Genomic DNA, 144,179 nt, shown 5'->3' on the forward strand with positions numbered 1-144,179 from the left:
ATTTAGATGTGTAATGGTCACGCTACATAAAACCTTAGTACCCAATATGTATAGCACAATTAAGCTTAAAGCAATGGGGAAATCAGGAATAATTTCCCCAAGAGCACTACAGAGCTGAGAAATAAAATGGGCCATTTACCTTTACACATGACTCTCTATTAATAAGGTTCTTAGAACTTCCTAAAGGGAAAAACATGTATTTTACAGTTTAGCAGCTGAATTTTCTAAGAACATCTACTTTGTCTAAGCTGCTAAAACCAATCTCCTCATGTCTATTTACAGGAATGTTAAAAAAGCCAAACAGATTGAAAGACTACTAAGGAGTCCAAATGATTTCCACGGTGGGCCACTCAGCTAACTTTAGCCCTCATTTTCACACTGAGTTGCTAGGCTTCCAAATACTACCTCTTACCTTCCACAGCCAGAATACTGAATCTTACAAGGTTCAAGAAACTCAGCTTCCTCAGATGAGGACAGTGAGTCTTAACTGTAGAACTCACTCTCAAAGGTACTTGACAGGATGAACATACCCAATAACCTTCAGACCCATATGGAAAGTTCTCCCAATACTGCAAGAGCAATTTTTCCTAATAATCCAGCCAAGTTTCTGTACTTCGCCAATTTGACAGGTCAGGCAGATTTAAGACAACAATAAAATTTGTGTGCTTGATCTTAAGGTTTGAAATAACCTGTAAAAACCTACAGCTGTGGCTGGATCTAAATTTAATGAAATCTCTTTTTGTTATCTGGATAACCAATCTTGTTTAAATTCCATGAAAATCAATGGACATGATTGGCTTTCTGCATGCCCAGGAACCTGGCACAAAAATGCCGGAGCAGGTCCACACTCCAGATAAAAGTATTTATTAAAAGAAGAATAGCCATAAAAATGAATGACTAAATTGCTTGTAAATTCACCATTATGACAACTACTTTGGGTATGAGGACGTAGTGAATCCATTGCAAATAATTCAACACTTTCTATAGCCTCACTGACAACAATGTTGTTCTCATTCTTATACATGTGTTTCTGCACTGCAACCATCTCCATCCTTGGTAACAAATAGTCATAACTTCCCAAGCCCCATAAACAACAGAGATTTGCTATGCTTCAGATAGCTCCTACCTCACTTTGCTGCAATGAAAATAAGTAAATGAGTCACAGTACAAACTATACCCTACTGCCTTCGCAAGTTTTCATAAGAATTTCCCAGTGGGACCAGATCATCAACATCCTTTTCACACTTGGAACAAATTGATTTTCAGAAACATCTCAGCCCATTTGGTCATGGGAACTATTCACCTCTTGGTAAAACAGACTGCTACAAGCTTTTTGAAGAACTGCTAATAGCAAGCCATCCTAAAAGCCTGGCTGAGGCCCAGAAAGTTACTTGGTTCCCAGCTTATGCTACCAGGGACTCTGCTAAGCACACACAGCACGGGATGTATAACACTGACATTGCTGTTGATTGCAGTCTTATACAGGAAGAAAACATTCTAGAGGATCACAGATGTAGACAACAAGAAAATGACATTTTTTATGCTAAGATAGCCTGGAAAACATACTTCTGGGGGCATGGGAGTATTTTTATGCGTTTGGGGTATTTAATGACATCTTTACTTCGATGAAAAGACCGATGAATATTTTCAAACTGACCATTTCACAAACACAGAAACATGATGCTTCTGCTGTTTTTTGATTTTTGACACTTCCATGAAGGCTACTGTACTATAACCAATACTATTAACCTCCTAATACAACCACAGAGGATATGAAGACAAGAAATAATGTTAACAGAAAAACTGCTGCTAAGAACTAATGTTACAAAACATTTTTCTTCTTGACCTTCTGAAATAAATCCCAACAAGGCAGTATATCTACAGATTCTCTGACAGTTGTATGTTTCAAGATCCCAAAACCTTTTAGAAACACTAAAATAAGACATTTATGGAATGTCCTTGTAATGATTTGCTATACCAAACGTATGAATTCCCCATTAAATAAGATGGTACCGTGAATTTTAGAAGTAAATATCAAAGACTTAAACTATGCATCTGTACTAAATAAGGAAACAAGATGATCCAGACAAGCGCTAGTGCTGCTAGGTACGTTTGTCCAAGCACACAAAAATCATCAGGTATCTCATTAAGATGGTTCACTTTTTACCTGAAGATTATTTGGCACTTATGATGCCAAGAGCACATTTCCAAGCAAATTTTTTTAAAAACTATTATCATGTTTTAACGCAAAATAAGACTAAATTGACCCAAATAATTTGGATTTTTGAATCAGTCTGAGTCATGTTATGTTGTACCATAGACCCTTACCTCCCATCTGGCACATATATCTCAGATAAACATCACCTAAAAAAAATGATTACAGGTAATGGGCAATGCAGACAGACAAGGAAATGAGTTATATGATAGTTTCTCTGTTCACCAGATACCATTTGGTTTCTTCAGCAGAAACTAGCACTATGACAGAAAACTTAAATACCGAGAAGTCCAACACCAGCTACATGCATGGAATGTGCTTTGAAGCACCTTATGAAGTCCAGATGTGTTAGCAAAACACAGTAATAAATGGATGACAAATATAACAGAACACATATCAACAGCAATCTGAACTGTGAAAGTCCTTCATCCTTATCATTACTGGAAACCATTTTTCTGGCTATTAGCTATAAATGCATACCTAGCTAAGAGACTTGTTATCAACAAAGCTCCTACTCCAGCTCCCTGCTAACCAGCTATCTCACCTGTGCTCATTTTCACCAGATACTTGATTTTTTTCTTTAGTCTCTTGAAGCATTGTATGCTGATCAAATCAGTTTGACTGAGGGACACATAAAACACATTAAGAGAAAAGACCTCATCAGTTCTGTGGTTTGATCAAGCATAAAGATGTTGCATGCACAAGTTTGACTAAAAACCTTTCAAAATATTTCTCTTGAGCCTTACATTTAACAAAAGCCATGTCTATCACAATGGCATCAACAAGCAAAGCCCAACGTGTCTCCTGCAGACGTGAAGCAGAATAAATGCCTCCCATGGACATTCTGTATTAAATAGCTTGCAAAAAAGAAGTCTCAAATCAAAAAACAAAAGTCTCTACAATTTCAGACTGGTACTAGGGTAAAATTAACCCCCAAAACATGTTGTTCAGCATGGTAGAGAAGTATTAAAATCACTTCCTCCCCATTCATTTCCTTCTATTTATTTTAACATATGACTGGGATACAAGTCACTCCCAAACTCTTTTTTAAATGCTTTTCTTATATTTAAGATGCTTTCCATACAAACCTTTTCAACAGCCAACATTTTTCCCAGTCTTCACTATGCACCAACCTGTGCTCTCCACAATGACTCTATCACATATAACCCTTTTAGAACATAAGAAGGTGATTTAATTTCTTCATTTTTAACCACCGATGCTTATTTTAAAGGAACTGTTGCTTCTTTGAACATTGCTGATGAAGAAAGACTCTGATACCTCAGCTCCTCCCATAAGTGATCATTGAAGTTTAAATAGGTAGTTACTATTTCCTTCTTCACAAGTGGTCTTAAAACTCTCAACTGCATCAACAGCCACCAATGTGTCAGCTAGAAAGATGAACAGCAAAGGTTTGCAGTAGTTGGCCTAAATATCAAGGGCTACAGAGAGCAAAAATGCTTGTATAAACCTACAAAGATTTGGAAATACTTAAAATATTTTTAGGAACAAATTTAATAAAGGCTATCAGACAATGTAATCTAGTTCACTGCTTTTGCAAGAAAACTTGTTGCTATTTCCACCATGTTAAGTGTGTGTGCAACCCTTTAGCCCTTTAAAATTGCTGAAAGCCAGAACATTGTTCTGCAGCACACTTTATGCCACCTAGCTTACTGAATTGCAAGTTGCTTCCTGAATTTAGACAGGTTCTTGACATTAGGATAACTGGTTACTGGACTTCTTCCTCTGCTTCTAATTAGTTTGGGAAAGTTCACAGATATACTTACCACTTACCTTGTACATGCCAAATACACCAGCACAACATTGCTAAGGGTAAGCTGGATTCCAGGTTTACAACATAACTGTGCAACTCTTTGTCTCTGAACATTTAGCTATCAACACATATAGCATGAACTAGTAGATCTTAGCGCCCCTAAAAATACTGACTCTTTCACAGGTAAGAAAAAGTAATTTTTCTTCAAAGTCAATTCACATACTGCTCTTGTTTATAACTAAAATTTATTCAAAGTTATTTACATAATTAACCAATTTATAAATCAGTTAAAAATGGAAAAACAAGTTAAAAACATGTACAAGTAAAACAGTAAAAAGTTAAAACATTTTAGACGTAACACACTAAAAAAAATTAAATCCTTCCTGTATTTTTCCTTCCTCCAGGTATACTATATTGGTATTAGCTATCCAAAATTGGGATGCTAGCTAAGAATAAGATGGCATGCTAATGCTGAACATAAGTACACTGAACATCTTTCACAGTATTAATACTATAAAATTTCAGTGACAAATGATTAGCAGGACAAAAGAATTCCTAGCTTCTCTATCGCAAAATTATTAGAAAATTGAGTGTGGGTAAAGAATTAGAGGATCTTTAAAGGCAATTAGTGGTGCTGTAACTTTTCAAGTCTTACAACTTATCAAGTCTTAATCTTCTAGTCATACACAGGGAAGCTCACAACAATTACAGTGTAAGGTATTACCATCCACTTCTAAATTCACAACTTCAAATAATATTTCACATTCATACGCTATTATATCAAGAACATTTGTAAGCTTCAAAGAGGAGACAAAAAACAAATGTACTTTATTTTAAAGTTTGACAAAATACAGATATTTCCAGTAAGTGGGTCTTATAAAACACTGCATTACTGAGAGAGACATCTTTAACAGAATAATTTAGCAGAGGAAAACAAAAGTCACTGTTCTCACTTGCTTTCCATCAGTCCCATTTGAAATATGGATGAAGTCAGAATCTAAATCCTATTTTTTTTCTTGCAAACATGAAGCAAAAGGCTTTTGGATGTCTGTGATTTAACACCTACTGCTACATTTCCTTCAGAAAAGCTTCTTACAAGGTTTCTTGGCACATCCTGTTCTTGCTTCAAGCTCTTTGTTTTAATTCCTAATGAAGAAAGACATTATTACAAACAGAAGACATTCATCCAATAAAGAAACAGAATTTGGGCTATCTGGATCTCCTTTTCAGAGTATTCCTAAGATTTCTGACACAGATTGTTAGCCCTTACTAAAAGACAGATTTTGATATGCAAAACATGTGGATCAATCCAAGCTCAGTCAACCAGGTTCGCTATTTGCTTAGCCAGTCCAACAATATGACCCTAAACTTAAACACAGAATGTTCCATAAAGAAAAAGGCCCAGTGATCATGAAAATCATAGAAACGCCCTGGTTTTCTTGATCTTTAGTACATACATAGCAAAACTAAAAAATTAGCTTTTCATCTTTTGAGAAACTTTTTTGTACTCAATTTGGATGCTACTTTTCTTTCTAGGGACTTAGTGGTGCTTCATTCTACTCCTATAATGCACATTTTTGGCAGTAAGGTGTACTTTGTGTTCAGTTAAACTTTGAAAACGTGTAACATATTCATATAACATATACAACATATATTCATGTATAACATATTCATATCTAATTGTATGTCCCACAGCAGTTCTCATCTAAGAAGAAGCTACACACTGACAAACAAGGGTAATGCCTGTGACAAAAGCTACATGATTGCTCTATTGCAGGTGCCAAAAAACCAAGCATCATGAACTCAAAGGCAGAAATTTTTGGAAAGTAGAAAACAAAAGGCTTATGAAAAAAACTGAGGTTATTGTAGTAAACTTCCATGGAATACAATCTGATACTATTATAAACTATGTCTGGAGCAAAGTAACTCCTAAACAGTGATTTAATTTTTTCTCCTCAACTACTGCACTGATCCAAAATAGTGCTCAAGTATACATTATAGAACACTGATCTCTTTAAAAACAGTACAGAATCACCAAATGAGGAAAACAGTAAAGAACTGCTATCAAGTTGTTAGATTATTTTAGTTTGATGAACTACAATTGGCAAAAATAAAAAAAACATAAAAAAATAAAGTGGTACTAGATTTCAAACTTTAACCAGCAAAGAAAGTTTTTGGTGGCAGCCCTCAGCTTTGTAAGAAGGTTTTCTTCACCAAGCTTACAATAATATTGAGTTTTCATTAGTTACTATCCTGTTCACAGGATGTTCAGAATTATATTTCTTATTATATATTGTATTTATTATTAAATTCATAGGTATATAATTCAAACCAATACTGATCAAAGAAGCATGTGTGCTAAGTCACCTGAACTCTGTGCATTAACCTCAAATTTGAACTTCCTACAAAAACTTCACTGCCCACACAGTGTTTTGACACTTACCTGACATTTTGGGTACTCTCAATACTCTGTTGTTTAACAAGATTCCTTGTCGGGCACGTTTTGGAGAAACTGGGTCTTGCAGATTACCTAAGCCAACATTTGATGTAGAACTGGAAGAACAGCCAGAGATTTTGCTCTCAGTCATGTGATTAAGCTATATTAAAGCAAATTTATTCTTCCAAAATATAAAAAAAAATTAAATAGCATTATCTAGTATCGGTAGTTCACAGCTAAATAAAAGAATGAACTTATTTCTCTATGATGCTCATATATGGGAACAATTCTTCTTTTCTTCCTCTTTAAAAAAAAACAATTGAGAAGAATATTTCAGCTGTGAAAATGAGACTTAACATTGCTTAATTTTGAAGTGAGGAACACATGACATTATCTCCTGGAAAAACCACAGAAGTCAGTTTGATGGTCATTAAACACCACATGATTACATTAAGAAACAGCTTTAACTTAGGTGCAACACCTCTGAAGTGACTTGTTCAAGGAATGCACACTGATCAAACTTTTTACTGCTACAGTAGTTGTTCTATAGGCTCCAACAGCAGTGGAATCTGTGGCTTCTCTACTTTCCAGAGAAGCTGCAATAAAGATACTATAGCTTCAAACTCACTAAGAAGAAGTGTATTTTATGCCTTTTAATATGATGGAATTAAAGTCTACAGGGAAAAATATGAACCTATCTGTAATCTCAGCCTTACACGCTTACCTCACTTGAATCCCTGGTTTCACTCTTGTAAGACTGCCTCATAAACAAGTTCATTCTTTTTGTGTCAAAGTTTCTGTGCTTTAACCATCCCTCTAATGGGATTGTATTATCTCTATTTATAGTCTTCTAACTTGTACTAGTGCTTTTAATAGTTTTCTGAAAATATATAGCAAGCAGTGAAGACCAAGGTCTGTCCTGTATCTGCCCTATGATCTAGTCACATTACTGCTTCTTGGAACAGCATTACTATCTTATTAGCCTAAGCTCTACTTAGTAAAAACAGTCCCTGTAATCTGACTGACTTATCTCCTAACAGTACAACCATTTCTAATTATATTAACAGCATAGAGAATGTCTGAAATCTATATTCTTATTTTCATGTTAGTAGGAGATGAGCAACTGGGGTGAACAAATGCAAACATGTAAAGCATGAAAGAGAATGGGAAAAATAACAAAGATGAATTGAAAAGAGACCCTTTGATAAGAAAGGACTATCCTTTTTCCTGTGACAAATAAGTAGCTTTCACTCCTTCATAAACACCGAGAGAAAGGCATAAAGAGTTTTAGTCAAGAACACTCCTGGAGCTTGTCTTAAAACATATGCCTTAAGATCAGAGAAAGCAGGCCCCAAAAGTTCAGTTACTCTTCCTTAAGGAGAACTGAGGCAACATGTTCTGTTTCAGAGAGCAAATAAATTATTTTGTTTAACTCATAACTGTCTGAACAATTGGAAGTGCATAACACGCCTCCTTCCTCATTCCAGAAGGAAAGTATTTAACAAGGTAGTAACAATTAGAACATTTTATTTTTCCAGGAAAACTTTCTATTTCAATGATACTAATAAATAGTTCTTTAAGTTTCTTTCATTCCCTGAGACACAGCTGTAGAACTTGTTTCTAATATGTCTTCTAAAATTGTTTCAAGACCATTAGGTGGCGGCTCCACTGGCTGCATAGCAGAAGGTGACTTACGCTATGATCTATTAAAAAGTTGCACCAATTTTTGATCATTTGAGGAAAGAAAAGGGAGCCGTTTCATCAATACAGACCTGACAGGTTACCCTCAAATACGTTAAGTAATTTTAAACAAAAAACAAACAATAAGCAACATGACTCCACTTAGTCCCTTTGCAGTTGCAGCTTTTCTGCCACTCCCACCAAACCTCTTTCCAGGTCTAAATACAGAACTGATGAAATGGGAGAGAACAACCAGAACAAACTACAAGAATGAAGTCATAACTCAGAGTGGAAGTGAATTATTAGAAAAACAAAGGAAATGACCACAAGTATTGTCAGTATTTTCTCCACTTTCCATTTTGGCAGTCTTATGTCTTCCAGAGAAAGCACAACATTTCCAAATAAATTAGATTCTTGGATGATGACAATTTCCTTTTTTCAGAATTATGTGATATTTTTCTATTGAGTCAACAGCAGATATAGAAGATATGCTGGTCTATACTCATTCTACTAAAAAAACCACAAAACAGAAACATCTAAACTAAAAGCAAGCTAAAAACCATTTTTCTCAATTAATTGAGAGAATTATTTGATTTGTCAAATATTTGAGTCAGAGCATCTCATACGCAGATTTGGATGACTTACATCAGATGCTTTTGAATTTGAAATTACACCAAAACTGTAGTAAGAACAAGAGAAATAAACATAAACTCATTTAAATGGAACTGCAGGAATTAACTTTCACCTTATGTAACACTATAATGCGATGGAAAACAACAATGGTAGCGGCATAGCAAAGTCCCAGGCTGCAGCAAGAGAGGAGAAACTCAAGTGCAGCAGCAGCAGGTGCAGAAATAAAGGAAAAAAGCTGCTTACCTTTGGAAGACCTGTTAGGCAGGAATCTTCAGCAAGCTTCCCTTGCCTCTAGCGCCAACTCTCAAGGTCTGGGAAGGGTGGACCCTAGCTCTAGACCTTCTTGTCACTCTGGTACATTGCTTGCACCTGAACTCCCCTGTGTTGGCCCTGCCTTCCCACCAAGTGCTCAATCACTGCTTCAGGCCACAACTTGCATTTCTGCTACACCTTACCTTAGCACCTTTCGTTTTCTCTCAGCAGCTGAAGTCATTGCCATATACGAGGGCTTCTCAAGTACTGAAGCAGGATTTCTGTTTTTCAAGGAAGCGAGACCAAGTCTGAAATAAAATGATTGTACTTTATGAAATCTATTCAGGAGAGAAGGCAAATAGAACTGCTGACTTAATCCTCATTTCTTATTACTAACATATCATTGATTTCAAATAACAGCAGAATTGTATCTGATGCTAATTAAAATCGAAGGCTTGTTTTTCAAAGCATTAGTTAATTTTACTTGTAACCCTTACATCAATGACAAAAAGATAGGTTCTTAAAAATAAATAGTATTAAAACATTTAGGAAATAGAAACAAAAAAATACCTTTGAAGAATGCTATTGCTGCATGGTTGTGGCTCCTTTGCAGATGAGTCAATAGATATTGCATTTGTTTCACTTGCACCTTTGCTGAGAATTACTGTTGAGTCCATTCTATCTTCATCACACTCTATGATAACATCACATGTAGAGTCTGTAACAGTGGGTTTTCTCAGCTGAATACCTGTATTGCATTCATTCGTTTCCTGAAGGCCCGCCAGGTGTAATGCTTGTTTTAACACAGTCTGTGAACAGCTGCTTTCTGTTTTTCTGCAAGATTCTGGTGTATACACAATAGGCCGAATTTCCTTGCTGAGAGAATCCTCCAAATGACAAAGGCTGTAGTGCTTGGATGCAGCAGGACTTGGAGTTTTGACTGGACAGTCCATTAGCTTTCGCCTAGTTTGTTTCTGTGGTGGCACTGAAAACTCCACTAGCTGTGTATTTTTCTTCATTTCCCATGACGGTGTGCCAGAACTTGAACCTGCACAATGGTCAGCAGTTGGTTAGCACATTCACCTACCTTTAGCACCTAAACAATGCTTTTTCCCTTCTATTCCCTTCTGAAATATGTTTATTAGCAAAAGATATTAGCATAAGTTAACAAAAATACTATTTATTTCATCTACATATTAATTAGATCATGTAACTTTTATTACTTCTAATGCAGCATTGTCCAGATGGCAGCATTTGTTCTGTGGCACTCCAAGTATTATAAATATGCATAGACCCATATAGTTAATCCCAGAGATATTACAAGTAATCACAAGCAAAAGATGAGACATTACAACAGGGAATGGAAGAGTAAGAGTATTGAAAATGACAGCATTACCATGACAACTCTTAATTTAAGATGGTATCATCACAGTAATCTACAGCTGCCTCCTAAACATGGCCATTTTTTCCTATCAAGTAACATGCAGGAGAACGAGCAATTATTATACAAGAATGAGTCCAAATCTGTTAGAGGGAAAGAAATCCTTTAACATTGCAAATGAGGCAGTAGTGTTTTAGAAAAAGGCAAACATAGCAGTTGTCTGAATTTTGTTAATCTTGATACATCTACTCCAGAAAACTAAACTATTAATTTAAATGACCAACTAACCCAAACACACTTAGAAATAAAAAGCTAAGCAATGCAGCACCAGTTGGCCATTGCTGTGATTCATCCTGATTTGTAGCATTTTTCAGGAAGCGTCAAAATATTTTTATTGCCACCTACTTGAAAACAAAAGCAATCTTAAAAGCAAAATGGAAAAAACTCTTATTTAAGTTTTCAGGGAAGGAGACTGATCTAAAGACTGTTGAAACAGCTAGTCTAGCAGTGACTTAAGTCAACCACAAGTAGTTAAATGCAGAAAATTAAGTGTCAGAGAGGGAGGAAGTGAGACAGACACACAAATCAAGGGCTGAAGAGACCTGCCAGAAAACAAAGTGCTTCTATATGCAACTTTGCATGAAAAGAGCAAGAAAAAGGCCACCATCCTTAAACACTTAAACATGGACTGGCCCCACTTCAGCCTGTAGGCATTATATCAATCGGTTACCCTTCCTACACTCCTAAGCAGTAACTACATTGTAGAAAACTAAGACAAAAACCACTCATGCTTTTAAATTGCTCAAAGTTACTCAGGAATTAACTACAGTATTCATTTACCAGTGTTAAAAATATCCCTAAAACTCCATACTTTTTGCTCCAGAATGAGAATTAGTTCAAACTTCCCAGGATGCCTAACTTCACTTACATCATTATTAATGTGCTATTTTAGTAGTTCAATAATAATTCTTTGAAGGGGAGAAAAATTGATTCAAGATATTGCATCTACCTCCTGCCTGCCCAAGTTTGATTTCTTACAGAAGTGTGAATGAATCTTTCTCTGACTGTAGACCACTTCTCATTACTGTTGTAAGTCGCTGTTTAAATCCAACCTACTGTAGACAAAAAACCTTAAGAATACCGTTTATTTAAAATCACACTTGGGAGTTTTCCTTAGTATATAAAAGCCTCACTGAATAAAAGCATTCAAAAGAAGGGAGATCTCAGCATTTCCTAGGCAGTCACTACATACTTTGAAACTAGACACAGCATATGATAGGTGCTTCATGACCATCTAGAGATGATAGCTAATTAGATGAAATAAATCAGAGCTGCGAGGAAGTAGAGGACGATTTAAAAACTACCATGAATCCTAAACATGTTTGGTGAAGATGGAGCAGGTAGTACCAAAGCATTGTCAAAGCAGCAAGTAAATTAGATGCAATATATATGGCACAAATCTATTCTGAATCACCAACATTTAATAGTGAAACCATGTAAAAATAAACATCCCACACTGAAGGGCTCATTTTCAGTGAAAACGTTTAAACGGAGAACATAATCTTAACCAACAATTCCTAAACAATAAAATAGGTTAAGCGAAGCTAAGCTACTTATGAGTTTCACAGACAATTACATGAACAGTAACAATTCTGTTGTGAAGTTTTCAGCTTTAAAAAGAAGTAAAGTTCAAGCCTAAGAAATTTGCTTGACGCAAAACAAATGGAATTTGAATGCTTATTTATACATAGATGCATTTGTGCATGCACCTATTACAGATTGCCTTGTTATACACAATGTATGCAAGGGGTTTTTTTTAAACAAAGCAAAAAATGTATATTCCTCATATTATTACTAAACTTAGCCTAATGTATTGTCAATATACTCCAGATGAAGTGCAACAAAAAGTTGACACAATAACTTGAATGCAATTTGTGACACTATCAACAATGTTATGCTTCATTAATTCCTTGATTAATCAACAAAATCCTGCTTCATTAACTCGCTCCCATTAATGTTGGTTTTCTGAAAGAACAACATTCTCCATAGAAGACATTCCATACCAGCCTTTCTCCTCCAATTTTTTTTTTTATTTTCTGGTCCCTACACACAAAAGTAGTTAACAGAAGATCTTATAGCCTTAAATAATAAAAAAATAAAAATCACTATATAATATTGTAACTTAGTCTTTGAAATAACTATCCATTAGATGTTTTAAAACAGATTTTAAAATATTTATTTATTAAGATTTTTTTCCTCCTGCTCATCTGCATCTGCAAGAGCATGTTTCGGGAAAAAGAATGGTTAGAATTCTCTTCTTCTGCTGTTGCATTATGACAGAGTTTCCAGTTTCAGAAAGTTTGCTTACTGTAAGGCAGTGAGGTTTTGCTAATGTCCTAAAGGTACTAGGAAGGAAGTCTGATGGGGAAACATTTTGGTGAGAGAGAGTGCCAAGTTTTAGAAGCTTCTTCAGGACTGAATACTGGAAGCATTTTTATACTGGAAGCAATTTTAAATTAACCGTAAATGCAAGCATTTAAACCATGAATGAGATAGGTAAAGAACATAGAACTATTGCCAACATTAATAATTTCTTGAATTTCATCACAATAAACTGTAATTCACACTGTAATACATTTACATGAATAGACAATTTCAACAATTCCACATAGGGCAAATATAAGCTGTTAGTCAAAATCCAGACCTATTTTTAAAACCTAATTATTTCTGGAATTAAACTCAGAGCAAGAAGTATTAACAACAACAAAAAAAAAAAGCATTAAGTCACTCATAAAAAAAGGAAACAACAACATTCCTAACAACATCTTCACTAAGTTCAACAAGCCTGCTCCCGCAGCATTTCTTCACATAAGAGGTGCTCCAGACAGACCTCTGATCATCTCTGTGGCTCGCAGTCCACCCTCTAGACATGCTTCAGCAGCTCCATGTCCTTTGTTTCTTGAGGATCACAGATCCAGATGCAGTTCTCCAGATGGAGCCACATGAGGGCAGAGCAGATGGGGACAGTCATCTCACTCTCCCTGCTGGGCACCTCTTTGGATGCTACCCAAGACACTGTTGGTCTTTTGTAGGTGCATACTTCTGATCCGTGCCCAGCTTTTCACCCACCTGGACTACCACGTCCTTCTCTTCAGGGCTACTCTCAGTGAATTCTTTTCCCAGACCATACATGTAGGTGGGATTGTCTAGACCAAGCAATCCAAAGAATAGCACCTTGCACTCACCTTGTTGAAATTTACTACATTTATATGGGCTCACGTCCCAAGCCTCTCTAGATCCCTTCTTATATTCCTCAGCTTGAATAGCAGATGCATGTTCAGCCATGCTAGTTTTCTGCCTCTTCTTACTTTTCGGGTCCTTACTCCATTCTTTGCCAGACCCATCTTCCCTGAGATCACAAACTCAACTAGAGCACGGTCACTACAGCCCAGACTACCTTCAGTCTTAACCTCTATAACAACCTCCTCTGCATCAGTGAGCACCAGGTCCAGTACCACTTCTCTGGTTAATTTTTCTAATACCTGGACCAGAAGGTCATCCTTTGCACACTTCACAATCTCCTGGATTCACAATCTCCTGGATTACTTAGAGCCTGCTGCATTGTTCACTGTTCAGCTGGGCTGTTTGTTGACATTACCTTCTTAGAGGAGCCCCTCCAGATTTTTCCCCAGCTGCCTTCTTAAGTTTCACAGTGTTCCCTGGCCTGCCTCAATCACTTAGATGTTTGTCACAGAATCCTTAGTTAGAATGAGACTTTAAAGGTCACCTAGCCCAACTCCTCTTCAATGAGCAGGGACATGCACAGCTTGATCAGGTGCTCAGAGGTCAGTCCAGTTTGACCTGGAGTATCAGCACTTTACTACCATCATCCTAAAAGCCTATTACAATCAAACCAAACCATCCTGTTCTAGTTTCAAATCAGCTCCTTTTTCCAGCACAACAGATCCTGCTAAAGAATCGGTCCCCTTGTTTCTTATAGCCTCATTTAGATACTGAGAGGCCACTACTAAGTCTCTCCAAAGCCTTCTCTTCTTTAGGGTGAACAGCCCCCAACTCTATCTGTCCTCAAAGGGGAGGTGTTAATCACTTGGACCATCTTTGTGCCCCTTCTCTGGATGTGCCCTAGCAGGTCCACATCTCTTCTATATTGAGAACTGCAAGTCTGGATGAAGTACTCCAGAATGAGTTCTCAACAGTGCAGAGTAGATGGGCTCAACCTTCCCAGACTGAAATCCAGTTTAAAGAGTAATTGTCATATTCCTTTTCATATATTGTTATTCTTACCAAATTCAATCAATTAAAAAGTAAAAGTCATCCATAACTGAGCAACCCCCACCCAAACAGTGTGAAGTAGCTTTTGTCATTAACTTTCTTTACTACCTGTTTATCAGTAGAAAAAGTAGTATTAGACATTTGCAAAAACACAAGCTAATATGAAGAACAATGCAATATTTACAGAATGAGTCACAAAAAAAGCAAGTAGAATTAATGACAAGAGAAATGATAAATTGGGCTAGATCTAATTGATGCAGAGGACAAAGTAATGGCCAAGACCTGTCTTCTGGAACTGATGTTAATACAAGCACATAAGGGGAATATTTCTGGAAACGTTCTAAATTAAGTCTGCCAGGTTGTTCTGCTAAAGCAAAATCAAATATTAATGTATTCATTTCAATAAACATTTCTGAGCAACCAATGATTGATCCAATTACTATACTAATCATACATTTTGATTCTTTTAACAACTGACTTGTGGAATTCCGCATTGCAAATGAGGTCTGGGGAATGAATTTCATTTCTTTAATCTCCTCGTGACCCAAAGGCACCTCACTGCAAAGGTGAGTTTAACAATTGTTTTGCAGAAACAAAAAAAGCAACCCTAAAAAAAACCAGAACAGCTGTGAGCTAAAAGGCTAAAATTCAGGCTGCATTGTTGTGGGTCCCAGTGGTCAGGAATACCATTTTACACCGCATGAGAAAAATACTCAGTCATACAGGACAACTGTGAAAAAGCTGTTCAATATATGAAGAATCCTCCCTGTAGACAAGCAGCATGCTTCTTGCATTTTTAATGATTCTTCTCCTCTGTGCAACTACATCCCAATTTTTCCTGTCATTCCATATAATAAATTGACTTCACTTTTGGATGTTTGTCAATGGGGGAAAGTAATGGATACTTCCCCCTCCCCCCCCCCCCCCCCCCCCCACTGTAAATCAATTTCATTCTTTCATTGCTAATGCAAAGTAAGGCTTCCGGAAATGGGATGCCTGAAACAATGCCAAGATCTTTCCTATTCACAGAAACAACTGCAAACACCAATCATAGCTTTCCACCCATCAGTTTATGCTCTGAATCCTGTATGGCTCTCCATTAAACAGCCACAAACAAAGTCTTAATCCATTTTTAAATGAAGTTGCATGGTTTTCCTAGTGTGTACTTAACCTGATGGAAACAGTCAAGTTGATCATAAATTTGGACGTTTTAGATTCACAAAAAAACAATTATAATGTACAATTAAAGTTAAAAATAATGAGTGAAAACAAATGTACATTCATAAACTGTTTTTAAAAGACATTACCTATTAATAGTATGGTTAAGAATTTATGGAAACACCATGTTAAGGCTTCCAAAAGAACACAAGCAGAGAACAGGATCTGGAACTGATGAATTTTCAGTCATGGAATAGAATCATATAATCATTAAGGTTGGAAAAGACTGCTAAGTTCATCTAGTCCAACCATCAACCCACCCCTCGACTATACCACCAAGCCAGTCATGTTGTAAGAACGTGATTTTTTTTTTCGTACTTAAGAAAACAAAAGTACCAAGGATGTATAATCAAGTACTATAGATAACGAATAAATTCAACGGAAAAAATATTTCTTAAATAATTTAAATTGAACAATCTGCAATTAAATCAAAATGTTTCATTTTAGGATAAATTTGAAGCTATTTCGTGTTACATTCAAAAATCCTGCAGTGGTAGAAGAAAAATAACTCCAATCAGAAATTAGGGACAGATTCTTATATCCTGTACAAAACATTCCTTTAAATATTATACATACAATGCATTAGTGTGACAAGCTACATAAACTGCAGCAAAGCCTACCAGCTTTAAGTAGTTCTCGCTGAACATTTATTGTCTTGATAATTTGACCATAGAAACATGTTGAAAGAACAGCTAGCCTTTTGATCTTGTTCTTTCCCCCTACAGCTTTATAGTATTTTAAACAAAGGAGAGCTTTTCCATATAAGAAAATCTTTCAGTTCTACACATTACTAGAATTCAAGACTAGAATTACTAATTTCATTAATTAAATTACTTCTAATTAATTACATTAAATTACTAGAATTCATACTTTGAACTTGGCATTATTATTTTTTTTTAGATTCTTTTCTTAAGTCACTTATTATCTTGACTTACTTCTTTAGTAAGAACATAGTTAATGGAGTAACCCATAAAAAGTTAAGGTCCTGCTTTCTTGACTTTTCTTGATCTACAGAACTGATTCAGCCACATCAGATTTCCAGAGTCAGCAATTATAATCCAATAGGAGTTAGTGGATTTAAAGCATTTTAATTTATGAGAAAATACTCATCAACAATTAATTTGCATTTCAAACATGTCGAGGTTCCCTCCAGAATAGCTGTCAGCAAAAGATAAATGCATCACTAAAAATTGAGTTCCTGCAATCAGTGCCTCATGTTTTACGATATGCAGAATTAAGCAGCATCCTTTAAGCACAGATGTTTGTGCATAATGTTATTCTGAAAATGTATTTACTATATGTAAATACAGATAACTTATGGATACTGCACACACCCTTAGAAACAAGTACAACAATTGTTGTTAAAAAATAAAAACCATTGCCCCCTACTTACACTGTGGAAAATAAGAATAAAAACACAAAAAATTAGCTGCTTTGCTCCTTCCCCCAATAAGGCTGCACAGTTACATTATAGGTGAAATATGGATTTTTATACAAGAAAAATCAACTGCTGTGTAACACAGCTATATATACATATATATTAGCACAAAAACCCTACTGCCTTCTCAGCATCTTAAACAAGTGAAAAAATAGCGTGATAAAGGTGCGCGCGTGTGTGTGGTGATGGGGGAGAAATCTGTAAAATTCTTCCTTTTTATTTGCTCGCTAAGATCTTAGATCAGTTCCTGCTAACATTTGCCAAGCATACTTCTGAAATGACTTGAGGGAGAAGGAACTGAATTATTTATTTCATCTTTAAAGGAAAAACATACTTCCTACTTCTGATTGGGACGCTGACTTTCTACTACTTTACATTTACCATGCTAAAGTGTTTTTTTTCTTATTTATGGTGTTTTTTCTTTTTTCTTAATAGTTTTATTAAGTTTTATTAGTTTATTTCTGCAAAAGAGCAGTTATTTCCATAGCATAATACCATGTAATACTTCCAAGTATTTTTCAAGTGATTTCAAACACGTAATGGAAGAAGAGCTATTTCATTGCATTTATTCTGTGCTCTGCTGGAATTTCTTCAGTCACTTTTATTTACAGCTGAAATGGATTAATCATTTTCCATCCTCATCATCCAACATGTCAGAAATGACAATGTAAACACTCATGAGATTTTAGGAAAGAGCAGAAAGATTAAAATAATGTAGAAATTATAAATACATTAATAAGTAGTATTTTTTCCCCTGAGCAGAGAAATACACTTTAGAACTTAAATTCCTTAAGCAAAGTTGATTTTGATTCCAATTCCATTTTAAGTCTCAAGTTCTCAATACAGAGGTATCTGGTAGACATTTTTATCCTGTACAGTTATGCCTACAATTTTCTGTAGAATTACAGCCACCTGCTGAACAATAAATTTTATAGCAAGAAATTCCCCCGAGGAAAAAGCTGTTCAAGAAAACTTATTTCAAGTTAGCCCACTGACTTATGCTGCCAACGGGAGAGAGGTAGACTCTTCATGAGGAATATCAGGTATTGGTGATTTATGTGAGGACCCTAGGAGTATCGTAATGCATTTCTACAACAAGTTTAAAGCAAACAGAAAGAGCACAATTAGATTAAGAGACAAAAACCATGATGAATATCCAATCAGAACTTAGCATATCCTTTTTTGTTACGTCACCTCCACTTGAAAGAGGGTTCTTTCTAACTGGTTTTCTCCTGCTTATAGTAAAAGCAGGAGATGAAATACCTATTTTTTCTTATTTCCTTTCACACAGAGTAACAAAAATAAAAACAAAGATTTCTATGAACATCTTTAAGGAAAGACACCATTCACAGGTGGAAAGAAAAAAAAACTCTCAAAAATAGCATCCATTTACTTAGAAAGCCATACAGTGCAACATTTAGAACCGGAGAATGTCTACTTCATTCAGATCTGCAAGACAACCATTGAATTTGTCTACTGATCCTATAAGGGTGAGAAGTTTATGCCTTAAAAGTTCCAGCAGAATTCATACAGTGATTTTAGTGTTTCTGAGCAAGAATAGATCTGGAGTAGCGTTTGATGAAAAGCAGAACAGAAATAGAACTCCACAACAAAACTTGCACTACTATAAGTAAGCCACAAAAATCCAGACTTATGACAATATCCCACATATGACAAGCCAATCACTACAATCAATATTTAGTTACAATTTATAGAGTTCACAGGAAAGGTATTTGGATATAGCAATACATCTTCCCTTGATGCTCAAGCAAAAACGAAAAGATACCCAGTCAGTCTTGGACCTTAGTGAATCAGTAACACATCCATAACACAAGTACTACCTAGCAGCATTGCTTCTTGCTTGCCTTTCATATTTACAAGACAGACAACGGGAAAACTGATTCTGTGCGAGTCTTGAATTCCTAATTTGTAAAAGGTTTAAATAAATTCACATTTTCCTTCCACAGTCAGACTGACACTTTCACAAGCCACCCATTCTAAGTACTATTAAATAAAATGAGATTATGCTAAACATACAAGTTTCAGGCAGATAACTACAATCAAAACTATGAAGGAAAACAGCCTCTTCCATTCTCTCCACAAGTGTGCTTATCTAGTTATATAAACAAAACATGATCTGAATCAAGTCATTTTGTGAGCTCAACTGCTAGCACTTAAAATTCTAGTTCTAGCACTGGAATCAAGATATTGCAGTGCTTGAATTCTCAAAGGAGTTTTGACAGAAACACAATAACACCTTCAAGTCTTTTACTAAACAAATCTGCTTTGTTGTATGTATAGCTGGAATAATACAAGGGTATAGTTGTAACTACATAGTAAACGGTTAGCCAGAGGGTATCTAAGGAAAGACTCACCAGTGCTGAGGCTTTCAATTGAGATGGATGCTCACCAATGTTGAGGCTCACCACAAAAACCCCACAGAGGAGTCTCTTCCTCCAGAAAGAGATGCTACCTTAGTGGTGGTCAGCCCTTAAATGGGCTAGGAGAGGTGGAGTCAAGCTCCACCCTTCTGGGAGCACACCTGAATTACCTTCACCTGTGCTCCTGCAGCTGACCTGTCTCTTGCCTCAGATGGTTAATCAGAGGCTTAGTGTGATCAACAGTTTCCCTTACTTAGTAACAGAATAAACAAACCAGGAAACTAACTTTAAACTGTATTCTCTTTGTTTATAAATAGATAATTATAAATACAACAAGAAAGTAACTATTTACTTTCATTTCATAAAGCTTTACAAAACAGATTTTCATTAGCATCCTATCACAGAAGCAACACAGATACTATCGCTTATGACTACTGTAATTTTCCCAAAGATTGCCAGCAACCTGTGATAATATATCCCATTCCTTTCTGTACTGGAATTATGATTGGAGCAGAGTGAAAGAATGTTATCTCCCACTGAAATCTGCTGCCCTCACCTTAAGAAGGACAACCAAGTAAGCCACTAACTGCTTTTAACTTTGCTGAGTCTCTGACTAGCAGGGGCAGAGCCCTAAGTCCAACATGTCAGCTCTTTCCTTCTCTCCTCGACTGCTAAAACAAACAGTTCTATACCTTAAAGAAACAGCCCACACAATACAATCAGACCTTATCTGCACACAGCCAAACAAACAAGGTCAGCGCTCTGGTTACGTTCAACAGCAATACTAATGTGTTAAAACTGTGCATGCATTTGATGAAAACAGAGCAAAAAAAGAACTTGGGCAGGACAATTCTCAAACCCAGAATAAGCTGAATAACAGAAGAAAGCTAAAGAAAGCATGGAACTAATTGCAGCGCTCCAGGGTTTACTGCTTCTCCATGTCAACTAGCTTTTGAGAAGCACAACAATTATTAAAAGCTTCCTTTTTGTTACCTATGGAGATCTTTCACTATTACGGTTTATTAGCCTTACCCAGAAAGCTCCCGTGTGCTGATTGCTGCCTATCCAGAAGAGAAGATTCAAGCACTGCACCACAGCAGCTCTGAGATCCCATTCATCATCCCTCAGTACAAATACTCCAGTGCAACTTTAGATTTTTTCCCCAGATAGCAAACAAGAACAAACAGCTGTCTAGAGTTATGGGGAAGTCATGGGGTCATCACCACACCGCAAAACAGTCAGTTTCACAACGAAAACACTGAACCCTTTGATCCTTCAAGAAATAAACTTAGAAGACTTTGTACTAAGTTGTTTCCAGGTCAACTCAAAATGGGCCAAATGCGCTTCCCTGTTAAAAGGTATTACTTTGTACTGAGTAACTGTACAAGCCACTTAATTTTTAGAATCACTTGGAAATAATATAATCGACACGTTTTCCATCAACATCATGTTAGAGGCTGAAATAGATAGGTTAGTAATGCTACAAAGTACCTAGAAACATTGATGCATGGGACACGTTACAAGAAAAAAAGGGAGTTATCTGTTAGAGCTGAGCTATGAAAAGTGTCTGGGTACTGAAAGAGTAAGCTTATTCCTCTTGTCTAATAAGGAATGGCATTCACTTGTTTTTACAGAAAGTGGCCCTGAATCTCAGTTTCACATTCAACCTCAGTATTAGCAGAAGTGTGCATCCACCATTATATTGAGACACAGCTTTTTCATGAAATACTTTAATATTTCCAACAGAGAAGAACTTAGTTATTTACTTACATGGGGTGTTTTGCTTGTTCACAAGTTGTGGGAATGCAAAGATAGCTGACACATCCAGCCCACAGTTTTCTTTCTGTTCCTCACCTCCAGTCTGGTCAGCCCAAACTACCGATTTTTGTCTTTGAATCAGCTGTTCTACCTCTCCATATTCAGTCTCAGTTGCAGTATTTGCTAACCCAGCTTCTTTCAAAATCAGATATTGCTTGCGAAGAACTGGAAGCAAAGCATTTAGAACTCTGTAAAACAAGAAGATAAATGTGACTGAATCACAACTTAGCTGGTCTCTACTAGCACTGCTGCCACCACTAGTAATTCAAGGGTTTTTCCTTGTCCTCCTCCACTCTTGAGATCTGCAACATAGTGCTACATAATTCAAGAAAATTAAACTAGGAAAAAACATCCTTGACTAAGTCAACTAACTTTTCTCTTCTCTGTAAGTACTTTCCAAGCTTAGCTTTTCCCTCAGTGTTTTAAGATTTTCAGTTCTTCCCCACTGTGTCTAAGATTCCTCAAATGGTACAACAAAAGTCATCATATACTTAATTTCAGAAATACGATAAGATGCATGCACAACTGCAAAACAAATTCAAGTGACAGAAGTTTCAGAATTCTATCTGAATAAAGGAATTTGTTAGCTGTTGCCACAGTTGCAAGACTAAACTATAGATTCAAAAAATAGCCAAGGGGATGCATAAACAAAAAATAGCATGAAGGGAAATTTTGAAATTACAGAAATGGAAAGTGTTTAGCTTTTGGCCTTAATGGCTTGTGTATCTTTTTATGTAAAGCTAAACACCCTTTCTTCAAAGGATAACTAGAAGAAAGTTATTTCTTTTTGGAAATATTTCATTATATACATTTTAAATATATTTACTGAAGACATTTGTGATTACTCCTCATTGCATTTCTCACACCCTGAACGCTTCTATTCAGCAGATATTTACCTGCAAATTCAGCCGTTTTGTTTGCAGTCTGTCCACATATATACTGTTTAATTATAATGTTCTTAGTACAGGTAGAAACATTTAATTCCCTGCACTGTAGACATGAATACAAACGCAAACAATTAAAATCAGTGCTGTTCAACTTAAAAGTGGGGAAAAAAAAAAAAAAAAGATTTCATGGCCTATCAACAATTCCTTAAAACCAAACAGAGATAGAAATGAAATAGAAATAAGTACTGGGCAGTGGCTGTAGTTTCAGATAAACAAAGAATGACATAAAACAGAAATCTAATTCTGAAAGAATTTCTGAAAGAAAACAATTCTAATCTAGAAATAAAAGTGAGCAAAATCATGCTTCTGATTTAAATAAGTATCAATTCTATAGCTATGTATTCCAACGTTACAAATGCCAAAATGAAAGTTTTAAATAGGCCTCACGTGAAACTGTACTTACTTTTCTGTCTGCTTATAGTGCTGATCTTGAAGGGACAATAGAGATAACATGTGTTCAATCTGGGCTTTCAGGTCCTTAACTTCCAGGTTTAAATGGCAACACTGAAGATCTTCACGCAGTTCCTTATGAAATTTGCAAGGAAAAACAAACAACTATACATCAAATTATAAGTGAGAAACTGAAGCATAAAACAAAATAATCATATTAATAGGTGATCTACTGAAATGTAAAACTAAAATGGATCAGTAGTATCGTAATAAATTTACTGTAGCAGATAGGTGTGAATTGCTTGATTTTCATTTACATGCATAAATGTTTTGTTAAATTCCTTCAGTGTTGTAATACAAGAATTTTACAGAGCAGCAGCCATGGATCAAGATAAGGACTTCACAGAGCAGCAGCTATGGAGCAGGATAAATAGCATGAGAACCAAGGACACCTCTAGGAAAAGAATGCATGTCTCGTGGCTTTGAAGGGCAGTTTTAGGGTTGTTATTGTAGTAGCTTTCCTACAATTAGTGTGTGTGATTTTTGAATGCCCTTGTCTGACTGCTAAAAAAGTATGGCTTTTCAGGCAATAAATTGATGCATCTATATTTAACCATATTGGTGCATGGCTGTTTTTCCTAGCATGCTGACTTTTTGCCTTCAGGTTTACCAACACTTCAACAAAAAGAGGAGTGTGCTCTAACTAGCTTTAGGAGTCCAACAGGCATGCATGTATTTATGTCTGCATGGCCAAAGATACACTTGCTTCTTTTCCTGTGTACTTGCTCCATATTTGTATTTCAATAACTGACTGGAACAAGTCTTAATATTCAGTCATCTTCCTGTGATGTCATTATTTTATTTGTAATACTTTTAAATCCACTCTTACAGTACAAAAAAATTTTACTCATCCTTATTATAGTACAGATATTAAAATACAAATATTCTATTATCTGAGCTATACAAGCGCTCATTACACAATGTAATTTGAGCCAACCTAATTACCAGCTAAAAATCAAAAGGCAGGGAGAAAAAAACCCAACCCTTCATTTTCCTCATCTTTTTCTTCCTGTACATGCTTTCATCCCTTCCCTTCTGCCAGCTCTGGTGCTCATCTGGGACTGCATCAAACTCAAGTTGCTAAAACTTGGAAGAGAGCTTAACACAATTTCTTCTCTGCTTCTCACCCCTCTCGCAACCTTGAAAAGAATGTTCTTGGTTTGTTTTTCTTTTTGGCCAAGACAAAAATTAGGTTAGGCATGCTTAGACAAGCATTAAAACCTACTGTGAAGGCAATAACAGAAGCACAGGGCAAGAAACAGAATCAACTCTTTAGCTGCTGTCTTAAGTGCTCAACCATACCATTTATTTACCTTTAGAATGTATTTCTGCAGGTAATCATAAACTTTTAGAAAGAATAATTGTACAAACAATGTGGTACCTTTAAGGTAAAAATCTAAAACACTGGGTTTCAAAACCACTCTGAAAGAATTAGTCTCAGTCAAAATCATAAGTGAGATGGAAAGAGAAGAAAAACATATTCTTGAGTCAGATGTTGGCCTACAACGCATGAAATCTGCCCTTGAAGTGAAAGGCCTCTTACCTTTGGAATACAGCTCTCTTGATCCAGGAGGCGCATTTCATTCTCAACGCGATGCAGCCAATTGGTATTTTCTTCAAAACGTTCAATCTTCTCCTCTTTCTTCTTCTGTATGTGTGCACAGTAAGTTTTAAGCCTTGCAAGCATATGATCCCGCTTACAAGTGGCCTAAAATTGAAAAAGACATGGTGTTTAAAGCAGCAACTTTCGTATGATATTTTCCAGCATCTCTCTGCAAAATTATTCCATACACTTACACTTAACAGTACACAGCAAATATTTTACCTTTTGTCTAGTTTAATAAAAGTAAAATAGCTCATTCTCCTTATGGAGCATTACTGAATCATGTGTAAACATTCCTATACTTTTTTGCTAACTTTTCAACATGTTTAATTCAATACCTGGTGAGCAGAACACAGAACCAGCACGGCAAAAACACCTGAGCTGCATGTGTGCTTCAAGCAATGACTAGACACTGGACGGAGCTTCACTTAGCAGATAAGGCAGTGTGAGGAAAACGCGAAGAGATCAAAGAATCCAGAAGCTCAATGTGAGCTCCACAGGGAAAGTACCAAGAATTAAGTATCAGACTACAGTAACAGTAGTACTCAACTACTGCTGGTTCCCTCTGTCCAGCAAGGCCAGGGCAAAGCTTTTAAGACTGCTGAAGTAGAGAAAACCAGATGATTTATTTTGCATTCTTGTCTTCAGTTTTTAAATGGTACAGAAAAGGCATGTCAATGAAGATGGCATTGACAATATCCTACCATTTGACAAACCCTTCTAATACCTCCCAAGGAAAAAAAAGATGTGACATTATAGTAATGAAATAGAAAAAAACCCATCAATTGACTGTATTAGAGGGCGTGACTTCCGAAGCACATTCTCCTGGCCAAGACACTTGGCTCCTACTCTGTTTTATGACTGCATAAGTTGCATGAGATGGAAAATTGTCACTCCCAGACTGAAGAACTGGGATACACTCAACAAGTAATTTCAACATGAGCAATTGCGGTAAGCAGAAAAACTGAAGCCGTGATGTTAATGCTTTCCAGGAATACACTCCTTTTAAAGGAGGTAAAAACCATAGTAAAGCATCCGGAGAGGAGGATTTCATGTCTAATGCGCTCTTTAAAAGCCTATAAGAATTTCAGCGTTTACCATATCTTAAACCAAACACTGGAAAGAACAGATTGCAAGGCTGATAAAGAAACCTTTAAGATACAGAAAACTGAATAAAGACTTGCTTATACTTCTTAAGGTTAACACTACTCTAGGAATGGGAAAATAGAAAGAAGGGTAACAAAATGGAAGGAAGAGTATGTAAACAGGACATTTGGGAACACAGTGCTTGAGTTCTAGAAGGGCTGGAACTCAGAGAAGTGAAAAAAGGCATGATCATTCAGGACTGACCAAAGTTCCACCAACTGAACTGTTGCAAAAAGGTTTGTCACAGAAAAAGCATTTGCAGCAGCACAGATTAAGGGAACAAACTTGAATAATTTCACAATGAAGCAAAAAAAAAAATTCTGATTTTAAGTTTTTAATCTGAGGTTTTTAAAGTACAGGTTAGAAAACATGCTCTACATTAACTTGTCTAAAATGATTATATGCAGTTAGTGAGCATGAACAATTAAATGGAAGATGTATCTAGCTTTAGAAGACTCTTCCTTTAAAATCATTATTTCAGAAATATAACCGCAGCCTCACAGTACGTTTCAGAGAGAAGGGCCAGAGACTGTAAAATGTGTAGAAAATACTTGGAAGAACAGAAGCATTGTAGTCTGCAAGCAATCAAATATCTGGGTTCCAAATTTAAATCCAATATGCTCCAACCAAAACGGTCTCATTTAATTTTACCATTATTGTGACCTACTCTTGTTAGTAACTTTGGCATTGTACTTATAGAACCAGCGATGCTTGCCTCTTAGTCACATCTGTAGATTATCTAATGGCAAAAACAACACTGGAGCACTTCAATGCGGTACTGCTAAGATGCAACAAAGAAGTTGAGTCAGCTCATAAGAGACGTGCATGAAATTGTGCATGAACACACAGCATTCAGTGCAACATCAGTTGTTAATACTTAGTCGCAAACTCTTGAGTTAAATTTCAAGGCATTTATGCACAATTCTGGGTCACGTGACTTTGCCCATAAGCAACTATTCAGAGAACTTTCTGGTGAGTATTGGAAACAGTAAGAATCTGTCTTGTTTAGCCCAATGTGAATGTTTTTCTTTATAGATAGGATTAGTAATAACACATGGATTCCTCAGCTTCATAACTACTTCTATAGCTGTACCATCCATACATCACCATACTGGTTTTGGACAAGACCACGAGTCTCCCAAGGCATTAAGTAACTATGACACTCCCACCCATAAAAGATTAAGCTAAAAAAAGTTTACACAATTAGCAGTAACAAGCAGAAACATACACAGTTTATGTGACATGAGGAAAAAAAGTCTGATGGTTTCTGTATTAGTTAGAAATATTAACTGAGGGTTAACCATACTGTCCCATATCAACAGTATAAATAACAAAGCACTAGCTAACTGTTTAAATTACATAAACACTTTAGGATTTAGACAACTCACCTTCTCTATTCTTTCTTCAGAGCACATCAGTTGAATTTGTTCATGATACTGTTTCTGGTAATAAGTCTTCAGCATACTGACTCTCAGCTGCATTTCCAGCTTTAGGTATTCTCCTCTGATTTCCTCACGGTTTGCAAAAACATTTTTAAGAATTTCTTTGTATCTATTAAAAGTGAAGCATCACAATTAAGATAAGCAAGTGAGCTACTAATTCCTTATATATACATAAATATATATATATATATTTGTTTAAAGGAAATCCATCCTTTATTTTGGGAAAGTATCCAATTCAGGCTATTATAATATAATAAAAAAAAATAAGAGAAAAAACCTAACATCTACTATAGATGAGCACAAAAAAGTTTCAGTGCACCACTAATGGCTCAAATTCAAAAAGGGATGCAAAGCTTTCAAGGCTTTTTCAAGGTTTCAAGGCTGTCACTAAAATGAAGCTTTATGTTTATGAAGATAACACTGGGACTCAAAACAAAAGACATCTAGAAACTCTTCACAGAAATCCTTGCTCTGTATTCCAAAGATTCTCTACTTTGTGCAGCAATTAGTTGTATATAATCAAATTACTGTTCCCACAGACACACAGCTGCCTTCTCCAGAAAAGGAAAACTGCACAGGAGTCCACATTCGATCACTTTTGCCAAAATTCTGTTGTACATTTTAAATCACAGATGATGTAGATCAGAATATGCATCATTCTTTAACACCTATCAGACTAACAGGGTAAACCACGTGATAGAAGATACTTAGAAGTTACTCCAACTAGACTTAAGTCTAAATGGTCTCAAAAATCTGCTTATCCCTAGTATGCAATGCAAATTAGAGTAACAAGAATAAGGAGAAAGCCTAGAAAGATTACTACATTGCAATATAAGTTTCTGTGGTGGTACTTTCTTCCCTTCAATTCCAAATACTGCAAGTGCAGTCCAGAATAGCTAAAAAGATGCTGCATATGTCAGTCACAACACCAAAGTATTTCTCACAGACAACATTTTAACACGCAAGCGTTCTAAAGATATACAAAAATTGGATTGTTATACATTGTTTATTACAGAGCATCATGAAATGCTGTCCAGTTACTATAAAAGTGAGCATATGCTCAAGTAGAGAACAAGCTGAAGTGACATTCTTGCCACATAGATTCTAGTAAATGTATTTCCAAAGCAGCAACTTCTGAACAAACTAAAGTGTTTTATTCTATTTTCTTACTTGCAATTTAAGAACAGAGCAACTCTATTCTACAGTTTCACAAGCTCAGGAGTCTTGCCCAAAGTTCTCCAGATAAAGTTATTTTATTGATATAAAAATCTGTACAGACACACAGTAAATCTAGGAATATTTCTTAAAGGAATAAGATATTCTACTGCAGAATGTGACTGCTCTTACTTTACACTACTACTATCTATACAAACAGTCACCCCTATGAGTGAATGTTTGCACAAGTGGATGAATTTTTTGTCTCCATGGTATCCATAGAAACATGGTCCCTCCCACCTGCTTTGGAAAAACAGCAGAGAAGTGATGGCAAATTCTATTCATTTTAACCGCAGTAAAACTCTGCAAACAATTTAAGTGAGCTGCAGAACAGGATCTCCTCCTGTAGTCCATATTTATCAGGAACTATTACCAGCAATTAGTGGTGAATTATCCTTTAGTATAGTTAAAAAAAAGCAGTGTTCCAGCTATAATATCAAGTAGAGAAGCCTTTGCAAAACTCCTGCTTATCTCAATAAGTATACTTCTCTTTCTATGAAGTAATCTCCCCTATTCCTCACTTAAAATTGTTAGAGTGAACATATAAGCACATGCAGATTATGGTTATCTCTGGACTGCCTAGTTCAGAGCTCACAAACCTATGTATGGGTGGCAGTACCAAAGCCAGTGTCCACTGTCTGCATCAATAGGCTGAAGACCTGAAAGTCTGGCAGACATAACTTCTATCTCAAATCAACAGAAAGCACAGTAATGATCTTTAGGTTTGCAGAAGCAGGCAGCATAATCAGGTGAACCTCTTCCAGATCAAACTGGAAGACGTTCTAGAACACCAACTGAACACTATATTGTGGTTAAAACTTTCTACTTTGTGCCAAACAGAAGGGAGAAAGTAGCAGAGTACTGACAGAACCTGTACATCTGCATGGAAGAACTGATCATTCACATCATGAGTAGAATCAGTGTGAAAAGATCCTCACATGAGGAAGAAAATGCTAAATCTACTTTATCACTCATTCCCGCAGAGAAGGGGGACAGACTTATGTGCACCTCTATGGATGTTTCAGAACATAAAAAAAATTCTCTTAACAAATCCTGGCATAGAATATACCTGAAAAATGAAGATACATCTTACAGACTCTTGCCTTTGACTAACTATTGGCACACACAGAATGAAATTAAGGGCAAATTATAGGAAGTTAAATTAACCCTAGAGTGCAAAAAAACCCAACCAAACAACAAATCAACCCCCAAAACAGGAAAATGGGCCAAAGTTTAAACATCCCTTTGAAAATGAAAGGTAAATAACAAAAAGAGGTTTATCACAACCTTTGTACTACCAGAAGAACTGATCTCGGCTACACAGTGTTTTGTCTGGAGAAGGACTGATGCAAAACAAAGTTCTCTGACAAAAGAAAACTGACTTTGCTTTTGCTCCAGCCTTAATTACTAGAACCTGAATAATTACAAAAAAGCGATCTTAAAACTACATTTTAGATATTTCTACATTAACTTCATTTGGCTTGCCTCAAAATCCTCATCATTATTATTTAGTATGCTTTAATTTTTCAAACACCCTCTATTTAGGGATATGTGAATTGATGTAGCCGCAGCAGTCAAAACCCTAATTTAGATAGGAAAGAGAAGAATGTTGATCACAGAACTCATGGTATATATGCCACACTAGAAAAGTGGTAATATTTAGACAGGACTAAGTAATCTGTTCAGTGACCTCTTAAACTTACAGTTAAAGAAGGAACTTGTCCAAACTGCTAACATTCTGCAGATAAGAATGACACTTCATCTCTTTCCAATAAAATATCAAACGTTTACTTTATGAAAGAAGAGACAACCAACATCCAGTAAGTAAAAGCATTTCCCCCTACACAATTTCATAACTATTTTCTGAAGAGGTTTCACAAGTACAGCTAAAGATACCCAACAGCTGCAATTTCTTTGGTTTTGATCCAGACGTTTGATGGTAACAATACATCTCTAAACAATGCATAATAAATTTCTTCTCCTTCAGTAGATAAAAAACATACACAATGAACCTCAACTAGCTTAAGTTTAGCCAAACAAATGTAACAAAGATTACCTCCTTTCCTTGAAAACTCTCCAAGATCCTAATCTGTTGCTAAGCAGTCAAGTCTGTCTAAGAGCATGGAAGACTTTATACTAGCTCAATTTCAATGAGCTGCTTGTTGGGTACTACTCTAGTAAATATTTGTTTTCTTGCACTAACCTGTAATTTGAAGGAATGGATTTTTACTTTCACCTCAGGGGGTTTTCCCAGATCAAAAACACATTCAAGAGGCCAGTTCAAGAGTTAACTGAACTAAGTAGGTGAATAAATATCATATACGATGAGATACAAAGGGACAGGCCCAGTAAGACTTTCAAATCAAAACCTAACCATCTCATACTGACCTGTGTAACAAATACATACAAACATCTTAGGTATTCTCTTGAGTTATGTCACACAAGGAAGATAGCTAGGAACATCATGAAGGTTGAGAAATCTAAAAGCAATAGGAACTAAAAGCCTACTAACACAAATGAGTTTCCATGTGAAAGAATAACTCAAGTTCCTGCCATTCAAATCTCACAAGAAGGGTACTACTGCTGAAGTATTTGCCAGCCTTAGCAGCATCTGCTGTCATTTACATATTCTACATTATCAGCCCACAGAACCAAACTGCAAGGGGCTTTGCTGAAACCTGGCATTCATATGCCCCTCTGCTCCGCACCCTGAAAAGTTACTGGTAAAACACTTCATCTGGCTGTGAGCAGAAAAAACAGCATTAGAACTCACATATAAATTTGATATATATATATATTTTAAATATGCAGTAGAGTACTAATTTCCATTTGATAACATGTTCCTAGAATTAACAAAGAGCCTTACAGAAACTCTACTATGCCTCTCCCAGAAACTTACTATCTCTGCTTGTCTAGACTTAACCAGTTTATTGGTAATACATCTTAAAAGCTATGATACCTTACAAGTAAGAAAATTACTTTCCCATTTTTTAAGTTACAATGATTAGTTTCCCATTAACAAAAAAAAAACCACACAATTGTTTTCCCTTGCTCAAGGACTGTCTAGTTTTCCAAGTCCTATAGAAAGGGCTTTTATTGCCCCACAAGATGTTTCCAGCTACCTTTCAGGAAGCTTTTCCACTATGGTTTCCCCTTTTCTTAAACATACTGACATATTGTATTATTTTATTACATAGCACTCAAATGCAACACTAATCTATAGTGTTACATTTATCATTCTTTTTCTGTCCTCAGCTTACTGTGCAGCCTACATATATTTAATAGTTGCTTGATTTATTCCTCCCCCACTTTTTTCTCCCCTATTGATTATCTGGCTGGCAGTTGTTTGTTATATCTTATTAGCAGACATAGTGATTTTTCAGTGTGAATAATAACACCTTAGTGAACAACCCTAAGCCAGCTCTGTGCTACCCACACAGATACAAACAAGAGCTGTCCTGAGTATTTTTACTTGTAAATATTTCACTAACATCTTCTCATTTTCACATAGTAGAACACTGCCAGGTCTGCAAACATATATTTCACATACACATGCACACGAGTTCTAAAAGTTCTCTTTTAGGAAGATATCACTTGCAGGTGTAGGTCCTTCCACTAAGACAAGAACAAGAAAATAAGATAGAAAGCATAGGCAAGTTAAAATAACTTCATAGGAATGTTGCTAAGTAAAGGCTCAGAATAAATGAAGACGAGATAAAGTAAAACATAAATTTCATCTCAAAACTGAGGTTATACTACGGCAGTTACTACAATATAGTGATTTATACATCTGAGATTGAAGAACATTGTTACCTTTCCCCTCAAAATCTTTAGACCCTGGTACTCAGAATGAACTTGTTGCTCCTACGGAGTAACCGGAGCTTTCTGTATCTTCTAAGATATTTCTATATCTTCTGTATTGTCAGTGGTAGAACTTTATACGCACAATTATACAGAAGAATACTGGTAGCCTTGGAACAAAAATAACCAACTTCTCAGTGAAATAGTTTCATTTCAGTAACGAAGGCAAAGGTAAGCCTAATAAATCCCATCACATAAGCATTTTTATAATTATATGCTTACTTCTTGAAGTTCATGACTTCAGTTAGATTCCACCTCTTATCACATATACAAATATTTTTGATACCAGCAGTTAAAGAAAAGTCTGATGGGAATCAATATAACCTGCACCATAATGCCCACATGACAGATGCATAGCACTGTCAGTAAATGCTTCATAAGAAAGTAGTTATAAGACATTCGCCATAAATACAATTCATGATGTCATATGCTTCTTGATGATCAGACTAAACGATTATCTCACAGTGTTTTGCTGAATAGTTTGCCTAGTAAGTTAAAATACTCCAAGAAAACAGTATTTGTTTCATTTTAAATCCACCTTTTCTGAACCGAATTGACAGTACTGTACTACCCTATGTCAAACAATGAGAGAAGTAACAAAACAAATACTGAAAGAATAAATTCATTCTACAGACATTTTTATTGCTTTATTATATTAATATCTATATTACCCATTATATTATTCATTTATATTACCTGCTATTATATTAGTTATTATTTATAATCAGGCTAACAACAGTCTTGAAGGAAAAATTTTTATGCAATCAGTTTACCTTCGTATTTCCGCTTGCTGATGGTTTGAAGTTACAGAAGAATTCTGGCTTTCAGGAATGCTTGCTTGCTTTTCTTCGTACATTCTCAATTTTTCCTTCAACATCATGATCTTAAAAAAAAAAAGAGGCACCATTTAGCAGGATTCTTCCCCACAAGTTTTGAAACCACCTTTCTGTACATTTGTCTTAAGACACACAACAAATAGCACTAAGAGATGTCCTTTTGAAAAATAAAAATGATCATTTCTTAAGTTAATAACAGAGTTATTAAGACAATACTTGCCCTACATGTTCAGTCACATTAACTTTGTTTTTGTTTCATTTTTAAATTCAAACTTATAACATCTATAAGTGAACTTTTTAAACAACAGATTATAACATACCTCTTTCTTCTGTTCATTGCAGATTTTAACATACTGGCTTATGTGGCTGTCCAAACTAACAACGTTACTCTTCAACTGTTAAAGAAAGGAAACAAATTAGAATTCATGAAGGAGATTGTTTTATTTCCTTGCATAAAAATAGACTGTGTTTAAGTACCATATAATAACATTTCCACTATACTCTGAGGAAAGGGATGAATGTATTTCTGGCTTGGCCACAAACTTTAGCTTTTGTAGTCCGCACTGCATACACGCAGCCATACAGTTTTCCCCAAAAGAACAATAAAAAAATAAAATAGTAAAACCCCATAGTATGTAAAATAAATGTTAGTATCACAGTATGAAGGATTATTCAAAAAAGTCAAAACAATATTTATGTATACTACAGAGAGGAAGACAGGAAGCCCCAGTGGATTTCCACTTGTCAATATACATAATTTCATTCAGATTCTTAGCTCCAGCTGAATCCTACTTGTGACAGAGCTGGACAACTGTTCAGACTCTTCTTTCATATGCTTTACTGGTCTCTGAAAATGTAATGGTAAGACACTGAAACTGGTTGTGGATACCACCAGCTGAAGATTATTTGTAAACCTGAAGCTTGCCAGACAAAACCTTCTCAGCCAGCAGCACACTCTCAAGTGCCAAACACCCAAATGAAGAAAGAAGAGATAACAGAAGAATTCTGGGGTGTGGGGGGGAAGATAAATAAATTGATAATAGGCTTCTGAAAGAAATAACACTTCTCTTAACAAGATACTTGTATCCTTAGACAGAAGATCAATAAATACCAATATACTCACAGAAGACTTAATATCCTTTGCCCGGTTTGCATATTTGAGAGTATTATATGTATCATCATAAAACATGAAAGATGGACTAACAGCAGCTATCATTATTGTTCGGCAATTTCCTCCAAGAGAATCTTTCAACAAACGAGTGAGTTTGCTGTTTCGATAAGGAATGTGCTGTTTCTTGCTCTATAAAGAAAACATTGTATTGTATTAAGCAACTGTATTTTAAATATGCTTGAATGTTTGCTTACTGTTCCAGGAATACCACTAAACACGACAAAGAGGTTTAGACTTTTTCTTACATATAGATTAAACTTCCTCAAAATCATACTTACAACTAAACCAATCAGCTTTAAATCTCTTGGAATTCTTTAATACCTCTATAGAAGAATCACTGGTCAGGTTACTTCCCAATGTCTGTATACATAACAAAAATTTTTATGGTGTGCACAACTAACAAAAACTAACATATGCTAAACCAGTTCAGAGAAACTGAGGTTGTAAAATCCTTTCTTTCAAGATCCCTCAGCTCAACACATCATCAGCTACAGCTTGCTCCCAAGAACTGTGTCCAGATGAGTTTTGATTATGCAATGATATTTACTGAGTTTGCTCTGTAAAGCTTCTTCCTTCATCACATTTAGAGAATCTCAATCTTCCAGTACAAAAGCCACAAGTACCCCAATTCCATACTAAATAAATCAATGTGAATTATCTCACTTATACAAAATGGTAAAGGTTTTAAATTCTGCCTTTCATCCCAACAAGATGGTGGTGAAATTCTGCAACTTTGTCTGGCAGCATAAGAGGAAAGAAAAGCTTTGATCATTTTCCCTATTTGAAAGGAGACACTGATAGCTGACCAAGAGGCGAGAGCGACTGATTTGAGTTTGGCAAAAATTCAGGATGTTTTGTCCCTCTCTCATACAACTGTTCATGCTGCTCCCCTTGAGCTACTGAGGCAGATCAAGAGAATAATTTATCTGCCTCAAAAAAGGTGGGCAGAAGAGCACAAAAGACCAATCAAATCCAGAAGGCGTACCTAGTCTCCCCCTTCAAAATAAACACAAATAAAACCCAAAACAAAAATGGCACTTCCTGACCTGGGAAACATGACCCTACTGCCAGCAAGCTAGAGAACATTAGTAGCTGGAGGCAGGAAAGCCTGATAAGGTTATGCCTTTGACTGCTCAGTTGAGATTTCACAACTTACTACTGACTACAAGGGCATACTACCCTGCTCTTCAAACCTCTGCTAACAGTCCTTTCATATAAGTAAAACATCAGACACTCAATAGGGTAATAAATAAATAAATCATTAAATCCCTTGAAATTTAGAAGTAATTCTGTACACAAAGTTGTATTTTTGGCAGCCATTCTGGAAGAGGAAAAAAAAGCTTTCCTGTACATGTATGATATATCCTGTGTATGTATATATATATATATATATATATATATATATATCAAAACTTAAATGCAGGATATTAATCTGGAGGGGAGAAATGAGGCAGTTTATTTTCTTGAAAGTATCTGTTGTATTGAGTAGACAACAGATTTGTTCCCTCTGCCTAGAAGCAATGCAGGCACACTAATTCTTGTTTTTTGTTCTGTGTGACTATAATGGAAAACAACTGAATGCAAGTATTATAGTATCCACCTTAACTACATCCATTATTATAACAGTCTCAGCTGAATTACCTTAAAACTGTTCTATTAAATACCTACCTACTGGACTTTTGTACCAAACAGGTAACATCTTGCATATTTATTTTACTTTAACCTAAAGCAAACATGCTCTACTTTACAGACCCTGCCCAACAAAGCATTAAAAAAGGGATAAAGCATAAAAAAATAGTTTGTTGAAACAGGATAATACTCTAAAAAGATCAAAGGAAATAAAAGGATTCTGACTGGCCTGTGTGAAAGTCAGTGTATAGCCAGAAGATATAAGAGAAACAAAGAAGAATAAGAACGTAGTATTCACTAAAAAAAGTAGATAAAGAAATGCAAGGCCCTCCCAGCTGAAGCAGGAAATAAGTACACAGCAACATTCATAAGAGATTTAATGACAAGGCAGGTTTGGACATACACAAGGGTAAAATGAGAACACTGGAAAAGAAAGTGTACTTTAAAGACAGGTGAGAACATAGTTTAGGTAAGAAATCTTGAGAAAAATCAGAGGGGAGAAAAGGATTACAATAACCAAGTCAAGTATACAGGAAGATAAAAATTAAGTAATTACAGAATAAATAGGAAAGCAAGCATGTCCATGGAAGCTTTTCCTGATGCACAAATTGTTTTGCTGAAAAGCAGTTGACAAATAATGGTATCATTACAATATGGTTTTTCAACATTTGTTTGAAGTTCTCATACTATTGACAGTATAACACACTCAATCAGATGATATCTATTAGTTTAACCACAAATTGAGGCAGAAAAAACGGAAATAAGTATCTCCAAAAATACGTTACAGAAAGTCCCAAGAAGCTCTTTTTCCTTTCTATAAAAGGATAATCCTGATTTTTCACTTTAAGATTAGTAAGGTGACTTCTATATACAAAAATGCTGCCCTTTTACCAAATAAAAAGAATCCTGAAATGAACCTCCATTACATTGATGAACTGGTTAAGCTATCCACTGATTTCTATTATTGTGTAAAATGTGTGTTCTACAAAATGGAAAGAATTAGGAGGTAAGAAAAACAACAAAAAAAAACACACCAAGAAACAGTTCAGATGCACATCATCAGGCCCAATAAACTTACACACGGTTGATAGTGGGCAGAATCCCCAGCAACAGCAACATTTTAAAGCCTTAGTATTTCTGCTCTGAGTTTAAGCAAAGCGGTATAGAACATTTTCATCCAATATTCTTTATGTGTAGTAAAAAAACCTAACCCTGTAGAGTTTAGCTAAATAAACCTTTGACTTAGGGAAATCCAAGGGATGCTGGTTCCCATCATCTATATGATCAGATACTTAGGATACCTAAAACACATTGTTTCTCTTTCATATGGAAATTACTGTCAGCATCAAAGCTCACATGGCTAAAACTAAGCTACATCAGATGATTCAGTAACTAAAACGTTTATAAAACAACTCCCTCCCTATCCCATTCCTCAGCAGAGTCTACAGAGACATTCTTAAGAGAATGAAGACCCTATTACATACATTTTCTGATATATTCCATGGCGATAGGCAAAAAGGAAACTGTAAAGATATAGAATCAAAAAAGACACAACACAATACTTATCACGTTTGAAAACATTTCCACAAGACAAGACGTTGAAGACAGCTTGGGAAACCAGCACATACCTTTGGATCTGCCAAGATATTAATGATATTTCCAAGAGCTAGCAGGGAGCGGTTAATATTTGCTCCTTCTCTAAAACGAGCCCCCTTAGCATTTGTGGCACTGGCGCGTTCAGATCCTGCAAGGTCAATGAGGGACATTTTGGCAATTCGAACATTTTGACTAATGCTGGCTATCTTGTCTTGTTGTCTTAAGTAAATCTACAAGGCAAAAAAAAGAAAAAAAACAGTTAAGCACTACTCAGTCTCTTATTACTCTAAGCACAAAGTTAATTTTATACTGAACAACTTTTGTCAGAAATACTCACTGGGAACCTTTTGCATTCAAAGTTAAACCTCTCCATACTCATCAACAGGCACTTTTTGCCCTAATGGAATATAACTATTTCTCCGACACCTCAGATTCACCTGCTTCAGGTAGGATAAAACGAAGTTGAGTATGGTTGTATTGTGTTTGGTTGGGGAGTAGTTAGTTTTCTTTGTATAAGCTCATATGTTGCTGTCTTTCAGAATTAGGACAGTTGAACTGGAACAGCCCTGATAACAGGAAGGTTTTCATTATTGCTGAGCAGTACTTTTAAAGTATGAAAGCCTTTACCACTTTTCAGTCAGCCCCGCTACATTCCAGCCAGACAGATTGAGTGGGCAAGAAGCTAGGAAGGGGACAAAACTCAGACTGCAGACCTCATCTGAATAGTGATATATTCCACGTGATATTTCACACAGTGACAAAACTAGTAGCATTTTTCCAAAGCAAAAACTTTCTGTCCTCTTTAAGCTGCCTTTATTTTGAACCACATGGTTCCCCACTTACCCCTTTTTGCCCTTTGTATTTTCTGTCATACTGTACTGGAGGGGAGTAAACAAGTCTATACCAAATGTAAATATTTCTGCATCAAATAATACAATCAAGACCCATTGTACTATTTTAGTAGCATCAAAATACAACAAGAGAGGAATGTCATTTCTCTGTACTGATCATCATCAAGGAGCTACCCCAAGCTGGTAACACCACCAAAATCCAGTTAACAGCCATTAGCTTAGTCAACTAGAAAAAGGTGGAGTAACAGCCAAATCATGTTCTATGACTCAAGCTCTTATAAAAATCCAAAAGATTTAGGAAATACCCTAAAGCACAATCCTTCCCACTTCTTCATTCATCAACAGAAACCTTTCAGTGTTGTGTAAATAAAGAAAATAGCTGCAAACTGACAGAAGCAATTACTTACAGTACTTGCTGACTAGTTTGTAATTATTTCTTAGAGATGATAGTGCTTGTAATAAGGGCCTCAGGTAGACAGAGCATCTAAAGTCTCCCCTTAAGAAGTGTATTTGCATGGTGACAAAAATGAAAAGATGGTAGTAAATATCCAAAAGGTTATTTACAGGAAAAACTCACCTATATGAAAGCCTTCAATCTGCTGGGAAACACTGAGGCAATCTCCACTGAGGAGCAATCTCCAAGAGATGCTGCCTTGGTGGTGGTCAGCCCTTAAATGAGGTCTAGAGGAGGTGGAGTCAAACTCCACCCTTTCCAGGAGCACAGCTAAATTACTCTCACCTGTGCTCCCAAATGGATCTGGAGAATAATCACTTAGGAATTAATATACATGAGCTGCAAATGCTCACAGTAACTCTTATTTTTTTCCAAGTCAAATGCTTTCTTTAGAAGTATCTAGTGAACAAGTATTAGTTGTACTCTTTGATGCATCATACCATTTTGGAGTATATTCATACACATACAAAATGAAAGTTATCTGGAAACACCCAAATGTTACCTACAGAAATCAATGACCACAGTGCTTTTGTTTAATACATCACAAACAAAGGGCATCCTAAATTGCTTTTTACTCATACATGCACAGAAATTGAATTTTTTCTTCCTACAGCATTTAGATTCCATATGATCTTTCAATTAATTATGTTTTTACTTCATTGCCAACAGCCAACAACCCACTCACCCTCAAGCACTTTTGTTCGAATCTGTTCTCTAAGGAGAATTAGTTTGCAACAATGCATTTAAAGGATTGAGTCTGCTCACAGCAGTTTCTTTTGGTCATACATTCCAACAAAATTGCAGTAAAATATAAACATACTCATTCTGTCAATACAACTTATTTCATTTGGTGCTTAAGCAATTTTTGCTAATGAGTAAACATACCTACACTGAGATCAATTTGCCAGAGTAAACAAAGAATGCAGACTGGAGAAGATGAACTCTCGAGCATCTCTATTCACTTAATTGCTTGCCTTCCTTTTAAAAATACCACTAGACTGCAACAGCTACCTAAATTACTTAATTGCTTGCCATTTTTAGAAATGAACTGAGAAGAATAAAAGCCTGCCAGATGAAACAAATCTGAACTTTCTGCTATCAAGTAAAGGTGAGGATAAGACACTCCAGCCCCAAGTAAACAAGGAATTCAGCTGTTTGTGCTCTGACCTCAATCTGCAGCACTGCACTCTATGCCTCATTAAAAATGGCACAAATAGGTGACCATGCAGCAATCAAGCCACCCAATTCAGTAAGAATTCATTGCTTTGATTTTATGACCACAGGAGGGAAGTACTCTGAGGAAATGAGAAAGGACAGTTTCAAACAGAAGCCTAAGGTATAGAAAAACCAACACATTCTGTGAAGGAATGTTGCTGTTAGATACTTCAGAAATATATAAATATAAAAAACATTTACAGTCATTTACTGTCAATAATAATGACTGAAATTTAGATCTAGAGGACTTATTTTACAGCTATTTGTATTCGCATCATCTAAATGATGATATCAACTATTGACTATCATTAATAAGCATAGCCTCACTTTGCAGGTACAGTTAACAACTGCTTAACAGTTAAATCAGTTTAAAAAAAACAGTTAAACAGAGCTGTAATGCAAGGACAGGAGCACAAGCTGCTTAGTAATGTTTTGCAACCCAGAATAGCAACATATAAATCATAAAAGAATGTGATTTGCCATAGGCAATAGAAAATGTATCAATACTTCAGCTAACAAGGTCAATTTCTACATATTTTTTTATACTAGTTTGTATTCAAGAACAGTTGGAAGCACATTGTAATGGTTTGTGATATTGTATTAGACTGTGAAAATAACATTGTAATAGTTCATGAAAGCGGGGCCTCTCAATCCTCCTGACTTTTTGGGTTTGAAGCAGGAAGTGTCACAAAAATTACTGCAGAGATAACTGGCTTGTGGCAGCCAAGAACTCAGAGCGATGCCGTTTTTTGATCCTTTGCTCCTGCATTGTGAAGCAGAATTCACCAAGCGTTGGATTGTTCAGCCACTAATGGTTAGTTTTACTAACAGCAGTTTTACTGCTGATGTGCTCTTGCACTACACTGCATCGCAACAGCTATGATCTTCAGAAAAGTCTTAAATACTGGCACATTTGTACAATGTGCATAAAAACCCTTATCTACAGGAACTAGAAATACACATTTCACTTTCATTGTTCAAGTGTGTATCTGCTTAAAAACAAGTTTGTGTTAAAACTGGCTATACACTAAAATACTAAGAAAGCCTGTATCAATGTAAAACCAAGTAACAGAAAAGCAGCATTTGAAATGTTCAGTTTACGGACAGAAGAATAACGACATTGTGTAAAATATGTTTTGTTCAAGAATGCTATGCAGCATTAGAGCGGCATAAAAGCAGGGAGCATTTAAAGGCCTTCCAAAGTGTAAATCCACAATATCAAAGCATATTCTTAACTCAAAACCACAGTTTTAGAGAAGAGACTTTTCTAAGGGCTACAGTTGGAATTAGAAAGCTTTTCCTCATATTTGCTTCCAATTCTATTCAGTATGAGCAGTGAACTGGAACATTTTTAGGTCTGTGCATTATAATTAATGTTTGAGATACGTATACACGTATCTCAAACACTTCCGTCATATTCAAATTTAGGCAACAAGTAAAACTTACATAAATACTAGCATACGCCTGCTACATCATCTTACCTGGAAGACTGCATGGGAACGAGAAGAAGAGGCATTCACGTCTGTGGGATGTTGTGTTCTATTTTTATTCCCATAATCCAGCATTTGAAGGATTTCCTCTGCTGATTTGGGCTTTAAAAGAAGAACACAGGGTAAACACACTTTTTTTACTCCTCTTTCTGACTAGCTGTACAAAATTTTACAGTGATTCTAATACACACACATATATAAATATAGATAAAAATGGTTAAAAAAATTAACATTCACTGTAAAAGAAAACCAAGGTACTTAGAAAAAAAAGAGTTATTAGAAATTGCTGTTTTGGATCTGAGGCCTTTCAAATACTCTCAGTTAAAAACACTCAAGCATGAAAAGCAAGCACTTAATAGCTTCAAAAACTGAAAACACTCCTTTCTGAAAGCCAAAAACGAAAAGGTCCACAAAAAAATTCCTTAAATCCACAAGTACTATCCAGAGTTAAAAGAAGTCCTAAGAATGCCTTAATCAATCTTTGTTGTACTAATGCTTCAAACAGTAATATAGAACTGTTTTTGTCCAAGGCTCAAAAGCTTAGGAAAAGAAGGCCTTTAAAGGATGTGCCAAACTAACACGACTCCTTCCTTCACTCCTTCATGCACAAAGAAGTTGGAAACTACATTGTGTTTAACAGGCTCCAAAGTTGTGTAGGAAGAAAAAAGATAGGTCCGCAACATTAATTATCAGGTTGGGAAATGAGGTTGTGTTAATAACTTTTAATTGCTGTACTTATCTGGAAACAGCACTTTTTTAATTTAAAGTGTCTTTATTAAAAACAAACAATCAGAAAAACCCAAATTCTAGGCACAAGGATGGCAGAAGTGTTGAAAACTCATGTATAGCATTGAAAGTAGTGTTTTTAGTCCTTTAAGAAATACTAAGATTACAAGTCAAAACAAGAAGCTTCCCACAACCTGAAGATAAGCATCAAACCAGCAGCATCTGTTTGAGAAGACAAATTTTTATCCATGTCTACTTAAGAACACCAGTAGCTTTTTCGGAACATGCTTTAATTATTTATTAGGTTTGCAGGTTACTACATTACTAGTGATTATCGCAAAAAAACTACCAAAAACAATCCACGAGGAAATTCCTAAGCTGCGAGCAACTTCCACTGTGCAATCACAACTTAATTTGACCTCAAATACTGTGGGCCCCCCACGAATTTCAGTATCTATTTACATACCTGATGCAATGTCAACCCTTGAACCACCACCCCTTTCTGGGCATCTTCCCGAACAGCTAGCGGCCCAGAATTTACCAGAAGATCACGGATCTGTTCATTGTACACCTATGAAAAGGAATTTAAAATCTCTTCAGAGAAGTTACCTTAACATACTTGATAGGATTGGATTTAAATAGCAATCTCATTTTTTAATAATATTTTAAGATAAAGTGACATTTAATCTGTAGGATTTTTGCTCAAAAGCTTTCCACAACTGATCTTGAGAAATAGTTTCTCCAATTTTCATTCAAGTTAAAGTCATTCACCTTAAATCTTTCTCTGTGGAAGCTCTTCAAACACCTTAATTCCTCTTCTTTCCTCTCCTACCACTAATTACTAATCCACCATGACTTAGTGGGGGTTAGAATATAACAGTAATTTTACCACTACTGCTTTGCAGCAAAGCCAAGACAGGTAAGAACAGAAAAGTCATGCCAAAATGATAAAGAGAGGAGAGGCTGGCAGCAAAGACCAAAATAATTTTTTTGTACTGAGCTAAACAGTGCTGTAGCAGCCCTCAATTAAGTGTTTTTTTTAACCTGAGCTACAGTAAAATTGAACTGACTATCACTGTATTAACTATGTTTTAGTTGTGCAGTTTCACAGCATTTACAGGAAAGCATCATTAGAATGTGAAGTGAATGTGTTAGAAGAGATTGGCCTTCTTGGGAGGATACAAGACAGTAACAGGTGTCTATTAGTAATATCAAATTTGTTGAGCACTATCCAGTTACAGCCCCATCATGGATACATTTCATAAAGTCCCAGAACAGTTCATAATGAGTAGGAAGATAAAAGGAATATGAAGTTTAACTTGCTTTATAAAAATAAGCCATCTTAAAATCAGCATCCTAAAATCAGGAGCAGGTTTACCTCTAAATAAGATACAGCAATGTTGCATATTTTTTCTTCTTTTATTTGATCCATGCAATTATAAAGTGCCATCATGGTTAAATACATCACTCCAGGATCTTCAGGGGAACCCAGCATTGTGTAAGTCTTTCCAGCTCCTGTTGCACCATATGCTAGTACTGCATTAAGAAAAAAAACCAAACACACACAACAAAAATATATACTTTGTATCAGGAAGCCAAACAAGAACAAACTTCAAATGTACATTCAAGTCCCTGTATCATATCGTGCAACTGTTTCATTAAACTATTTAAGTTTCTCACCCAGTCTTCGCTTCCTACAACTGTAACCAGAAAGCTATTTCAAAAGACATGTGTATTTTCAAGTTTTTAGTTTAAAGTTAGTATTTTTCACTAAAACTACTTGTGAATTATTTCTTTACTCTTCTAACTCTAAACTATCACAGTATTCTATTTCACAGTTGCAAAAAGCTTTTGAAAAGTTAGCAAAATAGATTTGTACACTCAATGAAGCTACCCCTGGTTGAATAACGCTTCCTTGAATACACTTCATAAGCCCACGTATTTCAGTTCAAATTCTGAAGCCTATTACAACCCTATCACAAACTCTTCTTCAAAACATAACAAAGCTAGTCCACCTTCCATACAGAATGAGTAAGACAGTCATAATTGTAACTAACAACTAATTATTCAAACATAGATCCCTAAGGCCTGTGCAGCAGCCAGATACAAGGGTAGAACTACCAAAGAATTTAGTGAAACTTTAGGATGAAAATAGGTATATAGCAAAGTTACCTGTGCAATTATATCCATTTAAGAAGCCATCAAGTACGCTTTTAGTTGTATGCTCGAAAACTTCCAGCTGGGTTGAAGTTTCATCAAAAACAGCATCAAAAACAAACTTAAGGTCTTTCTTTGTTCTCTTATTAATATCCCTGTGGGTCAGTTTTCTCCCATGAAAAAAGCTAATCTCTTCTTCCTTTGGATCAAAGACCAAAATATGCTGGTCAACAACGTGAACAACTTTAGGAAAGTTGCCATCTTTTTCCTTTTGAGTTTCTGGACGGACGCGGACAACCACTTTCATGTGGCTACAGACATCATCTTCTTTAGCAGTAGACATAACAACAGGCTTCACTCTCCTTTCTCTGCTTCCAAGGCTCCTTCAGACCAAGCAGCTGAATCTTTCCTGCAACCAACAACAGAATTAAAAGGTCTTATGCTTGAAATGTAACCTTCCCATTTGTTTGGGCTTTAAGTTAAACTATGCACCTGTGCTTGCCCTGCCTGATGCTCAGTCAGCTGTAAGAACCACCACAAAGCTCCGAGAAGCAGTGTTAAGTGACATGAAAACATAACATAGGCTTGTACAGCTTTAAGGAAGCTTAGCAGTCCTTCCCTTGGAAAAATCAGTCTGACATCTCCTACTATGGCTGCAGATCTACCTGCAGTTTTTCTTTAATTCAGAGCAGCCTCACACAGCAGTTGTCAGCTATTTGCTGAGCACAACGAGACACTCTCCCGTCCTGCATAAGGGTTCAGGGCTGCCTGCAGATTACAGGCCGCACAACGCAGCACATAATCTTGCATTAAAACAAAACAATCAACAAAAACCGCTCAAAGACCAGCGAAGGGCCACCCTCCAGGCCTCATTCTTCACCCCAGGAGGAGCAGATACCCCATAGCCAGCCACCAAGCACAAAACATAGGCAAAACCATACAGTAAACCCCCCCCCATCCCCGCCCGCCGTGCCGCTAGGGCCGACACTCACCTCCGGAACAACCGCCGCACAGCACAGCCGCCGAATTCAAACCCCAGCGGCCGCCCCCATCGGCTCCTCATTGGGCGCAGCCGCCGTGACGTCACCAAAGCGACGGCGAGTGGGGTAAGCACGAGGCGACGGGTGGGTGCACGCGTGGGGCGCGTGGTTTGTGTAGTGCCGGGTTGGGCTGAGCACAGTGGGGGATGAGAGGGGACAGCGCTGTCAGCCGCCGCCCTTGGGGTCTGCTCGATACCTACAAGTGCTGATATGATCCTTCTTCGGGCTCGATAACCCTGTCAGCTTTTCCACGTAAGAGTGTTGCTGCAGGCCCCTAATAATCTCCGTAGCCTTCTGCTGCAGCTCGCGACCTTAAACCCCTGCTCAGTCGCATAATTGCATATGGGTAGTAAACACCTTCTGGGGTCTGTAAGGGAAACTATTGATCGCAGCCTGAACCTCTAATTAACCACCTGAGGCAAGTGTCAAGGCAGCTGTGGGAGCACAGGTGAAAGTAATTCAGGTGTGCTCCCGGAAGGGGTGGAGCTTGTCTTCACTTCTAAATCCCATTTAAGGGCTGACCACCACTAAGGTAGCATCTCTTTTTGGTGATTGCTCCTTTGCTGAGTTTTTGTGGTGAGCCTCAACATTGGTGAGCCTCCATTTCAACTGATAGTCTTAACACTGGTGAGTCTTTTCTTAGGTATTCTCTGGTTTCTGTTTTGCTTTCTTACTTATTAATATATCCTTGTGTTATTCCAACTGTACAAGTTATAGAGCAAGGTAGCGTGAGTTAGGTTGTTATTGATCTCACAATCTTGATATTAGCTTCTATAGGGATGTTAGGGTTTGTTGCAAAGGACTGGATGATGTTGGTTCAAGGTTAAAAGCTGGTATGTGCTTACAAATGCAATGATGTAAAAATAGGTTAGTCTTTATTTCAAAGGGCTATCTGCACATATGTGCAGTCTTTTTTGTGTGGTAAAGGAGTGTCTGAAGCATAGTACAACAAAAAGTGTGTGCTCATAAAAATGCAAATAAAGCCTTCCTTTAATCTTCAGTTTTGAATTATTCTGTTGCTGAATTTAACTATGTGCAAATTGGAACACTAATCATAACTGTGCTATAAACCTAGTGGCACAATTTGACTTTTCTTTTTTCTGTTTCAACTAGAAATACAGGGAGCTTGGCAGCTGAAGTGCTGCTGTTCAGAGCAAGTGTTTTGTGGTGCATGGTAGAACGTTGGGGTACAATGTGAATGCTGAGCCACTGTTCTAGTTGTGTTCAAGTGTTGTTAGTTGTTTAATGGGGTCTTATCTGAAGATGCTCGAACACTGAGAGAGTCTTAGCTATGTAAAGAAAACAAAGGTATTTCTTACGAAAATTAAGTTCTGTTTCCTTGGATATCACTGATTGCTACATGGTCTTCAAATTTTTAAAAAGAAACTAAAAGTAAAAATTATCAGAACTTTTTTGCTGAGATAGCATTTCTGTAAAGCCTCCTATGTTGTGAGTTGTAATGCTTTACTTAACAGCATTTGTAATTTTTGTGTTTTGCTTTTTAAACACTTAATGTTTTAAATATTTGCCCAAGTAATTCCCAATATCTGTTTTCCTAGGATGATCAACTCCACAATGTTATCTCAGAGTCTGTGCCAAGTTAACAAATGTCTGCTTCAATGTAACTTAAAACTGAATCCCATCAAGTTGGCTACTTTGGCCAGAAGGATCCACTCTTCAGTAAACCAGCTTTCTGAATATGAGTTAATGGAGCAAACTACACAGAAAAGGGTAACTAAAGAGTCACCTCATAGTACAGAAAACAAAAACTTTGAAAGATTGCACATACCAGTGATGCTGGAGGAGGTCATGGATTGTTTATCCCCCCAGTCAGGCCAGGTGAGTTAAATTATTGGTTAATATCTATGACTTACTTTCTGTGCAGCAGAAAAGTTTGTATGGTGCAGTGATAACTCTCCTTTAGAGAAATATGGGATGTTCTTTGAGACTGTTCTGCCTTTTTAAACTTCTAAATTATTTTGCCATCCTGATTAAGGTTTTATATTTATGATAGTATGTCTGGTGTCTGTAAGCCTGGCCTTCACAAATCCTGCAAAATAGATAATCTGTTAAAACTGTAGCATTCCAGTAGTCTCTTGCTTTTGTGCTTGTTTTCTTAGGCTGTTCTTGTGTGTTTGTAGGGTGTTATGTAGTGTTAATTGCTAATAGGAACAGGGTGATTGTGTGATTATGTCATCAAATTTTGAAGAGTTCTCTTTCTTCTGTGTAAGATCTATTAAGTACATAGGTTGAAAAATCACTATAGAATCATTTATGTTAGAAAAGACTTTCATGATCATTAAATTCAGCTGTTAGCCTGACTGTCAGAGTCCCATCACTAAACCTTAGTGCCATGTCTGTGTCTGTCAAGTACCTTAGGGCTGAGGACCCAACTGTGGGCCTGGTCAGTGTGTTCCAGTGTTTGATCAACCTCTGAAGAAATTCCTTCATTTGGTTTCTCTCCTCACTGTTTCAGTTTTTTTGAGGTACTGTGTGTCCTTAGGATGTGCTTATACTATGTAGAGGGGTGTGAAGATGCTGTAGCTACAAATGGGAATGTGTAGCACCAGAAACAGTTTTGTATCAATACTTGACAAGTATTGCAAGCTGCCTAGTTAAGTCAAAGTACTGTGGAAAGATTCCTTCTGATAACTGGATTGGCTCAGATCTGTCTGTGCTGTAGCACTGGTATGTCTACGCTACATGTGTTATATGCAGTTTAGGTATACTGTTTCACACTCTCTTTACAAAACTTAAGTGGTGAAACTGTTAACATCTGGGAGTTCTTAAATAGGATACTAAGTTGAAAGAATTTCACATGCATCTTATGGTTAAGAGCCTTTCCCTTGTCAGATGTTTTGCCTGAGAAGTGAGTGCTTTTTCTGTTAGCTTTACACAGGCTTACTGTATTAGGTCAATCAGTGATAAGTTTTAGTTAAAACAATGAAATTGTACACAAAGTTTGATGTGCAAAACGTGCAGCTATTTATATATACTTGAAATGCCGTCAGCTGACAGTGGAAAGGAATGTAGCAGGTTTGAGATGAAATTGGGGAGATCAGAGTGGTGTACTCTAGTTTTGTTGTGTTGCCTTATGAGAACTTCCTTAGTTTGGAAGTCATTCCATTATTTCAAATTTTTTGAAGACCAGTGATAATTGGAGCAGCCGTGATTATTATAACATGCTTATTTTTGTTGTTGAAAATACCTAAATAATATATGTCAAACTTCAAGTTTCATTCACATTTCACAGAAACATGGGGGTTGGAAGGGACTTCCAGAGATAGAGTCCAACCCCCCTGCCAAAGCAGGTTCCGTACACCAGGTTGCACAGTCAGATGTCCAGGCAGGTGTCCAGCCTGTTCCAGTGCTCCGTCACCCTCTGTCACCCTGTTTTGCAGAGGTTCATGTACTAGTGGTCAAATTACTAATGTCAGACATAAGAGAATGAGTGTCATCCTGAGCAGATGCTTTTATAATGCATTTAAACTGTTCAGTGTAGTTGAAAACATAGGTGCTCATTTTTTTTTTAGTGCCCATAGATCATGTATTTGCAGCACTTCACAAAGATCGACGTTATGAAAATGAGTGAGCTGAATGGTGCGGAGCTTCAATTGAGCTTTACTAGGGGAAGAGTCATCAGTGAGATTCTGAACTAAAACTGAGACTGCTTTTCTTTGCATGCTGTGGTTTCTGTTGAAATGGCTGTAGAACTAGGAAGGCCATGTTTGTTTGGTCTTTTAAAATTATTTTTGGGATCAGGGAACATAAATTCTCATCTCGGATTTTGTGGGTTTTTTTTTTCTGCCTTCTTTCCTGTGTACGCAGGAAATGTTTCACTTACTCAGTTTTAATACAGTTATGTTCCTTGTTATCAAATAAAATAACAAGGGGGCCTTTGTTTCCTCTAGCATCCCAAGACAATGAATTGCCAATATATAGAAAATCTGGTTAGAGATGCATCTTTCTATTGTTTTTGGTCAGTGAATGAGACTGTTTAGAACATAAATGTTACTTTGAGTGAGTCACAGCTGAGGACAAGGTGTTTGTACCCTCCCACTGAATATTCCTGTTGATTGACATCTCTGTGGAAGCTGTCAGGGATATAAGCAATAATAGTTCCGCTTATCTTTGAGTCTCATTTTATTGCTTTTAGAACCTATTTCTACCAAGTCCCTTTGGTAGTCCTTTCTTGAAAACACATTGTACAAATAAGCTTTTACTGATCTCCTTTACTTTTTCTCAATGAAAGGTCTGTTGCAGTAAATCCATGCACCAGTAATTTCCCCTTTAAGTTTACTGTATTGACTAAATGATACCTTTGCTATTTCAGTCTGCTAGTGTTCCTTACGTGTACTCAGCTGCTGTCTTTGCAGTTTTTGGGGCAGTTAATTTTCTCTCTTCTCTTGAGCTTTAAAAGTAGAGAAAGAACCAAGCATCCCTATTTGAAATGCATGTCTTCAGAAATCCCCAAGTATGTCTTTCCTCATTTTTCACTGCTTTTTTCTGTAGTTGTTTTTCCTTTGTGTCAGTCACTTGTTTCTTTGCCAGTCTCTCTTGTGTTATGCAGTAATACCAAAAATAATTTCCTGGCATTGAGTTCTGTGAAAATTTGAGATTTTAATTGTTCCCATGAGGATTTTCTAATGCAGGTTCTTATGAGTTGCGGAGCTCTAGGAATCTGTTGTCATATTGCTCCAGCACAAACAAGAGGTTTATATATATATTTATATATATATTAATTATATGCAACTAGAATCCAAATATGTGTGTATATATATATGCTCAGATTTTATGGTGAAGCTTATGTGGTTTTTTATGGTTGTCTACTATAAACAGGATTGTAGATAAAGTAATTTCTAGGAGTAGTATTTGTTTTATAGTAGCTCTAGAAGTTTTTTCTTATAGACATCTGTGAATGATAGGTGATCAGGATGGTGGTGGGGAAGGTTAGTGAGACTGTTTATTCCCTTTTTCTCCAGTCTTTAAGCAGTTCACTTAGAAACAGTTAATACTGGATGATCTTTTTCTCAAATTATGCTGATCTTTTTGCTTTCTAAAGATGATAACTTTTCTATGATAGCTAATATAAGATGAGACAAAAATCTGGCATTTCTTGCCTGTTGCGCACTCATGGCTTTACTGCGCTGCTTGCATCTCTTTGCTTGGGAATAATGTGATATCTAGCTTCTAGAAAGAAATATTCCCTAAAAACATCCAGTTTTGCTATTAGCTATCAGTCTTTTGGATCAGTGTTTCTTTCTCTATAGGAACTTCTATGTTTATGCGTGCACATGTCAAATTTAAAGACTCATTTTCAGCAGAAAATGAGTGAGCTCAGCCTTTCAAAGTAACAGAGGGAACAACCAGCTATTGTTGACAGTCTCATGTTGATCTTTTGCTCAAGCAGCACTTTAGTCACAATTAGTTTGTAGATAGTAGCCTTCTACCTCCTGAAGGTCTGTTGCCACTGTTGGGTGTTGTCAATTCAGAACATAAATATTTCCTTCTTATTGCATGGTTCTTGTTAGTCAAGATGACAATCACATGAAGCTGAGATTAACTGCTGGTGTTAAAAAAGCATAGTCTATTGTTGTAGAGTTATTGTCTTAGTTTTCTTATATCTTTGTCCATAGGTTGGTGTTCCTTTACCTTTTCTACTTTATCCATACAAGTTTATATCCAGTATAAAAATAGCCTTCCTCCCTATGGTCCCCTGCAGTGTGGACTTATGTTTTGTGAGAAGGGTTTCCAGGTATCATGGTATATAAATAGTTATGTGGTTGTGTTGGTGGCCAGTGTGCTTTTCATAGTGCTTCCAAAGCCACCTGCAAGTGATTTGACTGGTGCAATGCATTTACAGTAAAGGCTCTCAAAATTAAAGTGTTCCACAGTGTCTTCAAGATAAATAGGAATTTGAAAAAAGGACCCAGAGAAATGCATTTGGAGTTCTCAAGTTGTATGAGGCTTTTTGTAGGGTGCAGCCAAAATACCAAGATCGACACGGAATATTAATTTACTTATTCACCAATTTACTTAATACAGTTTTGTCAATGGTTTACAGGCTGGTTTGGCCGGATGCTGTGACCAGCAGAGTGAGGGGTTTGTTATTGTCATCTTTGTATCTGTTGTAATTTCCATGGAAATAAATAGGAGGCACTATGTTCAGAGAGATGTACATACGTATTAGCTAAATCAACATCTTACAAAGAGAGAGCCCGAAGCAATATTATTTCAGTAATTTCAAATAAACATATTTACAATTTCAAACTAGTTTTAAAAGTATTCTCCCAAAGTGCTGAGGCACCAGTAAACACCATCAAAATGATATGTGTTCAAGCTCTGGGAAGAAGAAAAAATAATAAAAATCAGACTGAACATTTCAATGATTTCAGATGGCCATTAATTTTGGACATCAGATTTGGTAGTTTATATCTGAATTATTTCTTTATACAGAACAAGCCTGCAAGAAGCTGCTCAAAACAGGATTGCCTTGAACAGAAATACAAAACAGAAAGAAAAACCTGCAGATATTTCCCACAGTACCGTTATGGCATTAAACCCCTAGTAATATTTTGTGATAAAGACTCTGTACTCCTGTTTGCAAACCAGCATTCAAATATTTAATAAGGAAGTTAAACCAGAAGGCTGACTAAACAAGCCGCAGAGTACTAGATGGGAAGGAAATGAGTAGCTACATATATTAATTATCACCCTTTCTGGGATCACAGGCTCACTCAAGTTAAAATTTAAAGGGCTTAGATTACTTTCTGGTGCTTTTTATTAGTTTTCCCCAAGAGGTGCAAAGACTAATGCTGTCACAACAGAAAAGGAGAGCATATACAGCGTCATTACAAGCTGAGTCACCCAAAAGCATTGAATCTTGCTTTATTATAACACAGACTCTTAAATAGTCTCTTGAAGCACTATCATTTGTTATGCCATAGAGTGATAACAGCAAGCTGACTTGGTATTACAATAAAATGAAATCCTGTGCATCTGTGGAGTTGTTCTCTGTAGGCAGACCAAGCTCCCTTGCTAGTCTCTTTGGAGATAGCAGCTGCAGGCATCCCTTCCCCTACTGCAATAGAGAAAGATGCAGACCAAAGTTGCTGAGAGCCGTCTTGTTGTTGTTGCTGATGATAACATTTACATTTGTCTGCTGAGAGCAATGCTGCAGGTGGGAAGAAGAGGTGGCTGGGCGGATGCCCAAGAATTATAACCGAAAGATTCCTCCCTGTGCAGATGTAGCCATCAACCTACTCTTCCCACCCCTACTCCTTCAAGTTTATAGAATTACTTTCTTTCTACAGCACAAAACAAGTTCCATTTAAAAACTAAACTCCAAAGGGATTCTTGCCCATGCCTTCCTCATATGTTGCCATTTTGGAGATTTAATATGAGTACTTATTTCCTGCTACCAATAATCTAAGCACATAGCAGCGTCAGTTTCAAAACAGAACAGATGTGCAGTGCTTTTAAATAAATCCAAGGTGATTTAATTTGCCCGTCATTAGGGAATTTATAATCCCTTTATTTTTCAGGACCCACTACAAAAGACAGAAAAGCAAGATACTCCAAATTAAGAGTATGACTGGATTTTGTCCACCCCCTCGATTAACAAGCTGTTGAAATACCATCTTCTGTCATGTATTCTTCCTTGTCTGCATTTTCCCTCTCTCGTTTTGTGATGGAACCTTTGTAAAAAGTTATCAATACTCAATAATAATAGGTATTTGAGAACCTTGTGAGAATGTTATACAAAATGATTTCAAAAAACATTTATTATTTATAAACTATCTTGAAAATGGTTTTTAGATAAAAACATTTTAAAGGATTTTTACTTTTTCAAGTATTTATTATATTTTCAAATATATATATTTTCTAACTTTTTTTCAAGTATGATTTTAATAAAATACTTCAGAAGAGCTCCCTGCAGTAAAATGATGGGGCACCTCCACAGCCCTCAGTGCCCAGTGCCAGACAGCAGAGGGGATCCAGTAAACCCAGGGCAGGCACTATAATGTACCAAAAATGGAGAAGCACTTACTGTTTTTGATTTAGAAATAACTTTTTTTTTATCATTGTTATTTTGTACTGTTCTTTTAAGTTATTTATTATCCAGTTTTGAATATATACCAAGTCTTTTACCGTGCAGATATTTCAGCTGTATACAAGCACAGCTTAGTAGTATCCTTTGCTCAAGTACAAAAGTGAAGTGAATGTAAGAAATGGGTATTATTGGCAGCATTTTGTTGACTTGTTCAATAGACCAGAAGTGGAAAATCATTTTGTATTGTACTTAGTATAACACATGATGTAAGACACTTGTTTTTTCTACATGCTAATTATTTATTTGGTTTTCTTTTTGTTGTGTAGACCTGGAGTACAAACAACTTTTTGCACTTCATTCATTCCTTCAGTGTAATACATGGTCTGGTAATACTAAATCTTGCTTTTCTAAAGTTAATTCTGGTGACTTTTCGTAGATGAAAGAGTTGTATGAGGTAGAACTGAAATAGTTGTTTCTTGTTTGTAACTAGAAATCTGTTTTACTGCATACTTTGTGCTCCTTTCTCTTATCTCTATTAGATAGCATTAAAATGATTTGTGTGGCATAATATATTACTATTTACTGGAATAGAACACTAAGATTCTTGTTCTGTTACCTTTATTTTCTGGTAGTTAAAGCCATGAGGTGTAAGCCTTTTTACTCCCTTTATATGGTCAATTTTAGCTTTTCTGTAATAATGCATGGTTTGGCTTAAATGAAAATTGTGCCTATTTACGTGTGTGGCTTAGTGTATACAGTGAAGGAGTTCATACATTTCATATCAGTATCATCAGCGTCACTTTTTTGGTAGTACATGCTAAGATTTGGAAAGCTTGGTTTAGCATGAATATTTTTTTTCAACATTTCCAAGTGCTGCTTTACAGAATCATAGAATTACTCTGGTTGGAAAAGACCTCGAAGATCATCAAGTTCAACTGCAGCCTAATCATAGTACCTTAACTCTAACAACAGTCAACTAAATCATATCACTGAGCACCACATCCAAATGGCTCTTAAACACATCCAGGAATGGTGACTCAACCACCTCCCTGGGGAACCTATTCCAGTGTTTAGAAGATAGGAATGACTGCTTTAGAGGGTGGATTTGACCATTTTTTGTCAATGTTTTTATTTTTCAGAAGCTCTTTTTGTTTTTCCTTGTGAAATAACTTTAAATATAAAGTTTTGTTTCTTATTTGAGATGACATTAGAATCCATGCTTTAATACTAGGTTATGTTTCATTTTTGGAGTTTGTTGTAGTAGTAGACTGCAAAGTACAGCATTTTCAGGAGTGTGACCCAGGCTTTCAGATTATCTGAGTGTCTGTATGTCATACATGGTTCTCTAGATTGGTAGCAGTATTGCGTGGAGAGATACTATCTAAGTTTTGGTACAAAAATTGAGAATCAAAACAGATTAGAATATAGAGATGTGGTTTGTCCATGTGTGCATGAGATAGTGGTAGATAAACTAAACAGATTTAGGGTAAACTGGGAGAAGGAAAGACCCTTATCCATCTCAAGTCAGAACTGGGATCAACTGAAGAGTAGTTTTCTGTGTAGGACTGGGAAGGTTCATTGATGAGATGTACGTATATTTGCTTGGAATTCAGCAGGGCGGGCAGCTGGACTTTAGTACTTGTCTTTTCAAGATGTTATGGTTTTGTAATTTTGTTGGTGTTGCTATTCCACATCAGAACATCATGTGGGATAATGGGAGCTAAGGGGACATTTTTATTTTTTTTTTGTGGACTGCCTTAAATGGCCATGTGGGGAGGGGAACTGGAGGGGAGATTGGGAAGGGGATGGGGTTTTTGGCCCGGTTCTCTGCGAGGAGACAGCGTGGTCGGAACTTACCGCCTTCCACATCCCGCCGGTGAGATTGGAACTTGGTTTTCTCTCTGAAACTCTCTCATTATTGTACGGTGTCATTGGGTTTATTAAACTGCTGTTCATTCTCAGATTATTGTTTTTCCCCCCTCCTAGTCCCATTCGCAATCTCCCTTCCCCTCTCCCAGAGTGCACGTGGCCAGGCCTTGCCACACTGTGCAGTTAGAGAAGGGAGGTGCTTTTGTTCTTTCTCTCCCTGGGTTTGTTCCCGCTGTCAAGGAGTGAGCTCTAGAGAGAACTCCATGACACAAGATTAGTTTGAAGTCCTTGTTAAGTGGCTTTAGGAAGCTTCATGTCTTTAGGCTTATGTGATGTATTGTAAGGGAAACTGTTGATCACAGCCTGAACCTCTGAATAACCATCTGAGGCAAGTGATGAGTCAGCTGTTGGAGCACAGGTGAAGGTAATTCACCTGGTAATTCCCAGAAGGGCTGACTGCCACTAAGGTAGCACCTCTTTCTGGAGATTGCTCCTTTGTGGAGTTTTTGTGGTGAGCCTCAATGTTGGTGGGCATCCATCTCAACTGAAAAGCCTCAGCACTGGTGAGTCTTTTCTCAGATACCCTCTGACTATCTATTTAGTGTGTAATTACAACTATACCCTTGTATTATTCCAACTATGCAGGTATGTTCTTTCAACTGATGGTGCTCTTTCTAGTAGTTAGAGAAGAGAGGAAAGGTTCCTAGAAATCTTATTTTTTCTCATGGGTACTTATCTGCTAGTACTTTGATTGAAGTGCTAACATCAGGGAGAAAAATCTCAAACTCATAAAGCTTTTTAATGAATATTTTTGCTTCCTAATCCAAATAATTCTAGATTTCTGACAGTTTCAGAAGTATTTTCTGGTTAAATGCTCAGTAAATTTTGTCAGATGCTGTTCACTAAAACTAGAAAGATTAGTATTTTTTGTTTTATGTTTTGCTTCCAATGAAGAATGAAGTGACTGAATACAAACTTATTTGGTGGTCTTGAATTTATAAGCAAGCACTTAACAGGGGAAGGTATAAAAATCTCAAACTGGCCTCTTCCAAGTGAGAAATTCTATCTTTTTTGAAACAGCCTTATTAGTGGAATGCAAATCTATTTCTCAAGTAGTAAACTCTTACTTGGTCAGAACTCTTGTTAGTTACTTTTATTTTTTTTACCCATTCTTTCTGAATAATATAGTATTAGTTAGAGAGCTTTCTAATATACGCATGTTTTATAACACAAGCGGGATTCCTTTATATTACATAGATCATTTGGGATGATGTCCAAGATGTGACTCATTGTGATGTTTTAAGGCATTAATAAAGTACTTGCAAACTCATCTAGGTTGCTTTGGTATGGTGACATGATCAGGATGTATTTCCTGATTTGAGGAAATTTGCAAACATTTTAGATAATGAAGACTTGCTGTTCTTCTTTAATTACGTCTTGGTAAGGTATTACAAATTTACCTGTGTTCTACACTGTTAGTGAAGAGCAGGTTAAGCAGGGCACCACCCCAGTAAGCTCTTGTACCAGCTGCGTAAGTCAGTTATTTTTCACATGCTTTAGAAGCCTCTTAAACTGCTTCTTCTGAGCTGTATTATATTCCCAACTTATATCAGGGAAGTCAAGTCTTTAAAGAGAATGAGTACTGGGGAATGGGCAACTCAATGTTGCATTAGTAAATCCTCACTTGCTGCAGCCTGGGAGCTTGCTGATCTGCTGTTAATGCTATGTTTTGCACTGCATTACAGCATTTAGTAAGATGACTTTTTGCAATAGTTTGTGTTTTCTGTGCTTAGATATGGTTCACCCCTTCCCAACAAATATGTTAAAATCAACAAAAAACAACAGCAGACTTTTTCTTAAACTCAGGTCTGTATTTATACAACTGCTGGTCCAATCATTGGTTTGCAGTTGAACAAGTGTTGTTTTTACAAGCACAGACTGGAAGGGGAGGAAAGTTTTGTATTACATGTTGTATTTTATGTTTTATTTTATATCCAATCTCAACTCTGTCAAGAGATGGGAAGTTGACTGGTGTATCGTAGGAGTATTACAACAGACATATCAAACCAAGTGTGTGAAAAATGCATCTGGGCACAGTATATATCATTTCTGTCCTCTGACTGTATTATCTATATCACAGTATTGTTATAAACTAGTATTATGCAATTATGACTGACTTTAGTGCACACTGAAAAACCTATGAATTATTTGAGATGGATTAAATGTACTTAAATGACTCTGTGTCCGTATGTGAGTGTAAAAGAGATTCAAGAAACTGAGTGAGGTTCAGCTGGGAAATGCATAGGGGAAAAGCAGCTATTTGCATGAAGATCGTCCATGTGATTTCCTCTGTAGATCCTGTCAGATAACTTATGAAGTAAGGAACTTCTGTAAGAGCTGTGATGCTTCATGCAGTGTGCTTTGACAAGAATTAGTATTGCAGTATTTCACAATTCTAGGGTTTCTTTTTGTTGTTTGTTTTCTTTATAGAGAATAACAGTCGTGTTTTATGTCTTCATTCAAAGCGAATATAAAGCTTTTATCTGGGAACGAAACTCTGTCTAAACAAGAGGTTCCCAACAGAGGAGAACTAACAATTTGTTTTTTGTCACCTAGTTATGACATTGAGAGGTTTTCCAGGTTTCATCAGTTTCTGTATTTTGTGTAATCCTTACATCAAGTAATTTGCCACAGAAACTGGTGGTTGCTGGCTTTAAGTTGATATAAAGCACAATTATAGTTTAACAGAGTTGTTTTTAGCACAATTAGAGTGCTCACCTGCATTGGCAGTTTAGTGCTTAACTAAATTATCTGTGTTTGAGAAAATGCAATAATTGTTCCTGCTTAGTTTTGGAGGTTGTGAAGTACAAGTTGGGTTTTTCTGACTAAGCCAGAGGTAGTGTTCCAGGATTGCCCCTTGTTCTCCAACTGTTAAAAAATACTCAGCCTAAAGAACCAAAGTAGATCTAATGTGGAGTAAACTGCCTTGAGATGTTTGTAGGATTTCAGACAAAAGTTTTTTTGCAGCTGAAGACTTTTCTTCTGGCCCGCTAAAATAGGCATAGTCAGAATGTGCTGTGTGAATAAGCAGCCCTTTACTTTGTTTAGTTCTTGTACAAGGCCGTGTGTCTTTATTTGGTGTTAGCTATTCAAACACTGTTTTGAATGCTGGGTTTTGTTTTGCATCATGAATCATATCCTTATAACATCTGAGTTACTCATGGATAGCTATTGCATTTGTCTTCATTGATACATTCATTCAAATTCATTACTGAGTATTTATCCTTATAGCTGACTTTAAGGTAACGAGATTGATATTTATTTATTTTTTTTAAAGAACTTAGTTATAGCTCCATTGGTATCTAATTTATGTTCAAATCTGTGGGTGCCCTAGTAGGAATGGCCGTTTTTTCTCCCTCTTCAAAGAGGTTAACATCTCAAACTGAGCATTTGTTTTATTGCTTTGGAGCAGCATTGACTTAGAGCAGTGAGTGCATAGCATGTCTGGGAGGCAGATCTAAAGCCTGTGTGTTTGACGGCCAAGAAAGAGACGTGCTGTGACCTACCAGGGTGGTATAGTGACTTCTGAGCAGCTCATGGGAACTGTGTGGTTGAGGTTCCAATGCTCATCTGTAAACTGAATGCATTTCTTATTGATGTTATTAGTATTGCAATTTCCATTGTTGCTTAACTTTTGGAAATAAAGCAGAAGTTGAAGGAGTTGATTCCTAAAGTAAGAACCATGCTGTCTAGGTCATGGTTGCATGAACAGGTGAGCTGCCAGAGTGAGTTGGTGCTCCCTATGCATCTTTATGTCTCTGTCAGGTTCCTGACAGTTTGGCAAACGAGTTAAATACAGTGGCAGAGAGTGTTAGAACTTTTTCTTCTGTGTTGCTTTCCTATGCTGTGCTGGTAAGATAAATTGGCATATGGATGTCAGCACCAGTGCTGGGGGAAATGCACTAGAAGGAGAAAGGCTTGTTTATGACAAATTAATGTGGAACTCCTTCCCCTCTCCTCCAAGGATTAGCATCCTGTGAAGCTGTACCCCTAGGGCTCTTTGGTAAGTTGTTCTGACTTTTTTCTTAATTGCAAGTTTCTTGCTCATTCTAAGCTGATGTGGTTTGGCTTATTTCAGGCAGCAGTGTGTTGCCTGATGCTGCCTGGTTATGTTCTTGCTTCCTTTCTCGCTCTTCTGATTGTGCAGCCACGGAGTAAGCTGATAACAAAAGTGCCATTTTACTTGCTGTTGTTTTCCAGATGAAAGAGAAGCTGATACAACCTGTAACCACGGGGCAATATAAAGATAGGATCAAGAATGCACAGCTGCAGCTGAAGATGGTTGTGAGCAGCCTGGCATTTTGAGAACCAGTGCTAAGCTTGTTGGTCCAGGGCTAATCAGAATTGCATGTATTGGTTCTGGACACTTCTTATCTGCTCTTCACAAACTGGTTGCTCCTTCTGTGGTGGTACCATCATGGTGTTAGCTGAGGGAGGAAGAGAAGCTGCCTTTCCTAAGATGCTGTGCAGCTCTGATGTCATAACCCTAGCATTCAGAAAGAACAACAAGTGGATAGGTCTTGCTTTTAAATCTATCTTATGTTTCAGGAGGTTTACAGGAATAGCAATGGAATGGTCTTTCTCCCAGGATTATGTTCCCATTTGTTTACCCTTTTTTATTCCAGGGCTGCAGAATGTCAGTTCTGTGAAGTACAATAGCAGAATTCCTGTAGGAGTTTTAAAATCTGAAGTAACCTGTATTTCTTTTCCCAGGGAAATGGCTGAGAACTTCTCACCACAACAATGCTTGAGAAATTCTCGCCTTGGTAAACCTATTGGACAGTTGTATCAGTCTATACTTTAGCTATTTCAATTTAAAACAAGGCTTTCTCTAAGAAGGTCAATGAAACTACTTTTCTTTTGATACTGCATCCTTGTGGATGCCTGCATAGTTCTTCTGTAAGAGAAGTTTTACTGGATGAGTCAGTGCACTGAGTCATAGGCAGCATGAAGCCTGTAGTGCTCTAGACTAATTGGTAACAGTTTCAAATTTAATTAAAGCACAGTTGTCAGCTCTGCGTTACTGATTGACATCCCAGTAAAGTATTTTGTTTTTTGGCAACTCACATTAATTGTTCTCTGTTTGTGTGGTTTAGGATCCTCTTAATGTTGAATAGTTCTGCCATTACTGTTACCATCTCTGTGCTTCTTGATTTCTGTACTTCTCTCTTTGAATTTTTTTTCTTGTTAGGTAACATTCTCAGTAATTATGCTCTTTATCCTGCTTGTGACTTTACAGATGTGTAGAGTCCTTTGGTGATTTTTTTTTTTCTTAGCATTTTCATGTTTTCTAACTTCAGCTCTTCTCAAAATTCTGTAAGCATGATGCAAAATTCAAAGAAAAGGAAAAAATAAAATAGTAATTTTTGTTGACTTGCAGATCATGTGTGCAGTTGTGATAGTTTGTACTTCTAACATTTGTCTTGTACCTTGATTTAACATAACAGATGGATTCTGGTTATCCCAGCATGTGCTATCTTCTACAGATGCTGATGTGATGGTGGTTTCCAGTGACTAGGGATACTGGGACAGATGGAGCCTTTCTCCCTTTTCTTCAGTTTCTTTGTATGCGATTCTTTCTTTACCTCCTCAAGGAGCATCAGGGAAAGAGCTGTGTTGGACGAAAAGAGGCGATGCCTCGAAGCTCTGTATATCTTTCATTAAGGGAAGGTGTTCAGGGTGTTAGGTCAAAATCAGGATGTGATTTTTTTTTTTATTTTTTTTTTAGTTTTTATTTTATTCTTAATCACTTCCACTTTTGTTTTTATTTATTAAATCTATTGGCGCTGTGCATGAATCCTGGTTTCCCCAGCTGTGAACTGAGGAAGGAAAACTTGAATGACTTGTAATGCTCTGTGCAACTGAGTTTCTTTTAAAGCCTTTGAGATAATGTTTCCATAGGTAATAAATACTGAAGCTTGGAGGATGGAGAAATTAATTTCTAGAGACCAAATAAGGAAGTAGATGTTTTGAGTACCTGTGTCTTTTTTTTTGTCTTGACCAATTTCTCCTCCCTTACATGCATTTAGTTATAAAGATCTTTCTAAACCAGAAGACTATCAGAAATACACTGCAGATTCACATTCAGAAGTACACCTGACCAGATTTGCAGTTGCTGCTGGTGCCCAACAAGAGGTGCTAATGGAAGTGTTACAAGCAATTGCATTAGGAAATGGATAAATAAGCATCCTGCACCTTTAAGTCCTTGAGGGGCAGAAAATAAAAACTGTGGGTTCCATTCATGTTGGATGCATTTTTGACTGACTTAGTCTTTTTTTATCCACATTGGATCTCTTTGAATTCAATTTTAGCTCTCTCCCTTCAACATGATACCCACAGTTCCAATATTTGCATGAAAAGCACTTTATTTGTTCTAACTTGATGCCTGATAATATCATCAGGTTCTCTGAGCTCTTGTATTTTGAGATAAGTGAATCATACTGTCTGCTCCAGCTGTATGAAAGCAATGTTAATAGTCCTCTGTTGAATAGCTGAAGGCTTTGAATGTTGTATTGGACCAGAGATGTGTGTCCTAAGGGACTCCTTTTCCTCCTTTCCTATCTTTTCCACGTCTAAGCACAGTTTTGTATGAAGCAGCAGTGACTGAAGGTTTTCTGGTCTCTCCTAAAATGATACTCAGTAATTTAGTGACTGTTGTAACCTGTTTTGCACATTAACAGTGGTAGTAGCATGTTCAGTGATAAAGTTATGTGACCTGATGTCTATAAGTGGTGGCTTCTTGAACATATGCAGTGTTGTTCATGTAGTGTTGGCTATATAGTTACCAGTGGTATTAGTTTCCTATTTCTGTTTTCTGCAAACAATTTTTACATACAAATACCCAGGTTTTTGTTTCTAGTTTCTCAGACTTCAGGCCAAGTTATTGCTGGTTAAAATCTGTCTATTTCAAACTGGTACACTGAAGATGAAGAAATAAGACTTATAACTTGTTAATGGGGTTTCTGCATCTCAGTACAAAAGTCCAGAGCACCTCCCTACCAGTGACATAGATTTCATTTTCTGTACAGAGAGGAAATAATTGAGAATATTTTCATATTCTGTTTAATGTATGTTTTTTTTAATGTGCAGGACAATGCTTCCTTCATAATGCAAACAAATAACTAGTGGTGATAGGTACTATGTTTGATTTCATGCAGTATTTAGTGAAATATTCGTGGATTGTTTTCTGCATTGATGTTTTCCATGTTACAGCCAATGGTTTTGCTTTGCTATGGTTATCTTGTACCAAAATTGTACAGAAGTTCTTTCAGTTTACATAGTTCTTCTAATCAGGTTTGGAAAACATTGTCAATACATGGCATCAGAAACAGTACTCCTGAGGTATGTGTTAATCTCTTGTCTGCTGGTACAGAATAACTGGAGAATTAAGATGTAATTTCAGCAAATGTTATGCAAGATTTCTGACCTGACCATATTGAGTAAACACGATTAAGTGCTCAGAGGATGCTAGAGCTGGCATTTAGAAAATCTGAAAGATAAAATGTAACACCTACTAAGGCATGGAACAAACAAGTATGGTACCAATTTTAGAATAATTTCAGAGGCTGTAGTAATATAACAGTTCAATAAGGAGGATTGGAAACATGCTCTTAGCCCAGTGATCTTTATGACTTTGTGAGGAGCTCTCCTGACTGACTTTGAAATGTCTTTGTTTTTCTCTCAGCAAGTCAGATTGTTTGCTGTAGTTTGTAATAGGTTAATAATAGGTTAAAATAAATATAAAAGTGTGTGTATATATGTAAGTAAAATAAATATATATAAAGTAGAAGAGTGAAATAACTCCTCTTATAACATGCTACTACAGGTAGGACTTGCCTCATAAACAGAGTGTCTTGCCATGATTTGCAGTTAAGTATGCTGCCTCTCTGTAGCTTTTGGTGAGAACTTGCAGTAATATCTGTTGAAATGCAATAGAATTGGTTGAAATGTTTAACTAATTGCTTGCAACTTTAATGTAAAATACAGTTTATTTTGCACTTGATGTGCTTATTTATTCTTTTTGTAATTAACATCTGGATTTTTTTTTGAAAAGAAAAGCAATAATGCAAAGCCAGGTTTGCCTTGCTTAGTCATGACATTGCATGCTGTGATTTCTAGCATTGCGTGCTATCTTAAAATACCTCAGTAATACAAATGAGAATGCTGTTCGCATTAAAATGAAAGCGATGATTGTTCAGTACTCAAATTATGGATGCGTGTTATTTTTCAGTGACTGATGTCAACTCTGCAAGCACTTTAAACATATTTTATGACAGTAGGTGCATGTTGCCGGTTGTCTTTCATTAGTATTGGGCTAGCTGCAGAGGTGCAACAAGAGACTGAAAGTTCCTGGTGTTGACTGAATGCTTTGAAGAATGCAATAGGTCCATTCTGTAATCAATGGATTGTATGAAAACTATATTTATATTTGCTTGTTGTTGGTTGTTGTTGCTTCTTGCTATTTTTGCCAGCGGTGAATGGTAAGATTTTTCTCAGGGTCTCTATTGTATTTTGATTGCTGTATTAATGAAGTAAAGAGTATTAAAGTAAATAATAAGTCACACTAGTCTCACTAGGAATTTGAACTCATATTTGTGGTAGGAAATTAATCTGGTTTTAATTGCCCATGAGTCTGAAGTATGTTCCTTTTTGTAAAGCTGATCTCACATAAAGATAAATCAGTAACTGGCTGTTCTTTAATTATGTATTACAGTATTGTACCTGCATACTAGATGAGAATGTGAGCATCTCAAGTTACGGTGTATTGGAGGTCATTAAATCTTCCCTGCTTTATGAAGTTTAGTAGCACTACATTTCTAATTACTGAAAAATGCATGTTTGTGCAGCTTGTTTTAGAGTGGCTATGTTTAGCTACAGAAAGACACTCGCTCACTTTGTAAGTAACTCCATAGGGATTTTGACAGCATGGAGTACAATTGTCATAAAACAATTGCCAAAAAGTTACAACAGTATTTTTAGAAAACTGTCATTGCAAATAATTTTGAGATATTCTAATGTAAAATCAGAAGGCATACCATAATTACTGCAGGATAGTTTTTTGTATTTCAGATATACATGACTGAATTATAGAGTGATCCAAAAAATACTGTGTTAATATAAGGAAAAGATAATTTATGTGAATTGTATTATCAATAGCAGCCTGTGTTCTTCCCTCACTACTTTACACCTACCTTTCTGTTGTGGTTTGACCTGGCAGGTAGCAAGTACCATACAGTCATTTGCTTGCTCCCCACATAAGTAGTCAGATGGGGTGGGAATCAAAAAGAAAACAACTTGTGGGTTCAGGTGAAACTATTTACTAATACAGAGGAGGAAAAGTATAATAGTTATGATGATATGTCATATATATATATATATATATATATATATGACAGTATACAAGTGATGGGCATGCAACTGCTTATCACTCACTGACTGATGCCCAGCTAGCCCCCCAGCAAGTGGATAACCAGATGAACTCCTATTTCCTTTGAAACTTTCCTTCTGTGTATTATCATATAGTATGGGATATCCTTTTGACCAGTTGAAGTCCACTGTCCTAATTCTGTTACCTCCCCAGTTCCTTGGCCCGTTTCCTGAAAATTACTTCGATTCTGTACAGCATTGCTTAGCAACAACTGTAAACATCTGTCTATTATCAGCATTGATTTTTGTCCTAGAATAAAAACATAGCATCTTACCAAACACTCAATGAAAATAATTCTAACTCAGCTGAAACTAAGATGCTTATCTCTTCTTCAATGGGGGGAGGTTTGTGGCGTTATTTATGCTAAAAATGCTTTGGAATTTATGTATGGGGCCAAGGACTTTCAGAACCTATCTTTCATTTTCTTTAGGTTGTTGGTTGTTAGTCTTAGGTGTACAAAACCTTACTACTTTCCAAGCAGTGACTGCAGTGGTTGTTAGTGAAGATTAAAATATGTTTATGGATTAGTGCCATACTGCCAGTATCACTATGATGTGGAGGAGGATTTTGAGTTTCTTCCTGAAAGGCATCACAAGTCAAGGTGGATGTTATCTGACTTCTGGTGATGTTTTAACTGCTCCCTGCACAGTATTTGTGACTTCTTCAAATCCAAGTAAATCTTCATGTAACTCAGGCAGGTTGTGGTTGACAAACACAGTAAAAAAAAAAAAAAAAAAAAAGTATGCAAAATAGTTCACTATTATGGTATACCAAAACTTTTAACAAGTCACAGTGTTAGCAGACACAATTAGCATCCAGTGCAAAAATAGAAGACATCGAATGTCAGGGGAGACCAGAGATCCTTTAGTTTTTAAGGCATCGTAGTCTACAGCACATTTCTATTGCTGAAGACAGCATGAATGATGTTAAAAACAAATAGATTATGCTTGCTCAGGTCACTGCTTTTTGACTTCCTCTTATAGAAAATATTATACATAATAATATTGAATGAAGTAGTAAGAGAACATTGGTTGTAGTGCAGTTGAATTGGTGGCTGTACACAATTCATGATTTCATATTTAAACATCAACCAAAGGTGAATGAATAAATTATTTTTCAACTAACGTTTTTTTGAGAGTACCTCGGTGATAGTTTGACAATAACTGAGGTATAATACAATCAAATTGGGTAGGTATTTATATTAAGCTATTTGAATATAATGGAAAAATTTAACAGAAGGTCTGTTACCAATAATTATTATTTATAGTGCCACAAAGCTACATAACTATTATTTAATGGTACAAGAACATCTGTGAGATTTGTACATGCTATAAGTTTTCAAGCATGTTACTCCAAACAGAGTTGTAAATTGAGTCCAGTCATGAACTTCAGTTGACAGGAAAAAGACTCCATTTGTCTTTCAGATGAAAAGTGATCCTACTTCCATTAGTCTCTTTTAAATAGATTGTTTATTTCGATACTAAGATGTTCCCAAGTCAGCACCGACATTTTGGATTGTTTTGTGTAATTGAGCTGATGCAAATGACTTTGCCCCCACACATGACAAGTAGATGTGCAATAGCACTACAATTAATATATGTATTTTTTCCTGACTGAAAATATCTATTTAAATAGGTTTTAAAAAATGTATTAAATTTTTAATTGTACATGAATGTTTTGACGAGAAATTAAGGGAAGTACTTCAGTTAATTTAAGGATCTCTTATTTTTTGCACTTATTGATCATCGTAACTTGTTTGGAATTAATTGTAGGAATAAATTAAAATGCAAAATGATACCTGAAATAAACCCTAGAAGGAGATGTGAAATTACTTCTTTGTTGTCACTGATAATCTTATACCTTAATAGTGCCTTGTAAATTATTCAAATTTGAAGTTTATCTTCTGGTATTTATTTCCATTTTCTCCACTGCTGTTCACAATGTGCATTAAGACAGCCCTAAATTTCATTCTGTTTTTCTATTATACTGGTCATAGAAATGATTTGTCCAAGCCATTCTGACAGATGTTGACATCTTGCATCAGAAGTGATGAATTGCACAGCAACTCATATACATCAATATACATCAAATAACATTTTTTAAAGGCTCTTGTTCAAAGTTCTTTTGGACTTTACAGAAAAATAATTTTAAAAGTATTTAAGAGCTCATATAGTGAAATTTAAAAAAAAGTGGTGATTGGCTGAAGAACCATAAAAATAAGAAACATTTGAGTTCTTTTTTTTTTTTCCATGGTTGAAAGGTAGGTGCAGTAAGAAGTGCACATGTTGAATACATGTATGATAAATGTTTAGGGGTGATCTTTTTTAGTTGTTTCTCCAGCAATGTAAAAGGAAAAAAAAAATACAAAGGAGAATATAGAAATACTATGACTGGCTTGCATTCTGAATTATAGCAGTCAGGGTATCAAAACACTGTTTTTAACATGGTTATTTTGAAAAATATTGTGTGTACTGCTATAATGTCATTAGAAGCCAACAGTTTCTGGAAATACTTATAATGCACTTGAGATGAATGTGCTTGGGTGTTGACCTGGAAGAAGAGGGTAGGCATATGCTGCGTAGGTTCTCCTGATAATGAACAGTTCCAGCAGCTATTAAGGTTCACATCTGATACTGGTCTGAGGAGGAAAAAAAAAGAAAATGAACAAAACACAAAACTTCTTCTAAAATGCCTTGCTTTACAGAACAGTATTTTTTCCATTCCCCAATTTTCTTACGAACTGTGAATTTTAACATGATGTTTCAGAATAATTATATTTTCAGTAGATTTTAAAACCTCATTCAGTATGGTTTCAGCAGTGTGGGAGTACTTCAGGTTATGTTGGTCCCAGAAATAGCCTGTTTTCTAAGAGACTTGAGACCGTGTTAAGGAACGGGGCCCTATGAACTTGCAGTGTTCTATGGTCTGTGGTGGTTCAGCTTCTGCTGGGTGAATTAATTCTCTGTGCAGTGTAGAATGTATGTATGCATTAAAGTATGTACGTATTCATGAGAGAATGTTCAGTTTTTGGGTATGGTTGCAAACTAAGTTGGGCAGAATACATTTTTTGTTATTCGACTTAGAAGGGTAGTTTTATTATAATATTATGTAAAATTATTGAACTATGTTTTTGTTCAATTGTTTTTTGATCTGCATGTGCCCATTTCCAGAAAGGGCAATCTATGAAGGCTGTCTAAAATTGATGTATGTATTCTGTGCATAAAACTGAGCGTTGACTGGATGGGGAGGGAAAGTCTTAATGTTCTTATCCTGTCATTATTATGCAACATGAGAAGTTTGTTTCAGATATGGTAGATTGCATATATATTGAGAAGGATTTTGTTACTTGATGAAGTTGGGCTGTTGCCTTAATTTTAAGGCACTTGGCCGTGCCCATAAATTCCTGGTTTTCTAAGTTGTGCGATTGTCATGTGTTGTAAAGCATTTAGGTAATTTAAAAATGAACTGGAATTGAAGAAAATCCTCTTCAGTTTGAGTGCTTGGTTTTATTTGTTTTTTATTGTATCTCAAAGAATGTATCAATAAGTGTTTAAAAAGGCCTGAAATGCTTGTTCTATGATTCCAGAAAGTGTTACATTTTAGTGCAAAAAAGCCTTTTCTGTCGTGTTCTGAAATACTGACCAGATACATTTTGGAACTGAAAATGTATGCTTTGATTGTTCTTTGGTTATAATTCAGAAAATGATTTGGAATGGGCTGAGCCATATATATCTAGTTTTCAACAGCTCTTACTTCTAGCTTGGAAGAAGGTAATTACAAATCGGAATGGATCTAAAATTAGTATCTTTAAGTTGTTTTGTCCAACTGTGTAATTTTTTTTTTAAACAGTACTTTACCCCTGCTATTAGAAATGTGGATATATATGTGTATTTATGCATGAGCCTGTGGCAGGTAGGACATGTTTTCACACCCAGAGAGTCCCTTTCATTCTCTGTGCTTATCAGTCTTGAGACTTGTTCCAATTCAGTATAAATAGAGGCTGGATGTTCAGAGCTGTTATTCAGGAAGTCCTCCTTCTAGGAGCAGCGCTAGCCACAGTTTTCTGTCAGAAGTCCATTGAGGACCTTGCACAATCTCAGTCCAGCCTATTGGCTGGGATAGACTTGCGGTCTGTCACTGATCTCCATCCTTTTCCTTAGGATGATTAAGTTCTATTTTGTGCTGGCTATAGCAGAATCCTTACTTTTAGAGGCTTGGAAAGAAATACAGCCAAGTTTGGATATATTTTTTCCTTCCTTCCAAGCATAATTTTTTTAGATTTTTACTTCTGATTAATTTTCTATGTTTATTACAACTGTTGGTTAAGTGAGATTGGCATTGACAAAGGTCAGGGCTGAGAAGCAGTTTTCTATTTTGAGTTGATTTTGTTGAGGTAGATTTTGAGATTTGTGGAAAGGAAGGGAAAAGAAGCAATTAAGTAACTGTCTTCCCACTGTGAACCTATGTGTCTGAACAATAGTTTAAGTGTTTTAAATTGACTCTAGCTTTTTTCCAGATTTTTTTTTTTATTTAATATGCTTTCATTAATTCTTGGTTTTGCAGAAATTAGTTGCTTAAAAAAAAGTTAAAAAAAAACCCATATAACTGATCAGCTTTTACTGCTAGTGGAAGACACATCCTTGTACAATTCCTTTTCTTTTTAACTCAGTTTTCTACTTACATCTATATGGAGTAGTTCTTGTAGCCTGAGAGTGTACTGAAGCTGTAAGCTGAGGTAAAATCAAGATGTCTGAGCAAGAGGTCAGTTATATTTTTACTTTAATGTGCTTAGAGTTGATATTTGAAAAATAAAGCAGAGTGGAAAACAACTTGTGTTGTGACAATGAACAATTTCTATTGTGAATAACAAGGAAACTCAGACAAGAAGTTTAGAGAACATGACTCATCACAGGAACTCAGGTAGAATGAAGAGGCAAAAAATGTCTTGCAATGTGTTGGCGATTTTGTTTATAATAATACTTTAGGATTTTATTTTTCCTCTGCAAACTGATTGGGTAGATAACAATAAGAGTAAGTGCTTACTTAGATACCTACCAACAGTGTCTGGCAAGACAATAATAAATTATGTATTTATTAGCAGTAACAAGCATCTCAGTTTAAAATGCAAGCTTGACCTTTTATGTATTTATAAGAAAACACTATCATTCATTTCAAATATAGAAGCTGTATTATTGTGGCAAATGCTGGCTTGTCATCCCACTGAGAAAGATGGGTGGAAGCCAATATGAGTGTTGTGACCCAGTCGAGAGTGATTTGGAACACACTGGTGAGCAGTGGCTGCCTCATCAGGCAGCTGTGTCACTGTTTTCTTCAGGTAGCAGTTCCTTCTTGTGAACTTATTTTTCTTAGAATACTCAATATTGGAGATTTCAAGAAAAATGTTTGTGATTTTTGACGTTTGATGCGTCAACTGCCTAAAAGTCCGTCTTCATTTTGGCTCTCTTTCTTCAACCAGTAAATGCCAGACATTTTCATTCCATCTGAGAAATCAGGTAGTGTAGCTTGGATGCAAGGTAGTTTGTTTTCAGTTCTGAAAAGAGTATCCTTGGCTTGGTTATTTTTGGATGTCAGGAAGCACATTCCTGATTTTTAGAACCCATGGAATCTCTTGCCATTCAAAAACCAAGAAATCATAGTTTAGAAGTTCCAAGCTTTTGCACCTGTTCTAGTATTTTGTATATTCTTAAAGTAGTTTCAATTTATGAATGATGTTTGAGTTTAAATTCCCAATTTTACATTCTCCTTTTGCTTTGTCGTACAGTTAAAGAAAAGGATTTGCTACCAGGTATAGTGGAGTAAAGTTTACTTGATGCAGGATGTAATCATAAGTAGAATTGCAGATGACTTCAGTCATAGTGAAATAATGTGTGTTGGAGGCACATGGCAACAAAAGTGCTTACAAGATATTTATTAGGAGATAACTTGGCAGTGTGAAGTTGTGTATTTAAAAAAAATAAAAATAAGGTGAACTTTTGGTATCTGTATAACTGTCTTAGAACTAGCTAGTTGTAAAATGAGGGCTATAAAGCTTTTGTTTGGTGCTATCTGTATGTTGCTGAAAAGCCAAATGGTTTCTAAAATGTACAGTCAAAACCGATTATAAAATTCCCAAGGGGAACTCGGAAGGGGCTATCATAACTTCACAATGGAATGGTGAGTCACTGCAGGAATTCACGCAATAAACTTTTCTTGTATTTATATGACCATGAGTGTAAAACTTTTTGATTAAAAACTACTAGATGAGAGGGAGAGAGAAGATGAAAAACAAAGCATCTTGCTTCTGTTTCGGGCATAAAAAATGAATGAAATATATATAGAGAGCATTTTAATATATATAGATGGTATGAATATGTAGCACAGGCAGTGACTTCAAATCTGATCAGTGCACCAAAGTAGTTATGTTAGCAGTAAAAGTAATTCAATTGGCCAACTTAATGATTTAATTTTTTTGTTAGGTTCTAGCTGCAAAATGTTGCTGGATTGAGGCATCTGTTTTAGGTTCTAGCTTTCCGTACCTCCACACTTCCAAGATTATCCATAGAAGATCTAGAAGGCCTTTTTAATTATTTTTAACATTACCTTAACATTGTGTCACAATGTACTTAATTTAGCCTTAACCAGGTCAGCTAGGATGCCAAGACTGCTTTCTCCTACTCCATTAATGCTGGTGATGGGGTATTTCATCTAGTACCATGTATAGAGTCGTGCAGTCATTTCCACTTGAATCAGCGCTATATCCTCTTTTGTGTTGTGATCCCTATTTAAAAATCATGTTACAGATGTCAGCTGCTGCTTAAAGGTTTTTTAACTTCCTTTTTTTTTTAAATGAAAGAGTAACACAACTTTGGTGAGCCTGGGTTTATTCATAGTGAATGTTTGCATGAATTCTTAACGTCTTTTAGATGCTGTTACAATATTGAGAGCATGTCACTTGTCATGGTACAGTGATCTTTATTTTCTTTTTGTCTGCCAGTATTAATTTTTTGCTTCAGAAAAGATCTTCTATGGTTTGTTAATATTCCTCATGTATAATGGGTTCACCAAGCTACAAGTTAATCATATTTTAAATGAGTGAAAGCGGAGGCATGTGTTTGTGAGGAGAGATTGTTAAGCAGAATAACAGCAAGTGTTCTTAACTGACATGAGGCACACAATCTTTGAAAATTCCTTTGGAAGGGGGGGGGAAAAAAAAGAAGCAGTTTTATAACTAAGTTGTCTGGAGATATACTTGCCAAAAAATAAGTTTGACTTCATATGTTCTGATATTCAAACTTCATAAAACAGTGGAACATGTTCTGGAACTTCTCGTGACTTGCAATTTTGTTGTTTACAGGCTGTTTACAGAACACACAAATAGCTACTTATTTCTAGCACTTCCTATGACTTCCTTGGCTCTGGGTAACATAAGTTTGATTCAGGCAAGGGAATGCTTACATTGTGAAAAAGCTGAAGTGGTACATTGATATACTTATGATATCAAATAAGAGCATTTAGTTGGTTGCTTTTCTCAACAACAATGAAACCCAACAACCGCCATAAAACCCCAACCCCAACGCAGATGATGTTACTCACTGTTTGTTTTTTCTTTTTTTCCCCAAAGAGTTATGATGTAAATTAGGCTGTTTTTAGTACACTCCAAAATGACACTGTAGCTTGTTATGTCCATGTATTTTAAGTTGCATAATCTCATGCAAGAAATTTGCAAGCAGTAGGCAAGGTGATTTTACTGTTAGAGTGGGACAGTGTAAAAAAATGGCCGAACAAGCGGGCCCTTTGAAAAAGAGAGGTTACCTGAGGCTGATGGATAGTGAATAAGAAATGGTTTTGGTGGCTTGGAGTTGATGTATTAAGATATTTTCAAAAGGTAGTTAAATTCTTCTATCTAGTTATGATTGAAGAAAAATCCCTTTTTTCTTTTTCAGTTTTGTGAATGCCTGAATAGATTTTGGAATAGATTTTGGAATTGTTTTTTATAGTAGGGGTGTTACATCCTCAGTCCCTGGTGAAAACAGGCTCGGAAGGTGTGATGTTGTTGCTCTTGCTTCAATAGGAGATACATGTTGAATGCTGCTGGCAATTTTTAGTGCGCAGAGACATTGGAAACTGAGCGTACAATAGCAATTGTCCTTAGTCGCAAGTAAGAAGGTAGAATCAGATTAAGTCTAAATAATGCTGAACTGGATCTTACTTCATGAGGTTTCTTTTAACAGCTTCTTTGGGTGCCTCTGTAAGGGAAAAGAACTTGTTAGAGTTCAGAGTTTTTCTGTGGATCTCAAGTGCCACAACCATTAGACTGTAAAGTGTGTGTAGTATGAGCTTGAAGGGCTGTTCAGTTCTAGTCATCTCCTTTAATTTTGAGAAATCAAATCAAATGACAGTGCTTTTCTTTAATGATTGACTTCTAGGAAGGTAAATCTTTGCTTGCCTAACTATGTTTTAATTGTCTCAAAGAAAACATGCAGAAAATAAAATGATAAATTCAGGTGTTTTAGATTATAAGTCCAGATGACTGGAATAACGATGTGGTTGTATTATAGCAGTCTGTAAAGTTTTATTTTTTTCGGATAGCTTTTAATCACAAATGCGGATGCAATTTAATAGTGGTTGTTAATTTCTTAAGTAGTCAGTTTTATTGTTATGAAATTTCTATAAATTTCTATAAAGATCAAGGGATTTCCAGAAAGCTTTTTATTCCAGAAGCAGTTTTTAGGAAACATAAATAGAAATTTTTGCCTCTTTTTCATTCTGGTCTTCACTGCTTTTGTATTTCCCTTTCTATTCCAAGGAACTTCTTGGTTAAATCTCCTTTTCAACAGGTCGCAATATTTCCCTTAAAAGATGCTTTGGAATGTGTGATTTTCTTGAAAAGATTGTTCAGATGAAGTCTGTGTAGTTTGATTTTCTTCATAAGTGGCTTTTAAATAATTTCAGGTGAAAAAGAAGTCTGCAATTCATATTGGAGGATATAGAGAATCTGTTTTTCTTGTTTGGTTTAGCTTGTATGGTGTCTATCTTCTGCCCCCGCCCTGGCAGCAAAGATCAGTTGTGCCAGAAGAGGAGGAGAGAGTTGTGGGAATTCAGAGATGCAGAAACCAGGGAAGATACTTCTTCAGTCTTATGTCTACTTGGGTTCAAATACACTGGTATTAAACAATAACTTTTTTTGTCCCTAAACTCTAGTATGCTTTTCCTAGACTATAGAATTACAGATACTCTCTTAGCAATTTGAAAAACCATTGTATTTGAAATGGAAGCATAGTCATGCAACCTTTGAAAGTGAAGAGGTAGCTATTTCTGTCAAGAAAGTAGCTCTTAAGTACCACGGTTTTCAGCCTGACGGAGTAAGGCCTGTGGGGCAGCTTCTAAAAACAGCACTGCTGCTTTATACATACAAAAGACAAAACTCCATTAAATTTTAGCTCACTTGCTTGCATTTCCCACTCTAGCAGGATTCATTGGCCCAGCTTGCCTTGTTCCAAGGTAGCTGACCGTGTCCCAGGTTTGTTTCCTAAAAGAGGAGCCGGAGCAAAGCTGCCTTGTCAGCCTAGCGGTCAAATAGACTTTGCAGACACCTCTCTGGAGTGGAGTCTACAGAAGATGTAGAGCAGTCTCCCTTCTTTGCAGGCAAATGACTTTCCCCGGGTGTCCTCTTGGGTAAATGTGTCTTAGTTAGTCAGTCCTTGGAAGTTAGCTTATTTTTGTGTGAGATTTGATAGTATAAGATAGTAAGTCTTCTGTTGCAAATATGAAATGTGCATTCCGATCTGAGGCTTCTGGGTTATGAGAGTCTTATTTCAGGAATTACATTCAGTTTGCAGGGAATTCATACCTGTGTATGATTTAGTTTGAGAGAATTCAGAGTTCCTCGATTGTCAACTTCAGTAGCATGAGGCCATGTCTGGATTTACTGAAAATTATCCTGTTTTAATTTGTATTCTGAAAACAAAATGAATATGATATACATATGGGGTAGTAGATGTTCCTCAGAAGCTCAGAAACTGACATTGTTTATCAAATGGTTAAGCCCTCAGAATAAGTCACATCTGACAACTGAAAAATGCTTGCATTTAAGGTAGGTATCCCATACCTGCCATTCTGTATTTATCTATTAGACACTGTATTGGTAATCTAAATACATACCTTAGTACTCACACACTGAGTCTGAAATCAATAGTACTGTCTTTAAACTTATATTTTAGCAATAGTTAAGTTTATCCCAGTCAGAATGTGTGTTCCTTGCCATCACACTTTGATCTGTGGTGTAAGACTGTGATATTGTCACTTCTAATATTTATGCTTAATTCCATCAGCCTTCCTTTTAGGTGGTCTTAAAAAGCAGATGGTACTGACTTCTTTATATAGCCCTATGTCTTAAGTAGCTTTGTATGGCTCAATACAAGTTGAATCAAGCAGCAAAACAAGTAGTTTTCCTTGAAGTTAAGAATGGATCTGTGTCTGTACCAAATTATTGTTCTGTTATGGAAAGCCACCCAGACATTTATTCTGAAGTGATTTTTGTTTTGTGTGGAATTGCAAATATAGAATCACCAAGGTTGGAAAATACCTATATGATTGTTCAGTCTGATTGTCCACCTACCACCAACATTTCCCCCTCAACCATGTCCCTTAGAACACTGTTTCTTGAGCACCTCCAGGGGCAGTGACTCATCTCCCTGGGCAGCCCTTTCCAGAGCTCCATTTTAGGACTAGTTCTTGTCAATGTTTTCATTGATGACTTGGATGCAGTACAGGGAGTGGAGAGCAGCACTAAGCTCTGCTCTATGGTGACAGCAGCAGTACCCGAGGGAATGGCACAGAGCTGTCAGGGGATGTTCCAGTGGGGGTTAAGGAAAGGTTCTGCACCAAAGGGTGGTGGGTATGGCACCGAGCTGCCAGATTTCAAGTGATAAGACATCACTCTCATACACAGGGTTTGGGCTTGGGTAGTTGCGTGTGGAGCAGGGGGTTGGACTCTGTGGTTCTTGTGTGGGTCCCTTTCAACTCAGGATATTCTTTCCATCTGTTATGGTTCTGTTATGATGTAATGGTGTTCTCTTCTGTATTTCAGTGTTTCCTTGATATGACATTTGGAGCTGGAGGTCATAGTATAGCTCTTCTAGAGAAAGCCAGCAACATTACAATATACGCCCTGGACAGGGACCCCACGGCTTATAAAATAGCTCAGCAGCTTTCGGAGTCTTACCCGTAAGTTGTCTTTTCCTGACTTAAATATTGTTAACACTGTGGTACAACATACACAGTTTTAGGTTTTCATAGCTTTTTATATATACTTGTAATGCATTTATGTAAGCATTACATTTTGTATTGCATATACCTAATAAAAGAGGAGATCCAGTTCAATTCATTTGTGAATGTTTGCATGCAAGTCTTTCTGTTTTTTTTTTTGAAGTAAAATGCATTTTTAGTACTCTAAGTATCTTTCTAGTAGCCAATTTTAAATAGTTTGTGTCAAAAACATTGTGCTTTACAAAAAAAACCACAAAAGAATAATATACCTTGAAATAATGTAATTTAAGTAATAAGTGAATGATTTTAAGAAAATTTGGTATTATGTCTGTCTTGACTTCAGATACTACTGAACCATTTAATAAGCCACTGTTTTTTTTGTAAGGATTATTTACCTCATGCTTCAATTTTTTTGTTTGGTAATACTGAATTTGTGAAATGAACAGAGGCTAAATGCTGACTTTAAGGGCTTTTTTGTTATACAAATATCTTGTTTCTTTATTTTGTTTAAGAAACGGCACAGAACATAAATAGGTTCCCATACAGGTATGCAACATGCAGAGATAAATGTACTTTTCTCCAAGATTATTGTTTACGCTTCACCAGGAAATGGATGTGTGTAGATAGAGAACTAGATAATATAGAACTAAAACTTAAGTTTAGAGGGAGTATAAGGAGAAGATGCTTACTGTCATGCTGAAAACTTAATAGTATTTATTTCAAAAGAATTTTCCTTATGTAGATGGAAATTTTTCCAGTATGTAGTGAAATGAAAGCAGTGGGTAAAGAAACACGTGGTTAATTGTGTTCTGGGACAGCAGTGCTTTTCATACAATGCAGCAGGTATTCTTCACGTTTTCCAAAAGAAGCTGGTCTAACTGTGCATTCCTTTCTTCATGTGTCATTGTCAGAGGTCTGAGAGGAGAAATTCAAGGGTGTAAGCTAATCTTATATCTAAACGTTTTCAGAATCATCTACACAATCATATAGTATTAAACAGTCCTCTTGACTCAGTTGGGTTCTTGCAAGTCAAGTATACTGTGCAAACCTGGTGAGGAGAAAGTATATTTTCCAGATCATGATATTTTACAAGTGCTGGAAATTGTTCTGCCAATGATTGACATTGTTTGTTCTCTATTTGCAAGATTCTTGCTATTCCATATATTATTGCAGTTGACATACTTACTGTGGCAATATAGTTCTTTGAGTTCCTGCTTTTATTTGTTGACTTGTATAAACCTGGTCACTTGGACTCCAGACATAATGTTGTCCACCTTCAGAGATGCAAGTTATCCTTATAAGGAAATGGACTCTTAAGTGACTGTTGTTCAAGCCCTGATGACTGCAAAATGACTCCATGCCAATTGGAAGTGTGTTACTAGACAGGGCTATGTTCTTACATGTTTTCCATCACCTTTCATCTTTTACCTCTCAAAAGAAGAGGTGGGTCCTTTTTCAAAATATAAATACATCTTTCTTACAATAGTGTTGGCAAATAAGTTAGCCTTCTGAAGACAGAGAAGGTTTGTATCTGGAATGTTTTCTTATTAGTTTGCTTTCATTGGGACATCATCTGTGAAATGAGTTGAAAGGGAACAGGAGTAATAAGTATATTATTAACAAATAAAAGTCTGTTAAGGTCTGCTTACAAATTGGTTGGGAGTATGTTACGAGATTTAGTGCTTTCATAAATCAATTTTCTTGTGTTACTCATTAAAAGATGTTAGAATTTTTTTTGAATTGAATATCTTCTGGACTATTAGAAACGGTAATTTTTTATAAAAGGAGTAATTGAAATCTGTGTTGGCACCAATGACAAGGGAATTCATCCAGCTGAAAATCTTTGTTCATGTTTACTGTCAATTAATATAGTTCCTTCATTTGGTTCACCAAGCAGGCACAGAAATAGTTGTGCTATTAAAAAATGGTAATAGGTGCATGCAGCTGCAAGCAGAGGGAAATATGGGGCTGTGTCTTTTGTAAGAAGCACGGGCATGGATGTAACTGAATACCTGCAACGCACAAGTATAGGCTTCTACATTGTTTGTCTAATTTGGGGTTGTTTTTAAGCTCTGTTTAATGTTGTTGTTTTGGGAGAGGTTATTTGACTTCTAAACTGCTTCACTTCCTTGGGAGATGACAATATAAGAGGAAGAAAAGGCTGTTATGCAACTGTAACTGGTAAAATCAGGTTTTCACTATGTCTGTAACTGAGTGCATTGGACAAATTGAAAGTCATACATCAACTGAATTTTCTGCTGCCATTTTGTTTAAATTTAAATCAGAATGTCATGTGTTTCATCATTTTAGATTGTTAATATATATATATAATATATTGTGTATATATATAGTATATTCCAGCATAACAGCAGCAGTGTTCATCTCCATTCTTGTTGCTTTTGCAATAATGCAATGTCCCATAAAAAGAAAATTATAAATGTTCAGATTTAAGTGTTGATATGAAGTCTGACTAGGCAAAAAAATCTTAGTAAAATTGTAGTTTCAATTGTTTTTTTTTCTTTTTTTTTTAAATTATGCTGTATCTTCTGTCATTTAGTTACAGGATTATTAAAATCCAAGTTGCAGAAATATGCCTGGAGATATGGTTGGAAGACTTAACTATCCCCAAATTAGGGGATTTTTCTAATTCATAACGAATAAATGAAGTCCCCCTTGTACTTCGCTGAAAGGCAGTAGGAGTAATAAGTCACCAAATGAGAACAGTGGAAAAATTTATTTGATGTTTGTACTTTAAATGCATCTCTGCTTTTTGGTAGTGATTTTGTCATAATTAAAATCTGAAGAGGATAGATTTCCCACTGCAATAGTTGCATTCATTTACCTTCTCTGTTTATTATTTTCATATTTTTTTTAAAGCATCTAGTGCTGCTTTAATAAGGAGAAAATGGGTCAGGGCCTGTTAGATATTCAATGTGTGGGTGGGAATCCTTTGACATTCTTTCTGGGGAAGCCTCTAACTTGGGAATTGCTGCTGTGAATTCAGGAGAACAAGATAAAATTTAATCAGTAGTAATGTAGATTACGAGTAAACCCTTTCACATCCGCTGAAAGGGAGAGGCTAGAGAGCTGACTGAAATCTAGCAATTAACCAATATTATTACAAGCTTTTAAGTATGAGAAACCTTCTCAGAAAAGACTATATGTTGTTCTTTGTAAGAAATAATACCCTCAAATGTAGAGACAGATCATATACAATTCCTTATAGCTAAGCTTTAATATATTTTACTGTAGTTCTAAAGTAACTTTGAGATGGTGGTGATTCTGGGTTTTACTTTCAGTGTTACCATAAGTTTACAGGTCAAGTGTGATAGTCATAAACTTCAATCTTCTGCGTTTTAGGTAAAACAGGATATGGTAAGTTCTATGGAAAACAGAACTTCTATTTGCAATATGTTCAGGTGCTTTCAAATTCAAATTAGTTACTATATAACCATTAGTTATCTGTAGATTTAATTCTTTTTAAATAATTATCCATGTCAACATCTGGCTGCCTCTCAAAAGCAATAGCAATAAATCATTTGTCTTAACTAAGAGGTAGAAAATGCCATTGAGAGAGCTCAAAAGCCCTTTATATTAGAACAGTACTTTTCTGCTATTTAGCTTGTTCATTAAAAGGTTCATTTGGATGACAAAACCATATACATTTTCTTACCAAAGCATAATAAACAAAAATTCAGTCTCTTCTGAAGCTGCCCAGGTTTCAGAATGACTAGAGCTTTTATTTTATTTTATTTGCTTTTATGCCTATAATCTGATCCTTCAATGTATTGAGTTCTTGGTTTAAGTTTGGGTCCACTTCAAAGTTACCTTCCAGCATAAATATTCAGTAGCAGTCTAACTTTAAAAGTAGTTCATTCTTCTCTTTTTGTTCTTGGCATTTTCTTTTAAAACCATGACACGTTCAGTATCAGTCATTTATTATGTACCACAATTATAGGTGTTTTACTACCAGTGTCACTTCACTGTAAGTAAATCTTCACTGTGTGCACTTAATTTTTCTTTTCTTGCAGACATTATGATTATGTTTTAAATCATTGTATGGTTGGAAAAATCTTTACTGAGTACAGACAACACTCTGGTCATTTAGGTAGTTTAGGAAATGTTTTATTACATCTGTACAGTGGTGATAGATAAACTCCTTCTCTGAAATGCTAGTAGAAAAATGCTACTGTGGATCGTACATCCAGAACTGGCCAAGTGATGCTGTCTTGTACCATGGTTAAAATAAAGCTGAACTAATATAAGAAGCCAAAATAGTAGATTCTCTTGTTTTAAGAGATGAAAAACATTATCTCTTCCTGTAAATATTGCCTAAAAGAGAGGAAAGGAGGAAAACTGGTTGCTTGATTGAAAGGGATATTTCTTGTGATGGGAGTTATTTCTTTTTCCTCTCTTCATGCTACTGATTAGTTAACGTGCCTGTCCTCCATTCTGTTCATTGTAAGCTTAAGCAGGACAGTATTGCTTCATTTTTGGGTAAACAGTATCCAGTAGTAAGTGATAATGAAAAAGTGGGGAACTCTTCCTGGCAACTTTGGTGTATAGAAATTCATCTTGGGCAAATCTTTTGTAATTCCATAAGAAGTGCAGTCTAGATTTCAAACATTCATTACTATTTGTGTGTATTTTATACTCAGCACCGAGTTTTTATATAACTGACAGTGTTAACTAGATACTGTAGACACTACTTAATTGTTTTCTTAACTTACCTCACATTCCGATGTTAATATTCTAAGTTGTTATTGCAGTCATATACTCACAGTGAACAGCAATATGTCTCTGCCAGGGAATTGTGAAAGACAAGATTATTGTCTTCATTAGGGATCTTAGTTCAGGGAGCTGAAATGGAGTGACTAACATGCAGTGTGATGATAAGACCAGGTCATTAACATTTTGTTGGTTGTTTCCTGGCTAAATCAAGAGATAATGGGAACAAATGCCAGTGCTTCTTCACCAGGGCTATATTCTTAATCAGTCTCTTAGAATAATTTCTTGTTTGCTGTGAATATAAAGAGATTGTCAAATTTGTAACTGCTTATATCTGGTATTGTATATTAAAACAGTAGCATGAGTGTAAACATGCGCTGAGCCCACAACACTGTCCCCAATTACCATCAGTTGTTATGAGTACCTGCTGAGAAACGAGAGCAAGAAGATGGGGAAATCCAATTCATACTGTAAAAAACTTAACTTAGAAAATACATACAATAGAAAATTGTTTATTTACTGCAAGGGTAGAGAAATCTGTTAGATGTGGTTTTATAGGGGTGAAACGCAGTGTAGAGCACATAACTTTTTCTCACAGTGCAGCACACACAGCTCAAAGAAGAGGCTGGGGAATCCACAGCTGTGCCCAGGTTGTTGATTGGCTCAAGTAAAATAAGTGAATTTATTTGAGAAACTTGTATAAATACATGTAAGACAATGTGCCTACTTGTTTATTTTCTGTACTAACATTAGAAAGGTGAAAAATCTGTTTGTACTGGTTTAGCAGACAAGATGATGTCAAATTGTAGCTTGCAAAGATGGAAATAGTTGGATGCAAGCATTTATCTGAATATATTAATATCTTCACCCTGCAGTTTTAGTGATATCTTTTTCTTACCAAGTTGGAAGTGTGCTTATACATAATCTTTAAGAAACAGAGATACTAGTTTATTGTTTTTTATGGAGGGTGTAGGGATCTTAAGGGAAGAAAAGTTTGAGATGTCTAATATAATGAAAAAGTGTTCTAGAATAGGCAAATGTAGTTGAGGGATCTTTTAGGTGCTTGTTCTCCTGGAACACATCCTTGTCCAGCAGGTTGCAGTAAGCATACTTATAAAGTGGTGGTCTTTTATTATGGCTGTTTGGCTAGATCCAGTTTCCAGTGTCTTTATCTTCATCCTCAAGAGAGGTAGATATGAACCGATCTGTTGCAACGTAGAGTGGTTACACATGAGAGAGTGTGAGTTGCCACCCTGCATTTCCCTGGGGAAAACCCAAATGGGGTCTTTAAGCAGTAGTTTTTAGTTTTTGTTTACTTATTAATTCTATATGCCCATATTGCAATGTGGATCTTGAAGAAAACAGGGATTTAGTTGCAATAGTAAGAGTTAACTGTTTTATGTACATGAAGCCGGAAAACAGCTCTGTCTTTGGAAGTCAGTGAGCACAGGAGAGAATGCATTTGAAACTGACTGAAATGGGCTAATATGTATGTTTGGGAGGCTGGAGAAGAAGTTTTTATGCTCAAGGTATAGGATGTTAAAGACTGAATGTACCAACATCTCAAATCTCTACATTGCAGAATTCTTTTAGCAGTGTGTTGTACCATGTGCCAGAATTTTGTTACTGAATGACAAGCAAAGTATCTATATCTTCTGCATTTAAATTCTACAAAATTATCAAAATCACTTCAGAGCTCCAATTTTTTCTGCCTCCGTTGCAATCAAACACTGACTGTCCTGATCTGACTCCTAGTTAACTAAGATCTGTCTAGCTCCTGCACTGAGGTGGGATGGCTACAGGGTATTTCCAACATAGTAGCTGAGTGCAAATTTCATAGGCTGGTTATATAATAGAGAAATTCTTATTTGCACTATTTACATCTTGAAGGAATAAGATGTCTCTATGTAGCTATTCCCAAATGTTACTGCTCTATGTAAAATGACACTAGTGTAGAGGCCTGTAGTTATGTTGTTTCAACTGAAGCTTACTTTCTATAACGGAAACATATGGAGAATTATTGAATAATAATCAGTCTGTTGCAATTCATTCTATTTGTTAGACAATTTTAAGCTTTTTTTTATACAATGTTTATTTCTTTAAGGTTGGTAAAATTGTCTGATTATATTAAGATCAATCTCATTGTTTTATAATAAATTTGGAATTTTGTCTTTCATACATAATATCTTGCGTGCCAGGGCTAGGTTTTGTGATTTTCAGTCAAATATGTCAGGACAGCCCCCTTTATATCTTTTTTGTTTTTCTGTTAGTGCTATCCAATCGTTTAAGATTTTAGTATTAAGCAGAAATTAAAGTTTAGTGAATAACTGGTATTCAATTATGATTAATTTCTATTGTAGTGTATTATCTTTCATTCCCATATTTTGTTTAGTACATTAGCTTGTTTTTCTTCAGATCATTGCTTCTGTTTTGTTTTTAGGCCCATATCTCTACCCTTTTTTTTTTTCCCCTTCTTCTCTTTGCAGGAGTGTGGGTCCCCTTGCCCCACTACTCGCAGAACTGGGCCAAATGAGCCTGTTAAACCATTGTCAATCTTGGTGGAGGATGTGGGCATAGGCTGCATTTTTTAGCTTTAGAACTAATATTTCTGGTCTCAGAGAGCTTCAGTAGGAAACATTATTGGCACTTCAGACTTCTGTGCTGAAAAATACCACCTTGAAAGTCCAGTCAGTAACGTACATATATAGATGTGTGAGTGCCCTTAATGCATGATAATTATTGTTTGTTTATATTAATCATGATGTAGTGGTATGGAATAAAGGGTGGAACATCATGATGTTATTTTTTTGGTTATCAACATTCCACATCATAATATGTAGTGCAATGGGAGTTAAAGAGTTAATGCTCCAGTTCTGGGTACCTGTCCTGGAAGAGAAGAGCTACATTCCCCAGAGCGTTTTATGTTCAGATAGGAGAGAAAACTCCTGGCAAAGTCATGAGACCTCTCTTTTCTCTTCTGCTCAGTCTCACATCTTGCCTCACGATTAGAGGAAGGCCTTTGCCTTTTTGACACTTTGTCATTTTATTTGAACTATTAGCTTTTAATCTAATTAATTTATATTGAATTGTATTATAGTGTGTTATCTTGCATTCCAACATCTTATTTAGTAAATTTGTTTGTTTCTTCTCAGATCATTGCTGCAGATTTGCTTCTATGCTCTTCTTTCCCACCCTTGGGTCTGTGGGTCCCCCCACCTCACTAGTAATGGGACTGGGCCAAACCAGTGTGTTAATCATTGACACCAGCATTCACAAGTAGGCAGTAGTAAGTATTTGATGAAGCTTGCACCCCACATGGCAGTGTTTTATCTTTATTTATAATGTTTGCAGAATTTGAATTAAAATTGAGACTTGCATCATACTGTTTTCTCCTTCAGAGCTCTTGTTAATGGATTCCTATCGGAAGTGTATGGGAAGGTAAGGGGGTTTCATTGTCAGTGATTCATTTGTAGTTCTTTATCGCTTTTCATACTCTCTGTTCTTGATGCTGCTAGGTCATGGCAGTCAGTGCGAACATCTACAGATGAACCTGATTCATGGTAAACATATTTAGACAGTGCAAGCATAGGCCAAGGAGCCTGTACTTCTTGCCTGAGTAACTACAGCTTTTTGACTGCAAATGGCAATCAAGAAACTGAATGTCAGTTTTCTTCTGTCACAATTTCTGTTTGTTGTTTCTAGTAATAATATAAAATTCTAACTGCTCCTTCAGAGGGAAAGGATCTTTATTTCTTAAGTTAGGAGGGGTAAGACTCTTTTTGGGGAGAAAAAACAAACAATGAAACAAAACCATATAAGAGAGGGATGTATTGGTTAAAGACACAGAGCTGGATGTGGGTGGTGTGAATTTCTTTCCAGTACAAAAAGCCAGATTTTTACTTTTTAAAGACATTAAATATATCTGCTATCTTGACTTCACATGAAGTACAATGCCACGTGTTACTTCAGGCAGCAGTAGTTTCTGACATCCATTATATTGTTCCTCTTAATTCATTTATATCAGTGTGATTTAAAATTGCTCAGAACATTTTTAAAGTTTAATGCCACTGCTTTTACATACAGAGTGTTTCTGAGGACACTTCTGTGCAGCGTCATTTGGGTTTTAGTTTTTCCCTGAAAGCAACAAATGTCTTTCCCTCCCATCACCCGATTTTTTTTTTTTTAATAAAGTAAATCATGATGATGCTGAAATCTGTTTTGAACTTAAATGGTCCATGAAGAAGACACTGACTTTTAAATTCAACCAGTTCTTCATCTTCTTGGTTTTGATACGAAGGTTTCTAAAAGATGTAGGATTGTTTTATATTACTTTTACAATGAGTGTATGTTAAAAAAAAAAATAAAATAAAAAAAATTTTTAAAAAATCTTAACAAAATTCTAATTTTCACCATTCTGACATATTATACATACAAGATATCCTGAAAAGCATTTTTTTTAATTAACATTTAAAGCATTGTATTTGAACAATTCTGTATTAGTCATGTTTTCTTTAGAGTAGCAGGCCAGTTTGGTGTTTATTAATGTATTTTCTCACAAAACTGATGGGATGAGTATTCTGTTAGTTTTTAAGTAATGACACAAACTGACATTTTTCAGTAATGACACAAGGGAGTCAGAGGTAGGAAGGAATTGAATGTAGTGTCTGATCTGAAGTTTTGTGCACCTGGTAGCTAGTTGTCTACTGGTCTTTTCACACTGAGAGGATGATATCTTCGTATTAATCAGCAGCAGTATGTTAGCTTGCTAATTGTTAAGAGCTGTATCTTTTGTTTGTATTTACAATAAGGAGAGTTGAGGCAGTCTCTACAAAACCAGGTAGACTATGGCAATACTGCTTTTTGTGCTGGTCATTGTGTGTAGAACTATGTTTTATTGGTATGTAGTTTATTGTTTTTTAGTGTAGAAGATACCAGCATTTTCTTATGAAGCTGGTGATCATATGAATGTAAGGACACAATGGTGCTTGTTGTTTATTAATCACTGTTGACTTTCTCTTAGTACTTAAGCTAAACATGTTGCTTAATAAGTAACAACAGCAAGAAATCTGATAGTCTGAGATTCATGATTTTATTTCTTAAAATTTAATGAAGATGAAAGAAAACAAAACTAAATGAAAATATGTAACACATTTTTATATTAGTATTGAGCTTTGCAGTTAACTAAGTATGAAGTACATGTGGGAAGTCATTACGTGTTGGAATGATTTCTGAGTCACTGTACTTCATAAACTATTATTCTTACTAGGACCATGTGTACAAGTGACATAGACTGTAAAAATGAATTACTTCTGAGATTGACTACGTAATTATATTTTTTTCTTGTCATAATAATAAACATCGTTTGCATTTTAATTTGATTGTAGCCAATGTGACTCAGCTGTACCAAGTGCTGTGCAGAATATCTAAAGGTCTGAAAGTAAAATCAGATATTTAATTGCTTTCTTTGTATTCAGTTGCCATAAAGACATACAGCAATAGTTGATACAGTAAGGATTTGGATGGAAAGATTTCAGAGAATTTCTGTTAAAAACCTTGGGGGGAGAGAACATAATGAATGAATGGAAGTTACCTGTGGCCTTGTCATTGCTGTGTGTTGCGAGTGTTTGAGTCCATTGTTGACTGGTGAATGGCATTAACTCTTTATGCACTGAGTTCTCAGAAATACAAAAACTGTCACATCTCAACAGCTGAAGCAACATGTATTGAGTGTTGTTAGCTATACCGTATTCTGCTGGCTATGAGAAGTTGGAGGCTTATGAAATGTAGGTATTTAAATTTGAGTTCAGAAGAGAACTAAATTCCTTCTAATTATTAGACTTCTGTCTGCAAGGTGACCAATACCCACCTTCTCTCACCTTTACTTGGTTTGAAGCAATCTGGGGAGGGAAAGACGAGAATAAGAAGCACTCCCTTTCCCGAAATAATTTTATTTCTGGTTCTGGGAAAGCACCCAGTAGTGTCTTAATTCCAGTGGATACGTGGGAACCTGAGAACCCATAGTTATTTTGAAAATTATTTCCTGTGAAGTGTGGAACAGCCATTAAAAACTCTTCTGTTATCAGGGAAGTCCATTTTCCCATTGTCTATTCCTACCCTTTCCTAGAATGTGCTGCATTTATCATTACAGAGTTAGGATGTGCAATCTGTTGCTTTTCAAACTAACAAGACCAAACGGATGTGTTCTGTCACTTTGCACATCTGGAACACTAAGTTCCTTTAGATGGATTTAAGAATCAAGGTTGCATACCCTGAGAATATCAAGGGCAACTTCTTAAGACTGTGATTAGACAAGAGTAAAGCTCCTCTCTCAAGCAGTGTGTGCTTTCGGAAAGGTCACTGTACGATAAGTGTGGATTGGCTATTGAACTTTTATTTGTTTTTTTTACATGACTTAAAGAAAAAAAAGAAAAATAGACCTTGATTGGTTCAGTTCATAACCTTGTTCAGTAGTATTGAGGATGAGGGGGAGGCAGTTATAAAGCTAGTTTATTTTTTCAGTCTTGGATTTTAAGAGGTCTGTAGTATATTTTGTTTGTTTTGTTGCAGTGCTCACGTCAGTCACAATGTGGATTAGATTTAACACATCTTTACAAATGCTTTGGTTAAACTCTTGGAATATTTTAAGCTTGAATGACGATTTCAATCAAGCTTTATATGAAAAAATGTATACCCTTTAACTAGAACCAGAATGTTCCCAGCGTTTTGGTTTTATGACGTCTTTCTATCTCATAATCAACTTTAAGAAGTACTGCAGGTGGCTTGAAGGTAGAGTGAGTTAACGATTAATAAGGATTTACACAGCTTTTTGCGTCACTTTTTATTTCCAAATCATTTGCTAACAAGTCACCTAAGGGCTTATAATCGACCGGGACAATAAACAGCAGGAGCTGTAGTGCAATTGATGCTGATGAGCAAAGAAATAAATTATACAAGTCAAAATAAGTATAATTTTATTAGTTGCACTTGATACAATAGAATTTATATTATTGTTAGAAATACAGGAACAGCTCTGAATAATAAGTTTTCTATTGTAATTTTATGAAGATCCTAGCCTTTCCTCTTTATATTTAATACAGTGATTCCTCAATTTGTCAAATGTTGCTGTATAGCTTTTTCTGAAGCCCATTTACTGAAGTGAATATTTGTCTTAATATATTCTTTTTTCCTAGGTGTATTTTTTCTGTTGTCAGTGTTTCTGGAGGTTGTCATTAGAGCAGGAGGGCAGGGGGTATCTTCTAATATCATGAGATCTATAAGAGCAGCAGTGTGGCCATTTCTGTGGGTGTGCTGGATGCTTCTCTTTATAGGGTTTAATTTCTTGTATTGTTCTTTGTTCCTTTTAAACTTCAGGATCCCTATGAATAAGTTTAATTTCTATAAACCTTTTAACTAGCAATATCTTAAGCCATCTAAATGGGCAGAATTTGTTGAACATGAAACAGTGGGATATACTTTTGTTTTATTTAATCACCCCCGCTCAGGCTAATGCTTGCCTTCAGCTCTGCAAGGGCAGTTTTGTTTTACAAATCTTCTCTCACTGCTGTGTTTTATAATAGTAGTACTTGGTTAATTTAATTTCAGATCTTGATTTTTTTTGCAGATGGTGCTAAGTTTTTTCTTCCATGCGTCTCCAGCCGTTTAGGCTGCTTGAATTTTTTGCTGGACATTTTGATGCAGTGTAGGTGACTAGTAAGCTTATCAACCTCCCAGAAAGGCACGATTTCACAGAATCACAGAGTGGTCTGTGTTGCAAAGAACCACAATGATCATCCAATTTCAGCCCCTCCTGCTGTGTGCAGGGTCACCAACAGCCAGACCAGGCTGCCCAGAGCCACATCCAGCCTGGCCTCGAATGCCTGCAGGGATGGGGTATCCACAGCCTCCTTGGGCAACCTGTTCCAGTGTGTCACCACCCAATGCATGGAAAAATTTCCTCCTAATATCCAACTTTAACACCCCTTGTCTCAGTTTTAAACCATTCTCCCTTCTTCTATCGCTATCCATCCTTGTAAACAAACATACCCCCTCCTTTTGATCTGTTTCCTTCAAGTATTGGAAGGCCACAATGATGTGTCCCCAGAACCTTCTCTTTTCTCAGACTAAACCATCCCAGCTCCTTCAGCCTTTCCTCATAGGAAAAATGCTCCAGCCCTCTGATCATCTTAGTGGCATCCTCTGGACTTGCTGTTATTACATCTCTAAGATGTAATAATAATAAAAAACAGAACTATTCCAGAGTACTGTAGGTTTTGAGAACAAAATCAAAACCAACAACCCCCCCATCCCCCAAGCACATAACACTGAAAGCAAAGAGAAGCTCTCAGAATTAATAGATAATATTTTTGTTTCTTCTTGTAAGGTCTGTGATTGTCTCTTGTGATGTTGACTTAAATTCTGGGTTACGCCAAGAATGAGAAAGGAAATGATGAGGAGTGTCTCCCATCCACAGGAACTGTAACTACTAATTACAGTTAGAAGTTTTATTAACTTGGGACAATACACTTCACTAAGTGAAAGAAGTACATCTGTGTTAGAATCATGTATAATGTGGAAAACCAGCAAAAGTCTGGAAATTGTCTGCAAAATCTTGTTACCTCCCACAGTCAGCACTAAGAGGATTTTCTTATTTAATATATTAGAAATAAACCTGTCTTATATAAATAAGTTTATGTACTGAACAGAACACAGGCTACTTACAAAAGGTCTTTACTTGAACTCAGACTGAAGTGGAGTAGCTTAGAGAGGAGCTGTCTGTGTGGCATGTTCATGTTTTGTCAACTTTTATACTGTTTATTTCTGTTTATATTCTGATTTGCTAAGTCACTTAGAGTTTAAGCTGTGTTTTTATTTTCAGTTAGAATGTTTGTCTTATGTGAATGGATGAGCATCCAGGGTTGTTAAACGCTTTCTTTGACTCTTGTTAGGAAGGACCTGGGTAGAGCTGAAAGTATGGATAGAATGGGCAACTCTTGAGCACTACGTTTTTTTTGCAAGGAATGCAAACATTACTTCTTTGCTTGGCTGTGTCAGTTGATGGCAGTAGGGCATCACACCGTGGCATAAAGGATGCATTTACAGTCAGTAGAAGAATATGTACCATGCGGAGCTGCCACCTGCTCTTGCTTACTTATGCCTTTGTGCTTGGCCAGAGCTCTGTTTCCTCCACTCTCCTTACTGGTAATGGTTTTATGGCTTTTAACCAGCTGATTTAGCAGTGCGACAAGATCTTTTGCCACTTCTGCCACATAAGAGGTTGAAACTTGCTTTTCCCCAGTGAAAAGACAAAAAAGTAGAAATCTCAATGTAGTAGAAGATTAAAGATACTGACAGAAATGGGGACGTGGCCAGGGCTGCAAATGTGCATTACTTCACCACTGCCCCTGGCAAACAATATCTTAGTTGTCTGTATCACCAGTCTGGCTGTTTGTTCTTCACAAAAACCTGTGCCTGAAACATGCTTGTTCCCCCTTGGGATGAATTTTGTTTCACCAGCTGTGACAGATGCACCAGCTGATGTTATAACCACAACCAAAAAAAAAATAGCTGGACCCTCGTGATTCTTTTTTTAACCACATTTTGCTATGTAAGAAAAAAATAAAATAGTAATTTTGGACAGCAGTATAAACATAGTGGTTCTTCTTCCTTCTTGTGGTGTCAGGAAGGAATGTTAGAAAGTACTTGGATGAATAGGGCAAGTAAAAAGGTGACCTTCATTTGCAAGATTAACAGCCACCTTATCTTTGCAGAAGGAATGCAGTGTTCATAGCCCATTGTACTTGGAAAGGACAGTTGTTGCTTTTCATTCATGTTCTCTTAAGCATTTTGCTCTACTCACTAGAGGGGAAAATCTTCTGTTGGAAAATTAGGACTGTTTTGCATCTGAAGAGAAGTGTTTACGGTACATAAATAGGGTATAATTTACTATTTAAAAGGAGCTTGCAGACAGTTTTTGCTCTCAGTAGCTTTCTTCCATTCAGGATCAAGTACAGAAATTAGACAACATAGCAGTGAAAATATTCTAGTGTATGTAGTAAGCTATTTTTTCCCACCCCTGTGGTGCTCATGATTATCTGTAGGGATTTCCTTTGGCAGGTTTTTTTTGGCTTCTGTTTCTTCAGATTGATGTTGACTGCCCTAATGTTTGTTCACTTTTGAAAAGAGACGGAGTTAAATGCTAATTCCACGTTAGCATTTAAATAAAGAAAAAAACAGTTTTTTAACCGTCATCTAAATTTGTGTTTAAATGGTTGCATACGCTGAGTTTAAAATTCAGTTTTTTAAACATTGTGAAGTCTTAGTTGCCAAGTATTCTTGTAGTCTATTAGAAGTAATAGTAGAAGTATTCAGTACCTGCAGTACCTGGTGGCATGGAAAGAGAAGTAGCGTTTTCAAATTATGTTATTCGGGCACACAAATGTTATGGACAGACTGAGGACTAAAAGGCAAACTTGACTGAGGTTACAAATGAAATTATAGCTGTATCTCATGCTGTTGCCACACATATAGTCCTGGCTACAGTACAGTGTGCTGCTGGATGTGCTTGATTTGGATGTGGACTTGGATGTGCTTGGCAAAATGACAGTTTACATCTAACTTTATATATGATAGACCTCTTTTGTGGAAGTCCCTCAGAGCACTTAAACCATCCTGAAATGGAAAATGTTATCACTTACTGCTATATTTTGTCAAGACAGTACAATCAGTCTTAGATTTAGAAAGGAAAATGAGTCAGGTTTAATGCTAGTATTCTGCCAGGATGGGATCCCAGTTACAAGTCTGGGGAACCCTCTCAGGTCAGTCTTTCTATCTGTAATTTTCTGTGTTACCTTGCAAGCATTGTCCATTCCCTTCTGTGTGATCACAACCATAGTTTGCAAATTCAAACTTCTATATGTTCAACTATTAAGCTCCAGACATGCAGTATAATCTTCTCTGTGGTGGCTGCCTGACTGAACCTATAAACAATTCAGTTTTATAAAACTGACTCATATTTTATGTCTTTTGTAAAATTAAATGTAAAAAGGGTACTTTATTAAGAAGCAGCTGTATGGAAGTGAGGCAAAGGAAAACTGCTTGCTGCTTAGTGTGGTTATTAGAGAAAGAATATGAAGTTGTGTTGTATTGGGAGGTTTGTACAACTTGAGTTTTACTAGACTGTCTTGGGCAAAAGTACTCTAAGTGTTTAAAAATATCGCTTTCACTTGAAATTGCTTGCTCTGGTTTTGGCCATACATTTGAGGAATGCAAGAGAAATATCTGCCTTGTTTTGCCCTCTTATATTGATGTAAGAAGATATTATAAGACAGAAAATACTATTTTTATGCTATCTATCACCTTTGTTAACATTTTATTAGACATAAATCATATAGTTTCAGGTTGCATAGTGACAATATGGTTCACCATGTATTCTATTTTTATAACTTTATTTAAAACTGACATGTAACTTGCAGTACCTGAAACCCCAAGTGAGCCAGTTATTGGAGTGTAACAAAGTTTTGACGTCAGAACTGCTATTTATTCCACTGGCAGCCATTAGCAATGCATTACCCTTTGGCACTCGTGTTTTCAGAAACATGGTTAAATTTTTATGACTGGTTCTGGCCAATTAGGAGTCTTTCCTGATATAGAAATAAGGGAAGAGATCTTTTTTATATCTTACTAAATGTAGCTTTCTAAAAACAACAGCATAAAAGTGTGAATTACTGCATTTAGAGTTCACAAAGCATACTATTGAGCCATGCTTGAGACTGCTGTATGTGTGTATTTCACAGTCAGGGGTTAAGCTAGGCTGCCTTGTCAAATGCTTGAGCCTTTATTAGAATTTAATGCAATTACAGCTGAGTCATGCTTGCAGGTCCTTCTGGCAGCTTCAGCAGGATGTAGATGTGGCCAAAGACTTAAGGAAGAGAGAATTAAGGAGATGCAGGGGTATGGAATAAAATTGGGAGCGGGGAGCCAAAATGTACCTTGTTTGTTGCTGGCTCTTTTCCCAGAACTTCAAAGTTCAGCAAGATTAGACTTGAGGGTGCTTGCATAGGCTACACCCAGGGCATCGTGGCCCTCGTAGAAAAGTGTTTTAGAGTCTGATGCTTTTCCTTGTTGGTTGTTAGCATCACACTCTGTGTTCTGGGAATGGGGAATGCTATTATGTACAAGCGTACCCTACTTCTTCCTTCTGTGTCATTTTCGGACATCTCCTGAGCCTTGGCAATATGTGCTGTGTGTTCGTGCATGAAACTGAAGTCACCTGTTATGAAACAGCTGCTTGTATGCACTGCTTTACTGGTGGCCTCTAAGTTTGTATATCTTGAAGGGATCACTCTTATATAAAACAGTTTTCTGTTGCACTCCATTACTAACTCCCTATTCATGAGATCAGCAGTGAAAATATTGTCAGCTTTTCTTGAAAGCTCCCTGCAAAAATACTTATTCAAATGCCAATTTAAAAGGCCAATTTTAACATATTTTCTAAATGCTCACAGTTGCAAACAAAAGTTCTGTAACTGCAGCAGTCATGTGCCAGTTTTCCGAGTGAGTAGAAGTTGCATCATCTTAAAGCATCAGGCATTTGTATTTTCAGGCTGTACTGTGTATAATATAGTTTTATTGTTTTCAGGTAATTTTGTGTAAACAGCAACATTTTGAGCACCCTTGGGGCAAAAAAGGAGAATTCTGTATATTCTGATTAGTTTCTATATTGACCCCATGCAAAGCTGCTGAATGCAGTGTCTGGATGGGTGTCTTGGACAGTCTGACAGCAGGCAGTGTGTCAAGGGCTCTGCTGTCTTCTTTATCAATCTGTTTTAGTGGCCTTATTAAGTTAATGGAGACAAACCATGTAGTGGCTGAGAAAATCGCTGAAACATACTGGGTAGAAAAAAAGTAATTGTGAGGACTGAGAAGTGGGGTTTTTTTGTTTTTTGGTTTGGTTTTTTTTTTTTGTTTTTTTTTTTTTTTTTGCCCAAAGGATTGAGTGGAAAGGCTGCTTAAGAGCTAGAGGGATTTGGAGACCGTTAACACAGAAAGGAGAAGGGCTACTCTTGATTCTGTAAGAGAAGGGAAAGGCAAGCTGCAGGAGACAATTCCGGTTACTTTGCAGAAAGCAAGCAGGCAATTACGGGGGTAGAAATATTGTTTCTATTATTTCTTTCCACTGCTGCCACAGTTGGCATCTGCCTCTGATGTCTTGATGATGGCCCACATGATAAAAATAGGAGGCATTACTTTCAGAGCATCCCTTGTATAATGTTTGGAGAATACCTGCTGTGTAGTATTGATACTTCTTGGAGAAGTTACAAGGAAAAATATAGATGAAAGCAAGAAAATCAAGAATATGAGGATGAGAAGGGGGGAAAAAAAAAATGCAATCAAAGGACCAAAAGCAGGTCTAGAAGACCCGTACAAGGTTTGCTGAGGGAAGTGCACTGTCATAAGCATACCGAAAGTCCAAATGTGTTGAATAATTCATGATTAATGGGAGTAGGACATTTTTAGGAGGAGTAATATGAGTCAGAGGTAAAATTAATGGAAAAGATATAAATGTGGAACTTGACAGGCAAGATGGCAATGAACTGGAGTTGAATATTGATTGACCATTCAACATCAGTAGTTAAAATTTTGTGGGTAAGTAGGGGATAGCCAAGAAGATGCTTTAGGGAGACCACAGGGTAAGTCTTTAGGCTATCTCAATTTAGATGGAAGTATTGAGTGAAAAATAAACTTGTTATTTAGAGAGAGGAAAAAAGATAGTTGTTTGCATGATTGTGCATTTTTGTGTTGCACAACAGCAAGAAATATGCTCTCTCACAGTTGTCATGGAAAGTACTGCAGCTTTACACCTCTTTGTCCACTTCAGCATGAAATCAATTGGTGAAAACTCTTCTCTGAACACATAGCCCACTTCAGCTCTCACACAGGCCAGTTCAAAATCCCTTGCAAATGAGCCGCCTCTTTGTGGGTTGTTTTTTGTTTGTGTTGTTTTTGGTTTTTTTTGTGGGCCATTTTCTGATCCAGCTTTGAGCTGAAGTTTTCGATTTCTCATTTGAAATGGGAAGCAGATACTTACGTTTGAATGTGTTAAAGATTTTTGTGCCACTGTTTTCATTTACATGAGCTTGTGTAGCACTTCCTGTTTTATTTCACTAGCAAAGATTTTAAGAAATTTCTGTGGCCCTTCATGTGCCCACAGGTAGGGAAATAAGGATCTTTCAGGTCTTGTGATAATTACTTGGTTCTCAGGAAGCAGAATTGTGATTTTATTTTTTTTTTTGGTGTTAATTAAATAACTATGGGTTCTATATGTAACAGCTCTTTAACAATGACAAAATAATTATCTCATGCGCCTTGTAAGTTTCCTGAGGTGGTTCTGTATATTTATTTTAAGTCTACTAAAGCAGCTGAGCATGACTTGACATTCATGATACTGAAGGTGGGAGAGTCTAATGCAACTTAATAGAGCTGAGCAGAATATTTTCTATATTTCCAAATTCCAGTTTATCAGCACAAAGTATCACTTCATTAATGTATGTAAGAATAGGTTGCATGATCTCCTAGAAATACTTGGGGGAATCTTGACTGCAAGGGTAGAAGATAAGGGCACCATGGAATCTATTCTGCCTACATTGTTAAAACAGCAGGACAAGTCTGGAGTGAAAAAACTCTCAGAAGTCTCAGGTAATAGGACTGAAAAGACAATAAGGTGGTTTAGAAGAAATTGCATCAGTCATGTTCCTAATTGTAAATTGAAATGCACGTTTCCTGAGCAAACAGAGAAACTAATGAACTTGAATCATGAGTGACTTCCAAAACTGAATTTGGAGGTAATAAATTATAAATTTTAAAAACATAGGTTTCAAACAGTGGCAAGACACTATCTAGTTGATTTCCTTAATCTAAAACAGCAACATCAGATATATTGATGGAATTCCTTAAGTATTCTATTTTTCCCTGTTCTTGGATTTATTATGCAAATAATAGGAATTGCATAAATCACCTGTCCTGGTTATTTTGTGAGTTTAACATATAAAGGATTGATCCCAATGTCTAGATCATGGTTGCTTTTCTAGCAATTTAGTCAAATGTTCCTTGACTTGTTCTCACTTGGCATCCAGAATGATTGAATTCTGCCATCTTTTTAACAACTTCTTACAGAGATAAGCATCCTGATCCCCTCCAGCTTTCTTTTATCCCAGAAGAAAAACAAAACAAAGCATAACGTAACGCTGAATGTTTCCATATGAGTCATTATTTCTAACCACGTTTGTGCTGGTCTCTGAATTTTTTTCAGTTTGTTTGGCTACCTTTTTTTTAAAGCACTGGATCTGTAACTTGTCCAAATACTTCAGGTGAGACCTAATTAGTTCTGTGTAGTATGGAATAATTGACTCTTAATTTTGTTTATCTGACTTCTCATTATAGTGTGAAATATTTCATCTTTGTTTCCTATCAGCATCACATTGTAATATAGGATATTTTGTTGAATAATGAAATTCTTTTTTTTCCCCCCCAGCATTATGCTAATTTTGTTATATATGTATATCCCAGCTCAGAGCCACTTGGAACCTCTAAAAGATAATAAATACATTACCGTTTTATAAGTATAGTAAAGATTCACTTGTCTGAGGCCAGGGATTGGTGCCTGTAAAATCCTGTTGGGTTATCCCATCTAGTTTGGCTCTAGAAATTTTCTAATAACTGGGTTGATGTTTTTTAAACTCTCTGCACCCTACAGAAGTTTGGCTCATAACTTCCTTGTTTGGTATATTGTACAGTTGAATAGTCAACATATAGCACTATGTCTGCTCTGTAGTCAGTATTTACAGTCCGTGTAAAAAACAGATAATTCTCTTTGTCAAAATACACGCTTCAAGAGGCTTTATTTAGTAAATACCTACGTAGCCTTTTTTTTGGTTGTTATATTTTGGTTTTTCAGTAATACTTGAAGCAAGTGCTGGAGATGTACCTTTTCTTATCTCCTTTTTTTGAGGTGTTTTGTAAAGTGAGCCAGGTGCTACCTGGAAACGTGAGTGTGTATCATGGTGGAATTTGTGTTAATCTGATTTCCCAGATCTGCGTTTAAAGTATTTGTAAGACTTGTCTGTGTTAGCACATGGTGTGAATACAGCAGAAGTAGAGGCTCTTTCAAGGTGACATCTGTATTTAGTTCCTTTTGCATTTTTTACTGGCAAATCCCTAGAACTGAATGCCCCTTAGTACTTAGAACATTTCAAGTACTCATCTTCATGTTTGGATAGGAATGCAAATAATGTGCTACAAACCCAGTACAGTAAGTGGGGAAAAATGATACAGTAAGTGAAGATGATCAGATGATGGTCTGAGAGGATACTTTTTCTCCTGTCTAAAATAATGGCGTATAACTGCCAGACACATGCAGATCTGATGAAGGATCTTAGTGTAATAGCTTCCTGTCTATGAGAGAAATTTGGTTCAGGTCCATGAGATCAGCAGAAGCCTTCTTGTTTCATTCAGAAGACCATTTATTGCAAAAATTTGTTAGGCTAAGTAGCAAAAGGAAGCTGCGTACTTGTATGTACTAATTGTGCGTAATATTGTTCTGCTGTTCACTTAACTTTAGAGAAGATCTCAGTATTCATTTGGGTGATCCATAAAGAGATGGTATCAGCTAAACAAGCAATGAAGGAACTGCAAAGAGAATCTGCTGAGAAGAGTCCACTGACTCTCTGAGTTAATACGTTTTGTCTTAACTTGATTTCCTAGATGCTGTATAAAAGGAGAGATGTAAAATAATTGTAACAAAATGGGCATGTTTTACCTCCCCATTTAGTAGAACTCTTTCACCAAACAGCATTTTCTGTAATGTTGTGACAATAATCTGTGTCTCAACTAACTCATTGGTTTTAAAGACAAAAGCAGTATGATGTCTAAAGTGCTTTATGTGTTCCATGCTACATGAATATAGGAGAAAAAAGTATCTTCTTTCAATATTCTACTTGGCAACAAATTTTCAGCTAAGAGACTGTTGTAGGAAGTGGGTAACAATGAAGCTCCACTTACCAACTTTACCAAAGCTAAGCTATGTAAGTGAAAAATCAGTTATTTTGAGAATACACAAAAATACAACTTGTAAAACCTTGTACAGTTTGAGTCTTAATTATTTCATGTCCTCAGGTAATGATGAGCAATTATTTCATATGCTGTCAAGAATCCAACATCAAAAAATGAGTATTAGTACACAAATATAAGAAAAGAACCTACCTGAAAAATATATGTAAATGATTCAGAACTAATTCTATTAGCTGCATGTTTGACAGAGTGGACCAAACAGTGTTCTAGAGGATGTGTCAAACCATATGTATTATGATTGGAATAATGATACTAAGGATTGCTTTGTATTAATTTTCTTTAAGTTACTTAAAAAAAAAAAAAACCAAACATATCAGTGTTTACAAAACAGGATCAGTGATCTACAGTGTTCTTGAAGACTTCAATAATTTATATTCCTTTACCAGCTTTATCTGCAGTGTGTGCTAAAGCTTTTCACCTGCCTGAAGGGCTGCCATGTAGCTGGAGTCCTTTAAAGTTTCTGGGACGTGAGTTTAAAAGGCAGGAAATTCTCATTAGGTGTAAGGGGGAGAAGTCTGCCATGAGGGTGGTAGTAATGGAGCAACATGCTTGGTGAGGTTGTGGTATCTTTACCTTTGGAGGTGTTCAAGGCTCAGCTGAATGTGGCCCTGAGCAATCCCATGTGATCAAACCTGCTCTGAGTGTGGAACTGGACTGGATCACTTCTGGAGGTGTCTTACAGCAAACTGTACTGAGATTCTGTGGTTCTAGAAAACAGTTCTCTGTAGCAGTCTGAACATTTGTATGAAAAGGATTTTTGCATAATTCCAGTTTTGTAAAGCTGCTGTTTAAACAAAGTGGACTGTGCTTGTTTTCTGAAGCCTGCTAAGATCATGTTACTGTGCATTTTCTAGCAGTCAAGGGGTATTCCATTTCACTTGGTAATTACCTGTGCTTATTTTACCTGTACAAACTTAGCCTCTACTAAAACTAGAAATACAAAAGAAAATTCACCAAACCATCCAATCAGCAGCCACATAACGAAACTATCAAACTCTAGGTTGAATTATTCTATATAAATCAGCCAGCCCTCCTGTGTTCTGATTGGAAAGAAATATAGAAACAACCACTGGACTAAAGGGGTTTTTGTTTTGTTGCTTTTTGTTTTGATGTTGTGTATTTGGTTTTTTTTTTGTGTGTGTAGGGTATTCTTGGTTATTGCCGAACCTGTCTTATATGTCACGATAAGTTAATGCCTTCAAACTATCTTATCTCTTACTGAAGTAATAGATATGGATGTTTTCCTTCAGTAATGGTCAAACGTGGGTGACTCAGGATCCAAATCATCCTTTTGTAGCAAGAAAAAGCTTTGGGAGTTGCTTTGTCTTCTGAATTTTGAAAAGCTGTAAATCATCTTATCTGCAAGCAGTGTCTTTAGGGATTTGATATCAGAAAGTAGAAGTTTCCAGTCAGTGTCTATGTTATGTTTGGTTTGCAAACTGGTCATCACTTTGAGAAGAATAACTAGAAAAGGATGAACTTTACAATGCAGAATTATAATAACTGTTGAAGTATAAATGTACTGTAAGAGACTCCTAGATTACTGAATCCAATTGCTTGGTATTTCAAACCACTGCATAATTTAATCTCCTGCAGTGTGCTCTATCTCAGAACATAATTAGGAGTTCTATATACATCAGCTATTCTAGAGTCTAATTTTTCATGATAGGGTTTTTCTTTTGGAAATTTCTGGTTATAGTAGTTGTTCAATTTCTTCTTAGTTAAATGAAATTAACTAATAGTAGATTAATATCTATTTATTTTTTTTTAATCTATTAATATCTCTCTGGTGCTTAAAATAAGAGAACATTAACATCCATTGTCGACTTTATTTTTTGTATTCAAAACAAGACTAGGGTATTTTTTGTTTCATCTCATGATAATAATTCTTATTCATTGTAGTTATCTCTGTGCCAATTCTACTTTGAGTTGTTCCCTTTTAACTAAAGCTCCCACAGTAGCATTCAGTACTCCAGATGAAGTCTTACAGCTTATCTTTCTAACAAAGATGATTTTGACTTGTACATCTTTGTCTTTTTATGGTTACATTCACACTAGTTTACTATTCATTTTATGGTCAAATACAACTGCACCTTCCTCTTCCTATGGTCATGATAAGCTTCCAGCTCATAGAAGTTCTCTTTTCTGTTACTTTATGACATAGTTTTGCATGCTAAGCTGTTCAACTCATTCAATTTTTCTCTGTTTGTTTCTTTACTAGGGTGGTTAGAAACAATTTAACTGGGTTAATGTATACTTTTCTAGATCCATAGAAACTTATCTTCAAAATGCATAACCAAAGTAGTATTTTAAGAATCGTGTTTCATGATGGTATGTATCTATTTGTGCAGCAGTTGCTGATTCCCTTGCAATCAGGTTGTTTCCACATTGGTTCTTCCTTTTAGTACTTTTTTAACTTAAGGTGTGGATATTGGCTGCTTGAAACAATCAGACTTTGTACAGCTGTTGAGTTACATTATTACACTTAGGCTGTGGATTTTTTTGATTCACAAGTGATGCAGTGTTTAAAAATTAAATACTGTGAGATTTTCATTACAAAATGTTTCAGATATGACAGGAGAGAATTAAAGTTTAACACAGAATTGCCTGTAAGATTCCACGTGAAAGCTGACTAAATGTTGCCTTCAGAACACAAGACCTAATGTTCCTAAACAAGCTAGTTTTATTGGCAAGGTTGCGTTCTTCATGTGAATTTTTTGAAGTGGGAAAAGGTTGAGGTTGTTGGGAGTAATTTAGGAATGCAAACATGCTTTTATATGAGTTTGCGTAGTAGGAATTACATGTAGGAAGGAAAGAGTTACTTGTTTCATTTGCAATAAATTTTTGATATCAGGTTTACTCATTCTTACTGTTCTAAGGTTTAAGATGTGGTGTCAAAGACATAGTTTTCAAAGGAAATAAAAACTATTTAGGGTTATATCAGCCTTCTCCAATACTGTCGGCTGCTGGATAACTAAGAAAAAAATAAAAAGCTTCTGTGGTTCAGATTGCTTTTCCATTCATTATGCCATAGTTTTACAACTGAGTCTCAAGATCTAGACTTGTATTTTGTTAACAAGGCAAAGGCTATGCAAATATATTCCAAGTATTAGTGCAGGAGTCAAGCAACTATTAGTCAAATTAGTCAAAGCAACTATTATGTACAATCTTTAGCAGGCTCTCTCTGTGACTAGAGCACTTCAGAATGCCAGAATTCATGATGTGGAAAAGCATTGTGTAAGTTTGCTTTGCTAGCTAAATGAAATATAACCAAAGTTACGTTTACGGTTTGGTTTTGTAGGGAGGAAGAAGAGATTCTGTATGTCTGTGGTTTTTATAATGGTCTTACAATATGTAAATCAAGTTGTAATAGGAGTCATTTTATAGCAATTGACTGCATGGGCATTAGGGAGAAGCAGTCTTTTTGACAGCTCATTGCATGTCACTTTTTAAATTATCAATATACATTCTGCTAACCAAGTTTGTTTTACGTGAAAGTAACAGTCTGAAAGCAAAACCTTTTGTTCAGCTAATAAATGAATACTCTTGGAAGCTGGGTAGCCATATTTTACAAACCAACCATGCCACTAATATGCACAGCTCTTATGTTTCTAATATCTGCAGATGTATATCCACAATTTCTTACCGTGTTCTGCAGGATTTTGGTGTTAAATAGAAATTTTCTTCATTCTTGTGAGTCTTTCCTTGTTTCAGAATTATGCCATATCTTGGCCACTTTTGCTTGAACAAAAGTGGAACCATAGTGGTTGTGCTTGTGAAAGTATTCTGAACTGCTGTAGCCAGGCATGTTTGTATCAGTAGAGACTATACATCCAAACCAAAACATAAAGCTGTGGTTTATCCAGTTTGTTTTTTCTTGAATAATTAATCTTTCATTTCTCTGGTCATGGAAACTGAGCATTTTTGAACTATTTTGAACACCTGGTTCACTGTTTTACTCAGCCAGTGGTTTCAGAATTTATGTTCGTGTTTTGTCTTGTTCATTATTTGTGCCAGGGAGGTTATGTGAGGTGAGTAGGAGAGGGAATGATAACCAATATAAAGAGTGCTAGCTGTATAAAGGGGACTCATTAGCTTTAAAGTTAAACTCTATGTCAGAAAAGCTGAGAGACACAACAGTATTTGGTAGATCCAAAATAATTATACAGGTATTACACTGCTCTTACACCATGCCCATTAAACCATGTAGAACTGGACTGCCCATTTCCTATGAAAGGGAACCTCATAAACATTGTAAAATAAAATCCCCAGCTAATGCTTTGTGAAGTCGGAAAAATATTTATGATTCTTCTGTTGGGACAGTGTTTTATTCTTCAAACTGACAGGTCCCACAGGTGAAAGGCAAACAGTTCCAGTAGCTTGGCTTCCTTGGCACGTCTGAATGATGACAGTGTATTATATATTTTGCATTTATTAATATTAATAATATTAATATTATTATATTAATATTATTAGTAAAGCTGTTACACAAAACAAAATGTTACTCATTATATACAAAGGTATTAATTCTGCCTAGCTGCGAATTTTGATGTTTACTCTCAGAATCATTTGCCTTATTGTAGTATTCTTGAGTCTTCCCAGAAATAAATCCCCTCCTTACTCTGTAAATTAGCCAAAGAGAAACTTTCAGGAAAGATGGGGAACTTCTGGAGAGAGTCCATTAATGGGCTACTGAGTTGATCAGGAACCTGGAGCATCTCTGTTTTGATGAAAAGCTGGGAGACCTGGGGCTGTTCAGCCTGGAGAAGAGATGACTAAGGGGGGCAGATCTGATCACTGCTTGCAAATATCTAATGGGCAGGAGTCAAGTGAATGGGGGCCAGGCGGTGCTCAGCAACAAGTCAAGGGGCAATGGGCAGAAAGAGGGATACAGAAAGTTCCATCTGGATGTGAGAAAGAGCTTCCTGACTTTGAGGGTGACAGAGTACTGGAACAGACTGACTAGAGAGGCTGCAAAGTCTTCTCTGGAGATAGTGAAAATCCCCCTTGATGTTTTCATTTGTAACCTACTGTATGGAACCCACTTGAGCAGGTGGTTGGACTTCCAGTCCCTACGATTCTGTGATGAGTAACTTACAAAAGATTTCAGATATCTTAAGATTTCTGATGTATTCAGTGGGAATCAGTGTTGATCTGTGTGCTTTTGATTAACTATTTTCCTTTAATTAAAACTGCATTTACAGCTTCAATATCAAACAGTATTTTTCACTGACAATTTGTTAATGTACATAATAAAGGAATGGATACTTTCTGTCCTAAAATGATGAGCAGTCAGCTTCCGGGCATCCTGAAATTTCATACAGGTATGTCTGTGAGGACGTTATATCCGATTTTTGGTACTTGGATGAGGTGTGAGGAATCAAAGAAGCCTCCTTTTATGGAGTCTGTTGGGTGGATAAGGGGAGGGAGTTTTGTTGCAAGCTACAGGAGGATGATTAAAGCCAGAAATAACTAGTTTCATAATGGATTGAGTAGGAGGCTGTGTTGCAAAAAAAAGGACAATTGATAAGAGGAGAGAAAAGAATGTGTATCATCCTTGGTATGCTGGTTTTGGCAATGTAAGATGGTGAGTGTTCTACACGTTAATGGGAAATGAGGTTTTCCTGTTTGCGTTCTTTGTGATGACTTTAAGTTATGCAGAAAAAAGTATTTAACTTCTAGAACATATGCATACCTTTAAATTTTCCCAAACATTAAGTGGGAGCACTTGGTACTTAAATGTTCACCAACTCTTGAATACTTATGTCACGGGTTATTTCTATTTCTACATGCCGCATAAAATTGTGATTTTGATTCTTAAATTTGAAAACATGAATTTATTTCTGGGAACTGCTTTTCATTTATATATCTTCCCATTTTCAGGTTAATCGGCGTTTGGGATTTGGTTATTGGGTATTGTACTTTTGTAGCACAAAACCCAACCTAGACTGGTCTGTTTGTTCTCAGACAGATATATGGGCTTTTTCCACAGTATACAAAAACATATACAGAGAGGATAGTTGCACTGAGGCTGAGTAATGTTCATAACAATTTCTACATAGGATGTTGAAAGTTCCAGGGATTTACAAATGGTATACTTTGTCTTGTAGATGTTTCTGGCTCAGAGCAGCAGTGAGTGGAAGTGGCAGTTGTCTGACAGCTGTTACGTGACCTAGGTGAAGTGAGTCAGTGCTATCAAACCAGGCCTGTACCAATATCCTAATTACAGCTGTTACTAATTGGCACCCCTTCTGGCAGTCTCAGTGGAGTCACTGAATCAAAACAGTGCACCAGTCTGGTCCCCTTATTTGATGGCTTTGGCAAGAGTTAGCTACACTTTTTTTTTTCAGCTCTCTCAAAGGAACCATTTACTTTGGTTGAGTGGAGGGTAGTTTTCATTACGGACAAGGGATCATCACTTTCTGACATTGTATCTATTCATACATAGAATTTATAAGAGTAGCAATGGTGAGAGGATCAAGAGCAACTATCATTATATGTGTGTAAAAATACTGAAGTGCCATGAAATCATAGTTTTCTGTGAAATTACTTGTGATTGATGTCACAGAAACCTCTGTGGCAACACAGTAACTAGGGAAGGGAAAAGATTTTTCTCTGTTCATTTTGTAGAAGTTGTATTCACGTTTCACTATTTTTTGTGTGTGCATCCTTCTCAGCTGAGGGAAATAAGTGAAATATTTTTGTGGAGCATTATATCACGTTAACTGAAAGCAGAAGAGCCTGAAATGCATTAGACTTTGAGCTCTTCTCTCTTTCTCGTTTAACTCTTCCATATAATCGAGAAGTATTGATCCAAGTGCTTTCTGTCAGTAATACTGTACTCTGTGTCATAGTATAATACAATTAAACGCTGTGTTATGACCTGAGTTGAAGGGTCTTGAACTTGAGGTCATGTCTTATTTTTGAACTACTACAGACATTACAAGAAGCCTGAAGGCTCTTGAGATTGTTTTACAATACAATCTATTAGGGCCCCAAGAACCTCTGTAGCAGGTGAAATTAACTTATGTCATCCGTGTGTGCCCAATGTTCCTTTACATTCTTGGGGAATACTTTTTTCCCTGGAGAATGTCAGAATTAAGGAACAGAGAGTGTGTATTTTGAAAAATTTGAGAAGTTAGAAGTTGCTTGATAGCAACAGTTGGAAGTTCAGTAAAACTTAGGAAAACCAAAAGAAAAAGGCAAGCCAAATGGATGTTAAAAATATGATGATTGTTGTCTGATTTTACATCCTTATGCCATTGCCTTGCTGTCTTTTCTTTCTAAATAACATTTAAGTTGGTGTTTCGCCTTTTGCATCTTGTTTTTCTATTCATGGGTTTGGGCTACAAGCTATTCATAGTGTTTTTAGGTTTCTGAAATAGTCTGAGTATGTTGAGTGATGGTGTTCGTGTGCCATGTTTAACATTTTTCTCATCAGCAAGAGGCAAGTGGTTTAGAAACATCGGACTACCAAAAAAGAAAGCATGAAGAATTTCCCTATTCATGTGAAAAGCCAATGACTTGTAACTGTACAACATACTCCTTTGTGGAGTAGTGTACGCAGTTTTTATTGTCAGTTTGTTTATTTGAGGCTGTTTTACAGCAATGTAAACAAAAATCTGAGGGCAGAAAGAATTGAAATATTTTCTCAAGAAGATCTTGTGCACTTCATACCATTAGTATTTAGATGGAGGCATGAAGAATAGTAGACGGGAAGAGTTTATTGTGTTTTAATAAATGCTTCTGAGTGCTTGGTGAAACATTTTTCCTTGGTAAATGTCATACTCATCATCTAACGCATACGTGTCCAACCTGCTAGTTCTATGGTTTTATTACCCTCTTTTTTATGTTTTAATTAAAAAAAGATGTTTTGTTACTTACACACATTAACTATATCACATACCTTATGTGCTACTCAAGAGAAATACTCTTAACTCATTGTGACCCGGGCAAGCTTAAAGACTGGGATTTGCATGATCTAATAGGTAAGTCCTTGTCAACATTACCATCATTCCATCATAGTTACCATTCTGTAAAATGAAAAAGGTCAACATCTGTATTTGTTTTGATAAGTTAATAAATGATCACTCACAGCCATATATTTGATTTGATTAATTAAAATATTTTGAGATAACCAAGGTGCTTGAAGTTGTTTCTTCTGACTCACGAATAAACAATTCAAAGAACAGAAGATTTTAATCTAGTTTTAATCTCACAAAATGCACCTGCTTTTATTAAAGATTTATATTCACCAAGACACCTGACTCTACCAGTGGTATAAAATTAATCATGTAACACACAAGTATATACATAGGCTCTATTTTCTCACAACTGAAAGGCTGACATCCATATGTCCATCTAATTCTTTTTTAATCTTTATTTGTGAACTCCAGGACACTTTCTATTTGAAACATCTTTCTCCAAACAGTAAATTTCAACTTAAATCAAATTTGCACATTCATTTACCTTTTCCTAATCACAAAGGTTTAACATAAATGGTTTCTTTAAAGAAACACTGCTGGGTTGGACAAGGTGGTGGAGAGTTTTTTTTTTAAAAAAAATCCTTTCATATTGAAAGGAAACGTAATGTCAAACCTACAACTATTTAGTTTAAATTAAGCTAAATGTGTTAAGTAGATCATTGTACTTTTCAGGAATTCAGCTCTCATTAGACTGAATAGTTGTATTTAATTACATGCTGGACAATTCTCAGTTCTGAAGTGTGTATGTGTGAATTTGATATCCCTTGTGAAATCTGTTCTTTCCAGGCATTTCCCAGTTTTTGAGCTATGTTCAGTAGATTCATTCTGCTCTAATGAGGATACCATTATATACCTAAATGTTCTTTCATATGGTTATGTATTTATAGCATCTTCTTCTGAGTGGAGCATTTTATTTTTTTTTTTCCTCACTCTAATTGGATGGACACAAAAAGTAGTTGATTTCCCTCCTGTTTGTGAGCTCTTTGAAAACTGTGGTCTCTGGAGTCAACTGAATAGAAATAATGCCAGTTTGTGTTTATGTTAAACTCACCTGAAAAGTGGGTTAGATTTCAGCTGATGTTTAGAAAAAGTTTGGCTGCAGTTGTTTTGGGGGGAGGATGTAGGTTTTTTTAGTTTTGTTCTTTCTTTTTTCCAAAATGTTTATAATGTTGACTTCTCAGAATTCATACAAGCATTGTCCTTTTGGGACTGTGCCATCCACACACCACTGCCCATGTAAGTTGTGAGTTAATTTGACTATCTTGTAGCAGTTTGAGACTGAGGAGCACTTATCCAGCCAATATCAGAGCTCTGATGTAGAGGTAGTGGTTTCTTTTCAGGTAATGAAATGTACTGTTTTCTCTTTGTTTCTTTGATTGTTTGCAGTTACTGATTAAAAGATTTCAAAATTTAGATGCCAAGAGAGAGCTGGGCATGTCAGAAATGTTCTTTTCCCTTACTGTGCCATTTTAGTTCTCCAGCAGAGAAATCTTGAGCAAGAATCTCCTTAAGGCAAGAAAAAGAAGTATAAGGCACAAAAAAAGCGTATAAAATTATTCTCCACGCTATTTAGGTGCCTAAATCAATGCAACTCTGTTACCTTTTATTTGTTTGTGACCCAGTGCAACTAATTTTGCCCAATTATTTTTAAATTGACAACTACCATAAAAACAAGTATTTGTCCCCTGGGAAGAATTAAGGACTTTTTTTCCTGATAGAGGAGTATTAGCCACAAGACTGGGCCATCGTATTCCATATCACCTGCTTTTCTCTAGGTCTGAGAACCATTTGTTTCTTTTCTGCATTTTGGCATCCCATAACTAGGAGTCGTGCCCAGAATAAGGAATGCTGTAGTGGTCAGAGAATTCCCATTGGATATGAAAGATGACACTGAGTTCTTCCATACTGGAAAATGAAATTTTATCAGGCTTCTGATTTGTTGTGAGCATTTTGGGCGCTTTGAGATTAAGCAGGAAGGAAATAAAGACAAGCTTAATAACCACTGATGAGTGAGTAGGATCAGTTTTGCATGCTGGCACATGAAAAATACCTAAATTGTTACTTTGGGAATAACACTATTACTTCAGAGACAAGTGAGCATTACCAGCTTGTTCCTTCTATATTAGGTGAAAACACTGTACTGTTAAAACTGAGGGTTTGTATTTGTGATTTTCTTACAGGAAACAGATTCAAGCTCTTCTAGGACAGTTTAGCCAGTCAGAGGCTTTGTTAATCTCATCAGGAGTTGAGCCTGGAACTCTAGATGGAGTTCTCTTGGATGTTGGATGTTCTTCTATGCAATTTGATACTCCTGAAAGAGGTTTTTCCCTGCAGAAGGATGGACCTTTGGACATGAGGATGGATTGTGACAGGTATTTGTTAATGTAATACTTATCCTTGCAATTCAATTGTGTGCTCAGTAACTCTGTATATCTCATTTCCTTTTAAAGTGAAGAATTCACATGATAAAACCATACCTAATTTTTCTCAAGTTTACTGTCTATCTTTTGCTACAAAACCTTTTTTAATTTTCAGTAATTAGAATCTTGGCATGATCCTTTCTTTTATAGAATAATAGGAATGTTCCAGTGGTATGTAATCTAGTAACATTTTTTTGAACTGCACCATTCTCACCATTCAAATCTTACTTTTTTTGGTGTGTGTGGTATACAGTTGCAGGGACAAGCTTTACTGTAAGGCTTAAAGATTGTGATAATATTATGGAAAGCAAAAGATGCCAAATATGGTTATGTTGACAGGACACTGAGTCTGAGTTAGCCAGAGCTTAGAGATGTATTTCCAGGATCTTTTTCCTGTAGTGTATTCCACAAGGAAGATTGGAGGCTTGTGTAGAAGCACAGAATTGTAGGGGTTCAACAGGACTTCTGGAGATCATTGAGTCTGACCACCTGCTAAAGCTGGTTCCCTGCAGTAGGTTACAGAGGAAAGCATCTAGGAGGGTTTTTAATATCTCCAGAGAAGGAAACCCCACAGCCCCTCTGGGCGGCCTTTTCTAGTGCTCTGTCACCCTCAAAGTTAGAAGTTTTCTCATGTTCAGATGGAACTTTGTGTTCGAGTTCTGCCCATTGCTCCTTGTCCTGTCATTGGTCAAAAAACAAAACCCAACATGACATGAGGCCTGTTTTCTATGTTATTTCTGCTGTTCCTCAGACTGCAGGCTCACAGTTAATTACTGCATACCCTTTCCTTTTTTTTTCTACACTTGCTTTTCATGGAATGATCACTAGGCCAAATTATGTTCCTCCCTCCTTTCTGCAATGGCTGCCTTACCCATTTACTTCTCTGTAAAATCAACCTTAAAATAAGTCCTAAAAATATATGTATCCTATTAGTAATATCCAACAGTTAAGATCTGTTAAGTTGCATCATGTTTTGCTATGGCACTTTCCTTAGCAGCCTTGCTGGTTTTATTTTGTATTGTGCAGGAGGAGGCATGTCAGGTTTATTTGTTAAATTAACAATTACTAAATGAATCACCTATATTTAAAGTAATCAGTATTAGTGCTGAGTTGACTCAGGAGCATGAAATTACCCTTACACAGCGGTTTTTGTCTTCAAATGACCTAATATATATTCCTGTCGTGTTATGCTTTTTATGGGTAAATGACAGAGATCTGTGTTGCATAGATGGTGGCAGTAATTGCATAATATATTACTACTAGGAGTATGAAAATTTATTTGCCTCATGTTTTGATGAACGTGTAGTCTTAAGAAATGTAATTTGGTCTTTCGTTGCTCACATAGAGCCTATGGGAAACCTCTGTTTCTAAGCAGTTGTTCTCTTACATTAACATTAAGGCTAAACACTGCAAATTTCTTGATGCTCTATTTTCTCTATTTTTGGTTTTTTGTGTAAAAATCTCACGTGATCCTGCTGGGATCCCGCCCTCTGATTTCAGGAGTCTAAGCTTCAGACTTGTATTTGCATCATGAGGATACATATGTGTAACGGTATATAAGAACAGAGGCTACCTGTGGCATAACAAAAGCCTTCTGCTACAGTCGTTGCTATGATACACCTTGCTTCTGATATCTAAGTTTTGTTATCTTTTTTTTTTTTAAGATTCTGCATGGTAGTAATGAATGCCTGAAAAATATTCAGCATGCTTTTGTTTTTGCAGGAGAGAATTTATTGAGTAGTTTGCATGTTTTCACTTTAGTTAATCCTTAGATGATGAACAGTTAATATTTTGAGCTGTTTCAATAGTGAAGTGGAGCAGATTAAGAAGAAATACATATGTATGACTTAGACCCTTTCAATTGTAGTAATTCCTTTCATTTAATATGGGATCACTTGTATTGTCTCAAAAGCAATATGTGGATATACATTTTTATGCCTCTTAATGAACCATAAAGTTGAATGATTTTCATAGGCAATTGTTTTCATAGCAGGAGATGTGGAAAGAAAAGATCCTTGAGATCAGTTCTGAATTAAAAACAATGTATGTTGCGAGGTAACAAAAATGAACCTGTAAGGGGCATGTTTACATTCTAAAGCTGTCAAAATAGGAACAGTCACACTTCCAATTTAGCATGATACTAAACTGTATTTATCATTGCCAGCTCATTAGACATAGTTTATGATCAGATTTGGAAGTTTCAGCTGTTATAATTGATACTGAGGAAGAAACTCCACTTAAAGTAGCAAGAAGTACATTTTCACTGGTTTGCAGTCTCTTACTTGAAAACCTCAAAGGCACTTGTATACACTGTGTGTGTTTGACTTTGTCTCAAAGCTATGAAGCTTCACCTCTTGTCAATGAAAACTGACGTCAGTGAACTAATTGGCTCTTCTTGTGCGTAGGTACCCTGACATGCCCACTGCTGCTGATGTTGTGAATGCTTTAGATCAACAGGCACTTGCGTCCATCCTGAGAACATACGGGGAGGAGAAGCACGCCAAGAAAATCGCTTCAGCCATCGTTCAGGCACGCAGCATATATCCCATCACCAGAACTCAGCAGCTTGCAAGCATTGTTGCAGGTACCCTCATTAATTCTTCACAGTGGCTGAAAGAGGAAAAAATATTAATCCCCAAAGTCCCAGAGGGATCTATTTGTACTTGAAATCATGCAGGATCTGATCCTGCCTGTTCTGCTCTGATGTCAGTTCTCTTTTTTCCCCTGCAAGTTCCCACTTGTTATACTGTATTTTGCCGATTAGTTTAATAATAGATTTTACATGAAGTGATTTATCATTTTGCCTACCAACTTAAAACACAGAATGACAGCAGCCTAGGGAATTTTTTGTCCTAGCTATTGGTAAGCATTCAAATATCAGATACGTCATATGCATCTCTTAGTTTTAAATTTCTTCATTTTAATATTTTGAAGAGAAGTATGATGGCAGTTTCCAATTATGAATGAAATTAGATTTGTTCTCTCTGCTTAAAGAACAAAGAAGCAAAAAGTAAAGCAACACGTAGCTTGCTTCATCTTGTGAATGCCAACTAGAGCAGCCTGAAGCCCCTATTGAAACACTTCATCTTACCTGCTCTTAACTGTAAACAACATGAACAAAATGTAGTTAGGCAGCAGCTGTGCTCACATTTAAAACCTTCACGTTTGTGTTCTTGAGTCAAAGTTTCCAAGGAAAAATGTGTGATAGAAATACTGTACCTTAACATTGTAGTGTTTATTGTTGGGACTTTTTATTTAACCAGGAATTGAAAATTACTGGGTCTGGTCTCTAATAGCTATAAAGTCTTGACAACCAAATTTAAAACTTTAAAATGTAATGCCATTCATTACTAAATTAAAAGCTCCGTCTGTACTGTGAAGACTTGAAAAAAATGATGACAGCAAGATGGATTAAGAACTGATTGAATGGCGAGTCTCAGAATATTATTATCAACAACACTGGATCTGATTGGAGGACTCCAGCTAGTGATGTCTGCCGGGATCTGTACTGGGGCCATTCTTGTTCACCTTATTCATCAGTGACCTGGGTAAAAGCATAGAGTGCACCTTCTAGTTTGCTCATGATAGAAAACTGGGTAGACTGGCAGACACACCAGAGGACTACGCTTGCATTCAAAGAGTCCTTGAAGAAATATGCAGACAAAACCATCATGAAGTTCAGCAAGGTCAAGCTCAGGGTCCTGCATATAGGAGGGAATAACTGCATGCACACCAGTGCAGTATGAGGGCTGACTTACTGGAAAGCAGCCCTGCAAAGAACCTGGGGGTCCAGGTGGAAGGTGGGCAGACCATGAGCCAGCAGTCTGCCCTTGTGGCCAAGAAGGCCAATGGGATCCTGGGGTGCTTTAGGAAGAGTAGCGCAACAACAGGCTGAGGTAATTTTCCTCCTCAACTCTGCCCTGGTGAGGCTGCATCTAGAGTACTGTCTCCAATTCTGGGCTCCCAAGTTCAAACAAGACAGGGAACTACTGGAGGGCAGCAAAGATAGTTGGGGACCTGTAGCTTCATCCTTATGAGGAAAGGCTGAGAGAGCTGAGCTTGTTGATCCTGGACAAGTCTGAAGAGGGACTCTTAGAAATGCGTAAATATGTTTTAAGAGAGTGTACCATGGTAAGGACCAGTCTATTTTCCGTGGTGCCTGGCAACAGGACAAGAGAGAACAGGCGCAAGCTAAAACACAAGAAGTTTTGTCTGCATGCGAGAATATCTTCTTCACTGTGAGGGTGACAGAGCACTGGAACAAGCTGCTCAGAAAAGTTGTGGAGTCTCCTTCTCTGGAGATACTCAAAGCCTGCCTGGATGTGATCCTGGTCAATGTCCTCTAGGTGATTTTGCTTGAAGCAAAAGGTTAGACTTGATTCAAATTTGACCAGTCTGTGATCACTTTATGTTTAATGGGTTGCATGTGACTTGTGACATAATTGTCACTCTCTGCCTCAGTGATAGGGTTTTTCTATTTCTCACATTAAACTCTAATATGTTTGAAGAGCTGCTTCGTATGTGAAATCAGGAAGGCATTTTTTACTGTGCCTGCCAAGGAAAATTAATCCAACATTTTTCTGCCGAGACAGTAAATAAGTGTTTTGAACTTACTGTGGAGTATGTAAGTAGTTAAAACAGTTTTAGGGCCACTGCATAAATCCCTGTTTGGGTAGAAATTTTTACAATTTTAATTTGGTTCCTCCAGTAGAGGAGATCAAGGGTAAATCCTTACTAGATTTTTGAACTGAGTATACATTAAGGAAGCTTCTGGTAAGTTTAACAGCTTAATTGATAATCAGTTCTTCTGCATAATGATATCTGTGAAGTTAAGGTAAACAATAACTAAAGAACCAGAGATTACAGCTGTAGAATCGTCTTGTAGCTCAAATATGAAAACCTTGACTAGTTAAGGGTTTAAGTGGATTAAGCTCTATGACTTATTAGTTAAATGCCAAGTCCTTAGAAATAAGCAATTAAATCATTATAGTAGTAAAATCTCATCTTCTAAATTTTCCAGATTCTATCAGAGCACAATTTTCTCTCCAGTACAAAAACGTTTTCTGCTTGATAAAGAAACCAGAATACAAACAAAAAATTGTCGTCAGTGAGACTGGTTATTTCTATGCATCTCTTTGTTGATTTGAATACCTGATATATAGTCATATATAGTCCCTATTTATTTTTTTTTTTACGTGTGATTATTGAGTATGACTTCAGATTTTCCGAAACTCCAAACTCTGTGTAAAGTTCTGGCTACTAAGTTAATCCCAATGAATTCAAGTTACATTTGTACTAGACGGAAACTGGAAAAGGCAAGTGCTAGTCTGGTCTACCCAATAAACAGAAAGTAATAGAGGATATATTGCTGTTACTAATTGATTGGGATATAAATTTGAAAGATATAATTGGGGAAAAAAGACACAAAAAAACAGCACCCACCTCCATAACAGTGACATGACAATCAGACATTTTTAAAGTTTGTATTGGCAAGTTAGAATGTCAAGGTACAGCTTCAAATAATCATAAATAGATTTGTATATCGAGTTTGCCTACGACAGCTTGAGGCTAGCCCAGGTATCAATGCAGTTTTTTGTTGCAATTGAAGAAAACAAGTCCTCCTAACACTTTGTATAGAGCCTGGAAGTTGTCTTTCTATGTACTGTGCCGTTGAACATGATCCTACCAAAAAGAAAGAAAAGGGGGGGGGAAAAAAAGTACTTGTAAAAGGTTTTGATCCATTTAGATAAGGGGTCAGCTGAGTAATCTATGGGGTCTAGAATTTACATAGGGAAAAAAGAGGAATTGTTTGTGAGTTATTTTTTTTTATCACTGATGTAAACATCATCTCTTTCTCCAGCAGTTCACCTCTTCTGCTTACAATTTTTGTGCAAATATATATGTGGAAGTCAACTAAGAAACATTTCTGATGGCAGTTGCTGAAGCTTCTTGAATTCTGTTTTGGGTGTGTAGAATTAACTGGATAGGTGGGAAAACTGGTTAGAAATTGTGAAACTTTTAGGTGATAATTTTAATGTTTTTTTTTTTCTATACTACTCTAAATTTTTGTTTCTAGTGAGTAATACAATTTGTTATATTTTTGTTTCCAGAGTCGGTTTTTATTTTTTTTTTGTTTTTTGTAATGACACCTAGATGTGTGATCTACTATTGTGTCATTTTGAGATTTTTATAGTCCTTTGGACTTAACTTGATAGGAGTTAATGACGAGTTATTAGAGAAACCTGAATGGTTTAAAAAACTTTGATAGGTAAAGCCAATCTCATTCAGACTGAACCACGTTTCTAGACTTCATCAGTTTGGAATTTGTAATATTGCCTGAATTTCAGAAGAGTGGGAATTAACATTGTACTGAGGGAGCCTAGGCAAAAGGACATTAGTTGCGTCACAGAAACTTATTAAATGCAATTCTAATTCAACAGACGAATTCCTGCAAACAGGTGCACAATCTGAATTAATTTTTAAACTCTCCCACACTCATGCACTCTGGGGACTTTAATAGTTCTTATTGACAGGCACATCACGTTGCTAATTTCATTCACAAGCTTAAGAATTTCAATACATTTTAACTTGTGAATCTATTACATTTTGATAAGTGTTAGTAGCATCAGGGCAACCCAAAACTAAAAATGATAATTCCTCTCACTGGGATTTCAAACCAGTTTTCTAGCCGGAAGTGCTATGTTTTTATGAATGAAATTCATTTTGCTTTCTTGAGATATGTATTTTTGTGTATTGTGAAGCCTGTTATCAGGAAGGATTTTCTTTTAGTGTTGTGGTAATTAGAGGGGGCTGGGTGAGAGATTTTAGCAGAAAATACAGGCAGATTTTGTTTAACAATACCAAAGGGCTAAGAGTAGAGCAGAAAAAAAAAATACTCTTCTGGCACTTAGATAGTATCTGCTGCCTTTATTAGAAGAGATGAAGGATCCATTTGTCTGACAGAAATCACTACCACAAATTATGAGTATTATCTGATAGCAATCTTGACAGACAAACCAGTAAGCCATTGCATTTTAAGATGTTATGGTTTTAGTTAGTGTTTTTAGTTACCTAAAACTACTCTGTGGCTGTATTTCTTTACCAGTTTATTGAATAGGCTTCTATTCCATTGTATATTTTCAATGATGCAGTTTACACGTGTTCATCTGAGGCCTGTAATGTTTTAATATATTTACAGAATATAGTAGTATTTTAATTTCTCAATTTCTCTTCGTGTTTTTGATAAATCTGTGTTGCAAGGATTCACTTTTCAAATTTGCCTCCTACTTTATACAAACGTTTTTTGAAACGAAGTTAATTGTCATAGGAGATTATTGAAGGATGATATTGCACTCAACAAGATCGGACAGTTATCTGACCAGAGATTAACATGTGACTTTTATGACTTCATCTGTGTATCATGCAATTCATTGACAAAAGGGAAAAAAAAAAAAAAAGAAAAAAAAAGAATTTTTTGATGACACAGGACCTAAAACTTTGAGTGCTTCACTAAAGTTACAGTGAGATTGACTGCAGAAATTCAGTAAAGAATCTCATTCTAGGCTTCCAATCAATAAACGCTGTCAGTTTTGTACCAAAATTTCATCCTGTACTCATGTGAGTTGAGTTCATTTTTATCTGTGATGCTTTTGGAAGCTGGAATGTGCAATGTGCTTAGAATATCAGAAATAGATTATTCACAGAAAGCCAGCAGTGTTTTTTAGAGAATATTTAGCCTGCTAAAATAGTTAGGCTGTTAAAATACGACAGTGACAAATTCTGTGGGTCTACTTTGAGAGGTGAACACCAGCTATGGATAGTTACACCCCAAAAGTGAAAGCTCTTTATGTCAGGGCTGTAAATTTAACTTGTAGCAAGAAAGGAGATACTGTGTAACAGTGGTAGAATAGTACAGGTAGATTTGGGTGGGAGAAAAAGTATAGTGTATTCTAGGCCACTGGCTTGTTAGTAGGTAATACGGAAACTGTGCCATTTGGTGAATGCTATTGAAATATGTGTGTCCTGATGCATTTTTTGAATACGTTATATGCTGATTTTAACTCTGATATTTCATTTAATAATTACTCAAGAATTCTGAGCAAACTCCTTGTATTTGTAGCAATTAGTTGGCCATTTAAAGAAAATAGTTACTTTTCCTCAGTATACAATGTCCTTATGTTATGTACGAAGAGACAATTTTCTCCACATATAAATGGCAATAAGTGGCTGTTTGAAGCATTCTGTTTTCAAATCTGATGCAGTTTATAGGCATGTAGAAAAAGAGCTGTTGTGCCAGGTTCTACAGGCTTGGTGTGTCAGCTGGTTCCTTAGGATGCCTTAACTTCTGAAACTGAGTTCTCATTTTGCCCAAGCCCTTATTTTTTAAGCTTTTTGACTCCTGAAATTAGATTAAGTGTTCCTTTTATGGTTTATACAAAGTACAGAATATGGTGGTCTGGAAGACAGAAGGGGTACTTGCCAGCAAATATAACTTTTTCTAGAGACTGCAAGTGATAGAGGAGTCAAGTTTCCAGAGATTATACATTTTTAAATCGGCTTTATTTGGATTGTGAAGTAGATTTTTTTAAAGCCTCACAACCCTGAATAGTAGAGCGTGTTGAGATAAATGGATCCCATTGCCTCTTCCCATCTTGAAGCATTCAGGCAGCTGTAACAGAAACAGCAATGGCAGTGTTTTTTTCAGTTAATTCAGGCATTATTGTTACTGGGGTCAGAGGAGGTATGGCATATAGCTGTGAAAATTGGGTATGTGGAAATGCATCTTGGATGCTTCACATACATTAGAATGACTTTGATAACAACTGAAGTTTTAAATCTCATTATTGTCTTCTACCTTTGTTGAATAGTGATGATCATTTGCTTTTGTGATGCTGTGCATTTACATTCTCTGACATGAGTAGAATCTTTCCTTTAAAACTGTAAAGAAATACAGTATTTTGTGCTAGCATACTTGTGCAAATGTAGAAATAATATGATATTTTTATTAAATTTTCTTCAAAAGCTTTTTTAAATGCGAGTTTAGTCAATTAGTTTTACAGGCACCACGCTCTTTTCTCTATTAGATAGATTATCAGTTATTTGGTAATGAACTACAATTACTTCAGATCCATTACTTTGTAATTTTGTAGTTTAGTACTGGAATGGGATTAAGGCTTTTTAATACATACGTGATGTATTGTCTTATCTCTGATGGACCCTCTTCTTTGGAAAAATAATTATTTCCATTTATGTGCTCCTGTGATTTCTGCATTTACTTAAATAATAGGTTATATGTTTATTCAAGTTTCACAGATCTTGTAGGCTCTTGTACTTTTTTTATTTTTCTACTTTGATCCCTTAAATTTCCAATTCTTTGCTCTGTACTTTGATAATGAAGATTCAAACCTAAAATACATCAAATGAGGCTATATTAGAGTTCCCATCAAAATTTCAGTACCTTTATAAAGAGATTTGAATAACTGTCTGGGGAAGGTCAAGAACAGAGTGTATTGAGTTTAGTGCCACTGGTGTCTCTTGAGCTTGTGATTTCTCTTCCAAGTAACTCTTGTTATGTTCAGCTCTGTCAAAAATCAACAATATTAGCTGCATTTTCCAAATTTCCAAATGTCCTTTCATGAACATTTGAAGGAACACTGATTTAGGGAGCAAGAACTTTTATCATGTTCATTTTTTCCCTATTTTGGTTTCAGCTATCATTTTGCATTTTAACTTGAAGCCTTTGAGGAAGCAGTTCCAATGGGTTGTAGGAAAGCCTGCAAGCTAGCTCAGTACAATAGGGTTTACTTTCAGGAAAGGGGATCTAAAGCAGAAGATAATTATGTATTTAAAAGAAGGAAGCTCAAGGTTCTGTGGTAAGTATGCACTCCTTCAAAGTCATCATGCATACATGGATTAATGTCAGCATAGCAGTGTAGGAATAACAAAATTGTGACATGTGCCTTTTCAAATGTATGACAGGTGCTTTTCCAGCATCAGCGTTGTATGCAAGAAAGGATCTGCTTCAGAGACCTACACACATTGCTACCAAAACTTTCCAAGGTCTGCGAATATTTGTAAATGATGAGCTTCATGAGCTTTTTATAGGCCTGAAGACAGCTGAGAAGTTTCTGAAACCTGGAGGTCGACTTGTAGCCCTCTCCTTCCATTCTCTAGAAGATCGCATCATCAAACGTTTTCTTCATGGAATAGACATGACGGAAAAATACAATCTTAGCTCAAGGCAGAAGATAAGACGGGCTCTGAAAAGTTGCTCCAAAGAAGAAAATACACAAGAACTCCCCCATGGAAAATCCAACCCAAAGTGGACTTTTATACAGAAAAAAGTTCTCACACCCCAGGCCAAAGATATTCTAACAAACCCAAGAGCAAGGTCAGCCAAGCTAAGAGCTGCTGTTAAACTCTGAACTAAAAATGAATCCTTATGTAATTGTATTTATATAATTATATATAATTTATATAATATATACTTTCCTACAATTTTGTTTTCTGGAGGACTAACTGGACAGATAACACCAAACAGATAAGTAAAATAGAAAAGATTGTTAAAAAACATTTTACCCACCATTCTACTTCTTTTTGACTGGGCTGTAGAGTAAAACATCAAAAGGTAGGGTAATAAAATAAGTAAAATAAGTTGCATGAGTGGGTGTTACTGGTTATACCAAGCGTATATCTCTTTACAAAGGACAAAAACTGAAGTTTTTAAAAACCACAATTTTGATATATTTAAAATGTTTCCTCTAGACTCAACTCAGAACTGTGACACTTCCAGTCTAAATTCAGTAGCTGATTGATACAGCCGTGGTTTTATAGCTGTTGATGTCAAACAATGAAGTCAACTGACTGTTTTAATCTAGTGTACGTTTTTAAACTAGCCTAAGAACTCATGATATAAAGAATTATTGAGATATAAATCTGTGTCTGTTCACTTATTGAATTAACATCTGTATGACAGTAGCTTGATCTTACATAAATTGATATCATAACCTTATGCCTAATCCAAGAGTTTGAGTGATCTCTTACCTCTGCTAATAAGAAAATAATTACATGTATGACAGCCTGGTTATTTAATGTTTATTGATTTTAAATAATGAGTGGGTCTTGAGATAAAAGGGACTTCGGAAGGCCTCTGTATTGCACTTGGACATTATATGCAGTGAGGAAACACCAGGAAGATTTGCAGTAGGTAATTTGAGGTTATTCCTGCAGTCCTAAATTCGATGCATAGATCCAGTAGAAGTTTGAGTTGATGAAATTGCTATTAACATGTGTATTGTGATTCTTCCTAAGTATTCTCCTTTGCAAATGATGTTTTAAGAGTTATTTTAGGTAAGCAGAGACTTTTATCTTATAAGTGAACTACTAAAACACCAGTTTTCTACTTGGATAGCATACTAACTAGTAAAGTTGGTAATATTTTTTTGAATAGGTCAAAATGAATTGGATTTAGCTGTAGATTTGTATTTTATTGTTAAAGTTCATTGTTGTTGCTATTTTTGCATGTCAATAATGATTATGTAATAGCTTTCATTGTTTCAGAATGTGAAGGGTTAATAAACTTTTGAAGTAATACAATGAATTAATAACTTCTAATGTCTTACAATTGAGTAATTTCTTAGTATTTTTATAGTCACATCTACTGAGATTGGTGCTTGACTGGGAAAAATCAGTGTCAGAAACGTGAGCTTTGATATACATGTGTTATGGTATTTGGTGGACACACATTTGGAAGGGAGAGGTTTTAATATACTGTGAGTGGAAAATATAGTTTTGTATATGATGCTAACAAAAGGCCATTCTTTGATAGCAATTGTATAAGGCTTTGCATGCTGCTTTCCAGAGTAACATTTCTATTATTATTAATGATTCATGTAGTAATTTGCTGTAATGCTGCACTTTATATTGGAAAAGACATGGTATTAATTAGAAAGTTTATACTGTAAGGAATGTCACAGCACAATGAGGAAGGAAGTGTGAGGATGTTTGCCCTCAGGTAAGGAGACATGCAGAGGTGGGATGGTTGTGACAAGCAGTCTGAGATGCAGATTGTTACTGATTTAATTTGTTTAATTTAAATTACCTTAGTCTTGACTCATTATTTAGTGTATCTCTGTACAAAAGTACTCGTGAAAAATGAGAAGAACTTGAAGAACCAAAACCCGTAAGCCATTTTGTTGCTGTCCTACCTAATGTCTTTAGCAGAAGTAGTAAAGAGTTCAGACCTGCATCTCTCATGCCCCCCCAGGAATGGCTCTTTTCATGGGATCACAAATTCTGTTTGGTGGACTGTGGGTTTCTGTCTTTATGTCCATTCATGTATTGTTTTGACGTGGCAGTTGTTTCAAAACAATTAGTGTGCTATTATCAGTCTTTCAGAATTAAAGCAAATATGGAGGCCTTTTTACGCCTCACATGTAGTACAGTTAAAGCAGGATTTGGGGGGATTAATTAAAACTGCAGTGCTATAATAAATGTTGCAGAAACTTCAAGTGAAAGTAGAACATCTGCCCTTTCTCTCCTCAGACATTGTGGAAGATCGATGCGGGGGGGAAAGCATTTAATCGGAGTGTAAGAATTAAGCTGTAAAATTGAACACCTTAATGGAAAAAAATCCACTTTATGGTGATGCAACTTGAAATTTTTAATGTAATTTCATAAATGTGTGCAATATTTTGTTAGATTTTTCATTCACTTTTTCCTGTTTTAGGGTAAGCAGCAGTGGTGAGATAGCTCAGTGTCTCTACATGGATGCATGATTTATAATGCATGGTCAACAGTAGCAGGGGGAAGACACGTATGCTTTTAAATCCAGCTCTGTATATTCTTACCTTTGAGTCCTTTGTGGTTAGAATTGTGTCCACCTGTGAATCCAGTGTAAGCTTATCTCAAGGTAAATGAGAGGGAAAGGCTTTTTTTGTTTTCAGAAAACTCATGGCACCCGTCAATCTGACTTTATTAAATACCGTATTTAATACTTTTTGACCTACTTTGCTGATGACATACTGTGCTTTCCAATACTTTTCACATCACCGGATCAGAAACACATAAATAGCTCATGAAAGTCTAAGCTTAAAAAAAAAAAAAAAGAACAAAAAGAAACCCAACAAACCCAAACAAACAAAAAAAATAAACACCACAACAAACAAGCAGCAAATGATTGGTTGGTGAGAGTTCTTACTGTTCTCACATAGGCATGTTTTTAAAGAATGTTTTCATTATGTCTTGTTCTTTAGGAAAATTGCATCTTTGCTAGTGCTTTTAAAGCCTAGTTGGATTGTTTACAGTGTTCAGACAAAATCAATCTAGAGATGTTCTTAAATTTACAATGTTTGCGAATTTAAACTTAACACTTCTTTTATTGCTGTCTCTTTTAAGAGTAAAACTGGGGATACAGCTCCCTCTGTCTGCCCTGGGAATACCTATGCTTTGTTCTTTTTGTAGTGCACCTACAAATGTTCAGAGTAACAGCACATTCAACATGGGGATACAAGGCAAAAAGATGTGGAGAGTTGTTATTCCTTTTACAGGTCAGTAGTTGTTTCCACTTACACTAATTGCAGTTTTCAAAGAACAAAGGCTGTGAAAGGGGGAATTTAATAGGCAGAAAAACAAACTTATTCTAAAATATATATTATTTGGAAGAATCTGCGTAAGATGTGAAAGTTTAGGAGATATGACAGATACTGAAATGAAAATAAATTATGGTATATAAATCATACCTTAGATTTCATGTATTGACAGAATTGAGTGAATACTTAAGTTCCATTGTTATTAGTTTACATGTCTCATCAGCTTGAGTCTGGGGATGTGAACCTGGCAAAGAACATGTAATCTGCTTTTCAGGTTTAGGTTGTTTGTGGTTCGTATTTGCACTTAACTTATAGTAGAGCTCAGAGTAAATCACTACTATGTTTATGATGATATTATAGCTGTGACTACAAGAAGAAGGCTATCCAAGTTATATCACAAGTCAGTAACTATAGCAAGAAACCAAATAATCTTGAAGCATGGCACCAACTTGTGTGCCAAAATTTGTGAAATACTTCATAACTGACAGCCCTAGCAGGTAAGTGTTAGAAAATGAGGATATTGTAAGAACTGTTTCATACAGTGCAAAATGTGTGTTCTAAAGAGTAATGACATGGGCATGCCTGTTAATACATGCACAATCTGAGAGCCTAATCTTGCAGCCTTTACTTATGACAATAGTTTTATTAAAGGTTCCGGTTATTTCTAAATGTCCCATGTCCTGAAGTTGTAATGGGAATGCGAGCTGAAATGTCGGGGTGGGCAATGAGAGATGACATCGTGGAGGTAAGTCCAACACTCCAGTAGGTGAGTTTCTCATGGAAACTGAAAAGGTGCTCTACCAGAGTCCACCAAGTAATGGTGACAATGGGTTGCAGATTATGAAAAAAGAATTCTAAGAGCTTGGAATTGAAGCTAGTTTTTATGTTGCTCCAAAAGTAATGCCTCCTATTTCTTTCCATGGAAATTGCAACAGATACAAAGAGCACAACACCATTTAATAGAGCAAGTCTACAAATCAGCTACAGTATGCTGTTTTACAACATGCTCAATACCATGAGCTATGCTTTTTCACCTGCTGCGAAAGATGTTGAAGATGAACAATGCCATGATCCTAAAGATCTTCACCTGCAGAAGTTGTCCATTGTCACTCTTGCCACTGCTGAAACACACCACTCACCTCCTCATTGTGCTCACATCTGTGTGTGTGTGTTGGTTGTACAGCACCAAACAAGCCACCTATTTCTTTCTCAAAATTCCATGAAGCTTTTCTGGGACCAGCAACACTCAGCATTTTTAAGTGAGTTACAAAAAATGATTAATGAATTTAATTACAATCAACATGAGATTCATTTATATCTCAATGGGATTAAATTCCTGCGTGAGTACCACATTTTCCAATAGGCCTGTCATTTGGCAGCGTATTTCAAACTCTCTTTTCCAGTCTAGCCACTTCTATTGGCGAGTATATTTTCAACCTATCCAAGACTTAGTTTTTATCTTTCAGGAGGAAATGTAGATTTAGTCATTTCTGCTGTAATTTCTCCTTTGAACTAACATTTTTCATATTAAGGTTGGCTACTGAACACAGCTATTGACTGTTTTGGTCCCTCTAACATAGCTTATCACATTAGATGTCCTGATTTGTGATTGTGTCCTATTGATTTCAGAATAACCAGCACTTCTCAGCATATTTTTTTGCTTATTTTCCTCTTAATTTACTAATGAGTCTATAAAATAAGTATGTTAAAGTTTAATTTTCTTATCTATAAGTGAAATCCATAATAGTAGTTGTTTTTTTCACATATAAAAATTAATAAATGTTTCCATGTTCCAAGTTACCACATCAGAGTTAAGTGTTTACAGCACTTATTACTGCTGTCATTAATGGTGTTCCATATTTTCCTATGGCTTAAGAGTTTCAGCTTTCCTAAAACTTAAAAGTCACTTCTTAAACTCTTGGCTGCAGGGAAAACCGTCATCCAGGTTGTTGACAAAGATTTTAATAACCAGTTTCTAAGGAATTGCTATGGAATTATACAGTTAATTAGAAGGATAGAACTCAACTGGGTATGCCACTATGCACCTTAATACTCTGTGAATGCGTGTTTCCTCCGTAGCTTTCATTTTTTCACACAATTGCCTGGCTCTTGTTGAGCACTGCTAGCTGTATCACTACAGTTCTAGCTACTGTCTAGAAAGTACAATAGACAGAAATCACGTCTGTGTTCTTTAATGCACAGAATTTGAGCCTATTATATAACATTTAGGGCTTCTCATAAATATTTCCCAAACTGAAATCTGAGCCAAACATTTTTTATTAGTGGTTGTGTATCTTTAGGATCTATGGATGTCAGTCATAGCATAAGAAAATTCTACAGCATTGGTTTGAAGAGGAAGAAAAGGAGCCCTATGTGTGATTTGTCAGCTAGTCAGGTCACCTTCAACGCAAAAATCTGTATGCTCTCGGAAGCATGAAACCTCTTGTAAATTTGAACCTCTACAAGTGGGTCCTTAAAAGTCCATTCACATTTTACATCCTGCCTAGGTGTCAAAGTGTTGAATTTAAAATTGTGTTGAATAAAAATGTTTATAAATACAGCTTTGTAAGCACACTCTTTCCCAGTGAGGTGAACTTTCTGTTGGAGGCACTTGCCTGAACACAGATGCAGATGGTTTGAGGTTCCTAGGCTATTAGCTGCTCATTCGTGACCATAGGGTCATTTCTGGCATCTTTTTAAAGCGGAATCCATCTCTGCTTTTTCAGAATGAGAGATGGAACTTACTGTTCTTTCAAAAGTGTAAAGTTTTGCTCATTTATGAAATATGCTGAATTTCTGTTAGAGCAGAAAGTCCTGTAAGGCAGACCCAACTTAGCTTACTCCAACCAATTTTGAGCACAGAATGTGAAAATGAGAGTTTTAAGGAAATTATTTTTATCAGATATTATGTTAAAATAAAGACAACTATAAACAGTATCTCCATCTTAAAGCCCTTTTTGGACCATTTGAGTTTACCTCTCGATGTCATGAGATTAAAAACATGCACTCATCCTCTTAGTTTAGGTTGAAGAATGAGATATCCAGCTTGTTTCAGTGTCAAAGAAGAGGCCATTTGTTTCAGTCATTTTCCTTTTGTGTGAAAGCTGCCACATGATCTTTGTTTTTCAGGCCACAGTACACTGCAGTCACACAGGACTAGCTAATAGATCCAAATCGGCAGATGTAGAAGTGGAACAAATCTTACATAAGTATAACGTGAATTTTCCATTTCCTTAACTTATGAAAATGTACATAAACTTTTTTTTTTCCCTCAACAACAAGTACAATCCTGAATATTTTTTGCTGTCGTAGATTTAAAATTTAAACCCTCTGAGACAATCCTTAGTGATGAAGCAATAGGACATTTGAATACAACTGCATCTGACTTGACTGAATCTGCAGGGATTGTTCAGTGATATTGAAACTGAGGAATACCTCTGGCATCACACACTGCAATTGGGTATTGTGTAATTTGAAGTTGCCTCGGGTATGATGAAGATTGAAAGTTATTGGTTGAGAATCATCGTTCTCATTGAGAATACTGCACATGGCTGGTTTGGGGCAGGTTACGTTTGGGGGGTAGTGTTATGTCACCTACAGTGGGGAGAATTGTCTCATTTCAAAGATAGATCTTCAGGAATATCACTTTCACTGATTAAATTCTACATAGAATTTAAATTGTCTGACTCATGTTTCCATTTTTTCCTCAAATTATGCTACACAGGTGGGCAGTTATCAAGTCTGACCCAGTGTTAAATTCAACAGCCTGTAAAGTTCTAAGGCTTTCGAGTATCATTGTGAGGAAACTTGAGACGCATTAGAATGTGTGACTAGTAACCAGTTTGTTAGTGGAAGCTACCTTTAATAATAATTATTATCTTTATTAGCATTCAGCACAGCTGCTGCTGCTTTTCTGATGCCCAGTGGGGAGATGGGTAAAAAGAAATTGTGGTTTACTTGTTGCCTTTCTAGTGCACGTTGTAGCAGCATTTTGTGGTGAGAGTGTAAAAATGTCATTTTGCTTCATTTCACCAAAAATCATAGATAACGCATGCAGGTGTGAAGGGCTGTTAAATGCCTGAATATTGCATTAAAAGCTCAGGATTTTGAATTAAGAGAATTGGCCCCTTGCTGTCATTTTTCTTTGAATAAAGAATTAGCTTTAATGCAGACAGTAATCACTTAATATGTTTTTAATAACTGATTTAATTAAACCTGTGTGGATGGTGGATTAGTCCTGGAATTGAAAGCAGGTCAGTTAAGCAAGAACTGCTAATGTAGGACAAAAAAACCCCAAAAATAATTGAACAAAATTTATTTTATAGGGTGTTGTGATCACTGTTTGTTGCATTTTGAACAAAGCAGCTGTGTCTCTTATGCTCTCCTTTTCTTGACTCTGTAGCAGCTCGGCTTTTTATCTGGTGTTCTCAACACTATTTCAGCTGACTTACACCATGTTAAAGTATCATTAAATCCTTGCCCATCTTCCATCTTAAACTGCCTTCTTTCCACTGTCTTGGATTATCAACTCTTGATAATGGTTTTTTTTTGGTTTGTTTTTACATTACCCATCTCCTTGGAATGATTTAAAATGGCTTGTGATGAGCAGCAGTGGAGCACACAAGCAATATTGAGTTTGTTTTTTGTTTTAAGTTGATGTGTGCAGCTTTGGCCAATAGAGTAGTTGGCTTTTTTCATCTAGGGAAATAAAGACTGTTAGAATCCAGAACTCTTTAATGGGGAATGGCAAAATAACCCATCTCCAGCAGTATGCCAACAACTACTTGTCACTTCTTCTGAGTTTAATCTACAAGAGGATTCATTATCTATGGCAGATGCCTGTAAATACACAAATCTATTGATCTGGTGCTCATTTTCTGCAGCAGTGTGACTGGCAAGGATGTTTACTTTTTCCCCATGCTGAATGTAGAACACAGTACCTTATCTATTTAGATAGGAAAAGTCAAAAAGAAGTTGAAGGGTGTGTGTGTGTGTGCGCATGTTGTTGCATAGCAGAGGTTGATAGGCTGGGAATGTATGATTTCTTTATTACCCTTGATTATTTCCTATAATCTATGCTTATCAATAAAGAAATAAGATAATTAAAAAGCTGTTTCCAAGGGACAAAATACAGATCCCTAAGATATATCAACACTTCTGGCAAGGATTTAGCCTCTGGCTTAAAAGATACATGGGGTTATGGATGGTTGAAAGCTTCAGTAGCTTTTGCTTTTAGAATGAGCTGCACAAACAGCAATAGTTAATGAGTGGTACAGTGTCCCAAAAGAACCTGTTTGGCCAGAACAGGTAAGATGAAAATCCTGGTTACAGAAACAACCCAAATTTCATTTACAATTTTAATAATAATAATAATATTTTGGAAATGTTCCAAGTAATTAGGATATATAAAAATATTCATAATCTAATTAAATGCACATAGGAAATTCTTTCTGATGTTCAACTAGGAGCTTCTGAAGTGTGTGTGTGCTCGCATGCAGAAATGAGTATGTTACTTATTTTTTTCATGCATAATTAAAAATATTTTACTAACCATGCACAGTTCTGCTTTTATGACCTCTCTGTTCTGTGATCTGCTCTTCTCATTTGCCACCGCAAATGTCCTTTGCTGCTGCTGTTGGGGGAGCTGCTGTCCTGAAACACAGGAAAGTATTTTGAGCTTTCCCTGACCTACGTCATGTTGCTGTGCAAACAGGTAAACTTGTACTCTAGTGCTCCTTATAGGAGGCTGCTGCAGATTGTCCTCTGTTTAGGAGGAGTAAGTGGTCAGAGAGTCTGAATATTGCAAAAGGGGAATGGTGTGTTATGCTCAGAAACAACTGGCTCTTGTAGATTTCCAACTTCAATAAAAGCAGAGGGCACAAAACTGTCCTGCTAGGCAAGGCCAAGCAAGCAGGCAAGATGGGGCACCAGTCTTCTATGTTCTTACCTGATTGTGTTCTTTTGCTTGTAACCCATGAGGCAAACTGGTGGGTATTTTGTTTATTGTTCCTCATTTATCAGAAGGGGAGCAGATAGAAGGCCCTTTCACAGTCAGCATAGGTTTTTCAAAGGGACTGGTGAGAGAGTACTAATTTTTCTCTCTCTTAACAAATTATAAATGAAGTTAAATGTCTTCCTGACATCTCTAGGTGTACTTCTATTATATCCAGAGCTGTTTACTGCCAGAGGGGCAGATTTGTAGGTGCTCATGTTCAAGTGCTGCCCAACACTGTGGGGTGGTTTAATGAAATTAAATTTGTTTTTTTCTGTGTGGCTGGCTGCAGCAATTCTTACTAGACACAAAAATGCATTTGGTGAACAATACATTAGGAAAGGAAATGATATCAATTTCTTATCAAGCTCTGCTTACTGAAGAATTTAAAAGGCTTGAAAGCTTGAGCTTATTTAAAATCTGTTCAGAATGTTTTTGTTGGGTGTTTGGTTGATCACTTAGGATATTTAAGCCTATTCAACAAATGAATATTGGTTAATGTGAACAGTGTGTGGACAGAAGCTGCTACTTTTTTTTCCACAAGGGTCAATGCATGCTCCTTGATAAGGGAGTGTAACTTTGCCTACTTCATTTCTTAAAAATAAAAAATAATCAAAGAATAAAATTGAAGCAGGAGTAGCCACAAAAGACAAAGAGTGGGTGAGTGGTTCCTATTATTTTCCTTTTTAATATGAACATCAGCCCTATGGATTCATGATTCAGATTAATAATGTCTCTCTATTTAATCTAAGTGACTGTTTAGGGAAAGATTTCTTTCCTTGAAGATTAGTTCATGAGTCAGTTTAGTATGTTCTTGCAAAAATATACTATTGCTTTCTCTTATAATTTTGGCAGAGATCAAAACACATTTTATTAATCACATCTTCCTTTCTTTACACTTTTCCAGGGCTTAAAAATAACAATGCTATCACCTGTTTCAACAGCCTGTTTCCCATAAAGCTCCAGGTATCCCCATTTAAATGAATTAGTTCTTTATTTAAAAATAGAGTTACCATTTCCTTGCCTATATAAACATGTCCCATTAATGAACAACCCACCTGCCACAGGATTTTCTATTACGTTATAATGAAGCTCATCCTCTCTTATCAAAAGGGAAGTGCAGTTCTTGCTTCAAGGAAATGCCTGCTAGATGCTAGAACTTAAGTGCCTAAATCCATATGTCATAAGTTTGTTTGGCTTTGCAGAAACACTGAACACCAAAACTTCAACTAAAATGAAATAGTAGCTGCAGTACTTCTAAATTCCCTTGCCTTCCAGTGTTAGTTCTGGGAGGAAGTGGTGGTTTATTCATCTTTCTAATTAAATGATAGCCATAGTTTTTAGTCAATTCTGACCAGGAAAAAGTAGATCATAAATGTGTTTATTTATATATATTTTTAATAAGTAAAATCATCTGAATAGCATGCATATAGAAAAAGGACATAGATAAATCTTTATGAGCGTAGCTGAAATACAGTTTCTGCTGCAAAACTGTCATGGTCTCAAAATAGTAGCTCTAGCTTGGTCTTTATTAGCATGCTACTTTGTCTATAAAATAAAACATTCGCCACATTTCTAATACAATTCTGGATTATGCGAGTGTTAAATACCTTCTGTTGGGTGAAGTATCAATTAAGCAATGAATTACGGACTCCTGTAATTTGTTTGAAATGGTGCTAATTACCACTGTAAGGTCTTTATTGATGTTGAGGTCTTTACCCTTTCAGTCTACATCTAAAGACCTCATATTACAAAGATCAACTTTCACATGGTAGTGTCTTTCAGCTGCTGCTTACTGGGAGCTGAAGTATTTCTTCTCAACTTATGTCTTTCCCCTGTCTAAATCCTATCCCCCTCTGCTCCTCAGGTTACTGAAATAATGTACAGCTTATTGGAAACTACCTTGCTCCTAGTGAGGATGTTACACCTTTTCACAATGATGCCTGTTGAAAAACAAAGCATTTTCACTCCGAGTGCTGAAGGAAATAAAATAGATAACGGCTTGGAAAGTAAGCGAGTATTTTTTTGCATATTGAGTGGCAGCAAAGAAAATTCTATTTTTCTTTGTCCCAAAATGAAAACAAAACAAACAAAAAAATAATTTAACTTGTAAATAATATATATTTTTTTAAAATTTGGAGGCAGTCTTCCAATTTGCAGAGGTATTACTGGCAATACAAAAAGCACTACGGGGGTAAATGACTCCTGAGGCTACAAATTTGCTTGCATTGTATGTCTTACACTGCTTTAGGGTTCTGGATGAATTTTATGCTCATTTACCTCAGCACAAAGTTTATATAGCTATCCTGTTTTTACAGCCTTATGTATTGGCGAAGATGTAGATATACATGTGCTTATATTTTCTGTCTCTACATACACACAAGGAAATCATGCTCAATTAATCAGCGTAACCATCCTGATGCTCTTTGGGAAAATAAAGTCTTTATCTTCAACTGGAAGAGACCAGGCTGATGAGTACAAATCTGTTCATTCATCAGGGTGCCTGCGTAAATACAACCATCTTATCCCTCACATCACACATTTTCCAAATGTATTTTTTTTTGTTCTCTATCTCATCGAAATCTAGTCTTCAGGTCCTACAGCCTTGGGCTCCTGGCTAGACAGTGTTCTCTGCAATAAGTATTGCCTGACAGAGGGGCAGAAAGCATGCGTGGAAAAGTGGGTACAAGGGTGAGGTTTAATGGCATAAGAGCTACTTCTGTAGGTTCAGACACCAAGTTGTAAACTGTCAAATGTGAAAAGCAATAATGATTTGTACTTACCAGTCTGTTTATTAGGATACTGACTTGCAACTCTCCCCAGCTGATAGATAAGTTGTTTGACTAATGAGTGACCAGTGCAAAGAACTATGAAATTTAACTATAAATATTTGAATTGTGGAAAGAGCAGGAGGCAGAGAAATTTTGCATGACTTAAAGGGGGGGGGGGGGGGGGGAGATGGAAAAAATGAATAATAAAAAAAAAAAAAAGCAAATTTAATGGGAAACTATAGTGCATTTTCTGAAGTATACATGGATGTGGCTTTGCCAGGATTTTTAAAACTAAACTGGAAGATATGAATCAAGAATGTTGGTAGAATCACATGCTTTCCCCCTTTTCTCTCCTGTCTTCTGGCAGCTGAGCTATCCTGTTTTCTTATTCAGAATGCCAATATTTCCCTTCTGTGTCAAATTTAGGACTGCTGTGATGTCAGTACTTGTGTTGCTGTGTTACGTGAGCATTGTTTGAAGAAGTCCTGTATGCACAGGGATGTATGGCAGCAGGTGAACTTCAGCAGCTAAAATGACATTTGAGATGGAAAATGAAGTTCCTAAGCTCTGTTTACTTTGTCAGTGACCCTTAAAATACATTTATTTTATCTCTCGGAAGACGTTTTAGTTAATATAGTTCTATTTTTGTAGCACGTAAAGTACAGCAAGAGTAACAAAGGTGGGCCTAGTTGTTTTCAAATAGTCTTCTGCAGTGTATGTAACTCATATTTCCATGTGAGTGATGCTGTGGTGAGTGATGCTGTGCAGAGACTTTCTGGGCTGTGGTACATCACCAAAGAAAAGTCCCATGTTCTTCTCTCAAGAGCCCCCGCTTCTTTTGGACCTGCAGAGAACTGTTTGTCCGCAGCGCTGCTGCTGAGGAGTGTGCTGAGTCACACATCAAAAATGCAGGCTGTCCTCTCTGGGCTGAGTAGGCTCATATCAATTTTTCTTTCCTCCTGTATTACCTTATGATGCACCAACTCTTTTCACAAAGCATGCGTGACTCAAGGCTTCGCCGTGCTGCTGCCCCTGAACTATTCTTCTCTTTCTGAATCACAGCTCGGAGGCTTGGAAAGGATTTATTAGTAGAGATGCTTGTAAAGATCAAATTCTAAAGTACTTGTAATATGAGGTTCAGTTCTTAAAATGGCAGTTTTGTTTAAACAACTCGGTTATTAATGCACTGAAAATTTCATCTGGAAAGCTCTAGGGGTTTGGCTTTAAAAATGCCAAAGTGCAAAGTTTCTGTTGAGTCGCTTGGAACCACAAGATATATTTGAACAGTGTGTGGGATTTTTTACTCTTCTCAATTTTTATGAGTCCAGAAGCACTATGTTATGTGCCTTTGAATCCTGAGTTTTCAGCATTTCTAATTAGAAACAGTGTGTTGAAGCAGAGGAACGACTTGATTTCCAAAAATGGCTTTAGTTTACAGAAGTTGGAAATGTAGTAGTGGGAATTAAATACCCCGAGAATCCCTGCATAGTCTTACCTCCATTTTTAGGTGCTTGAGTGACAGACTCTTCTGGCATTTTGTTTTCTTTTGTTTTTGCTTTGTCAGTAAGTAAATTTAGAAGGTGATTCCATGTCAGTTGCTGAGACTCTAAATAAGAGAAATACAATGTGTATCAGCACATGTTCCTCTTATGTTACAAACTGTTTTCCTGTAGGTTCTTGGCCTAGAAAGATAGTTTTCATAGCTTGACATTGTTTGATGTAAGAAAAGAGAAATACAACTCAAAGAAAAACAACATCTATTGAAAAGGCAGCCTAAGGACTTTGGGGTAAATGGAGCTACTGTATTATATATTTTTTATGATAATAATAATAGTAATTACATGACTTTCTTAAAGTCGGTTGTATTTCTAAAGGTTATTTTTGTTTGTTTATTTGTTGTTTAATTATTTTACAAAATGTATTCTGTTATACATAAGGAAAGGAGGGCAGAAATTTCAGTCCGGTTTCTGACAGATTCTGTCAGTCATGGTAATATGCAGGAATATGCCTGGAGTAGAGAAGCCCTTTCACAGGAGGACTTATTCATGGAGGGATGACTAAGTGTACAGTAAGATGCATAGACATGTAATATTACACTAGAAGAGAATATTCCACTTTTAACTCACCCCTTCAGTCAGAACTAAAAGTATGCAGTCACTCAAAAGGCTGTTGTAGTGCATGAGAAAATTGAACCAACCATTCAGGAATTCTCCAGCCCTAGGCAAGGCTGAATCTAGGTAATTTCTTCACAAACACATACCTCAGATGCCCAGAGAGGCTAGAGCAGTAATAACTGTTTTTTTCCAAAACTAAATTTACCTCTTTCTGGGTACACCAAGAATGGTATCGGCATGGATTCTGCATTACAATCTTGCTGGCTATACTCAAACCTCATGAGGAAGACTCTGAAGGTAGAAAGGATATTCAAAGGCTTTTAGGATGTTTTCAGTGAAGTCGCTAACTAATTGAATTATACTAATGACTTAGTACTGCATATTTTAGCATAATCCTGCACCAGTGGATTGCCCCAGTTTTGTGTTGATGCCCAGCTCTGCTTAGGACCAGCTTTTCTAGGATCCTAGCTCATCTGAAATGTCCTTCATGTTTCGTCTTTGTTTTGTTTTAACCTTGTAAAGCATCACCCTGGTGCTTTGTTGCACTGTGTAGTTCTGAAGACACAAGGACTGTGCTGACCTCAGTACTGTATATCTTCAGTCTGCTGCTATGCTCTGAAGAGCCTGGCTTTCTCTTGGCTCGACTATGCCATACAGTGGACAAACACTGCAGCTTGGGTCCTTCTCTGGAGCCCTTTTCTATGCTCCTCTTCAGATACATTCATGTGGAAAGAATTATTTCCAAATTTCATGTTTATCTTCACTGTTTTCCTCAGGTCAAAGGTTTTTTTCAGTACCAGAGCTAGGAATTACTTGGGGAATATTAGACACCAGGTTGAACCAAAGACAAGTAACTATCCTTTTAAACACAGCGATATCTCTGTGCTGATAAACACCCTGAAGTATGCGTGCACCTTCCATTCCATGTAGTTGTGCTGGCGTTGGCAGGCAGGCAACTTGTAGTCATTTGCAATGGAAGATATTTTTGAAATGGAAAGCCTAAGTGCTAGTCAATATGGAACATCTCATTATACTTTTAATTATTTTTATAGTGTTTGCCCAAAATAGAGAGAATCTCTTCAGAATTGCATAGCATTTATTCTGCTGTTGGCCTGAAGTGAGTAGGTATCTCACGGCTTGGCTTCTGAATTCAGCACTTCTTCATGCAATCCTGAGAAACAGAAATCCAGAGTTGTCAACAACAAGGCATGAAGGCACTATAAAAACATTTTCCTAAGTGTAAACATACTTGTGATTAAGTTCTCTCTGGGAATTCAGTCCAGGTGTGCAACATGTATCTTTTCATAGTTAATCTGTACAACATGCATACTTTACTATGGGGCTTCCTTTCCTGTTTGATTTTCAGTTATTAATCTTAGAACAAGCTGTGCATAGATGTTAGTTCTCCTTGCAAAAACTTACCTTATCTAAGATGGCATTTCGTTTATGCCAGTAATGGCAAGCAAATGCATACCAGTCTGAAAGAATTCATCAGATAGGGACATGTTAGTTTACAGGTTTAATCCATATGATATTTATTGGCAGTCATACAGGCAATGACAGGCAGCCAACACACTATTCAGTAGACTTTTCCACCCATCTGTTTATCCATCTGTTACTTGAAAAATAGATTGCTTTCTTCCCCCCCCTCCCCCCCCCCCCAAAAAAAAAGAAAAAAAAAGCATTATTCTAGGAGGCCAGTAAGATAGATACACTGATGTATAGAGTCCACCATAGCAGATCTATCTGAAAGAGCCAGCAGTATCTTGAGATGAAATAAATTGGATGATTGGATGTTTCCAGTCTCCAACATTTATGAACTTGCTAGAATAAACTCAAAATGGACAAGCTGGGCATCCTATTTGGTGGGTGTGAGGAGACAGAAGGTGGTCTTTGACTGTGTTCTGGTATTATACATTGCAGAGCACATGCTGGCTAGCTAATATCAGGATGCTCTGGGAAAAAAAAAAAAAGGGGGGGGGGGATAAACTGATCTTTAATCAGAATGGCAATATTAACTTGTGCACTGTGTTGACATAGTAGGAACACCTCCAAAAAGGAATCAAGTTATTAAATTTCAGCCTGGTGCTTAAAATATAATATTAAGTGAGCTTACACTTCTAAGTAGTGCCATCTTATTTTTTTAAAATATGTTTTTGCCCAGGAGAAAAAGTTATAAATATATTTTTGAGGGGAAAATTATTTTTTTTTTGTTTGTTTGTTTTTTTAAAGTATAAATGTGTGTTTTTAAATAGAAATAATTTTAAAATGCAGTGCAAAAAATCTTCAGCTTCAAAGCTTTGACTTCACAAAGGTACAGCTATGCAAACAGCCACACACCTGAAATGTTACTGGAGTCACAAAACTGAAGAAAATTACTTGTGCAGTTTCCCAGTGGGCATCTCTGTCCTTTATTATATTGTTTTAAATTTATGTGTAAAATAAATGCCAAAATGGAGAAATTTCAGAAGCAGAAGAAACTTCAGAAGCAGAAGAAACTTCAGAAACCTGTTGTGTTGTAATTGTGCTGATGAAGAAAAGTACATGGATTGACCAATTCACATCATTCACCCTGAAAATGCCTCAGTGGCAGACTTGATTTAATTTGTTTCTGCAACGTGTTAGTCAAGATATGGAATCAGTGTTTAGTAGCATTTCCTGTCGACAGATCTGCTTTCTTTTTGTTAACGTTTTTAGCCTAAGAAAGGAGTAACCAGAATATTAAGTGATAGAGACTTGTGCCTAAAAAATACAAAGCTCAAGAAGCTCTGGAGGGTATTTCCCACAGTTCAAAGGCACTTAGAAATGGCTTGTTCAAGAAGGCTGGAGCACGTGCGACGATCTTTTGTCCATTGTTATTGTGCTGTCTCCCCTACAGAGGGAGTGAAAGGAACCTGTTCCTTCCATTTAAGAATATTTACATATCAACATAGAGAAGAACCGGTGCTAAGTATTTATGATTTTTTTTTGCATCTCTTTCCAGTTGGAGTAGGAAGATTTCAGCAGCTGAAAAATGGAGCTGACAGCAAAGTGAGGATATTGTTATTAATATTTGCCCAACAGGCAAGCAACTTACAAGCATGTTTTCTTTTTCCCCTTCAACTGAATTTATTTGAAAGCATTAATACACCAATATACCGTGATTTACCAAATTGGATCTATTTTTATTATTTCCTAAGGGAGATTATTCACAGATTTCACAATTATATGTAATCTCATTAGAAGGGTTAGGTACTTTAGGATTTTCCCCCGACTCTTAGCACTGAGATTACTTGTAGCTCATTGCACAATGGAACATTCAGTTAAAAGAGAACTTGAAAAAGGGTTTTTAATCTGAAATCTGCATCCTATATTCAGTAACAAAGAACCAATAATATATTTAAAAAATAGTAAGCAAGAATAAAACAAAATTACTGGGTTTTTTTTGTTGTTGTTGCTTTTATGTAGGCTAAGTAGGCTGCTGCAATTACCCACCTAACTTAATTTATGAAGGAGCCATTATGAAGATAGTGCTCATTTTCCTTGAAAGTAATCAGTAGATTCGTAATTTTAAGTTTTATAATCCCACACCTTACAAAAAAAACATTGAAGGTATTAAAAATGAAGTACAGTGTGGTGTGAAAATAATGAAGTGTACAAATCTGGAAAGCTTTCAGGAGAATCTTCAAGGAAAGACTTCCCTGGCATACATTTCAGTTTGTAGGCTAGTTTAATTAATGCAAGAAAACAATTTGCATGTTTTACTCCTGAGAAAGAAAACCCTGTGGAATAAAAATATGAATGCATATGGTAGATGAACATTAAGTCACGTGGGAACCTACATGAATTTTTCAATCCCCACGCTGATATTCTGGGTTTGCAATGCATGCAAAGGAACTTAACCCACCTGAAAGAGTCTGTTCCTGTCTCATTTGGTCAATTAGGCCCCAAAGGTTAAAAAATCTCCTGCTTATTCTGAGCCAGGAGGGCTTAAAGAATAACTTACATAGACTTGCTCTGTAAATTGGTATCTTACATTCTAGACCACAAGCCCTCAGTATTTCCACCTCTGTGAGGGTTCCTTAATGCCCAGAAATTACACAAAGAAGGGTGTAAGCAGGGAAGCATAATGCACTTGATGGCACTTCAGTGTTCAGTGAAAAACAATATACCTCAATCGCTGCATAACAGAGAGAACATGAAAAGTGTTTGTACTCATTAAGGGCTTCTTTGACTGCTGTTACAATTTTACTTTAAAGAAACGCCTGCATGTGTTCCATGTCAAGCATCAGTAGTGCTCATCAACAGGCTGTTCTAAGCCTTAGAAAGCTCCATCAGATATCCTATGGTGGGATCTACCGTGGCTCACTGCGGACTACTACATTAATTACTTTAATTTTGTGTCCTTGAAGTGATGCGTTCACTTGTCCACTGCACTGATTTCTAGTGGTAACTCAAAATGAGGAGTTGCACTTCAGTGTTCATTCTTCTTTGAATGTAGCAACTTAAGAGTTAGCACAGAGAAAGACAGAGGCGGTGCTTGATAGCAAGGAAGCTGCTGTATTTTTAACGCGTTGTCTGTCTCATAGCACTTTAACTGTACTTTTTTCTATGTTTGGTGCTTTCTCTGGATTTTCATTAGCTGTTCTCTATGCTTTCCTCTTCCTGTCTGTAGGAAAATTTGAAATCAACGGTCTTCCCGTAGCTGTATTCTCTCCCACCTTCTTCACTGTGGTCTGTGACCACAAAAGTGAATTACTGTATCAGTGTTTATTACAATTCATATTATAATATGCCTTTCCTGGTAATCTATCTCCTTACATACGCACTTATAGGAAAGTTCCCGTAAGATCTGAACATGCAAAACTGCTTTTAGTGTACCTGTGTCTGTAACTGCTGGTCCAGAAGGGAGCTCTTCCAACACTTGCTGGCAGAAAATATAAAAATCAGAATCCTAACGAGTGTGCAGTTCCAGTTCAGCTTATACTTCAGCCATTTAGAGCGCCTTCAGACTGAGGAGAAAGCAATTTTCTTGGTCATATGTTTAAAGTATCAGCAAGACAGTGAGATTTAGGCAGTCACTTTGAAGGCAAATAACCAAACGTAATTGTATGCTTTGTTCAAGTAAAATTCAGAGTCCTGGAGAAATTCTGTGGTCTCTGAAGAACATTCTTATCATCATCGTGATCCAAAGTTCAGACACTTGGACCACTCTGTACTCTACACTGGGAAACTTGACAGAGCAGAAAATGGCATATTCTCAACTAACAGGCCTCTTCAGCTGTCCAGGAAGGATTACGGAGAGGTAAGTGATGTCCATTGCCTGGCAGAACCAGTCTACTATGCGTCCTGCAAGATCTGTTTCTCTGCTTAGGCTGTTTGCACAGTTACAGGCTCCACGATTACTCTTCTTTTTCTCTTGGTCTGTATTTTGTATCTGTACCTGTTGATTTTGTTGGCATATATATTTGTGTAAACATATGCACATATTGCAAGAGCTTAAAATAGAAATTTTTAAGATTAAATAGTGCTTCATGTTCTGTAATTCTTCATGGTGCACGGGGTCGCAGAGATTGTCTAGCACTGGGTAGCAGCTGAGCCGTTGTTTCTTATGGGGATTTGCTGCTGTCATGCTGCCCAAGATTGGCATCTGCATAGGACCCTACCATATCAGATCCATGATGTTTCATGGGCTGAAATATGAAATTGATCTTAACTCTGGAATAATACTTAACTTTCACTGACCAGTATAGAATAAAATATAATGAGATTCAAAAGCAAGAAGAGAGAAGTTCAAGCGGGGAGGCTTTTAAAAGCCCAGGAAACAACGTTTCAGCTTTTCTCATGGTTACTTTTCATCAGCCAACACCTGGATCTCACTTTGCCCTCAAACTCTCTGATATTAACAGTGGCCTTTGCCATTTAGTTGTTCATTTATTCCACCTGCTGTCTAAGAAAAATGCATACAAACCTTTATCTTATATATCAGTCTGAAGGGAATTTCAGGAGGGTGTTGGTAAAATTCAAGGAATCCAGAACTATGTTAGGAAATAATTATACTGTCACTGAGAGGTGAGTAGTTTATCAGCTGCCAGAAGAATTAGTGTTTAGGATTTAAACATGACTGTTTGTACTTCTCTTCAGCAGTGGCAGCTTTGAGTAAAATAGGCTAAGAAGTACAAAAGTATTTCCTTAATGTGCAGACCTGCCTTAGAGCATTTTCAAAGCTATTTTTTTCTTCTCATGGTGACATACTGAGAGAAATCTTTGCGTATAGAATACCACTAAATGAAATTTTTTGAGACAGATCTGATCTACAAGGTTACATGGGCACTAATTAATCATACAAATAGCTTCAGTCACTCCGTGTATCTCTGGCTTCCCTCACATTTCAGGAGAGTGGGACAGCAGTAAAAGTAGGTCTACAAGCCATCCCTGGGATTAGGTTCCTTTCCCCCACCTCACCTCTGGAAAGAAACTACCTTGACTTTTCCTACCTCCACGAGGTCTGACAATCTCATGTCCAATTTTGTTAATTCTAATCAATTGGTAAATGTTGTTTTTCCTCTGAAATAATTTTATCCTTCCAATTAATGTGGTGTTTGGAATTCTTTACTTGTCTCTGGTCATGCTATTTGTAGTTGAATAAGGAGAGTAGAAAGACAAATAATGGTATTTATTATTGTCAAGTGGCTTGTTGGCTGCTTGTTAGATGAAGAGAGGGAAGAAAGGTGCTATGGAACAGAGACTTCAACTTTATTGTGGCAGAAATGCATTCACTTAAAGTCATGATGATTCATTGTTTGTAAAAGATCTATTTTTAGCTGGCCTGAATTATATGGAGATTAAAGAGAATCATTAGCATAAAATTCCCCTTGATGCTTCTGCAGTTGGTATAATACAGAAGACTTTGATAAGATTTCTTCAGCCTAGATAACTTTGGTGAATCCCTGAGTGTGTTCAAAAGGCTGATTGGTAACCATACCAAGGCTTTTGTGGGTCAGTGATCTATTCCTCTGAGGACAGTGCCACTTTTCATACAGAACGCAATCCAAAATAAAGCTTTCTTACAATTGAAGTGTCAGAAGAAACAGGGAGATGAAGAGGAGAAGGGTACATTTACAGCTGAGAGCACAGATATCTTTACGAAAAGCATCGGTGCTGGGTTTTGCTGTTTGTACTGATATAAGATGAACGCTTCTTTCACTTCATCGCCTCCATCCAGACCATTACTTCCTGTCAAATAGAATGTGTGCAGCTCATGGGACTGCTACGTGGTGTAGGCTGCAGTGGTGGGGACGATGAGTGGCTAACTTTGGTCACAGATGAGTAACTGTGTGAGCATTGCTCTTTGTGTATCAGCACGCCATAGCAACACGACTCTGAAGGCAACTGTTACAATCCCTCAGCTTTTTGCAACAAGTGACAAAGGTGGCAGAATATGTAATTGTTACAAAGTACTTTTAAACAGTGCAAGGCTCACATTGCTATGTGTTACGTTTGTGCAATAATGGCTGCTGTTTGATATCCTGGGACAAAACGTCTTCGGAAAGTAAGGCCAAAAAGTGTTGCTAATGTTGTGGGGAGCTTTTTGTTTGTTTGTTTGTTTGTTTTTAAAGAAAACTAACAACAAACATAAGAAATAATCTATAAAAATATAAGTAAATAGCCTCCATATTTAACTAGACCACTCCAAACCTACATCATGCATGTTGCCTAAATACAGTGAAATCTAATTTCTCAGTATCTGTCGTGAATTTGGCTAATCGGCTTACCTTTAAATTGTTAAGTTAAATCATGGTGACAACTACTCCACAAACGTCATCTCTGAAACACCTTTGTCCTATCATCCTGAAAAGACTCACTTCTCCTTCAGGCCGTTACATAAAATAAATTTGCTGATAGAGGACAAGAATAACAGGAAAAGGGAAATCAAACACACATCAAGAAGAATGTCAGGACATAAGCAATTGTAAGAGGAGATTTTATGTGAGTTATCATTACAAAGAGCTGAGATTCATTGGGAATTTATGTATGTGAAGAGAATTCTTAGAATAAATCCACTGCAGTGACTCTCACTGTTACTGGAGAGACTGTTAAACGTGTCTTTTCACATTATGCAAAACCAGCAAACAAAATTAAGGGTCACAGCTTTAAGAAGAGCTGTTTGTAGTATCTGTTAGAGCAAAATGACACAACATGTAGTCTTCTGGAAAAAGCAAATAGGTCATTAAATCTCGGATGAATAAAGCATGTTTCCAAACTGCTGTGGCTTTTTGTCTGCAGCAGTGCATGTTGGGCTGTGGCTGCAATTACACAAAGGCAATTGGACAGTAGGTTTTAGTGGGACTGAAATTTGCCCCATGATAACAGAGTGAAAGGCTGTTTTGTGGAGTGCTCCATTGAAAGAAAGAGACCCACCTGCTGCCAGATAGGTGGTAGCCCACTGGGGCAGGCACACATGAACTCATGGCACCTTATTTGGATTACAGGAAAAGGAAAAATCATATGATAAAAGGAGCTGATTCAGGGGAGCAACGTCTTGACTTTTTATTGGAGCTTTTATAAACAAGACTGTGATTAGGTTGTATGATGGGGTAATGGAGGTGCAGATGTTGAACTTGTAACATGTGAGCCTCACATGGGTGCCTGCCTGCTGTGTGTGTGGAAAAAATCTCATTGCTGCTGGGGCATGACTTCTCATGATCTGCATTTATCTTTTATGTACCTATGTAGTAAAAAGAGCTCACAGTGTTACCAAACTCAAGGAACTGGTGGAGTTGACATTCAGTCCCCAGCGGTTCAACTGTGAAATGCAACACTCTTGGTCTTGTTAGAGAACTTGGAACTGTTGAAACAAGCTGCTCTGCTATATTAGCTCAGAGAATAGCACAAGGCTGCCAACTGCAAAACTGAAATTATTTCAGATCTGTCATCATTTCTAGACTCAAGAGAAAATTTTAAAAGAATATTTGTCCTTTATGCTTGTTTATTGCCATGCTAATGAAAGGAGAGAGTATTACATGTAACCTTTCATAAGAGAGAGGAAAAGAAAAATAAAAGCTTTTATCTGAGTCTCCAATACTTAGTGTATATCTAGCATTGCACTAAATAGGGTTTTATGGTTTCTAGGCAGTGCCAAGTTGTAATTCCTGTCCAGCAGTAACAGGGAATATTTCCCAGTACTGAATCTTGATTGCCTGTGTTGCTTCCTGTTAGAACAGTTCTTGCCTCTTCTGTTTGACCCGGTCACGGTTTTTCCTGATCGTTTCTTGGACATGAGATTAGCTGGTTTGGGCCAGGATTCACTCCCAGCAGACAGCTGGGAGCAATCCATTTTTAGAAAAAGATAATTTCATTTTATAAGAGCAGAAAGACCCGTGGCTATGAGGATGGACAATAAGCTCTAGTAATAGTTTAGCCAGTTGTGGAAAACTCATAGAAGACATTTTTAAGTGGACTTCAGTGCTCTCAGCAGTTTCCAGGACTGGACAGTTTTCTTCCAATAGAAAGTACAACTCTTAAGTCTTGGCTAAAATTGATACCATTTAGAATGTATAGAGTTACAGAATTTTACAGACCATAGCACAGAAAAAATCCTAAGGTTAACGTACTGAAATATTGTTGTATTCAATAGGGAGAGATGATAAGGAATAGGAAGAGAGAAATGAGAAAAAATGATCCTTTTAGCTTTTGGAGAAGAAGTTGCTGAGGTTTCATGTGGCATTAACTTGAGCATTGTGGAAGCTACTGAAAAAATCACACCAAGATGCTTCTTTTGGGGAGAAGTTCTGAGATTAAGTAGCATTTTGTAAGGCTGTGTCTGCATGATGCATGAAAGCCGATATCAGTCGTTCTTGGTAGAGTGAAATGTGCATGGTTTCACTATTGACATGGACTGCCTGTTTCAGAAGATTGGTTTAATAAATATGAGATGGTGCATGTGATTAGCTTCCCAGAATCTCCCAGGACAACTAAAAGGAGATGTAAACACATAGCAGACGTTAGTGATGGCCCAAGAATGCATCAAACTGCTGCCGCTGAGCAAAAGTAAATTTTCAATGTACTGACATAAATAGGTTTTACTACAAAGTTATATTAGATATCTTGCAAGTAAGAGGGGACTCTGCTTCACAAGCTCTTCTTAGGACAGGCCCTTAGAATGTCATAAATAAAATGGTTAATATTTCAGTCATTGTATTTGAATCATTCATAAGATTTTAATCTGCTTTTGAAGAATTTGCAGGATTGCTGCTCTCGAGCAAACTTTCACATGATATACTAACTGCTTCTTTGTAGCATCGTGTGGAATCCCTTCCTAGTTTAAGTCAGTTAAAAATATTCTAAAATCCTTTGATTTCTTTTGTTAAGCACTTTCCATAGCTATGTTTTTAAAAAGCAAATATGTGGCTGATGTGTTTAAGTTCAGTTTGTAGAAGGTAATGTGAGTATGACATTGGCCTTGTGTGCGTAAGGGATGGGTGAGGCAGGAAGCTAGCTGAATGCTATGCTAAAAAGAAAACTGCTCATTCTTTGCGTAAAAAAAAAAAGGGGGGGGGATGGGGTGGAGGCTGAACTACTTTGACACTGGAGTTATCTGAATTTTTTTCTCTGAATGATGTAACAGTGAGCTCATGAGAGTCAGATCAAATCCAGATGAAGAGCAGAGGCAAGAGTCCAGCTGAGAGTTTTGCTATTCACTGATTCATAAGAAACATGTTGATAAAATGTTGATAAAATAAGAATCTTCTGTAGTCTAGGCAAGGTAAAACAAATTTAATTGAGCCAGTTATTAAAATAAATATTTCTACCTATTAAAGCCTGTTGCTGGTAACAGCAGAAGTTTAGTAATAGAAACATTTGTAAATTTATATTTCATTGTTGACTTACATAATTTAATGAGGAAGCTACTTAATTCTAGTATATCGCTGTCACTGTGATTCATTTTGCTTTGTCTTAATCGTTTATTAAGAAGTCGACAAACAGCAGCTGGGAACAAAGTCATGAAGTTCCAAAGAACCTACTGATGCCATTTGAAATCAAAGAGCAAGACGTTGCTGAGTTCAGAAGATGCTGAATCCTAAAGTGGTAAGAAGGACACAGGTTTTTTTTATCCCTGCTTTGCTTGGACGTCATTCTTTCATAGTGTTTCAGCTGTAAATTACTAAGTGATACTCTGCTGATGCTTTAGAACACATGAACATGTTTTATCATTTTACATCCCATTTGCATGAACCCGTGTTAAATAATCTTTTGAATCTGATTTTACAACCTGGAGAGAATAATTGTGGTAGATTCAAACTATTGGAGCTACAGTGGGTACATTCACTTGTCAGTTTATTCACATCTAATTTTTGCCCACAAAGTTTTAGACCGAAACTATAAGAGGGTCTTTTTATATTCCTCTGTACAGATATAGTTGTCCTTCTCTTTTTACAATGGAAGACTTGTTCA

The 144,179-nt window shown here is 36.4% G+C and overlaps 2 protein-coding genes and 1 long non-coding RNA gene across 11 annotated transcripts in view; 2 read left to right on the forward strand and 1 right to left on the reverse strand.

The window, feature by feature from the left end:
• Positions 1-4,212: 4,212 nt before the first annotated feature.
• On the reverse strand, positions 4,213-45,429 carry KIF18A (kinesin family member 18A). Of its 3 annotated transcripts, none has more exons than XM_015863449.3 (17): positions 45,299-45,429; positions 44,322-44,715; positions 43,528-43,685; positions 42,616-42,720; positions 41,415-41,525; positions 37,446-37,643; positions 34,141-34,317; positions 33,338-33,412; positions 32,955-33,064; positions 27,052-27,214; positions 24,458-24,622; positions 22,868-22,989; positions 21,470-21,705; positions 9,559-10,036; positions 9,192-9,296; positions 6,430-6,539; positions 4,213-5,132 (listed from the first exon to the last, which is right to left on the reverse strand). In XM_015863449.3, the coding sequence occupies exons 2-17, from the start codon at positions 44,647-44,649 to the stop codon at positions 4,984-4,986; spliced, it is 2,790 nt and encodes a 929-aa protein (XP_015718935.2). In that variant the 5' UTR covers positions 44,650-44,715; positions 45,299-45,429; the 3' UTR covers positions 4,213-4,983. The 3 variants fall into 3 exon arrangements, with proteins under 3 accessions (XP_015718935.2, XP_015718936.2, XP_085406133.1); XM_015863450.3 differs by having other exon boundaries at positions 44,799-45,343; XM_085550007.1 differs by lacking the exons at positions 4,213-5,132; positions 6,430-6,539; positions 9,192-9,296; positions 9,559-10,036; positions 21,470-21,705 and adding an exon at positions 22,435-22,507.
• METTL15 (methyltransferase 15, mitochondrial 12S rRNA N4-cytidine) lies at positions 45,374-119,888 on the forward strand. Of its 7 annotated transcripts, none has more exons than XM_085550012.1 (6): positions 45,374-45,412; positions 46,906-47,185; positions 75,845-75,981; positions 108,041-108,232; positions 110,730-110,864; positions 118,259-119,888. In XM_085550012.1, the coding sequence occupies exons 2-6, from the start codon at positions 46,907-46,909 to the stop codon at positions 118,359-118,361; spliced, it is 846 nt and encodes a 281-aa protein (XP_085406138.1). In that variant the 5' UTR covers positions 45,374-45,412; position 46,906; the 3' UTR covers positions 118,362-119,888. The 7 variants fall into 7 exon arrangements, with proteins under 7 accessions (XP_085406138.1, XP_015718940.2, XP_015718937.2 ...); XM_015863454.3 differs by having other exon boundaries at positions 45,376-45,412; positions 110,686-110,864; XM_015863451.3 differs by having other exon boundaries at positions 45,392-45,973; positions 110,686-110,864.
• Positions 119,889-137,852: 17,964 nt separating this feature from the next.
• Positions 137,853-144,179, forward strand: part of LOC146760678 (uncharacterized) — a 22,843-nt gene continuing 16,516 nt past the window's right edge. The window contains exons 1-2 of the long non-coding RNA XR_014946879.1: positions 137,853-138,030; positions 143,698-143,813. This is a non-coding gene — a long non-coding RNA (uncharacterized LOC146760678). The remainder of the gene's footprint in view (positions 138,031-143,697; positions 143,814-144,179) is intronic.

The sequence above is a fragment of the Coturnix japonica genome, chromosome 5 (genome assembly GCF_054131305.1).
Source record: "Coturnix japonica strain WE chromosome 5, WE-NBRP24, whole genome shotgun sequence".
NCBI classification, from domain to species: domain Eukaryota; kingdom Metazoa; phylum Chordata; class Aves; order Galliformes; family Phasianidae; genus Coturnix; species Coturnix japonica.

What these genes read in the sequence shown, in the direction of transcription:
- KIF18A (XM_015863449.3), bottom strand. Translation starts at nt 44,649, where the DNA reads ATGTCTACTGCTAAAGAAGATGATGTCTGTAGCCACATGAAAGTGGTT. An exon ending in GCAATGAACAGAAGAAAGAG is followed by an intron (nt 33,065 to 33,337) that starts GTATGTTATAAT and finishes TTTTTTTTTAAG; the next exon opens with ATCATGATGTTGAAGGAAAA. An exon ending in AGAAAACGAAAGGTGCTAAG is followed by an intron (nt 6,540 to 9,191) that starts GTAAGGTGTAGC and finishes CTGTTCTTCCAG; the next exon opens with TTCTACATCAAATGTTGGCT.
- METTL15 (XM_015863454.3), top strand. Translation starts at nt 46,907, where the DNA reads ATGATCAACTCCACAATGTTATCTCAGAGTCTGTGCCAAGTTAACAAA. An exon ending in CAGCTTTCGGAGTCTTACCC is followed by an intron (nt 75,982 to 108,040) that starts GTAAGTTGTCTT and finishes ATTTTCTTACAG; the next exon opens with GAAACAGATTCAAGCTCTTC. An exon ending in ATGAGGATGGATTGTGACAG is followed by an intron (nt 108,233 to 110,685) that starts GTATTTGTTAAT and finishes TCTTGTGCGTAG; the next exon opens with GTACCCTGACATGCCCACTG.